Genomic DNA, 144,179 nt, shown 5'->3' with positions numbered 1-144,179 from the left:
TTGGTGAGCTGTGCCTCTCGTTTCTAGGGGAACTGTGAGCAACATGGAACTTCTCTTTCAGTGGCATTGATTTCTCGGTCACCTTTGTAAATCAGGACCCGGCACAGAACAGTGGGCGTGAAGAATGCCTGCTCCTCACAGGGGCAGATCCCAAAGAGAGAACCAGAGCGTGCAGGAAAGGGGCTCCTCCCACAGCACGGCTCAGTTACTCACCCCTCCTCCCCTGGGGCGAAGGCACAGGGAGGCTGCAGAGGGAGACCAGGAATACGACCCTCAGACATCTCCTCTTCGCAGAACCAGAGGAGTGGAGACCGCGCATCTGTGCTTTGGGGCAGCAGCGGACTCTGCTTCCGTGTGAACCCGGGAGGTGCCTGCACTTCAGCGCCTGTCCGGGCAGAGGGAGGAGCTCCTCCAGAGCCTGTCCGCTGTGCGCTCTGTGTTTACGTTCGGGGTTGGAGTTGCATGAGTGTGTTAAACACAGGTCACTGCAGACAAGGTTTCCAGTGGTCCTCACTCTGATCCGCTGCCTCGTGTGGACTCTCCAGTGGCAGCTGCTTTCTGGGAGAGACCTGCGTGGGTCTGAGATGCAGCAGGGCAGCGAGGGATGGGTTAGGGCCCCAGCACCAGTGCCCCAGCAGTTCACAGCACCCGGATCCTTTCCAGACTGAGGAGGTCTCATGCACACGATGGAGAGATGGCCTGAAACCCTGGAGAGAAACGGTTCTGGGACGATGTGCAAGGTGTGGCCCTGATGGGTGAGAAGGCAGATGGCAATCTTGACCGGATGTGCCTTTGGGTCTGGACCACTGCTGACACGGTGAGGAGAGGGCGTGTTCTCATGGGCATCTCATTCTTCATCAGCTGGAAACCCGGTGGTCTCGTCACACCCAGCCCCCCTCCGAGTCTCAGACTCAGTTAACCTTCTGCGAATGGAGAGTTTGAGGAAACATTTGTAGACCCAAGCATTTGTCTTTTCAGTTTGCACTCAACATGAGTAAGGGTGCAAGTATTATTGCTAATTTGTAAGAATTCTTTAAAAAAATAATTTTTCCCCTCTTTAAATCTTTATTTTTCATGAGGGTGGGGAAGAATGTTGCTGACAGAGTATTCTTGAGCTAAGAGTGCTGAGAGAAGCTCACGGACCTGCACTTGCTGTCTTTCATAGTTTCTTTCACAGCATTTTCTTCTGCGAAAATATAATGACGTCTGAACTTTCCTGTAGCTTTGACTTTTTTCCCTGCTGAGTTTTGGGATTTTGATAATAAACTAGAATGATTTTCTTGGCCTTTGGCATCTTTTCAATTAGATGTAATGGCACAAAACACATGGGCTTTTCCAACTGAGGTGATGAATCTCGTAATAAAAATTGGGGCAAATGAAGGATGCGGGAAAAGTCACAGAAGTCTAATATTCTCGCCCAGTGAGAAAGGAGGATTTTTTTAAACCTCTTCAGACAAATGAAATTAAATGTTTTTATTTATTTATTTGGTTTTTGGTGAGGAAGATTGGCCCTGAGCTAACATCTGTGCCCATCTTCCTCTATTTTGTATGTGGGATGCTTGCCACAGCATGGCTTGATGAGCAGTGTTTAGGTCTGTGCCCGGGATCTGAACCTGCGAACCCTGGGCTGCCAAAGTGGAGCACGTGAACCCAACCACTTACACCACTGGGCCGGCCCCTTACGTCTGTTTTTATAAAGAAGAATTCACTGTGCTCAGTCCTTGGGAGATCATCGACGGGGCATTAAAGACCTTCCTTCGGGACTCCACTTTGCTGGTGGCCAGTGTCCCCACCCTGTGGTGTGAACAAGGGTGATCTGGGCACTGTTGGGCGGATGCCTGACAAGTGGCTCAGGAGGATGTATAGGTCTTGGAAGATGCCTCCAGGCATTCCAGCAACAGAGATTAAGCGATTGAATGTGCACAGCCATTTCCCAAATAATTCATGCGATAAGCTCATTGTTGGAGTGTTTCAGAGGGTGGGATTGATCATTGTTAGCTGGTCATCAGTGGTTTAAACTCCGTAAAGCTGTCCTCCGATGGTGGTTGTAACTTGGCAGAACAAACCGCTGGAGAGGGATCCTTAGCAGCCCGTTTCGAGTTGCAGTTCTGTCTCCTGCCAGCCGTGTTGTCCAGGACAGACGCCTGAGCCTTGTTAACTGTCATGTTTCCTAATTTGTAAAGTATGGACGACAACACCCTTGAGAGCGTTTACGAGACCAGGCTTGTGCAAACACCCAGTGAGCCAATGAATCTCCAACCTCAGAGTCCGGGAGAACCACTTTGGGAACTTTGTACAAACGTGAATTCCTGTGTCTCAACATGAGAGATTCCCATCTAATACGTCTGAGGTAGAGCCAGGACATCTTAACAAACACCACAGTAATTCGGAGGCTAATGGTCATGTTGCCCCACATGGTTAAAACCCCTCTCATGGGCTGACCTGGTGGCACGTGGTTAAGTTGTGTACTCTGCTTTGGCAGACCGAGGGTTTGCTGGTTCGGATCCCGGACACAGACCTACACACCACTTATCAAGCCACACTGAGGCGGCGTCTCACGTAGACGAATTAGAATGACCTACAACTAGGATATCAGCATAGTGTTTTTTGGAGACACCCACGTTGTTGAGTGCATCAGTAGTTTGCTTTTTTGTAACTGAATTTTGAAAGGTCATTGCTCAAAATGGATACAGTGTTTAAAGTTTTGTGGCCGACAGGGTAACTGTGGGACTATAGGACACACTGGCTAGTTACGGTGGCATCCTCTGAGGGACTGGAGAGCAGAATTTCCCTGGCTGAATTGTTGTCAACTGATGATAAATGACAACATTGATGTCCATGTCCCCCTAGGATCTTGTGAGCTCTTTATACCAAGAATACCTAAATTCTCCCATAGATTTGTCAGATTTTAGCTCCCAAAGGGTGTTAACTGTGCAACTGAGTAGATTTCCCTTTTCCCTGTACTGCAAAGTTCTCAGCCAAATTTGTGCCATTCACTAGGGGGTGGGCAGACCTCGTCGTTGGCCCTGACCGAATTCCCGGCCCTGCCTTGTCCCCTCACTGCTTCCTTTCTGCTGCCCTGTGTGTAACTCATGCTATTTTGTCATATTTTAGGTATTCTTAAAGGCACACAAAAACCACCCTGTAATAAAAAGGGGGCAGCTCACAAATAAACTCAATAACTAGAACCGAGTTGGGTTTCTCCCCAAAACATGCAGCAGCCGTGACATTTTATGGCACGCCGTCTCCGTGAAGCACACCACCAGGCATGTAAAAATTATTTCAAAGCACTCCAGGATCGAATGCTTTCCTCTCGAAGTGAGCAGCTTTAAAACACTAGCTGTCACTGGCTGGACGTCCCCGTCAGATGCCAGATTAGGCTTCACACACGTCTCCTTCAAGCCTCTCAGACGTTTTGTAGGGCAGGTACTAAAACGCAGCGAGATGAGGTAATTTCAGAGCCTCTGCCTTCTGCAAATCAGCAAAGGTGCCGTCTCCTCTGGGGGAGCTGAGCTCGGCCCCCACCCGCCCCTCGGAGGTGCCCTGGGCAAGGACATGCTGCATGTGCGTGCACAGCTTCCCTGGCTCAGCACGACGTTCCAGGGGGCGGTCGCCTCCGATCCGGGTGTGAGTGACTCCAGAGCTGCATGCAGACCCCGTGCACGCTGGACTTTGTCCCTTAGGGACCCAGGGGATAAGACTTGCCTTCCGAGTGCCTTGAAACCTTCTCCGAGTGTTGACCAACTGGTGCATTCACTCAACAAACATGACTGAGTATCTACCCAGGGCCGGGTGCTGCTCTGGGTGTTGGGGCTGCCCCCACGAGCACAGCCCACAGCCCTGCTAGAGCTGTTCCTCCTGGACAGAGAGGACACGCCACCGTCACCACAATGAGGCGAATGTGCACGCCTTCCCCGGGCGTGACCCCATGGCCGTCCACTGTCCACCCCTGTGGTCATGGGCTCCTTGCACATCCAGGAATCAGTCATCAAGCGTCCTTTACACTCAGCCAGGAGCAGTCGGCTGTGCCCAGGGCCAGCGAGCAAACTAGAAGTTTACCCGCTGTGGTTGATGCTCATGGGCTGAGCAAGCTCGTCTGAGAGGCCGGACAGTACATGGGCGAACCTACTGCTGCTGACTGTGAATAGACGACTCAGTCCTCTCTGTGCCTCAGTTTCCCTGACTGCACCCTGGGGAAACTCACAGTAACCCTCCTCTAAACATGGAGCAGAATAGTGCTCTCCAGGGTGTTACCTGTTATGATCACGGCCCTTTAACAAGCAGGAATTGTGCACTAACCACAAAAGAAAGTGTCACTCTCCAGAAATCTCTGGATTTTCCGACTTCATTCACAGACTACAATGGTAAAGATGATAACATTAAACAGAGTTCACAGTGAGTTCTCTCGTCTCACAAGGAGTCAGAAGGGCCCAGGAGAACAGAAGGAATCATTGTTGAGCCGTCTGTTCTGTCCATGTGGTGAGGGTTGGGCTAGGACTGTTGGACCTGGTGGAACTTTGTTGATCATTCAGTCATTCAGCAACCACTTCTGTATCTCCTGAGCACCAGCCCTGAGCTCTGAGCTGCCCCAGCCACCCCTCCATTAACAGAGCAAAGTGCCCGCCAAGCAAGGGCCCCAGAGTTGGACAGGACCCAGGGCCATGAGTCTGGGCCTTTCTTCTTCTGACCCCTGCAGGAGCCCCTGGTCCTCATCTCCATGAGGACTCTATTCTCCCTGCTTTGAGCCCATCTGAGGCCCTTCCCTCCCCTGGGCAGCCCCTCTCCTGTAGCCTGATGATACTTCCTCCTCTCGGGGTGGCCAGCCTGTGCTCCCGGGATGCTGTCCGACCCCCGGCCACATCAGGCCTGGCTCCACACACAGGGGACCATCCTCCTCCTCCTCGGGGCTTTCAGCTCCCTAGCTAACACCTGGGAGAGTAGGTCTGCCACTTCCAGGCACTCATAACGATCACTGTTCCAGGAGGAGATGGAAGTATGAACAGAGTTGCCTAGCTTTAGAATTTAACTGGCACAAATTCCAAAGGCTGAACTAGCCTGGATTTAAAATCAGTGGAGAGGGTCCCACATGAATCTCACCGTCTGGCTTTTGTTATCACTCTGAGTGTGTGGCCTGAGGGACGACCCCATTCCTGGGATGTGCCTGTCACTCCTCCATTCAGACTCTCTAGCAGCTGTTAACACGCCCTGGGAGAGCCCCTGCCCGCAGGGCTCCACGAGCTCCATCACCCTCTGTGCTTGCTCCCCACGTCCGCCCGCTGCACTCTTGCCCAGGCCTCCGCTGTCTTCCTGTTCCTCCCACGGGCCCAGCTCGCGCCTGCCCCACAGCCTTTGCACTGGGGTCCTCTCTGCCTGGGCTCCTGGCCTCCCGTCACCCACGTCTTACCCAGAAGATGGCCTCTGACACTAGCCTTCCACCTCTCCATCCTGGCCACTCTCTGTCACTCGGCCTGTTTTGTTTTTCTTGATGGCTCCTGTTCATCTCTCATTAGATCATGTCTTTGTTATTAATGTACAATTAGACCGTGTCTGTATTGTTATCGTCTGGTTCTATCAGGTCTTTGTTATTGACATCCATTTAGATCATGTCCTTATTGTTAACGTCCAGTATATCAGGTCTTCGATCTTATTATCCAGTTATGTCGGGTCTTTATCATCAATGTCCAGCATGTCATGTCTTTGTGGGTTTGCAGCTGCGGTCTGCCCTCCTCACTAAAACAACCTGCACGAAGATATGGGCCACGTCTGTTCTACTCCTGGGTCCCCAGATTCTCGGTCGGTGCCTGCAATGTGGCACTCAGCACGCGTTTGTGGAATTGCTGAAACCACAGATGAATGAATGAGGTGCTCTCAGGGGGGTGCGTTTATGAATTCCCCAGCGCTGGGCACGAGTTAGCAGAGAAGTACTTACCGAGGGAGACTCGTGCGTGGTCCCTGCCCTGAGGGAGGTTACGAATATTGCTGCTCCAACAAGAGGGACATGTCACCTTCCGAGCCACTTGGTATTTATCTATAAAAACCCATTCCCAGAACGATCTTTTAAGAGGCACATGAGCATAGAGTGTGTTATTTTAGTAAACAGGCTCCCAATCATTTTGTAGGAGAAACTGCCACAAACCAAACCCTGTCAAGTAGATGCGCTCCTGTCTTTCACATTTTTTGTTCATTCTTTCTTTGCTCCCCATTTCTCCGTTTCCATATTCCTGTGCTTATTGTTCCACAGCATCCTGACCCGGAGCCGACCCCTCTGGTGAGCACAAAGGATGAACGCGCCCGCGTGCACAGTCTAAGGAACGTCCTCGTGGTGCAGCGTCACGCGGCCGGCCAGGGATGAGCTGGTCTCAGGAGTGCATTTTCTAGACAAGCTTACTTCGTAGACAGCCATACATTTTAAAAAATCCCTTCTTTAAAAGGATTATTCCTCGTCAGTGTTTCCTACTCGCATTGGTTTTTATTTTGTGTAGATGTGATTACATTGTATAAACAGAGTTGTGTGAATGGAAACTTCCTAAAACGTAATGCTGGGAAATATCGAGTTTTCTCTAAAAACTCAAATTCACAGTGCCTGACGGGTAAGTACTACTTTTTAAAGGTGAATGATGTATCAAGTCTGTGGAAAGAGAAATGGGCGTGAATTAGTTTAATCGGTACAACCGCACGGGAAGTCTGTTGTTTCTTATAAAGGGAACATTTTTTTTTTTAAAGATTGGCGCCTGAGCTAACAACGGTTGCCAATCTTTTTTTTTCTTTCCTGCTTTATCTCCCCAAATCGCCCTGGTACATAGTTGTATATCTTAGTTGCAGGTCCTTCTAGTTGTGGCATGTAGGATGCCGCCTCAACGTGGCCTGACGAGCAGTGCCATGTCCGCGCCCAGGATCCAAATCGGCGAAACCCTGGGCCCGCAGCAGCGGAGCGAGAACTTTACCCCTCAGCCAGGGTCCGGCCCCTAAAGGGAGCTTGTTAAAGAGGCGTAGCAACTGCCCGGGGGGTGTTAGCTGATGGCCGCAGAGCAGGACCCTGAGGAAGGGCGGGGGAGCTGGGCTCCCACTAAGGGGATGTTTCCTCAACAGATGAATCCTTTTATCATATTCAGGGATAGGAAATGAACATTGAAAAAATGAATGTGAACTTAAAATTCACCAGGAAACAGCATATGTTTCCTTACACTGAGATATGGCCTTAAAAAAAAGAAAACAGATAGAAGGAAAGGAAGCCAAAATTGGACCCTAAGCGAGACTGTTGAAACCTGAGTGACGATGACGAGGTGGTACCGATTCCGGACACACTCAAGAAATGGCAACAGAGAAGTGAGGTGCCCAAGTGAGACACAAGCAAGAAACACCACAGGTGCACAGGACGGCTGCACGGGTCGCACAGAACAGGACACACGCTATGAAATGCATGGCATGGATAGTACGGCATTCCCCCAAAAGCCTGTAAAATGAACGCAGGTTTTAGACTCAGAATTGGGCGGGTTAACGAAATTTACGTGAACTGTGAACTACCACAGACAGCGGGAGACTTCAGAATAGCTTGCAGCCTCGATGTCTGTGATGTCCCAGTGGACTAAGCGTTTGGCAGGCATACGTGTAAAGAATTATCATGTAGATTCCAGACCAAGAATGCCATTTTCCTGAGAACAGGCATCCAGTCCTTACACACGATCACCATCATCGATCACCTGTAGTCTTAAAAGCGCGTCTAGAGGACATCCTGGGAACCCCTGTCCCGCCCCTCCTCCGACAGCAGGGAAGGAGCTGAGCTCCCCTCCCATTTGTGCAGAGATGATGGGGACGTAAAGGGAGACGAAGGAGCAGGGACAGGAGAGCCAGAGGACCATGAAACACTGCAGGGGGTGGGTCAGCGTGGATGCCCCGAGGCCGCTGTGTCCGCTGCAAAGATTGGAGTTCAGACTCCACCATCCCACAGAGAGCGGGAGACAGAGGCCACGTCCTTCCTGATGGCTCTGTTTCAAAGGAATGGCTCTCAGGTCCTTGAGAAAGACATTCCTGGGGTGTGGGAGGTACACTGACATCTCAAAGGGACAGAGGGAGCATTGTAAGTCCTCGTTAGTAGATGTTCTAAGAAAGGTCAGGGGCCGATGGTCAGGTGTTGGCTGAACCAACAGTGAATTCTCCTGGCAGTGCCGAGCTTTCTCAGGCCGGCAGTTCAATGGGGTCTGGGGTTCTCCCGGGACACAAGCTCCTGGGGCAGTGGCCAGGCTACAGTTCGGTGGAAGTCCCAGAGCCGGGTTTGGACAGAGTCCTCGAGTGCCGAGGGTCCTGCAGTTCTCGAGCAGACTGGGTAGCTCAACTGGGGTAGATGCTCAGAGACCAGTGAGATTAAACCTTAGTCCACTGGTTTTTCTGCAGATTTGACTTGAACCTTTCTCATGCCTTCTGAAAGCATTTTCTTCTGTTTCCGTGGTATCGTTTGGACACCCTCTAAAATTCAAGTGGTAATGGTATAATTGGGCTTACATATACAATCAAAGAAAAAAATTTAATATATTAAAAATATGCATCACCTCCTTCACTGTGACTTCAGTGTCCTGTAGTCCGTTAACTATATTGCATACACCAAAACAGGCTGCTGTGTTTTCTCTCGGATTTTGGACATCTGGCCCCACTGGAATAATATATGAGAAACTTGATATAAAGTCTGCTAAATTAAAAATGCTGTTTCCTTCTGACGGCTTTCCTGGGAATCCCGAGGTCAAGAGTTAGGTTCTACTTCCAGCTAAAGAGCCGCCCAACAGCTGTTGCTATTTAGAAAGTGTTTACTCTTAAAAATGGGATGTGATTTCGTGATTCCAGGGGTAACTCGGTTTGCCTCACAGACCCATGCGGTCACCTCTGTGCTCCAGCGTCAGCCTCCTCCACGTCTGTGGGACGACTAAGGTGGCATCACTCGGTGTCTTTTTAACCATTCCCCCCACCCAGCGGGAAGGAGCACTACAGAGTCATCTAGAAAGATGGTAAGAAATTGTAAAGTGTGGTTTTCACAAGGGCAGCAACGACCTGGAAACTCCTTTAGTGCAGGCCCACCAACAGGAATCAATCTGCAGAGGTTCAGAGGGAGCTGACAAAGTAACAGCAATGTTCAGAGAGAGAGAGAGAGAGAGAGAGAGAGAGAGAGAGAGAGAGGGAGGGAGGGAGGGAGGGAGGGAGAGAGGGTTGACACAAAGTAACAGCAATGTTCAGAGGGAGCTGACACAAAGTAACAATGTCTCCAACTTCCCCACTTTCTTCTTTCTGTACTTTTCTGCTCTGCTGTCTCCAGCTTCCTTTCCTTCCAAGGATTTTTATAAATGATACCACTGATTGCCAGGGCAGGATTCTGTACACAAGATGCTTTTTTCCTTTCCATCTTGCTTGTCACAGATTACCCTCTGCAAATGCTGAGAAACAGAAAAACAGGAGGGATAGGCGTCTATTGTCTTTCTTTGTGTGTGTGTGAAAGTGACTGTGGGAATCTGGCCGCCTGCAGCAGACAAAGGCCCTTTCTCTCCGCTGGCCTCTGGTCTGAATTTCCTCTCTGTTTCCTCGGTTCCAGTGGGATGGCGTCCAGGGAACAAATGGGAAAACTCTTAGTGGCCTCTGCTGCTTGAAGAGGTCATTGCAGTGGAGAAAAGAACACTTATTTGTTAATTCCTTACACTTTTTGTTAACAATGAAAGGGTTTTCTTTGATGTTGCTTACTGTATCTTTTCAGAAGAAGGTGAAGGTGGGAATCATTTGTGACTAGAGTCATGGAGGTCATTCTTTGACCTTTGGTCCTGAAGAATGGATGACCCTATGGCTATGTGTCTCTGTCTGTCTGTCTGTCTGTCTCTCTTTCTGTGTCTTTCTCTGTCTAGTTACTAATCATTTATTTGACACAATTCAAATGCCCCTCTGTTTGGGTTTAATGCACCAGAGTTCAAATTCTAGGAAAGGATGGATCATATAAAAGCGTCAGAAGTTGTTACTTCAACAAATATTGAGTTCCGACTGTGCGCTGGGGGAGCGGAGATGAATCAGATGCAGACCCACAGCCTAGCCGGGCGCAGATGTGGGGATGACCCTGTGCGGCAAGCAGGCCGGGCGCAGAGCTGTGTCTGGGCCGCCGCATGACTGGGCGTGGGGAAGATCAGAGAAGGCTTCCTGGAGAATGCGGTACCAAGCCAGGTGGAGGATGGATGCTGGGACACCGCACACACGCTTCGGGGGCTGCTGCCAGGGCCGGAGCCTGGCAGGTGTGTGGAGCGCACGGTTAAGGATGGCCGGCTGTGGGTCGGTGTGCTTCTGGGGAGAGTGTGAGGGGTGAATGGGACGAGGAGGTGGAGACAGTGGGGTTACCAAGGGCCAGCTCTGAAGCAGCATCAACCTTTAGGAAGGTGACTCACTTCACAAGCTGGGGGGAGGGGGGATGGAGCTGGGGGGCTGCGCTCCGTGCCCTCAGGAGCCCAGGAAGCTTAGAGCCAGGAGAACATCACTATCACAGGGGTCCCCAGGCTTGGACCAAACACACCCTAGGGCAGCTCTGGCGCCTGATTCTTACCTACTTGACACCTGTTTGGAGGAGTTCTTTCCTAGAGGTTGTGTTGACACTGCGGCGAGGCCACAGCGGGAGGAAGTGTGGGTGTGAGGCTGTGTGCGCAGGCTCCTGTGGGTCTACGGAAGGGCTGTCCTTGGAGCCGAGGCCCCCAGAGACAAGGGCTGGTGGGGTTTCAGGTGCAGAGGCCCAGAAGAGGAAAGGTCCCCTGGAAGACGAGGGAAGTGCTGAGCTCCATCTTCTGGAGAAAAAGCAAACTTTCAGTTACTGTGATTGTGTGAGAGACAAGAGTCAGGGACCAGACACCTTCCCCACTGCTCCAACATCCTCTCCTCCATTTCCCCATAAAACCCTGGACGCGGAAGAGCCTGTGTGTCCATCCACAAGGTGGCAGAGCAGTGGAAGCTGGGACACTACATGCCACTGAGGCTCCTCTGAGATGCTGAGTCTGGGATCGCCCTTTGGGTCATTGCTTCCTATTTCTTCCAGCTCTTTGTCAGGAACCCCAAACCCACTACATTCCAGCTTCACTGGGACCCCCAATCCATCAATGCCATCATTTCTCCTTTTCCACTGGCCTCTCCAGGCTACACCTGTGTTCACATCAGCACAGGGTGTGGTCTACCAGCACAATTTCCACCTTCCTCGCGTGCCCCACTGCCTCGCTTCTCTTTTCTCCAATCTTCTTTGGTAAAGTCCACAAATCCAACATCACCTCTTCTCTGTCTACCACCAGGAAGCTGAACGTTCCTGGAGAACACGGCCCCACAGAACTGCTTTTAAATTCATTATTTCAAGGTCAAGAAGGTGCCGCCTTTTGCTTTTCCTCCCTGGTCTGTGCTGGGTCTTAATTTATAAAGGTGACTGGGCCACACCATGGGGAGGTGAAGGCCACTGAAAGAAGAGTTCATGTTACTCAGAGTTCCTCTAGAAACAAGAGGCACCAACGCCAGGCAGGGCCACATGGGGAGCACTGGGGTCGGGAGGCAGCAGACAGGCGCGTGGGGAAGAACTGGGCCATGGCCTTTCCCGGGGTTCCCACAGGAAGGCAGGCAGGGCAGGGGAGCACTCAGACTGGCTGGATGGCATCGTTTCCTTGGGTTTTGGGCTGTAGGCAGAAGAATCTCACTGCTGGGCACAGGGCAGGTGGAGGGGCTGGCTCTGGTGGCTGGCACCACATGGAGGACAGGCCCCCTGCTGGGCCCTTTGCTGACTCTGAGGATTGACTAACTAGGCAGGAAAGTCTCTACCAGCCAGGAAGGTTTCTAAGATGTCAAAATAGCATAATAGACAGAAAAAAATTAAAAACACAATGAATACACTCAGAGAACAGCGAGTTACATCTTCTCTTTTCTCAGCTTTGACTTACCAGCCACCACCTCTGTGTCCTGCTGTCTGTCGTGGAGAAAGCAGGGGTGCTTTATCTTCCTGAGACCAAACCCGCGCATCCCCACAGAGGCCTCCACCTCTTTGTCTCTCATTCCCTCTGAGGACACCTCGCTCCTCCTTTTGCCCCACGTTTTGCTCTCGATGGACCCCAGTCCCCATCCCAAAGCGTCCTCTCCGAGGGACCCCTCCTCGCTGATTTCAACCGCGGCACCTTTCGATTCTCCTTCCTAGCATTTGTCACAACTTGTCATTGTCCTGTTTAATTATTTATAAGCAAAACCAATGATTAGAAACTCTTATTTGTTAATCAAACTGAGCAGTATTCAATTGAACACATCTTAATCCATCAATTTATTATTGACTTTATTTTCAGCCCATCCTACTAAACTGGAAGCTCCTTGAGATCACAAACCACTTCGGTGGTTTTCATTTTTGACTCCCAGGGCTTTTCACATGGCTGGTGGCTCAGCTACGATGTGGGTTTAGCTGCGGATAACAGATACTGATCAACCACGGCTTCAGCAGTTTAGAAGTTGGTGTCCCTCTCATGTGGTGGAGCAGAAGCAGCTTCGCATTCTGAGCCACAGGGTGGAGGAGGGAAGGAGGGCAGACATCCTCCCTTTAAGGACACGTAATCTGGCCCACATGTCTTACGTGCGATGACATTGCCGTCTCAGGCTGCACCTGCTGGCCCTTTGCTCAGCATCCCATGGAAGACGGAGAAGTGATGGCAGGCAAGGCTCTGAGGCTCTGCTGTGGAAGTCACCATGCGTCCTGCATGAACAAATGAGGGGGACGCGCACAGGGTTGTTGGACAGACTTGAACGCCGCTGTTGTGACCGCACGCAGTGGCATTGACTGAGGCAAACAGCGTCAGCCATGTGTTTCAGCACTTTCTGCCCTTCCACACCCATCCACCCTCCTTCCCCTCCGTTCCTGAGATGTTTGGCATTACAAGTCCAGCATTCTTTCCATTATTCATTATTTCTAGCTGGAAAAGATGGAGGCTGTCTTAGTCAGGGTTTTCCAGAGAAACAGAGCCAATAGGAGACATATTTATTTCTAGAAAGACATTCATTATAATGCTCACACGATTGTGGGGGGTGAAGCCCATGATGTGCCTTCTGCCAGCTGCAGACCCAGGAAGGCGGTGGTGTAGATGCCGGGCAGTCTGAAGGCTGAGAACGGGAGGGCGAGGCCAGAAGACCGATGTCCCAGCTCACACAGGGAGAGGAGCGGATCCTCCCATCCTCTGCCTTTCCGCTCCATTCCGGCCTCGGTGGATTGGGCGATGCTGCCACACTGGGGAGGGAGGTCTTCACTTAGCCTACTGATTCACACAGTCATCTCTTCCAGAAACAGCCTCACAGACACACCCAGACATGCTGTGCTGCCAGCTCTCTGGGAGTCCCATGGCCAGTCAAGTGGACATATAAAGTCAACCATCACAGAGGCAGGTATATTGAACAGGACCACAGCAGCCACTGAGCAGTGGTGAGTGAACCTAGGCAGGGAAAGCCCAGTGGATGGTGCCAACGTTGAGAGCCAGCCATCCTGCCCAGCCATGGGCTTCCTCCTGCCGGCTACTGCTCTGTTCTAAAAAATAATTTCCTTTTTTTTTTTTTTGGTGAGGAAGAGTGTCCCTGAGCCAACATTTGTGCCAGTCTTCCTCTTTTTTGCTTGAGGAAGATTGTCCCTGAGCTAACATCTGTGCCAGTCTTCCTCTATTTTGCATGTGGGATGCCACCACAGCGTGACTTGATGAGCAGTGTGTAGGTCCGTGCCCAGGATCAGGGCCAGGAACCCTGGGCACCAAAATGAAGTGCACGAACTTAACCACTACACCACCAGGCCACCCCACATATCTTTTTCTTTTTGAATTCCACATGAAGTCTCCATATAAATCTGCACATCCTTGGTAACTCCTCTAATTCTAAGTGGGCACGAGAGGAGTTTTGTTTCCTCCTGTTTTGGTCACAGTTCAAATGACCCGAGTCTGTTCCCACTCCGTGCATTTCTGGGTCTGGGTTCTCACCATAGGAGCAGCAGGGAGGATGAAGCACTCAGGAACGCTCTGCTGGCTCTGAAATGACATGATCCCTGTCCTCTCCAACATCTGCCTGGAGCCCTGGAAACCGCCCATCAAAGCCTGGGCCTTGCAGAGCGCCGGCCAATACCACCACCTGCTGGGGACACAGAACATTGCACCTTCAGGGCAAACGTGAAGAAAATATGCAGGACGTTGAATTAGGGAAATATTGAAGTATTTTAAATGACATCACATCTACTATAAAATAAATCAGGCACGTAAGGTATTTTCAAAGCCCTTTTATGTACATTTAGCATTATCTCAAGAGCATCCACAAAATAAATGCTTGTTAATTAGAGAACTGAAAAGCATTTTTATTTTCAGATGTAATGGGTGCCATATGGTGAGCTGAATCCTGCCATGACACGTATCTGTGTTAACAAGATAACACACTCTGGGGCCCTGTCATGGGTGCCACTGTGATGTGTTGAAAGTCACTAAAACAGGGGAGATAAGCGGATTCCTCTGACCACCAGGGACTTACAGACTTCTAGAAAATCCCAAATATCACCACAGAGTTATTAAAGAGACCAGAAAAATTACATCCAGCCTGTAGAATATAAGCGATCACAACCTGAGGAGACCATATGACGTGTGCATATTCAGCAACCACAGCATCAGTTCCTACGGAGGGAGCGATGCCCATGTCTGCTTTTGAGCACAGCTGCGTGTGTCTTTTCTCTAGCGTCACCTCCTCCACGAGGCTTCCTCCTCCATCGCCTTGTCTGAAATTGCAACCCTGGCCGGGCTCTCAGGCCCTTCCCTGCTCTGTCCCCCACAGTGCCCATCACCAGCCAGTGGCCGTTTCTGTGAACGACCTTGGGGACTGTCTTATTGGGACCTCTGTCAGAGCAGGGGGATTTTCCGTGCATGAAGAGCACGTGCACAGAGCAGGTACACAGCAGCAACTCACTGAGTGAACAGGTGTGGGTTTCAAAGGGCCCACATGGTTTCTAGGGGCCAAGAGAGACCCAGATCCTCTTTATTTCATTCTCCGACTCTGGCCCTGGCTGCTGACTTTTCAGAAATACGGATAACATTTTATCAGAAACAGTTAATCGCAGCGGGGGGCCTGGTCCACACTCGCACCCTACTTTGTTAATCTGTACTAAGCCAGCATCTTTCTCTTTATTTTAATTTATTTTTTGATAATAATAATTAACATTTATTGAATGCTTCCTGTATTTAAGACACTATCCTACACACTTTATATTATAGTTAATTTCTCCAATCAACTTATAAAAGTTCAATTATCTTTCCCACTTTAACAAAATGTGGAAATTGATGCACAATAATGTTAAGTATCTTGCCCAAAGTAACATCTCTAGTAAATGGAGAAACCTGTTTCAATCTCAGTAATCTGACTTTAGAGCCAGTTTTCTTTCTTTCTTTCTTCCTTTTTTTCAGTAACTTTGGTTTATAACATTGTACAAATTTTCAGGTGTACAACAACACCTTTCTCTTTAAAATTTCCAATCGTGTTTAAGACTAACTAAGGGAACTTTCCCATTGGTCTATTTCTGGAGCATCCCTTCCTCTTGGGGAAAATGTTTACACCTGGCGGCCATCCTTTAATTTAAAAGGCAGCGCGCAGTTATAAAGAAGACTTGGGACGTAACCCGGCCTGAGAAGCAGGCGTGCTGCCCCTTTGGGTCTCCTGCAAGCTGATCCAGTTGGTAATGGGGGGTCTTCGGGTGGGTGCTGAGGGCTTGGTGTGAACTGCGGTCGGTCACTGTGGACATCAGCTTCCAGATCTGTGCAAGGACAGGGGTGGACTCAGACTTTAAAGCCATGCTCTCTTCCTGGGACTCTAGGAGACCTACATTAGAGAGAGGGGTAGATTTTGAAAATGTCATTACCTTTACATGAGCATAGTTGTGTTTTTTCAAAAAAAAAATTTGTGTGGTATTTTGGGTAATACTAACTCACATGGGTCAACTATTTCAACACAGAATTTTGCTGCTGGGAAAATCTAGCAAAGAAGCCAGCTTTCTTCTTTGTTTGCAAGAATAATAAGCCTTAAGATATCACCAATGTGCCCTCTTGTGTACACAGCAGCTCCCAGGACTGCCAGAAATAAGCAGAGCAAATAAGATGAATGTCAGGGATTATTCTAAGCAACTTATCCTGAAACACCAAGCTTAACATTCTTCCTGGAGATATCTATATATCTACGTCTGTATCTATATAGGACGTTATTAAAATTAGATTGCTTGGTAGAGTAATGTAACAAATAATGAATTGAATTGAAATTCTAGAGAGAAGAAAGAAGAGCTAACATTCTAGATCTTTTTTCCCCACTAGTGCCTGGTATATATTCTCTTCTTCAGGCAAAGGCAATGTGTAATGAGTGATGGGAGCATGTGCTAGGAGTTGACTTACAAATTAAAACCTCAAGAGCGGATGCTGACTTGTCACTTGAAAAGCGATGCTCCTAAATTTCCTTGCGAAGTTACTATATATATACATGCGCATAGTTTCTACTGCATTCCTGTGCCACATGTTCAAATGTCTTAGAAGCGTTTGCCTCTACAACATTTCATTTGCGATTTTCACGTGTAAATTCTTACCTGCTAATTCTCTTCTGCCATTAAGACTTCATTGGTTTTCAGACTTACTTTGAGAAGAAACTCATTTTTGTTAGGTAGGTTGCAGTGATTTGCATGGTTTTATTGTCCACACTGTTTATGAAAGGTGAAAGCACGGCGTTCCTACTGAATGTGTACACAGGTATTGTATTTCCAAGCTTTGCCTGATTGCGTGGTAAGCTTTCGTGTCAAGACACAGGGTTCCTTAGGATTTGAAAGCTGTGCTCTCCAAGCAGGAACGTAGCAAAGCCTCAGGCAGACAGTGAAACAGACCGGCAATAGGGAAGCTGCTCGCCAGATGGGGGTCAGGAGCCTCCCAGGGCCAGGGACGCTGTAAGCAAGCTGAGGAACCGAGAAATCAGTGTGGGCTCCCGGGGTTTTAATTTGCTAGTTGACTCCTACCACATACTCCCGTCACTCATTACACGCTGTCTTTGCCTGAGGAAAACAAGCTGCTCTCTCAATTAAAAACTTTTTGCACCTATAACAGAAAAGAAAAAACCCTCACCATCCTATAATCTGGATAATCTAGACCAGTGGGACAGCTAGGAAACATTTTCAGGTTGGTGGACCTCCCACCCACCTTCACACGTTCTTCTTGGCTCTTGTCTTGACAACCCTTTAGAAACGTCACAGCCATCCTTGGCTTGTGGCTGCTACGGAAACAGGCCCTGGGCCGGATTTGGCCCCAAGTAACACACCTGACCCTGTGTGCTTTTCCAGAACACCTTTTCATTCTTTTTCTAAAATAAATGTGTCCTGCAAATGAGGCTCCTTCCAATGATGTGGGCCATTATAAATACCTCATTAGGATGCCATGCAAGTCTTGAAAATTCACCCCAATTGAAAAAACATTTCCATGAATTTCATGAACACACATTTATATAGAGTTGGGATCATTTGTCACTTTCTTTGTTTATTTTTTATTGTAGTCTTTCCATTGGGGGTCATTTTGCTTCTGTCTGAATTACATCCATCTATTTTCTGCTGGTGGCAAAACCTCTTGGTTTCTGCTTGTGTGAAAAGTTGTGCACATGGCCCTTGTTTCTGAAGGGTCGGTCATCTCCGGCTGTCGATCTTCAGGTTGGCCGCCATTTCCTTTCGGTTCCCTGTGGGGGTCACTCTGGTGTTTCCTGTCGTCCACTGCAGCTGCAGGAAGTCAGCTGTCACTCAAACTGTCGTTCCTTTGAGGGAAATCCCTTAGTTTCCACTGTCTTCTGTTAAGATTTTATTTGTTTTTGGTTTTCTGCAATTTCTTTATGATCAATTTAGGTGTGAATTTTTTATTTCTTCTGCTTGGAATTCATTAGTATTCTGGAGTCTGTGGGTTGGTATTTTTCCATCAGTTCTGGAGAAATTTCATGTCTCATCCTATTTTGCCTCTGTCGCTCTCCTTTTCTTGTGGGATGTTCATAAAGTGTATGTTAGAACATCTTACACTATTTTTTATAGCTCTTATGTTTTTCTCTATATTCTTAGTATTTTTGTTTCTGCATAGTTTATTCTGATTTATATTCTAGTTCTTAAGCTGTGCCAAATCTGCACTTAAATTCATCCATTGTGTTTTTTATTTTTGTTATTTAATTTTTATTTCTAAAACCTCTATTTAGTTATTTAAAAAATCTGATATGTCCCTTTTTTATGGTTTCTTCTTATCTTATAATCTTCAGGATTGTCTTTTATTTCAACATTTCAGCACTCTGTTACTATTTTTTCACTCCATTAATAGCTTTGAGATATAGTTCACATACCATGCATTTCAGCCATTTAAAGTGTACAGTTCAATGGTTCGGGATTGTGCAACCATCATTACAGTCAATTTTAGAACGTCTTCATCACCCCATTAAGAAACTCTGTGCCATTTTTCCTCAGTCTCTCAGCCCCAGACAGCCACTAATCTACTTTCAGCCTCTGTGGATTTGTCTATTCTGGACATTTCATGAAATGGGCCACATAATATGTGGTTTCTGTGACTGGGTAGAGTACATTTGATCTTACCCATTGATCAGTTGTTGACATTGGGTTTGTTTCCACTTTTGGGGTATGACGAGTCATGGTTCTATGAACGTCAATGTACAAGTTGTTGTGCGGACACGTTTTCTTTTCTCTAGAGTGCACCCCTGGAGTGGAACGGGTGGATCACATCGTAACTCTATGTTTGACTGTTTTCCAAAGTGGGCGCATCATTTGAAAACCCCAGGAGCAAGGTGTGAGGGTTCCAATCTCTTCAACACTTCTTCCTCCCCAACACCTGTGATTATCTGTCTTTTGATCACGGCCGAGAGTGGGTGTGAAGTGGTATCTCACTGTGGTTTCGACTCACGTTTCCCTGACGGCTAATGCTGTAAGCATGTTTGTTTTGCGATTTGCCCAGTCTTGGCAATAACAGAAGTCTTGGTGGATCTGTTTTTGTTGTCTGTTGTTTCTTGTGTGTTGAGCAGTTTTCACATATGTTTCCTTATCTTTGACAACATACTAGTCATTGCATTTGAAAAATTATTGGTAGGAATAATTTTTCTCTGCAGATGAAGTACCTTTTCCAGATTTAATTCCTGTTACTTCTGCCAGGCATCTGGCGGGTGGGTTTGGACCAATACTCTGGGGCTCCCTTAAACCAACTTCAAGGCTTGGGGTTCTCTTACTGGTACTGGAGAGTTGACCCAAGGCGGCAATTTTGCGGCTAGCTGTATCCTCACCCTGAGGGTCCACCTCTAGGGAGTTCCTGGGGGAGGTCACCACCTGGATTCCTCACCTTCTCTCGGCCATGGGACTTTATTTCTGCCTTCCTAAGTGAGGCTGCCAAACCAGAGTTTTTTGCTGACTAGCCAAAGCCGTCAAGGAAGAAACTTTCCATATTCACCTGGCAGGGTTGCATTATTCCCTTCCGCTTCAGGCTGGTGTTGCTGATGGAATTCCTTGTCAGTTCTGTGTGTGTTTATGTGTTAGTCAGTGCTTGCTCTCCAGAGAAACAGGGCCAACAGGATGTAAAACATAAACCAAACATGAAAACCATGCCTAGAGAGGTTTATTGTAAGGAACTGGCTCACACGATTGTGGAGGCGTGGCAAATCCACAATCTGCGGGGAGGTGGCAGGCTGGAGACCCAGGGAAGAGTTGCAGTTCGAGTCCACGGGGGGTCTGCTGGGAGAATTCCCTCTTTTTCTGGGGAATCAGTCTTTTTCTTTCAAGGCCTTCATGATTGGATGAAGCCCATCCACATCGTGGAGCACGATCTGCTTAACCCAAAGTCTTCAGATTTAAATATTGGTCCATCTGAAAAGCACCTTCACAGCAACATCTAGACTGGCATGGGACCAAACATCTGGGTACCATGGCCCAGCCAAATTGACACATGAAATTAACCATCACAGTGTAGACACACACACACACGTTCAGATTTTAAAAAACTTTTCAGTGTAACAGTTGTTATAAATAAATAACCTGCCGTTACTCAACTTGGAATTCTTTTGGGTTTTTTGGTAAGGAAGATTGGCCCTGAGCTAACATCTGTTGCCAATCTTCCTCTTTTTGCTTGAGGAACATTGCTGCTGAGCTAACATCTGTTGCCAATCTTCCTCTTTTTGCTTGAGGAACATTGCTGCTGAGCTAACATCTGTGCCCATCTTCCTCTATTTTGTATGTGGGACCCCACCACAGACATGGCTTGATGATCAGTGTGTAGGTCCGTCCCTGGGGATCCAAACCTGCGAACCCCAGGCCGCTGATGCAGAGTGCATGAACTTAACTACTATGCCACTGGGCTGGTCCCAACTTTGAGTTTTTTTATATTGATGTGTTTTTGATTAGATACAATTAACATGACTATGACTAGCTGGAGCCAAGTTAGGATTAATATAATTTTTCTTTTAAAATTACAAAAGATCAATGGTAATAAAATTATTTAAATTTGTTTATAATGTTTCTTCTCTCTCCTATAAATTGCATTTGAATTTCTTCTTAAAGGAATTGATACTGATGGAAGATTTTTTCCGCCTTGGAAAGACAAAGATGGTTCCGATGGTTTGGTGCTCCATCTAGTGGATGTGAGTTGAATACTCCCTGTGGCAAGATGACCAAAGCCTGGGCGTTTCACAGCTTCAGAGGAGGCTAAAGGGAGTTTCTCAAAGTGTGGTCAGGAGTCTCCTGGAGATCGCTAACATCACTTAGGGAGTCTAGGAGTCAAAATTATTTTCAGAATACTGATGAGACTGGTGCCTATGTTAACAATGCGAGTTTTTGCTACTGTGATATTTGGTAATAGAATTTGGAAGATTTGTGTAAATTAGTGAACTCTTATTTTCCAAATGGCCAACACATGATGTTACAAAATCATCTATGGGTAAAAGATCCATCCAGAGTGCAAGAGAGATCAAAGGGTTTTAGTGTAACAGGGTGCGAGACGGGCGTTGGCATGGTCAGATGCCACACTGCAACTAATCTTTGAGGTATTACCAGACAGCGTTTGAGTGTAGTGACAGAGAAGACTTCACAATTATTGGAGAAGCCTGTTAAGATCGCCCCCTCTTCTCCAACTCTGTACGTGCTTGAGACTGCATTTTCATCACATCTTTCAACCAAAATTTGGACTCCAACAAATCGAATGTGGAAACACACACCTGACTGTCTTCTCTTAAGCCAAACGTTGAACAGATTTGCAAAAATCTAAGAGTGCCACTCTACTGAGTTTTTGGTTTTCAATAATATAGTTATTTTATGTTAACAATGGGTTAATTTTTGTTACTTTCTTTCTTTTTTTTTCTTTTTGAGGAAGACTGGCCCTGGGCTAACATCTGTGCCCATCTTCCTCTACTTTCTATGTGGGATGCTGCCACAGCATCGCTTGATAAGTGGTGCTAGGTCTGTGCCCGGTATCTGAACTGGCGAACCCCAGGCCGCCAAAGCGGAATGTGCAAACTTAACTGCTGCACCACCAGGCCAGCCCAATTTTTGTTACTTTAAAATGAGTAAATAAATAAATATTATAAAAATTTCTCAGTTTAAATTCCCAGTGTGGCAAATAAAGATAGATAGAACCCACATAAATAAAAGCTGTTTGGGATATTTTCATGGGTGCATAGGAGTCCAAAACGTTGAACCCAAAAGTTTTAGAACTTTTGGGCTAAGGAAATAGTACTTGATAATCTGCAGATAATTAATAATAAAATCTAATATTAACTTCAAAAACTAGAATGAGCTGAGTCATATAATAATAAATGTTTATACATTGTTAATTTTTGATACTTTAACATCATTTCACTTGTACAACAAAAAAGTTAATAGTTCTTACTTATCTCTTCACTTTTCATAGTGACTTGACCACATCTCTTAACTTCGTTTGTTTTACTTTCTTTTAAACGACCAAATCAAGGAATATTTATCAGATGTCTAGTCTATGCCACGCCAGAAATAGTTAACAATAAAAAGAGAATGAGATTTGGTTTCTGCCTCTCGTGGGCTAGAAGAATAATAACTCTTATTTACGTACACTTGTGAAAAGAGTTTGCTCAAATTTCTAGAATCAACCGCAAATTTATAACTCAGGAAGCTCATCTTTTAAGCCATGAGTAATTGAGTACTTTTAGGCCCTAGACATAATGCACAAACCTGCAGTTTTACACATACTGGATGAAACTAGAGTTTTCTGTAAATAACCTCTCCATTAACTTAGGATATTTTACCACTGGGGTCTTGTCTTTACGTTTTTTCTCAGAGTCTCTGTGACGAAAAACTCTGTGATAATAAAAGAAATGCCTTCAAGAAGAATGACAGTCTAGAGCCGGAGTTGAATGAGATGATTTTGTGAAACTCCACATATGTATGAAAGAAAATAATCAAGTACAGAGCTCAGGGGAAAATACACAAAACTATATGGACTTAGATTTTCATCAGACCAGAAGAAAAAATAATCGTTTTTTGGAGGAAAAAACTCATCATCTCAGAGAGAGAGTGTCTCTCATATATTTCATTTTGTATGAAATATGGCTTGGCTCCTAAGATGCTATAGTTCTCCAAAAAAGGTAAAGTAACAACTGCTTTCACATTCTTGGATGCTTATCTTATGTTGATAATAATTAGGGTGTGTATTAGTCAGGGTTCTCCAGAGAAACAGAACCAACAGGACAGATCAATGGATGGATCGATTGACAGATAGATACGAGGGGATTTACTATAGAAGTTGGCTCACATGATCATGGAGGCCGAGAAGTCCCACCATCTACCGTCTGCAAGCTGGAGACCCGGGAAGCTGGTGCTGTAACTCAGTCCAAGCCCCAGGGTCTGAGAACCAGGAGCTCTGACGTCCGAGGGCTGGAGAAGACGGACATCCCAGCTCAAGGAGAGAGGGAGAGACTGTCCTTCCTCTGCCTTCTTGCTCTGTTCAGGCCCTCAGAGGACTGGATGATGGCCGCCCACATTGGGAAGGACGATCTCCTTGACTCAGTCTACGGAATCAAATCCTGGTCTCTTCCGGAGACGCCATCATACACACACTCAGAAACAGAGTTTACCAGCTCTCTGCGCACCCCTCAGCCCGTCAAGTTAATACATATAATTAGCCACTACAGGGTGACAATAAGTCTATGCCTATTGTCTCAGAGTACTTATTAATAGTTCCTCCCATCACTCTCAGGATGGCCCCAGTGTGGATGATAAGCTGTATGGTCCCCTAATTATGACAGAATCTTGAGCATTGCGAGGGATCTCTGTGTCCTTCTGCTTCATTTTCACTCCCTTTAACTTATTAGAAGCTGCATCTGTGCCTTATCCAAGGCCACAGAGCAGTAAATGACAATCTCAAGGACACAAGCCTTGGATATCAGTCCTGTACCAAATATATGGCCACTTACTTGGCATCAGTACCTGGTTGCTCTAGTCATTTTGCCTACTGGTTAATGGGTGCACTTGGAATAATGGCAGTGGTCCCGGAATGAGTAGGGAGGTTGCTGTGGGTTCCTTGTGGAAGAGATGCCGTGACAGCAGCTTCCCTGAGACTCAGCAGACTTGCAGGGGCATAGTTCCTGAGAAAGGGTGGTGAGCGGGGCCCTGGGGAGCTGGGCTGGCCTCATTCCGAACCAGAGGGGAGTTCAAAGCTTAGCTGTTAAAGATGATGGCGAGTGTCGTCTCGACCTTAGCTTAACCCTGAAAAGAAAAATTCCTCCATCCCGCACTTTATTTGGCTGAAAAGTCACGATTCTTGGTTGTATTTGGGGAACCAGAACAGCCGCTGATGGCACCCCCTTAAGGCTTTCCAGGAAGCTCAAGGGAAACAAGCACCAGCGTCCTCTTGATTGCAAGTAAACACAGAATTTAAGATCCTGGGGAGCCTGTTGTTGTTCAAATGCTGGCAGAGGGAGTCTCTGGACCCCGTTCTCATCACTCTCGTCCCGCCGCCCCATGGTGCTCTTAGGAGCAAGGAGGAGGCAGCACGACTGTGCTGAGAGATGCGAAGGAAGCAGCACTGGGTTCTAGTGACCCTTTCCAACTTCCGTGTATTGAAAAAGGGTTTGACCTGAGAGTCCATTTTTGGATGCATCCTGTCGAGTCCACCGTCTCAGCAGACTTGAGATGTAAAACCATCCCATAACTCCCCCGGCTGTGGCCTCCATGGGTCCTGCGCTGAGCTGGATGGTGGCCTTCACCTTGACCTTGACCTGGCTTCATACACCTGCCGTGAGCCAGCCCCTCCCTGGAGGCTAAATCGTGTGCCCTAGAAATAAGGGTGTTTGAATTTTAGTTCAAACACACTGCGTGGCATGTGACCCGGGCCAATTGCTTTTCTTCCCCTTTGGGCCTCAATTTCTGTATTTGTAGGGAGACGTGGGAGGGTCAGGTGGGATGGTAGCCAGTGTTCTGTCGAGTTCTGAGAGTCCTCCACGGGCTGGCCTTTGTCCTATCTTGGTCTTCACACCACGCCGACCCTTGCCTGGAGCCCAGGGGCACGTGGTTTGTCTCCTGCTCTGCACAGGACAGAGTGGCCCCTGCCAGCTGAATGCACTCTTGTGCCTTCCATCCATTTTTGTTTTATTACAACCACTGTTCTTATAAGCATACGGCTGGGTTGCATTGTTGGTCATCTGTAAGCCACTAAGCTCTTTCAGAACGGAATCCTCTGGCATGGCTGGCCTGTGCTCTGGCTCCTGTTTCCTGGATCCTCTCCTGAGCCAGGCAACTGGTGCCCCTGTTCATGTGCAGCAACGCCCCCTTCCCCGGGCATGATCACTTGGGATTGAAATCATGGCGTATTGGGGCTTAAGCAAGGATCATCTAATCCATCTCTCACTTTACAGACGAAGAAGCCAAGGCCCCCGGCGGTGGAAGAGATTCTGCCCGGGTCACGCAGCTTCAGCAACAGATTAACAAACAGAAAACCAGGCCTGGAGCCAGTGCCCTTGACAACCAGCTCAGGGCCAGATCTCAGCTCCTCCAGCCTTGTTGTGATTGTTTAATGGCATCGTAGAGATAAACTTCCCATTAATTGAGAGCCACATCTGTAAATAGAAACCTGTAAATAGAATCTGTGGGATAAAAGCCATGCTTTCACATTTAATAAAAAGTGTATTTATTGAGCTTTTCTGCTGTGCAAGGCACTATTCAGTCCAATCTAAGCCAACTACCATCACTAAGCCAATCTTTGGTCACTGGATAAAGTTAGTTTGAAGAAAGGCAGATTAGTGTACAGTTCTAATTCAGTTCTCATAGTTTTAAAACATAACCATGAATATTGCATTAAGGATCACATTATAATCTTGAATTTTGTCAGGATGTAGAAATAGGTGGTTGCCTATACAAAATACAAATGACTTCAATCTCAGACTGTCTCTTCATCCCTGGGTCTTCATGTCCTCTTTGTGTTTCCTATCTGCCAAGAAAATTTTAATCCTCTAACTGGTCCAGACGAACCTTGTGATAACCACTTGTGTACGCTGGGCTGCATGTCCCCCCGGCCCTGGGCATGCAGCTCCCAACACCCCCATATCATTGATGATCATGATGGAGGTCATGCCAAAGAGAATGCTCACATAATACCTGCAGGTACATAGCTGAGCTCTGTTGCCAAGTTTCCTAGGATATGTTTTGATTTACAAAATATGGAAAAACTGTGGGCTCCATTACAGAGATGTTGAGCAATGCTTAGACACCAAGCAACCTGGTTACTGTGATGTTTGGGAAGAATATCAATTTTACCACCACTCGATTTCTCGCTAATATAAAAGAGCACATTATCTAATTTATTTGGTTTATTCATTTATTAAGCAAATATTTGTTGGGAGTATTTTGCATGCCAGGTTTTGAGCTGTGTCCCTGGACTTCCATGAACAGCAAGACACCGAATGCTCATAGTCAGGGTGGTGAGATAGACTGGCCAGCCAATCACTGGAATGGATGTGTGGTTGTAATCATGATGAGGGATCTGAAGGAAAGACACCTGGCTCTCAGGAATATGTCACAAAGGAAACTAACTTAAAGTGGGTTCATGAAAGGTGCCTGAAAGATTGGTGCTCGAGATGAAGTCTGAGTAGGGGTTAACTGAGTGAAAGGAGAGAGTGTGGAGCAGAAAGCTTTCCAGCCAGAAGGACCCTGCAGCGAAGAGTGGCGGGGCCAGGCAGGGCTTACACGTTAAGTCTGTTGGTCTTTATTTTAAGGCATGGATGGCTTTACAGGGTGTGGGGTGACTTACTCAGATCTGCACTCTGAGACATTCATTTGGGACTTAGTTTGGGGAATGCATGGCAGAGGAGCTGGAGCCCTGGTGAGGAGAGAGGCTACTGCAGTAGATCAGGCGAGAGGTCCCCCCAGCTTGGACTGGGGTGAAGGCAGAGGTCCCCCCAGCTTGGACTGGGGTGAAGGCAGTGGAGATCGAGAGAAGCAGGCCGATCTGAGGGACGTCAAGGAGAAAGAGTTCGGATCTCTGTGGAGCCTTGGGGAGAGGTCCAAGATTTCTGGCTTGTGCCCCTCTTGGAGTAGGGGATGTTGGACAAAGGGACCAGATGGGGAGCGTGGGGAGAGCCTCAGGTTCATCTTTGACCTGTGTGTTGAGTTTAAGGCTCTGTTTAATCTTCAAAAGTTGGTGAGGGAGGCAGCTTGACTTAAAAGCCTAGCTTTCTCATGAAGGGCACCTGCTTCTCCGTGGGGCCCCCACAGCGTACGGTGAGGCTGCATAGTGGGGAGCGGAGAATGGGAAGAGAACAGCGCTTTGAGCAATACCGTGGTGAGGAGCTTCAGCATCTAACGGTGGGCTGAAGGAGGTGGAGCCAGCAAAGGACAGAGAAGAGGAAAAGCCGGAGACATAGGCATCTAGACAGCAGGGAGAGTGTGGAATCACAGAAGCGAAGGGACACACATTTCGGGAAGGAGGGTGGTCAGCTGGATCAGTGATGGCGAGAGGTTGAGTAGCCCGAGAGTGGAGCATGTCCTTTGGATGTGGTGACACAGAGGTCATGGGTGACTTAGAGCTATTTTGGTGAGTGATGCGATAGGAGTGGAAGGTAGATTGGACCAGGCGGAAGGGTTAGTGGAAAGTGAATAAATGGAAAAATGTGATTGTACTCAACTTTCAAAAGTCTGGCTGGGAAGGAGAGATCAGAATGTGGGACTGAAAAAGGAGTTTTTGGTTTTTGTTTTTAGTTAGGAGAGACTTGAAGAATGCTTGAGTGGTGATGGGAAAGGGCCCCACTGAGGCAACTGAGAAGCAGTGATGGAGTCCCTGGGGCTAGGAACTGGCAGCAGGAGCATCCTGAGCAGGATGAGGTAATGGGGTCCATGGGACAGGGGCACGTGTGGGCCTCGGGGGGAGAGGAGGAAAGAGGCAGAGGAAGGAGTTCTGTTGGTTCTGGTCACGAGAACTGAGAGAGTTCTTGTATCTTGACTTTAGTTGACTTTGTGGAGTAGGAGATGAAGTTATTTGCATAAAATAAGAGGGGGTGATTTGGGGTTGAAACATGGGTATTTTGGATATTATGCTGTTGGACTCCAAATCTTATTTAAATCATCTGTTTTGGGAGGCCTTCTCTGACACCTGGCCGGCAGTAAAGGGGGTGCTGACGGGTTAGTGCCATGTGGCGGTGGGAGTCCAGGTTCCCTGCTCAACTAACACCTTAGGGGGTGTAAGCTCGGGGCCCCGCTGGATCCTCACTCACACCCAAGTTACATGGATATTAGTCTGCTTCAAGTGGTCCTACAGCTCTTTGATGCTCTTTTCATTTTTTTCCATCTTTTTTCTCTTAGTATTTTATTTTGTCTATTTTCTGTTGTTGTATCTTCAATATATTCACTGATAATTTCTTCTAAAATAATACACTGTCAATCCTGCCAGTGCCTTAAAAACATCTCAGACATGGTATTTTTCACCTGTAAAAGTTTTTCTTGGCTCTTTTAAACGTCTTCTGTTTTTATTTTTTAAATTTTTAAAATTTTTTTATTTTTGAGGAAGATTAACCCTGAGCTAACTGCTGCCAATCCTCCTCTTTTTGCCGAGGAAGACTGGCCCTGAGCTAACATCCGTGCCCATCTTCCTCTACTTTCTATGTGGGACGCCTGCCGCAGCATGGCTTGACAAACGGTGCCATGTCTGCACCCGGGAGCTGAACCGGCGAACCCCGGGCCGCTGAGGCAGAACGTGTGAACTTAACCGCTGCACCGCTGGGCCGGCCTCTTCTGTGTCTTTATTAAGCAAGTTCAATCCACTCTCTACCTTCTTGAGCCTCCGGAGATGCAGAGCAGCCTTTACCACAGGGCGAATTTGGACTCACTACGGAGTCAACGCCCATTAGAGTGCTCCATCACAGGTCCCACGGACTATGGGATTTTCCTTTTTTAGCTTGTGGGCAGAGAAAGTCTTCCAGACCCTATATGAGCCCTGGGATTATTCCACGTGAGGGAATGGGATCCATAGCACAGGAGACACAATGGCCTTAGGGAGAGAAGAAGAGAAATGGAGTATTACTAAAACTGTTTATTAAGTTTTTTTTAAAAAAATTTATTTATTTTTTTATTAAGGTTATGAAAGTTAACATCCTTGTGAAATTACAGTTGTACATCATTATTAGTCATGTTGCAGGTACACCACTTCACCCCTAGTGCCCTCCCCCCACCCCCCCTTTCTCCTGGCAACCACCGGTCAGTTCTCTTTGTCCATATGTTAACTACCACCTATGAGTGGAGTCATACAGAGTTCGTCTTTCTCTGTCTGGTTTATTTTACTTAACATAATACCCTCAAGGTCTATCCATGTTGTTGTGAATGGGACGACTTTGTCCTTTTTTGTGGCTGAGTAGTATTCCATTGTATATATATACCACATCTTCTTTATCCAGTCATCAGTTGCTGGGCACTTAGGTTGGTTCCATGACTTGGCTATTGTGAATAATGCTGCAATGAACATAGGGGTGCATGGAACTTTTGGAATTGCTGATTTCAGGTTCTTAGCATAGATACCCAGTAGTGGGATGGCTGGGTCATAAGGTATTTCTATTCTTAACTTTTTGAGGAATCTCCATACTGTTTTCCATAGTGGCTGCACCAGTTTGCATTCCCACCAACAGTGTATGAGGGTTCCTTTTTCTCCACAACTCTCCAACATTTGTCACTCTTTGTTTTGGATATTTTTGCCATTCTAACAGGCGTAAGGTGATATCTTAGTGTAGTTTTGATTTGCATTTCCCTGATGATTAGTGATGATGAGCATCTTTTCATGTGTCTATTGGCCACCTGTATATCTTCTTTGGAGAAATGTCTGTTCATGTCCCCTGACCATTTTGTAATTGGGTTGTTTGATTTTTTATTGTTGAGTTGTGTGAGTTCTTTGTATAGTATGGAGATTAACCCTTTGTCGGATAAATAACTTGTGAATATTTTTTCCCAATTAGTGGGCTGTTTTTTTGTTTCCATCCTGTTTTCCCTTACCTTGAAGAAGCTCTTTAGTCTGATGAAGTCCCATTTGTTTATTCTTTCTATTGTTTCCCTCATGTGAGGGGTTATGGTGTCCGAAAAGATTCTTTTGAAGCTGATGTCAAAGAGTGTACTGCTGATATTCTCTTCTAGAAAACTTATTGTTTCAGGCCTGATCTTTAGGTCTTTGATCCATTTTGAGTTTATTTTAGTAAATGGTGAAAAAGAATGGTTGATTTTCATTCTTTTACATGTGGCTGTCCAGTAAAACTGTTTATTAAGTTTTTAATTTTGTTAGTCATATTTTTCAGTTCTAGAATTTTCATTTTATTCATTTAAAAAAAATAAATTCTGGGGGAAAATTTAGATGACTTTGAGCATGGCAATGACTTTTTAGCTATAACACCAAAGACATGATCCATGAAAGAAATAATTGATCAACTGAATTTCATTAAAATTAAAAACTTCTCTTCTGTGAAGGACAATGTCAAGACAATGAGCAGACAAGTCACAGATTGAGAGCAATATTTGAAAAATAGATATCTGATAATGGACTGTTACTTAAAATCTATAAAGAACTCTGAAAACTCAACAATAAGAAAGTGAAAAACCTGATTAAGAAATGGGCAACAGACTTGAACAGACACTTCATTGAAGAAGACACACAGATGGCAAGTAAGCATATGAAAAGATGCTCCACATTATGTCATTAGAGAATTGTAAGGTAACACAACCATGAGATGCCACTACACATCTGTTAGAATGGCCACAATCCAAAACACTGACACCACCAAGTGCTGGTGAGGATGCGGGACAACAGGAACCCTCACTCCTTGGTGGGAGTGCAAAGTGGTGTGGCCACTTTGGAAGACGTGGGCAGTTTCTTACAAAACTAAACATGCTCTTACCCTATAATCCAGCCACAGTGCTGGATGAGTAGTAAAACTCATGAAAATAAGTTTCATGAGTTGAAGATTTATGTGCACATAAAAACTTGCACATGGATGTTTGCAGCAGCTTTATTCATAGTTGTCAAAACTCAGAAGCAACCAAGATGTCCTTCAGTAGGTGGATGGATAAATAAACTGTGGTCCATCCAGAAAGTGGAATATTATTCAATGCTTAAAAGAAACGAGCTATCAAGCCATGAAAAAACAAGGAGGAAACTTAAGTGCATGTTACTAAGTGAAAGAAGCTGATCTGAAAAGGCTACACACTGTATGATTCCAACTACATGACATTCTGGAAACAGTAAAACTATGGGGACAGTACCAAGATGAGTGGTTGTTAGGGGCTAGGGAGGGAAGATGAACAGATGGAGCACAGAGGATGTTCAGGGCAGTGAAACTACTCTTAATGATTTTATAACGATGGATAAGTGTCATTGTACATTTGTCCAAACCCAAAAAATGTACAACACCAAGAGGGAACCCTAATGTAACCTGTGAACTCTGGGTGATGATGATGTGTCATTGTATGTTCATCAATTGTAACAAAGGTACCATCTGGTGGGGATGTTGATAATGGGGGAAGCTGTGCATACGTGGGACAGAGGGTAAATGAAAACTCTCTGTACTTCCCACTCAATCTTCCTGTGAACCTAAAACCGATATAAAAAATAAAGTTTATTTAAAAAAAAGGAGTAGATTATAGAAAATGTCTATGTTATTCTTACGAAAAAAAATCCACATCTCTGATGAAATTCTCCATCTCGTAATCCTTTTTCCTGAACATATTAATCACAGATATTTTAAAAAGTATATAAGTCCAAAGACTTGGAAACCTGAGGTCTTTTCATATTGCTTATTCCGTTGGTCTTTGTACGGGGTTGAATAGTGCCCCTGCCCCCATTCCTGTCCTCCAGAACCTCAGAATGTGACTGTATCTGGAAATAGAATCTTTGCAGATGTAATTAGTTATGAATGGTGCTGAGATCACACTGGATGGTGGGGGACCCTCAGTCCAGTGAGGGTCCTGATAAGGGACAGAAATGGACACACAGAAACACAGAAGAAGGTTTTGTGAAGACAGTGCTGACACTGGAGAACTGTGTCCCCAGCCAGCAAATGACAGGAGCCGCCAGGAGCCTGAAGAGGTGAGAAAGAATTCCTTCCCGGAGCCCTTGGAGGCAGCACAGGCCCGTTGGTACCTGATTTGTGGCTTCTGGCCTCCAGAACTGAGAGGGACTAAATTCCTGTTGTTTTAAGCCACCAAATTTGTGATAAGTTGTTATAGCAGCTGCATGAAACTAACACAGTCTAATTCTTTAGGGCAGTTTGTCTTATGTGTCTCATAGGATGGACCGCCCCTGCCCTCTGAAGGGCAGCAAGGACGGCACCTTGCTCCACCAGGGCCTGAGCTCTTCAGAGCTGGCCGGAAGATCAGGGAGGCCCTGTCTGTCTCAGTTCGTCCCCTCCTCCTGACCTCAGGGTTGTTCCCTTAGGGGTCCCAACAGAGAGTGTGGGTTGTTTGATTTGGCCCTACTTTCCTGGGGGGGTCCTAAACTTCACTATTTGTCTCACGAGCACCGTGAGCCCACCAGGAACGCTGCTTGGTCTTCTTACTACTTTTTTGCTTGCTTTCTACTCTTGCAGTGCTTAGAGGTGAAACTCAGTGCTGAGAATTGGGCTCAAATCTTTGGGTCTCTCCTCTCTCCTGGACCCTGGCTTCTCAAACCCAGGAAGCATTGTCAGACTCAGACCCCAATTTTTATCTCCCTAGCCCCATAATATCGCTGAAAGCTCTGCTGTTCTCTCTGCTTCTTAGCACTGGGTCCCTATCTTCCCTGTCTCTCGACTCAGCCTAGAGTGCAAAATGTCCAAAGATGCAAAGTGGTGTGCAGAAGGGGTGGTTACTTCAGTACGCCAAGTCCTCGCTGGGACCTTGCCCCTCAAGTCCTGGCTGATCGATCAATCTATCTACCGATCTATCTATCAATCAATCATCTATCTACCTATCTGCCCAACCATCCATCCATCATCTGTTATCTAATCTATCATCTATCTGTCCATCCATCATCCATTTATCTATCATCTATCTATCTACCTACCTCTGTCTCTCTCTCTCTGTTCATCTATCTGCCCAACTATCCATCGTCTATCTAATCTATCATCTATCTGTCCATCCATCCATCTTCTATCACCCATCTGTTTACCTGTCTATCTATCTTCTATTTCTCTATAATCTGTCTATCAATCTCTCCATTATCTGTCTATCAGCTGGCTATCCATCTGTTGTCTATCATCTACTTATCTATTCTATCATGTATCTATCCATTCTATTTTCTCTCTTTCTTATCTCTATTTGCATTTTATCTGGATTTTCAGTTGTTCTGGGTAAGAGCCTTATCCTACTGGAAGCAGTTTTATTTTGGGTGGAAGCAGACTAGAGCTCTTTCATCGTGGATAGAAGTGTGCGTCTACTCCAGACGTCTTATATCTTACATATTGCAAACTACACAGAGTTAGTGAGAGTGTCAAAAGATGCAGATGTAATGAGACAGTGCATGCTCAATAAGTATTAATTTGAATATCTTAAGATGTATATGTTGTCTATCTATATAGTAAGTTGAGGCAGAGAGTTACTAAATATGGCCTGGCTTTGTCAACTCCAGATACTGACAGAGCTGACAAAGTTCTGATAGTCATTGGAGCAGCAGAGACCACGGATGAGCAGTTAGATGTAGGAACTCTGTTCAAATCCTGGGCTCTATTGTTGACAGTGGTGTTCTCTTGGGCCGGTTATTGACTGAACTCCCTTAGGACTGATTTCCTCATCGCACCTGCCTCGTGGGATGGCTGTGGGGATCATGGGTGCCGTGCGCTGGCACAGTGCTGGCTCAGAAAGCCTCAGGACACAGCATTTATCACCAGAACTGCTGCCACTATTTTACCATTTGTGCATATAAATGTTGGGAGATGTAGACATCACAGGTGACAAGAAATAGGGCTGAGTGAAGAGGAGGAAGGTGGCAGGGGAGGAGGGGAGTGAAGGAAGAGAAATTAGGATGGAGCTGGTAACTAAGGCGCCCTGTGGGAAACGCCTTCAAACTCAACTGACCTGAGACTCAGACGTCCAGGAAAAGATGTGGAAATCTTTCTCGGCCAGTTTCTCACCAAACCTTTCAAGCTCACTCTCCCTCTTGGTGCGGGGATGATAAAACGTCAAAAATAACTGCAATTAAACAGTATGAAGATAAACAAAGTCAAGAAGGTGCCGCATACTGCATAAGCAAGACTTTCGTCACTGCCTGCTCTGGGTTCAGTCACTTAACTTAGGAGGCTCAGTTTCTCCCTGGGATTGTTACGATGGTTGTCTGTGCTGCCGTGAATGCTGAGTATGGCGTGTGGTGTGTGGTAAGCCCCGGGGGAGGGTAGTTAACAAAGCTACACCTTGTGAACACCCTGTAGACCTACCACTGTATCCACAGCTGGAGAAGCTGAAGCCGTGGATTAACACACTCTTGCAGGTGGAAGAGCTGTGTCCTATTATTGTAGTAAAAACATGCAGCACGCAATGTGTCCTCTTAAATTTTTAAGTGTACAGTACAATATTGTTAATTATGTGCCCGTTGTTATGGCGAATCTCTAGAGCTTTTTCACCTTGCATGACTCAAACTCAATACCCACTGCACAGCAACTCCGCATTTCCCCCGCCCACCCCTCAGCCAGTCGTCCGCTTCCTGCTCCTATGAGTTTGGCTACTTTAGATGCTCAAAAAGGGGGATCATGCAGGATTTGTTCCTCTGTGGCTGGCTTGGTTCACCTGGCATGACGTCCTCGAGGTTCAGTCACGTTGTAGCATACGACGGGATTTCCTTCTCTTTTAAGGCTGAGTAATATATACATCACCTTTTCTTTATTGATTCCTCCCTCGATGGACGCTTAGGTTGTTTCCACATCCTGGCTGTTGTGTATGATTCTGCAGTGAACATGGGGGTGTAGAGATCGCTTCAAGATCCTGCTTTCCGTTCTTTTGGATAAATATCCAGAACTAGGATTACTGGATCATATGGTAGTTCTATTTTTAATTTTTTAAGGAGCTTCCATACTGTTTTCCGTAGTGGCTGCGCCAATCTACGTGCCACCAGCAGTGCACAAGGGTTCCCTTTTCTCCGCATCCTCACCAGCACGTGTTATCTCTTGTTTCTTTGATGATGGCCATCCTAACAGGTGTGCAGTGATATCTCATTGTGGTTTTGATTTGCATTTCCCTGATGATTAGTGATGCTGAGCATCTTCTCATGTGTCTGTTGGCCATCTGTATGTTTTCTTTGGAGAAATGTCCATTCAAGTCCTCTGAGTTATTTGTTTTTGGGATTAGAACTTTTTATTTAAGAAATTGTATGCAGAACTTCAATATTTTAAGCAGATTAACAGGGACTGGAGCAGAGACGGCCATGTGGCACCTTGCAGAAGGTCTATTAAGGTTTTACCGCCACAGGTCTGAGGTGTGAAGCTGACTGTGGGTGGGCAGGCTCCGGGTGGGCAGGCTGAGGCCCCACGTGCATGCAGGCCAGGCAGCTGAAGGGAGTGAGATTGTCCAGGAGGATGCCCCCTGTGAGGCCTGTTCAGACAGCATCACCTGGGAAGACCACTGAACAAGGCCAGTGAGCTGAGCGGGCTGGGCCGTGTTCCAGACTACAGGCCCAGGATGGAGTAGGCTCGGGGGCTGGCTCCCTCAAACTCTGGCAAGAAGATTAGGATCAAGTTCTCTGGGAGAAGGGAAACCCCCAACCAGAGAGAGACAAACAGTCTAGAGAAGGAACTGGGGTACTTTGAGGTTGGCACTCAAGGCCTCGTCAGGGTATCTGTTTATCAGGGTCTGATAAACATTTGCTGCACACATTCATCTCGTCCTTCCTTCTCCAGCAGGCAACACTGGGGCACCTCCTTCAGACATGGGGAAAGAAGACTGCCAAGCATTCGAAGGCCACGCAGCTGAGACGTGGCAGAGCTTGGGTTAAAATCTTGTAACGCTGACCTGCAAGGCCGGCACTGCCTCCTCCACACGCACTTCCGCCCGCCGTGATGCGCTGCTTCCACCGTCATGCACTTCTGCCAGGATGTGTGGCCTCGCATCCGTGCTCCTTTGTGGGCAGCCTTCATCCTTTGTAATGTAGAATGGTTATGAGTGGCTGGTCAGGTGGATGGAAATTTTCTAAAATACATCAGACCATTTCTTTTGTTGCTTTCTGAGACAGAATACATGGAAATTAACAAAACATCTTAAGAACAATTTTACCTTTTTCAAATATTCAAATAGATTTTTCTGAATTGAACATTGATTTTGGCCCTGCGCTATAATTTAACGAAATCCTTAGTCATTAACTCTGCCCCATAAGCTATGTAACCCCAGAAGTTTCCATGATTAAAAACATTTCTGACATCACTTTTTAGTGCTCGGTCTCCTTTTTTGTGTCATCTGACATTTCTCATGGATGTCGATTTTTTTCCCTTTAATACATCGCAAATTCCAGCTATGGATTTGGAAATGAAATCATTCATCTTTTTCCTTTGTATCAGTTAGGATTCTTTCGGTCCCACACGATAGAGACCCAGCTCCGAGTAGTTTAAGCAAAGAAGGAATTTGTCGGTTCATATTGAGAAGTCGAGTGGTGAGTGGCTGCAACTCGTGTCTCTGACCACAGGTGAGGGTTTCGTCTCTTCTTGCTTCCAGTCTGCGTGCAGGCTCGTCTCACATATGGACTATCCTAGGGTGGATGGGGAAGGGCTGGACTGAGAGACATGGGGTCTTACAACGAGTGAGGGGAGGGTCTGACCACCCAATGGAAGGTGAGTCTCTCTTCCTGTCAGAGACCTGCTCTGTCCCAACTCTGCTTCTCTGAGTAACGTGGCTGAGACATCCAGGATTTCATAGATGCAGCATCCTAGCAAGTGAGTTTCCTATATTACAAGAGGGGGGCCAACGCAATTCTGGAATTTAAAATGAGGATGAGTTGGGGGCTGGCCCCGTGGCCGAGTGGTTAAGTTTGCTCGCTCCGCTGCAGCAGCCCAGTGTTTCGTTGGTTCGAATCCTGGGTGCGGACATGGCACTGCTCATCAAACCACGCTGAGGCAGCGTCCCACATGCCACAACTAGAAGGACCCACAATGAAGAATGTACAACTATGTACCGGGGGGCTTTGGGGAGAAAAAGGAAAAAATAAAAAAATAAAATCTTTAAAAAAAAAAAATGAGGATGAGTTGCTGGGGGGGTCTCTGGGTCCCTTCAGGAGACTTTCCCTCCCTGGGAGTGACATTGTATTCTCATCAGAGGCCAGGACTGGCCCCTGAACGACTGAGATGCCATTTGGCAGGAGAAGGACATCATAGCTGTCCTTTCTCTTTATGGGGCCACACTGTGGGTGGGGCAGCAGAGCACTGTGACGGACAGTCTGGTGGGACCTCATGGGAGAGGGTTGGATTGGTTTCCCTGAAGGGGGGACACTGACAAACAGAAACAACACGTCAACAGCCTGTGTTTATTTCCCACCCACTCAACAAATATTGAATTAAATGCTGGGCCATTGGAGAAGTCAGTGGGAATGAGACACAAAATAAAAATTTATAGTCCTGGTTAAGTAAGCAAGGGACTCTCAGATGAGTAAAGTGAATGGCTGTTACTCTGTGTTTCTGTAATATTTAATTTGTGCATTCATTGACTTGCTTTGCTGGTCCTTGGTTATGTTCCTGATAAACCACATGTGGGAACATGGAGGTTTTTAAGGCTCCCAGGCCCCTCCCATATATTATTTGCTCTGATTTTTGCATACTTAAAAGATGGTTGTTATTACTCATAATTTACAGATGGGGAAAGCAGAGCCCCAGAGAGGTTGACCAGCCCAGCGAAGTTCACCAGCCTCTTCCTGGCGAGCTGTGATTGGACACAGTTCTCTGGACTCTGCGATGGGGGGCCTTCCCCGTGCAGCCCCTCCTCTTGGCGATACGTGCCCGGTTACAGCCCACGATTGTGCCAGTTGTGCGTTATTTATATGTGGACACATCCTGTGCAAAAAGACGAACACCCTGAACTGTCTAGATGCAGTGGATGTCTGTGGTAATCACTATAAATAAGATGCAAATTGCCGACTAGGCATAGCTCCTCATTTAGGTCGGCAGCTCTTGCTAAATTAACCCCAGGATGAAACTAATAGAAAGCTTGACTTGTCTCTGAAATTAAAAAAAAACCACAGAGGCCACCTTCCCTACCCCTACTGCCAGCAGCCCTCTTGGGGTTGGGCGCCCCAGACGATGAAAGGTGAAATGCATATTGAAATTCAAGGAGTTATTAAGGACTCATGTGGAAGTATCAGTTTATGTGCCAGGGAAGCTGTAGCTCCAAAGGATTGAAAATGAGTCTGAGAATTTATGTTTAAAAGTTAAAAGGAGTGGGAGGAGAGCCAGGCGGGGCTGGAATGTCAGTGCCCTGCCCTCTTTCTCTGGCTCCATAGTTGAATTGTCTCCCGGTTTCCTGGGGAGAGAGAAGTGCACTTTGTGACTCAGGGTGGACGCTGTTCACTTTTCACTGTTGATTTTTTTCCGACTTGAAGAAGGCTCTTCCTCCTGCTGAGATCAGGTTGATGATTTATGATGCAGGTATCAATCTGGGGAGAGGCGGTCCCATGTGTCTATATATAGCATCTCCTCGGGCCATAAATGGGAGGGAGGGAGAGGCTTTTGGAGGGAGAAGTCAGCTCCGCTTTCCTCAGCTGGAGCCTGGAAGCTCCGGGAGCTGAGCTGGGCAGAGCTCTCTCCTCTTTGCCATTCTTCCTCCCTTCTGGGTAAGTTTCTTCTTCTTCTACCCTTTTCTAGTTTGAGGCTTGGGAGAAAGGAATAATAACTTGTGCAAAAGCTGTGTGCACTCAGATTTCCTAAATGGACCTATTTCAGGGTAAAGAAATGTGAACCAGTTCACTCTAGTCTATGCGAATAATAATAATAGCAGAAAATTAGGTCTGAAGTCTGTATTTCTTTGCCTAGATTTTAACGTTTTCTTTGTTTCCCATAGTCATGATCTTTATTGTTACCATACTCTAACATCCCTTCAGAGTGTACGTTGCATCTTCAACCCGACTTTTGCAACGCTTCCTTAAGATCCCCAATCATTGATTGATGTCTGCAGTTTTCACGACCGTCTCGGAAATGTGAGCAGAGTGCAGGTTTGAAGAGGTGTGAAATAAGAGGGGATATTTTCTTAAGAAAAAAAGAAACAAGGGTCATTTAGCTTGGACCTAGACTCGATTATCTGGGAGACAGGAGAGAAAATGCCTCTTGTGAGTATTTCCAAGTTTTCACGTCAAAAGGACAGTTTCTCACAGTTGTTTTCTGCCTTGTGCTTTGTGCTGTGATAGGATCCTGCAGGATTTTTGTAGAGCCTGTGCTCTCTCCAGGCATGTTCTCGGAACCCTGCCTGCCAAAAAAGATAGTGCAGTGGGATGCCTGCCCTCAGAAGGCCAGGGAGGGGCAGCGAGGAAGGAAAGTGGGGGTCACCGTGGTTGGAAATGCTCAGCCTTCCCTCTGTCCCGGTTTCACAGTCCTTTCTTCCTGAGCAGAAGTGAAACAGGCGTCAAAGAGCGAGTGGGACAAAGACAGTTTAAGGGGGTTTCGTAATAAACTGAGTCTGGGCTGTATTTGCAGGAAATTTGCTTGAAACTGACAGTGAACTGGGACCTCAATCTACACGCCGAGTCTTTACAAAAACAAGGAGAATCTGTGGGCAACTGTAACTTTTAAAACTGCTGATTTGCTTTCAATTCTCTCGGTTTGTGAGAAATATGGCAACTACCTGGGTGGCTGGGAAGGTCTCTTGTCCAGGAAGCTGCACATTATCTCCTTTCTGCATCGAATTTGATCCTGCTCAAGCATTCGGGCAGAATGAATCAGGCCTCTTGAAAGCCAAAGAAACTTGCAGCTCAAGGAGAGCAAACTAGTTGAAGAAACTTCGTGTCATAGTTTTCAAAGGTGACTTGAGAAACACTTGAGAATTTAGCTGCCAGAAACTAGACATCAAACCATATTGGATTTATCATTGAGGCTGATTTTAAGAATCATTTTGTGCACAGCTGTCTTTACTTTTGGTGCTCGGTAGTGTGGAAAAACCTTTGGAGGGAAAAGTTGCCAAAGTGAATGAGCTCAGATGAAACCTGTCTTGGGTACCCAGGGCTCAGTTAGCGGGAGGATAGCCCAACGGTAGGTGCCAACTATCCTTTTTGTGACTCTAGAAAAGCTTTCATTTGGTTTATTCCCTGACTTTGACGTTGTTAGCTGCACAAACGACCATTTCTTTTGCTAAGTGGAAGTCAATGCATCATAGTTGAAATGTTTTCACAAATTAAAAGCCTTCTTGGGAACGTCAAAGATGGGTTCCAAATATTCTTCACGGTAAGGGATTAGGACTAAGCGTGTCACAGACGCACGGTCCCCTGAACTTGAGGACAGGCTCACGTTTCATTTTGGTGTCATAATTCCCAAACGTGTCAGGAGCGTTCCGTGAGCGGCGGGGGAGTGGTGGTGGAAAGTGGGCTGGTGCAGAGTCAGAAGTCCAGGATGGAACGTTGGCTCTGCCACAGACGAACCAGTGACCTGGGCAAGTTATTTTCACCATCTGAACCTCAGCTTTCTCACAGGCAAGGCTGAGATTCAAACCAGGACAGAACGAGATCACACAGGTCTAGCTGTGTGCATTCAGTCACAACTTGTTGAAAAATACGTAACTGGTGTGTTTAGAATACCTTCTAATCTACATCTTCCATATTTGAGGACGATCAGCGCTAACAGTGGAGCATTGCCTCCGATATTTTTTAAGCCTTGTCATAGATTCACGTGCAGCTAGAACTTGAGGGTATATTAGCTCCCACCCACTTCAGCCCCCTCACTTCTCAGTGAAGCAACTGGAGCCCCAGGAGTTGGATGGGTCACCTGGTCACTGCTGGAACCCAGGACTCTCCACGCCTCTTTACACCAGGGGACTCCCATCAAAAACTGCGCCAGAGGAAAGGCTATTTTCACAGGGTTTTGGGGTTGTTAGCGAGGGGAGGATAATTAACATGCATCAGAGACAGTTTTCTTAGAAACGAGAGTGGCTTTCTATGGAGAAAGTGAAGGGAAATCTGGCTGCCCATCAGCCCGGTTACTTCCTTCTCTATCGTGTCATCTGAGGACAGCGAGTTTGGTCAGGTCCTCCCTGTGGCTCCTCATCATCGCCTTGTGACCCAAGGCCATGGCTACGGAGCATGTGCTGAGCCTGTAAGGGACTCTCTTCCAAGAGATCTCATCACTCCAGTCTGGAGGTAGACAGGGACACTGGGAAGTTTTGAAGTAAGAGGCCCACCGAGGAGTGGAGAGATAGGAGCAGAGCACAAATTACGTGGCCCGAGAGTGGCTTGAGGCTGCGTGGTGGTCCTGCCAGTGTGTCTGGGTTGGGCGTGAGCCCGATGAAGTCAGCACAGGCAGGTGGAGTTGAGGACGCATTGGCACAGAAGTGAGCTTGCTGCCATCCCTGGAGCAAGAACTCTGAGATGTCCCTACCCTTGAGATGCAGCAGTTCCGCGATTCAGGCTTGGCTGGCACAAATGCGTGGGGGAGGAAGAACAGGTAGACGCGAGGATAACTGCATTTGCAGAGCCTTTGAAACCTCCTGATTTCGATGTCTGTCAGCACGATGTTTCATTAAGTGAGTAGAGAATAAACATGGGAATAGAGGCAGTAGAGTTTTCTGTTACTACCCTGGTCAAAGTTGTCTTGTGGGAAACAGCTACGGTTAATTCTACGAATCAGAGCAAGGAACACAGGCACCATGTACACTTGGTGCCACATCACTCATCATTACAAAGTGTGCGCTCCTCTTGCAAGAAGTGTTGAGGATGTCCAGGCCACACGGCCATATGTCAAGTTAAGCCAGTGATATATTGAGCGCTGACGGTGCATGGAGCATTGGACAGGACATTGCAAACTAGTGAAAGGAGAGCTGGTCATTGGCTATGAGCGATGCTGACCTTTCCCAGCCATTTCACATTCAAAGCAAGAGCATGGATCCCACCAAGTGTCGATGGTTCTCTTTAGAGGGTGCTAGCTGTCGCAGTTTATGTGTTTCAAGATAGCTTAACCTCTCCTATCACCTACACCATTTTTGAACTCTTCCGTTTGCCGAGAAATACAAAGTTTAGCCTGACATAAATATACGTAAATTTCGTGATGGGCTGTGACCACCTGGCATCATGGCACCAGCGAGGATTCTTCTTGGTTTCTGCTGTAGGAGAATTTTCCTCCATTAGTGCAAGTGTGATTGGAAAAGAAATCTCAGAGAGGAGACTGGCTCAAAGTGGTGAAACATGTGCCCCAACACTGGTCTGACTTAAGTCAGTGAGCTTTCCCCAGCACACGGATGGACTCCGAAGACAGTAGACGGAATGTATGTAATGACGGGCAGATGAAGGCACTGGAAAATCCCACTAAGATACAGCTGAGGATATTTCAAATATTGCAGTGGCAAATGAATTTGTTTAGAGACCTTTTCCTACCTACAGAATTCAACTTAGCAACAAACAACAGTGGCTACTAATTTTGGTTGTTTGTGATGCTAGACCAAGCACAGTGCCAAGCATTACATAGATTCAGTATGGAACATCAGAGTTAGAGAAAGGAGAAGTTAGCCCAAGGCCACATCAAAGTGTTGGAGTCAGAATTCGATCTTAGGTCTATCAGGCATGAGTGCACTTGACCTTGACATTTCAATACCTCTTTCAAAGCTGGGGTGGGATGGAGGGGGCGGGTTTTTATTATGTTTCATTAGATGCAACATTCTATTATATATTTATAATCAAGTTTATGCAAAACACATGCTGGACCCTCAATGGATATGTGATGGTTGGTGGATAGTTGATTTTTAAGAGGAAACTTGAAGCAAAGTGTAAAAGGCCCAGAAATAGAAGTCCAACGACCGTGGATGGGCTAGCCCTTTCAATATGTTTTTGGGGAAATCTCTCTCCTCTCTGGTCATCATGTCCATCCCTCCTCCCCCTCCCCCCGCCCTGTAGAATAGGAGTTTGGATAATTCTTAAGGATCTTTTAAGCTCTGTAATTCTGTGATTCTAGGAAATTCACAGTCTAAAGAGAATTGGTCATGAGGAGTATGCTTGGAACAAATTGTGTACTTTGGTAGGTTTTCTACCATATACCTGAAGATCTGAACAGTGTGCAGAGTGAAGGTGAAGACTATTTCATCTTAGAGCAGGACGTGGGCATTTTCTGCTCCTGGCCTCCTTTCCCCTGGTCCTTTGTGTGAGTGGCGTCCCCTGGGCTGTGCCATGGGGTCTTGCCTAAGAGTTCCATCTTTAAATCAAGCAGATTATTCTAATTTAAACAGAAAAGACAAAAATGGAGCTCAAGTTTGGAGGAGTTCTTTTGCCTCTTTATCTGGGAAATTAATAATAACAGAGATTTAGGAATACTGTCTACATGATTTTTAGAGATAGTCAAAGTCAGTTGACAGTTAATTTATTTTGGGTGAACATATGCAACCAACGGCTGTGTCTAAATCCTGCACTCCTTCAAATTCCCAGATCCCATGCCCCAGGATGGATCTCTGCTATTTCTTGGTGTGGGAGAGTTTGACCAAAACATGCTCACTTTCCCACGTCCCCTAAGCTTTCATGCTGGGCTCCGTCCCCACTCTCTGCCCATCCCAGCCAAGCAAGTCTACAGTTGAGGTATGATTTTAGAGGAATGAACCTGGGAGGCGTCCTGGAGTCTGCTCCTTTTTTTCAAGACCCCCCTTTGAGTAGTGAAGACCCCAGCTCTGAGGCCCCCATTGAAAGCCTCCATATGTGATCACAGGCTTTCTAGAGCCATTTCTCCATGTGCCTTGCCCTGTGTCCTGAGACCCTGCCTTTTCCTGCCTCACCTGTCATGGATGCCCTTCCTCCCTCCCCCATCCTGCCTGTCAGTTCACCCATCCATCAAGGTCCTTCTCAAATGTCACCTACTTCAGGGGGCCTCTCTGGCTGCCCTCTCTCCTGCTCCCTGTGCTCCCTTCTCACTTCCCAGAGCATTCTGTACCGCTCTCTGCTCTTATCGTCTCTTGTCTTGTATCTAAGTATTTGTTTATTTCTCTAATCTGTGTTTTAATTATTTTTATCCCTGTCACTCACATTGCTTTGAATAAACTACTCTATATATATTTGTTGAGTTTACAATTAAATGAAATCTATAGCCCAATCTCCTAATTTTTATGGAAGCAAACAAATGAAATCAGGTAACTTAACAGGCATCCAGCCTCCTAGTCCAAGAGGATTTCCACTTACATAATCCTTCTTTCATTCTCCTCTTCCCCCTGAATGGGTATTATTAATCAGAGTTGATTTTCCCCTTTGGAACAAGTCAGCATAGTGTAGAAATTAGTGTAGAGATTGCAGACGCCTGACTACATTTGAGAAGGACCTCATTGCTGCTTGTTACTCTTTATTCGCAGACACACACAAAGATGTCGCTTGTGGCCGTGCCCTTCTACCAAAAGAGACACAAACACTTTGACCAGTCGTATCGTAACACTCAAACAAGGTACCTTCTGGATGAATATGCAGCGAAAAAGTAAGTTGGAATTCGGTGAGCAGACTGGTAGAGCCTTGATTATGGGTGCCTGCCTGATGTTCAAAGGCTGGAATCTCTACCCAGGTCCCTGAAATATGGAGAGGAGCTGGTTTGGGGAGGGCCAGGGATGGCAATGGTCCCTGTTGCTCATGTCTGGTGCCAGAGAGGGGACATACACAATGCCTGGCTGCACAGCAAACTGTGTGTGGAGCATTGCATGGCATGCTGCTGTCTCTGTAGGTCCTGGTAGACTGGCTCTGAGCCCCCGGGTTAGATCATGACGGCAGAGACTTTTCAGTAAGTGCTCATTGGCTGTACTCTTTCTCTATCACCCAGAACTGGAATCTAAGAAGTCACAGAAAGGAAGGGCCGTGAGGAGGACAGCAGTGGAGAAGAAATTGGTGGGAGAGAAGTGACTCGGTGGCCAAGTAGAGATCAGATGGAGCCGATATCAATAATAATTTTGTTACTTTAATAATAAGCGTAGCCAAAGTGAATTTATTCACTGCCTGGGAGGCTGGTGTCAAGTCACCAGTTCTTCTGCAGAGTTTTCCAGTACAGTGTCCTGAGGGACCGGTGACAGTGCAGCTGCAGCTTTAATGGGCCGATGAGAAGGTTGTGCTGAAGGAGAGGCATGTCACCAGCACCCTATATTTAGAAACGCCTATGGCCCTTGACTTAGTTGCCATCCCTGTAACAAACAAAGCCAAACAGTCACAGCCCCTCCCGGCAGCCTCAGGGAGCATCAGATCCCTCAAGATATATATAATCATGGCCTTGGGCCAAGGGCTTGGAAGGCACCGGCTGGCACTGAAGGGAATGGCAGGGGCGGTAGAGGAGCTCAGGCTATGAAAGCTCCCTGAAGACGGGCCTGTGCAGACAGGGTAGAGGGGACCCACAGGGGTGTGGGTTTGTGTGGGTGCCTGAGTGCATGCACTGTGCATGAGTGTGCACACGGGCAATCACATGAGCACATGCGTATGTTTATGCATGTGCACACATGTGTTTGCATGCTTTTATGTGCAGGCAAGCTTGTACATACATGTTGCTGCATGTGTGTGCAGGCACATATTCATGTGTGTACGCTTGCGCTTGTGTGTGCATGTGTGTGTGCATGCATGTTTCAGGGATGGTTCCTGGTGTATAGAAAGAGAGTGATGTTGTTGTTTGTGACACATTGTTATTCTTGTCTAACACACTAATTTGTCCCAACGTTCGTCAAGGCGTGCTTCTACCCGGTCGTCTTCCCAGAAGTCTTTTACTCAGGAGTCGTCTTCTGAGAGAGCGTCCAGCCAGACATCGCTGGGAAGGACAACCTGCAGGCTCTGCGCAAAGAGGCTGAACGCCGAGTCGGAAGAGGAGCATGAACGGAAGAGGAGGTGAGCCTGTGGCCTCTCTCAGGCCACCCGCCAAGTCAGAGGGAGCTGCCTAGGGTCACAGCACTGCCACGCATTCTGGGCGGGACACCCAGGAAAGGCGCCTTGCAGGTCAGGGAAACAGGATTGAGGGTGTTTGCTGGGAGGGAACTTGAGAGAGCCCAGCAGGGGAGACGTAATAAAAGCGATACGCCACGTTTTTTGATCGCATGCTTATTCTTCACCATCGTTGTCTCGATTAATCCCAACAAGGAAACTGGGATGAATTTTCCCCTTTGTTGTGCAGATGAGAACAGTGCAGTCCAGAGAACTCGCTTCCACGTCCGGGGCCCTGCGCCTCACGCCTGTGGCAGCTGGAATTTGCCCTCGGGTCTCTATCGCGCTCCCACACGAAACTCGCTCCCTGTGCGTAGGGCCCAGGATGGTCCCATTCGAGACCTAAGCGTTCGAAGTTGATTTTGAATTTCACTGACAACCTCTTCAGCTGTTAAAGCACAGTGGTGAGGGTTGTAGACTCAAGCAGGGCGTCTTCCAAAGGGGCCAGCCTTCCCACCAGCTGTCCGCGTGGAGAGCAAGTCGCCAGGGGCTCCCTGGACAGTCAGAGTCCACATGTCAGTGGACTCAGCTCATGTCACAGGAATGAGGTGGATTAATAGGAACGTCAGTCTTGAAATTATTTCCATATCACAGGGAACAGATGTGATCTTGCTTTGATCTTTCAAGAACGAAATAGTTAAACGTCTTGTAAGTGCTTCATTTTATACCTGCTCTATTTTTTCCCTGACCTCTCCCTCCTACTTATTTCTAGAAAGTTCTCTCTTATCTGTAAACACTTAAAGTTGCACTGTGACCAAGGAATCCGTTTAATGAAAACAATGTGTAGCTGAAAAGACGAACCCTTATTTTTTAAAATTTGAATTATCTTTTAGATGCCTTATGGGAATTTTGCCACGTAAATTAATTATATGGTAAAACGAAGACTTTACAACAAAAGGTCCTTTTGTAAAAAGATCACTTTAAAATGTGTACATTTAAAAATCTGGGTTTTTATGTATTGGATAATTTATAAAAGATCCCTGCTTATATTTAAGTTTTTGGCATGGAGAATGAGAGGACTTCAGTTTTATCATATATTTTTTCAGTTATGCCTTGGAGTGACCTTGAACATATTGCACAAACTTCCCATTCCTCGATTTCCCCAGGGATGAAATGGGGGCACGTAAACTTCTATTAATTTGAGCAGTCAGGGGGTGGGTTACTGTAATTCATGTGGTTTCAGCAAAAATGCCTTCTGTGACAGTGCTGGCTGTTGGAAATCTTGCTAGAACACACAAGGCTACTCTCTTGCAATAGCAGATCTGGCCCACAGAATGCGTGGTGATTGCTGATGACTGATTGTCATCTTCCCGTGTCTCTCAGGCTCACGTAAGTGCAACAGGCATAGGAGAGGGCTTCTGCCAACTCTGTGCTGAGCCCACTACTCACGTTTTGGGGTTATGTGTTTTTTAGTAACCTCACAATATTTTGTTCTCAAAACCCATGTGCATATCTTCCATGTGAAAGATCTTTTCGAAATTAGTTCATTCCTCCTTTGAAAGTAAATCTAAGTAATTGGGGATTTCGGTGAGTGGGCCAGAGTTATTGAAATTTTACTACAATTCCTGCTCTGTTCCTGCCGTGTGGGCGGCCGGGGAGGAAAGAAAATGAGCACCGTGGTGTAGGGTGGAGTTAAATGAGTTCTAGTGCTTATTACGGTAAGTCACCACTCTTGCTAGCCTTAAGCGTTATTGAAAGCTCTTGTGTATTCTTCATCTTCCGTGGCAGATGTTGGTTTAACATACCGGACAGGTGGGTCCTTTGTGAAAGATGAAGTTGTGGGGTGATCAATTTGAGTTAGTGCTTGTGTCTTCATGTAAAGTAAATACCAAAGAGTCCTCGGCGTTCTTCAAGGATCTTGACATGTTGTTCTGGAAGATACAGCGGATCAGAAATGTCCCTCTGATGCCTTTACTTCTGTCTTTGTGAGACATGGGCCTCCGTGATCATGCAGGCTGTCCCAGGGGCTTGTCATTAGCGTAAATGCATGATGGACGACAGAATTCTGCACAGGAGGCTGGCATCAGTTACCTCATCACACACCAGCAGAAATATTTTCTCAACGTCCTGAATTACAGTATTTGAGGTTGGGTAAGGAGAAGAAGTTCTAGTTCAAATATTTATTCCAAATTATAAAATGTTAGGGGAAGATGGTGCTATTGACTTAAGAATAAGTCTGAGGCTCTCGTAAGTCCAACACATGGAAGTTTTTAGCAACTTCAAGGTAGGTCTTCTGATCCTTTAAGCTTATCATGACAATTTGTGTCATGAATAGCGACTTACCTTTTCTGTAATTTAGTGCGATTCATGACAAATACGAAGGCTCATTTCCTGTGCGCCTTGTTGGGCAATGCGTTCACTTGTTTCTTCTTCAGGACTCTTATGCACCTGGCACCTGTATGTGACGGGAGCCAAGCAGTTGGGATGTGGGTGGTATGACCTGTGTCATCTGAAACGCTCACGTGTCCTTCAAAACTTAAAGACTCGCCCTCCTGCTTTATGCTCCGCGAGCAGGGAGGAGAACGAGCTGTTGTGTAAGAGAATGCTAGGGCTCCCATGTGGGCGTGGGCCCAAGGAGAAGTTCTCCGAGGGGTGACCTCTGCTGCAAACCACAGGATAGGCAGGAGTTAGCCACCTTAGGAGCTGGGAGAAACCCCACCCTGTGAGGAGAGGGTGTGCGCAGAGGCCTGAGGCTTGAAGAGACTGTCTCCCGAAACAGCAGTGAGATAGCCAGCGCACCCGGTTCCGGGAGCCGACACGGGAGGTGAGAGGTGGGGCTGTGAGGGGGTCAGAAGGGAAGAGGCGACTCGATACTCACGTCTTGGTTTAGTGTTTATAGTTCCTCACTCCAGGTCTCTGTAGGAAGAAGCTGCAGAATTTTCTGAAATTCTGTATTCCATCTCAAACTTCCTGAATGCCCGACCCCAGGTCTTGGTTTTGTACACTGTGCGACCAATCGTTGGGGTGTTGTGGGGTTGCAGAAATGGTTCTGGACAGGGGGCCTGCAACCCAGGTTCCAGGTCAGGCTCCATCGCCCACTTGAAGGATGATCTCAGACTGTTCCCTCCACATCTGGGGCAGGCCCCATGCGTAAGGTCACTCTTGGCTCTGATGTGACATCCTGCTTTTACCAGATGAGGGCGACCTAGACCCATGCCTCTTCCGTCTGCACACTTCGTGCTGCAGGTGACGTCTTGCTCAGCTGTTCTCCATGGCGCTCTCCCTTCCCAGGCAGCACCGTGGACAGCCAGCCACCTGCTTGGTGGGACCTCGGGAATGTGAGGATGAGGGGGGGAGGTGAGGCTGGGAAGTTATGATGTGGGACTGGAAGAGCCAGCTTGGAATGTGGGAGCACCACTGGGCCTGGCCATATTGGAGGGATGTGTAATTTTGGGGCCTCACAAAGATGGCACTCAGGCCAGAAGAAATGTGCGCCCCATTGCTCTGCATCTGCAGATCGAAGAAGCTGAATTGTTTCTTTCATCCTGTTTATCATCCTAGAATACAGACTTCTCTGTATCTGTTGATTTAAAAGGCTTTAATTCCATCTTAAATTCACTCAGAAATGGCAGCCTCCCCCGGAAAACAAACGGTTTTTGTATGCTGCTGTGCGGAAGAAAACTCGCCCGCGAGGCGCTCAGCCTTTCCTAGACTGTCGTGTCGGATGGGAAGTGGCTGGAAACAACCTCCAGCATAGCTCACCCAACTTCTGAGGCCCAGACCCCCGAGGGCAGCCAGACTCCTTGCCTGAAAAGTGGGGAGACCGAGTCTTGAAACGGTGAAGAGACCTGCTCGCTGTGGCACGTCTCTGTTGAGCACCTGCTGCGTGCGAGCTGTCCACGTATGAGATGAGTAAACGAGTCCTGTTTCTAAGGAATTTCAGACTCATTTCCTGCCTCTGTGTCCAGCCCCTACTACTTGTCATCATGACCCACCACAGGCAGGGGCACTTCTCACACTTACTATGGCCAGAAACGAATCAAGTGTTCACAGGGGCCTCTCAGAGCCCTTCTCCATAGCTTCCCCATCTCCTAACAATTTTAGTCGTGCAATCCTCTGGGTAAAAGGAAAGCCGGAGCATAGATCTCCTGTGTTTGTTTTATTCGGAATGGGTGTGCCTGCCCTTCTTCACATCTTCTCTATGTGTGGCATTAACACAATTGCCAAAATGCACTCTTGAAAGACAGATAAAAATAAACAGAAATTGCATTTCTCCTATTTTCTTGCGCCCCACTTAAGAAAATCCTGGGAGGGAGCGCGTCTGGTCTTTCCAGGCTTCTGTGACTGCGCGCCCTTCCCGGGGCATCAGAGAATCACACCTCTCTTCGCCCTGCAGGTACCAGTCTCTGGAGGCGTCCTACGGCGAGGCCAAGCGAGAGCGCTTCCTCAGGGAGCTGGCGGAGCTGGAGGAGAACGTGCACCTGGCGCGCTCGCACGCGCAGAGCAAGCTGGACAGATACGCCATCCAGCAGATGGTATGGGGCCTCGGGGCTCCCTGGGAGGCGTGGGTCCTGAGGCGGTTTGTCAGCACCATGTTCGCACAGCCTGATGGCAGACAGCCTGGCTTGCCCTCTCTGACACGCGCTGACCCGTCCTTGCTTCCCGGGGACAGGTGGAGGACAAGCTGGCCTGGGAAAGGCCCACGTTTGAGGAGCGGATGAGCAGAGCCCCCGAGATCCTGGTGCGCCTGAGGTCCCACACCGTCTGGGAGAGGATGAATGTGAAGCTGTGCTTCACCGTGCAAGGGTTTCCCACCCCCGTGGTGCAGTGGTGAGTGCTGCTCCTTCCCGGGGCTGCGTTTTCTTTTAAGGAGCCGGCGAGGCTTGGCTCACGTGGATGGATGACCAGGACCCGCGTGGAGGAAATGCATGCCACACAGCCCGTTCCTTAGACCACGTACTTGAAACTAAATGGGAAACACGCTTACAAAACTCATGGAGAGTCATGGTAAATACGACGCAGGCATTTCATTTTAGTGAAAATCACTCCACTGATTGTCCAGAGGACTTTTATTTAAAAGTGGGTTCCGTGAAATGATCTCTGTTTACCTGTGCAGCTCTGCTTTTAACTATTGGAAGCCTCCTAAGTGGAGGATCCAGACCCCAAGGCTTTGGAGCCGCAGAACGTAGTTCATAGACCCTCGTGACGTCCAAGAGTTAAATAAGCCCACGGACCCGTTGTGTCGACACCTGTTGCATACGTGTGCTCATTTGTTTCACGACTTTCTGGAAGTGATCGTACAGACCCCAAAGTTTGTAGCTGCTACAAAAACCGTAAATGTTTTGCTTGTATCCCGGATTGGGGCTCTTGGCAACGGGTCTGAAAAATAGCGTCTGGATCTATGGTTGTTCACGAGGCTGCTGGAGAGGCTGGGACCCATCTCCCATTGATCTTGAAGGGACCGGGTCCTGCTGTCCTGGGTGGGACACTGAGGCCGCCTTCCTCCAGTTGGGGTCCAGTGCGGTTGATCTGCTGGAACTCTCCTCGCTCGCCCCAGCTACACCACGGCCTAGAGAGGCTGCTTGGGGACCTAACCAACATTGGTTACATTTTTTTCTTATGGAATGACACACCCTGAATTCCCAACACAGTTCAAGGAGGCTTTTGGCACACACTCTGCCATAGGTCGAGGGTTGCCCAGATAGTCTGAATTCTGCAAGAGCTGCTGTCCCCTTAAACAGACAAATGTGGGCTCTAGCTGTACCCTGACCCCCTGCCTCTCCACCCTACCCCTTCCTTCCCATGATGCTGAGAAGTGAAGCTTGCAGAAGCAGAGCAACACCATGCTAGAAGGCAACAAAGACGACCGAGACACAACGAAACAACCCCGTCTGCCTTTACACTGAAATAATGTTTCTCTCGTTTAGGTATAAAGATGGTATTTTGATCTGCCAAGCAGAAGAGCCTGGAAAGTACCGAATCGAGAGCAAGTACGGCGTGCACACGCTGGAGATCAATAGGTGAGGCCTTGGCGGGTAGGGCCACATGCTCCCAACACCTGCCTCAGATAAGTGATGGTTCACACAAAAAAAGAGAAATCAGATTTAAAAACAAGGTCACATCACGCCACAGCTGCGTGCATTCCGTGTGACTTTATGGGTGTTTCTGAGTCAATTTAATTGGTGTTAGAAGCTTCCCTTCCTTCAGTGTCAGGCCAGAGGGATGCAAATGAAGCCGCTGGTCCAGGGTCCTGTTCTGGGAACCAAGAGAATAAATGGTTTAAGGAAATGTCATGGGGTCTGGGTGCCGGGGCTACGGAGACCCGCGGGTGGTGGTCACCCCTGTTTGCAGTGGGGCTGCATCTTGTTCCAGGCTTCAGTGACAGTCCCCAACCTCAGACACTTCAAGGAAATGTAATCTTCATTATTTTTTTCACAACAAATTGAAAGAATGTGGAAAATACAGATTAGTCAAAGGAAATAAAAACCAGCATATTTCCCACACCCAGTGTCAGGATTTTGGTGTATGAAGCGGCTCTGCTTTTTCCTTACACAACAAACACACACCTGTAAACACACACACACACTTTGATGTTTTTATAAAAGCGAGATTTTGCTGTTCACGTTGTTTTCTGTACACACAGTTTTTATTTTTTATAGAAAAATCATAACATTATGCAGTCCTCCTTTTTTCGTGAATAGTTTATCATGACACTTTCCCACACTCAGCTGTTGATTTCTCTGGTAAACGTGACTGCGTAATGTACTGTAATCAAGAACACGCACGCTTGTCTAGGAACCTGAGACCTGGATTCAGATCCCCAATGTACCATCTACGCTGTGACTTCAGATAAGTCATGAGCTCCTCCTGAATGTAATACTCTTGTCTGAAAGTAATTATCAAGAGACAGATGATAAAAAAGTCAGCTTCAGGGCCAGCCCCATGGCCGAGCGGTTAAGTTCGCATGCTCCACTTTGGCAGTCCTGTGTTTCTCGAGTTCAGATCCTGGGTGCCAATGGTAATGCTCATCACGCCGTGCTGAGGTGGTGTCCCATGTACCACAACCAGAGGCACTCACAACTAGAATATACATCTATGTACTGGGGGGCTTTGGGGAGAAGAAGAAGAAGGAAAAAAAGAAGATTGGCAACAGTTGTTAGCTCAGGTATCAATCTTAAAAAAAAAAAGTCATCTTCTCTGTTTGCCTAATAGAGTTATTGTGAGAATCAGATAAGAACACAACGGGCTCTATTTATACATATTATGTAAATATATGGTAATTGTGTGTGTGTAGTAAGTTATATCAAATCCTTTCCAGGAAAAGATGGAGGATACTGGTATAAATAATGTAAAAAATCAGGAAATCATTCGAATATGTGATTTTTCTTTTTTTGGTGAGGAAGACTGGCCCTGAGCTAACATCCGTTGCCAATCCTCCTCTTTTTGCTTGAGGAAGATTATTGCTGAGGTAACATCTCTGCCCATCTTTCTCTATTTTATATGTGGGACACTCGCCATAGCTTGGCTTGATGAGCAGTGTATATGTCCGCGCCTGGGATCCAAACCCACGAACCCCGGGCCACTGAAGTGGAGCGTGCGAACTCAATCACTATACCACTCGGCCAGCCCCTGAATGTGTGATTTTGTTTATTCCTAGACTATGAAACATGACTGCATCATAATGAGGCTCAGTTTAGACTTCTCAGCGGGAGCCCAGTCTTGGGCCTTGCCCTCCCGGCGCCCCTGGCCTGCACTCCCAGGACGGTGTCGTGTGGAGGTGCCCATCCCTCGGCCTGGTGCAGCAGGGCCTGGCCACCTGTGCCGGCTCCTGAATGTCTCCTCCTCGTGCAGCCTTCTAGAAGCCTCCGTGAGGCCTGGAAGGTTCCCCACTGCCAGAACCATGATTCCACCTGCAGATTAATTAGGACGGGGTGTTAAAAGGTTACAGTTAAGATTAATATTTGGGATGAGTCATTACCTTGTTTCTCTAAGAAAATTTGAGGCTCTTAGGAAGGTCAGAGGCCCTGGCCTCCTGGCCGTATGGCGCTGTTTATTGAACACCAAATCCAGGTCCCCAACTTGGAGGTCTTACTTCTAGCATGAGGAGGCAGACCATAAGCATAATAAAAAAGGCAGTTATACAGCAAATCCGAGCGCTGGGTACAGGGCGGACCTGTGGCCTTCCCGGCGGTTGTGGTGTTAAGTGCGGTGGTGGGGCAGGCCTTCCTGGAGAAGACATCTCAGGAGCCGGGCTTGCAGGAGATCAAGGAGTGGGCCAGAGAGACGTGGGGTGGAGGCTCCGGGAAGGCACTGCCAGGCCCCTCGGCTGGGGAGTTGGCGGGAGTCGCCGGACAGGAGGTCGGAGCTGTAGCCGGAGCCAGACAGATCACATCAGATCACACATAGATTCTCCTCGAGGACCCTGGCTTTCCCTCAGGGTCTGAGGGAAGACTTAGAGGAGAGAAGCGAAGAGCTGACTCACGTTTCAGAAGGGTCACTCCGGCTATGAATAGAGGGTGGGGCACACTGTCGGCAAACTTTGCCGAAATTCAGGGAAGATGGTGGGGCCTGGACCAAGGTGGGCGCCGTGGGCTGGTGAGAAGGACGTGGACGCTGCACGGATTGTGAAGGTATAGCCAACAGGATTCGCTGATGGATTGGATGTGGGGTGTCAGCGGAAAAAGAGCGTCAAGAGCAGTTCTGAAATCTGGGGCCCGCGCATCCGCGGGGGCGAGGCTCGGCTGGGACGAGGAAGGCTGAGGGTCTGGGCACGAGCTCACGTGGAGGGCCGGGTCTCCTCGCTCCCTGAGCTGGAATCCCCAGACCCCTGGCTGAGTTTTTCGGAGAGCAGTTTTTTCTCCTTTGATTTCCAAAATGTGTGGAAACTCTCACAGACAATCAGCCAAGCTGTCTGGGAGGAGAACTTCGCCCTCCTTCATTGTCAGCCAGGTTGGCTCTCTCACCTGGCCCTGTGACTGCTGAGGGTGAGGCGGCTCAGTCTGGGTTAGCAACTGGCTTTTCCCCAGTTATATTTTAATAATTGCTTTAGAAAGAAAAGCCATTTCTCTCTCTCAAGCATGAAAAAGTCCTCTTCTCACCGGTGTTGGCAACTTCTAAATTTATATTGGAAACCATAGCGGCTTTGCGCCAAGCGAATAATAAATCAGCGGAGGCCCCAGGATGCCGAGAGGGCTCCATTCAGGAGCACGAGGTCTCTTACAAGTACTTGGATTTTCCATAAGTATGCAAATATTCGAGGAATTCAGGAAAAGGAAATTCCCCCGGGGCCAACCTTTATCTCAATATTCTTATCTGCGCGGGGACATTTTTAACAGATGAAATATGACTATTCTTCAGAAAAGGAGCAACGGGGAAACCCGCAAATTACAGCTCATCTCAGCTGTTCATACCGAACTGCTGAGATATCATCATCTGATCTGTGGCCGATTTAAGTGGTGTGGAATGTGCTGGCTCCCCACTCGCGACCGGCTCAGGAATGAGCTTTTCCTTCTGTTACAAGAGTGACATTTACTCCTATGACTATTCTTTGGCTGCTGTCACCAGATTCTTGAAGTGCCGAAAAGGAAGCTTACTGCCCTTCAGTCCTGTTTGAATTTAAACTGTAATTGACACTATTTTATACGATCAGAAGATTTTCTCTTGGGACCCGTAATGTGAGTTCTGTTTCTTCACAGAATTTTAACGTTGTTCTCACCTTTTTATATAAGTGTTTGAACAAGCTATCTTGTATTTTGTTCGTAACACCTCTGCTCCCCTCTAGGCTCTAGGACTCACTTCTTCTTGCATTTTATTTTTAGACCTTGATATTCAAATTCTAATTTGAGTTAAATTTTAAATCCAACGTCAACACCACTCAGTTGGCGGACACGGGCCAGGAGAAATTCACGCGCCGCTTAAACATTTGTCCGCCCATCGTTAAAATAGATAGAATATTATTAGTCTCTCCATGGGGCTGTTTTGGGGGCACTTCAGATGGAGACTTTGGGACGCGAAAGTGCCCCATGGAAGTTTGTAAAAATGGAGACCCAAGGAAGCTATCTCTGTCTACATTGGGAGCCTGTCCAAACAGAAAATAAAACCTTTTCCCCCTTAATCACTTGCTTGCAATTTCGCAGCATGAAGTCAAGGCTGGAATTAGACTCTGTGGGCAGGCTGAAGGTTCTCTAGAGCTGCCTTGGGAATGAGAGAAGAAATAGAGTCCCGCTGGGCTGTGCTCAGGCATGTGGGTTTCCCAGTTGCCCAGGGGGGACGAAATTTCAAGTTGGGCCCCGTCTCCTCAGTAGCAGCTGAGCTCAGCCGTCCGTCCCCTGCTGTCCACTCTGCCTGGCACTGTAGGGGCCCCGCTTCCTACAGCCCCTCCTCCCCCATGGCACCGGGAGGCCACACCCCAACACAGGCGTGCATACTTATTTATAATCTACGTATGTCCCAACTTGTCTTATATCATGGAAAACATTTACAAAAGAGAAATGTAAAAGGAGTGAGATAACAGTAAACAGAACTAGAAGTTCTAACTTTCCCCACACAGCCAGTGGGTTATCTTGTGCTCTCTCACTGGGTGCACCCTAAGTCGGGGACTACTGCAGTACATGAGTGGGTCTGAGTATTTTGGGGCTGTGGACATCTTCACAAACCAGAGGAGTGCTGTGGATCCTCTCTCCTGGATAAACACCCATGAGCACATCCACATACATCATCATATCATCTCTGGAAGGGCCAGGCTCCTAAGTGCGGATTCCCAGCCCGGTCCCTCCCACTAAGTACTAACTGGTTCCTTGATGAGCCGTCAGTGCTAATGTGTTAGGTGGCTCTTCCCCGGGATCTTAATGCCCTAAGTCAACTGAAAAACAAGCTCAGGATCCTGTGGGAGGAGCTGTTCTCCGGGTGGGACTCCTGCTCCCTCCTTCTCTTCTCCTGGTGCAAGTAGTTGTTTTCATCCGTTCTAGTGCAAGGCAATTCCTTTCTTGCCTCCCTCCCAGCTACGGAACAAGGAAAGAGCAATTACTGCGCTGGAATGTAAAGGCAAAGGCTTCGGACTAGGAAGGACAGGGAATCGTCAGTACAGGAACTCAGGTGATACATTTTAACAAGTAATACACAAGATTCATGTAGCGCTTTAAAGTTACAAAGTGTTTTCAAACACCTTGTTTTACTTAATCACCAAAGTCACTCGAGGAAGGGGTAGGTACTCAATAAACGTATCTGAGACATTTAAAATGCATGCTGTTTATTTGTTATAGAGCCCGTAGATGAGTGCTCTGGGGTGAGCTAAGGCAGGCACAGACCTGGCCTGAGGACTCGTGGCTGGTGACGGCAGTCCTGTAATACACTCGGCAGCCAGCCGTTTGCCCCCTGGATTTTATTCTGATTGCACAACAGTGAAAAAAGTCCTGATTCACAAAGATGAGTTAGTTGCAAATGGAAACATTGTCTTACCTCGAAATCTCAGACTGTTCTTCAAGTAAGCAGAGATGGCAGGAGAGGCTTTGCCTGGGGGCCGTCGGTGCACAAATCAGGCTGCAGCACCAGGCTTGTGCTGTGGGGTTTCAATATGCGACTACTGTGTGGTGTGTGGAGGACGTATTTTTACTGTGGCTTGAAAAACTGATAAAATGTATATTGAGGGAGAAATTGGTAGCATGTTTGGGAGATTCAGTTTGAAAACTGCTGATAGTCGGTAACATCCGGAAGGGTTTGTGACGGAGGTATTCAAGAGGATAATCAAAAGATTTACGGCGACTGATGGACACGCTCCAAGTAAAGTCTACACCGCCTTCTCTGAGCGCTCGCTGTGGGTTCAGGCTCTGACAACCTCACTCAGGAATTGGTAGCTACGTCCATCAGTTGGGCACAGGGGTCAGTCTATCCGGTCCAGGGGTCATTCCCTGAGCTGGACCTGCCCCGTTTGCTCCGATGGGTGCAAGGTGTCTGTCTCGCCTTCTCGCTCCTGCTTCAAAGTCCTACTTGCTTGCAGGTTCCAGAACTGGTTCCAGGTCAGGAGACCCGGATCAAGCAGATTTTACAGAATGCTGTGCTTCTCTCCGATGTGCTCTGGCCTTCCACTAGGGCCAGCTGTGCCTGTGGGTGCACAGCTCTCATTTCTCTCATCCATTGGGATATCACTGGTCAGGGCGGGATCCTCCTAGAGAAAAATGTAGGGCTGGTCCCAGAAGAAGAATACCCTCCTGTTTGGAGAATGCATTTATGAAAATATAGAGGTTTCATTGTTTAGAAGAAATAACACAAACACAGATGGAAAAAAAAATTCAAGCAATGCCTATGGGTATGAGAGAAAAGAAATTCGTCCTTCCACCCCACCCCCAGGCCCTCCTCTGCGTTGCTGTGTCTCCAGAGGCAGCCGCAGTGCTGGGTGTAGGCGTGTGTACGCTTGCCTTCTGTGGGCGGCTTAGCACAGAGCATTACTGCTTAGCAATGGAGAAAACATCCATATTACAAGATTTTTATGTGTTTTACACTGACGCTTACTCTGCCCCTGGGGGTAAGAGGTACCTGCAGTGTATTTGGAAATTGCATGGCGAAGTAGCTCTGATGAGTTCAGGCTGGAATTGCAGCTTTGGGCGCTGTGGTTCAGCTTGCATTCCTTCAAGGTGAACCCGGAGATAAGGCCCTTAGTTTGAAAATGCACAGGTGTGGGCTCCGTCTGTGCCTTCTCTCTCTTGAGCAGTGGCATTGCCTGGCACACTGGAACCGGATTTGAACCTCAAAGAGGAAGGGACAGAGTTCTTAGCAGAAGCCTCTGAAACAATCTCTCTCCTTTATGGGAGACATGGTGTATTTTTCAGTCAAAGAAAATATTTTCAGCTCTGAGTGGAATAGAGACGAAAATAAAATTACTAAGGACCTTCCAAGAACGGATTTGTCTCTGGGAGCACTGGCTGCCTAAGGCATTTTAAATGTAAGGCTTGAGCAAACCTTTCCTTTTTCTCTCGTGAGTGGGGTTTTTTGTTAGCTTCCTTCCCAGACTGACGTTATGCTCAGGATGCCCAGTTTTTGGAGAGGGAACAGAAGCTTCAAAAAGAGGGCAAGTTTTGGAGTTAGGTGGACATTGTGCACTCAACTTCTTCAAGTGTCAACCTTCTCCCGTGTTAATAGGCTAACAGTATCTGTTTTAAAATTGCCAGCGTAAAGTCACCAGCAGAGCGCCTGGCATTTAGTAAAAGCTCAATGAATATCGGCCCCTCTTCCCACATCCCTCTCGTCTCAGTGAAGTTTTCTGCAGAAGCTGGTGGCATGGCAGCTCATAGCCAAGAAAATAAGCTTCATCTTTTGTGAGATGGATGTGGGGCAGCGGAGGAGCTCCACCCTTGAGAAATTGGGGTCTGGAGCTTCCTGGGCCGTTGTCCTTTCTGGGGTGGATGTGCTGCCCCATGACTCTCCTAGGACGGCTGCCTCAGGTGGGATCCAGCTCAGACATCTTCAATACACCTTGCGTGGGTGAGCCATACCTGGGTGATCATATTACTTTGGGGTTCTGGACACAATCTCCCGTCAGCATGGGAATCCCTGGCAGGGAGTGAGGTGGGGTTAAATCTTCTGGAAGCTGAGGTCATTGGAGCCTGCCCACTGACAAGATAAAACCACAAACTCTACAGAGGTAGGTAAATAGGACCGGAGCGGATTATAGATTTCTCCTTGAGAATGAAGTTAAGGATTACCAGAAGGGCCAGCGGATTTTTTTTCTCAAAGCCAAAGCCAAGCCATAGTCCGGGATCAGACTCACCGTGTCTGTAATGAATCCCTCGTTCCAAGGATAGCGCTGGCATTGTTCTTAAGCATCATCATGAGCAAAGGATCCAGGTCACACGAGCTGCTTTCGAGGAACGTCTGTGTTCACCTTTGGGTCATTAACTTTTCAGAGCGGTCCTGCAGTGCGTTCAGGATGCTGTCTGGCTTTTTCTCTCCCAGGGCAGACTTTGACGATACTGCGACCTACTCGGCGGTGGCAACGAACGCGCACGGACAGGTGTCAACCAACGCGGCTGTGGTGGTGAGAAGTGAGTTTGCACGTCCCGGGGGGCCCACCTTCTGCCTTCTTTCTCTTTCTTCGTCTTGCTCACCAGTTGTCTTGCAGGGTTCCGAGGGGACGAGGAGCCGTTCCATTCCGTGGGGCTTCCAATTGGATGTAAGTTGATCTGTTTTTCTTTTCGGGCAGAAAAATGTATACTGACATAGTACATAATTTTACTGTGATAAAATATATATATTTTTAAATAGTATTTCAAGAGACTCTTCCAAGTCTTTCCTGGGCAGGGTTAGTCTGCTGGCAATCTGTTCCCACGTAATTCCATGGCAAGGTGGAATTTTTAGACACTGGTGAAGTCATTGCCTTGAGAGACTTTACATTTTTGAATTGGGGGAAAAAACCCAAATCCAACTCCTTGACCTGAATGCATACTGTTGCCAGTTTTCCTTTTCTTTCCAAAGTTCACTGTCCTCCTTTGTAACGAACAGCCAGGGTGGGTCAACAGGAGGAGGACGTGTGGCTGCCCAGGCCAGCCTTTGCGTGGCCTCAATTCCTCTTACCTGATACGTGACGCATCCTGTGGCAGGTGCGACTTTGCATCCTGCTCTTCCACCTACTCTCACCTCCTTGAGGTTTCCCTGAGCACCTTGTAAACACCACCAGCTCCTTCCATGATGCTGATGGACCCAATGCCACCACATCGTCCCCCGTTTCCACAGTGACTTGCAGTGGCCCTGTGGGAGGCGAATGGAGTCTCTTTCGGAGAACCAGGGTTGTTTTCCACTGGAAGGCCCAAGAAGCTGGTTGACCAGAGTCAGGGGAGGGTAGAGAAGGTAGGCGTGCAATGACATCTCAAGGACCACAACTTGGTAGATTTGCATTCAAAATGGCGTATTTATGGTTAGGGAATGAGATTTAGGATTGATCTGATTTTCCAAAAGAGTATTGCATATTCCCCTGGCAGCTTTCGTTTGATCATAATCCAAGGTCTAGGCGTAACAAACCGAGTGTTGCTGAGTGAAGCACTGACCAGAACAATGACACAGGGGCAAGCCTTCTGACGGCCACTGAATTCTCTGTATATAACCTCCTTGAGGTCATTTCTGAGTGAATCTTATTAGATGGGCTTATGTCCAACACTTGGGGGCGTCTAAGACCACTAACAGGTGGGGGGGACAAGTTCAAGGCCAGCACAGGTGAAGGGGCAGGGAGACCTGAGTGTTTGTGTGCAATGATGAGGAAGCGTCTGATGGTGCCTGGATTCCAAGGACATGTCGATTTCCACTTGGAGGATGGTCCCAAAGCACTGATGAAGCTGGAGGGGTCTCAGAAGCCACTGGTCCCATTGCTGGGTTTCTTCCATTTGTTAAAATTTTACCTTTCTAAATGAAAACTTGGAAGTAATTACAACCTACTGAAACTGGATCACAACACAATAGATGCTCATGTATTCACCACCCATTTTAACAAATGTATATATTTTGTCATTTTTGTTTCAGTTACTTTTTAAAAATTGAAGTCAAATTGGCATAACACAAAATTAACCATTTGCAAGGGTACAATTTGCAGGAACTAAAACTGTCACAGAGGAGATGAAGCTCCGTGCTCCTTGCCTGCCCCTTCCCAGTTTGAGGCCTTCCTCCTAAGAGGAAACCATCATCTTAAAGTTTGCAGCTATTTTCAAAAATTTCCCTGCATGGATTATCTGTAAATCATAGATTATTTTGCTTTAAAATTTTACTGTAGATTTTCTTCAGAAATGTACTCCACCCCCCAGGAAAAATTATATTTTTGAGATTTAATCAGGCTGATACCTTGGGTATGATGGTATAATGACATTCTATTGGTGAGCACACCACAGTTCATTTTGAAGATGGGAAACTTTGGCCTCAGAGTCCATGTGACCTGAAGCCACACCTCTTGGGGCTGATGCAGAATTTAAACTCTACTCTTAGCGTGTGATTTGGGGTCCAAGTTGCCTCCCTACACAGCTGTGCCTCTCCATCCATCTTTGGCACAAATGGCAAGATACGACTCCAAGACTGTTTTCCTGATTCTTCACGAGTGGCCTGTCTTAGTCAGCTCGAGCTGTCATGACAAACGCCACAGACTCAGGACTTAACCCACAGACGTTGACTTCTCACAGTTCTGGAGGCTGGAAGGCCAAGATCAAGGTGCTGGCCATGTGGGTGAGGGTCTCTTCCTGGCTGGCAGATGGCGCCTTCTCGCTGTCTCATCACATTGGGGAGAGAGAAAGGATCTCTTTCTTATAAGGACCCTAATCCCATCATGGGGCCCCACCCTGATGGCCTCATCTGAGTCTAAGCACCTCCCAAAGACCTCACCTCCAGTCCCGTCCCATTGAGGGTTAGCACTTCAACCTATGGATTTGGGGGGAACAATCATTCATTTCAAAGTGCTGTGTGCTGGAGAGTCGCTGGAGGAAGCGAGCATTCCGCTGTGGTGGGACATACACCTTTGTAGTAACGGCCCAAGTGTGGGGGCCTGTGCTTGAGGTCCACCTGCACCTGATCCTGTAACTGTGTCCCGTTCTCTCTGTGCAGTGCCCTTATCGTCTGTGATTCCATACATGCACTTCGACGTCCAGTTTTTGGAGAAATTTGGGGTCACCTTCAGAAGAGAAGGGGAGACTGTCACTCTCAAGTGCACGCTGCTGGTGACGCCGGAGCTGAAAAGGGTGCAGCCTCGGGCCGAGTGGTACCGGGACGGTGAGTGCAAGGACGGCCCCCCATCCTGGGCAGCGCCCCCTCCATCTTCTGCTGGTATTGGCCACATTGGGGTGAAAATGAATGTTACACTTTCGTGTTAATTTGGCATTCACTTCTACCACCGTGATGGCTGCAGGCAGCAAAGCGGAACCTGGAGCCTGCCCTTGATCTTGAACTTCACGCAGGGAGTGTGGAGAGGTGGACAGGAGTGTCTGAATTTGGAGGAGCCATCGGAGATTTCTCTAGCTCCCTAAAGAGGGTCTCTATGTGATTAAAAAGAGTGAGGGAGGTGTCTATACCTTTGTGCTTTCCCTCAGCTACAACAGTAGTCAACATTTATTAGAGCTTGGCATGTGCTGGGCTCTGTTCTGAGCGTGCAAGTTCTTTTAATTCCATAAAGACTCTCTGGGAGGGAGGGTGGGTTAGGTCCCTGTTACACGTGGGAGCTGAGACAAGGAACTTGCTCAAGTCTTCCCCTGGGAAGGGGCAGAGAGGGAGCTGAACATGCAGTCTGGCTCCAGGCTCCATGGTCCTTGTCACCATGCGCTGTGGCTGCAGCAGGCACAGCCTGTCCTGTGCTGCCGTGAGTACGTGCCCCACAGAAGGAGACACCTTTGTCGTCCCTGGGCTGTTGCTTCTAAAGGGACTCGTTTTCTCTGGATTCAATTACAGAATATTCTGTTTATGTTTATTCGGGTCCTAACATGATGCAAAATATTACAAGGAAACATACCATTCCTGCCCATGAGATATTTATAGTCTCGTTGGGGAGAATGCACAAAACGGTACAGTAGAGTCTTTATAAGAAACGCTCCAGAATGAGTTATGATAATCTGCCAATACGTGGTGCTGGCTGCGGGTACTATCAATGCTGAGCCAAGAATACAGCCTGGGGTGACGAAGGAGAGCTTGATGGAAGGGAAAATGTTGTTGAAAGACACGGCTTTCAACTGGTGGACAGGGAGGAGGGCTCTGCGTGCCAAATGACGGAGGCAGGTAGCTTTGGAAACGTGTCCTGGGAACGGAATATGCTGGTGACCTTGCACATAGCAGCTGGGGAGCGAACGTGGTTTTGCAGGGGCGTGAGACCCAGCCTCTTCTGTTGCAATAGAATAGTGTGACCATGGCAACTTTTTATGTTCCCTGAGGGAGAGAGAAGGGAGGAGAGAGGAAGGGCAGACGGAGAGACTCTGTGTGGTGTCAAAGGAGACTTAATCCACCTTTTATGGTTTTAACTTAAGATTTAACATCTAATTGAATTTCTAAGACTGCCATTTACCCTTTCTGGAGAGAAATGAAATTGATCTGAGGAGAATTCTCCTAATATCCCCAAAGGCTGGTAACATCAATTTTAGAACTTGTATTGACTAGGAAGTGCCTGGAATTCTGGGCCCAGGACATTTTCGCTGCCTTGACCAAAGTCAATGGAACGTCCACGTTCAAGAACCAGAGATGATGGTCCTTCTGTCGAGTCAGGTCCTCGCGACAGTTGGGGAATTTCCTGTAAAAGTAGCTGCATGTTAAGCCATGATCAGATCTTTCTTATTCCAGTGGAAACCAGTGGAGGCCGTTCCCTGTGGCTTACTTTTAGACGTTAAAATGCAAGGAGATACTTTCCACTCTTTAGAATTAATGAGCCGTGAGCCACCGGGTGGCTGGGGGGCCCTGGGGCGATGGGTCCAACAGGGAAAGTGGAACCGGGGACAAGTGAAGAAGGATTAGAGTGCTAATCTCACCACAGACGGGAGAGCCTCGCTCGCTCAGAGTAAACCCAAGACACTTCTGTTTGAGATTTGCACTGGCGGTTGCTTTGGGAAGTCATGATAGGGTCATGAAGCCCGTGATGGGATGAGCCTCAGGGGACCGGCTCCCAACCACACGTGTCGCTCAGGAAGAGCGCGACACAGGCCTGTTCAGGTTACATTTGCACGTACATGTAATTAGACTGCATATTTAATCATGGGCAACGTTTTTTCTTTAGTGTGTGAGCTTTGCCAGAGCGAAACAGGCTCTCTGGGACAAGCGCCAGGATGGTGACCTGCTCTAAACAATCTGGGGTCTGTTCAGGCTGCCAGGACAAAACACCACAGGCGGGCGGCTTGAACGAGAGCCGTATTTCTCCCAGGTCTGGAGGGGGGAAGTCCCAGAGGAAGGTGCTGGCGGAGTCGGTCCCCAGTGGGCACTCTTCCTGGCTTGCCAACGAGGGAGCCTTCTCTCTCCGGTCTAAAAATTATTTACTTTGTGGTCCCTTCTCACGATTTCCTTTTTTGAATGTTACATTTTGATTGTATTTTGAATTACTTTGCATTGTATAGTCTTTTTATCGTACTAACCACTTATCAGGTACCGCACTACTTCCTCAGGAAAAGAGGTAAAAGTGGATAAAAGAACTTAAAATTTTTATTTCGTGATACACTTGACATTTTTATTCACGATGCTGCCATTGGACATTGCTTCTTAAGCCATGTGGAGCAGAGGTCGTCTCGTGTCTGTGCGCTGAGGGCCAGAGGACTCCTGGGCTTGAAGTCAAGTTTGATACACGTCAATTTTTAAAAACTAAGAGTATAAGAATAACTCCTTTTTATGGCAAGAAAGGCAGTGTATGTTTCTTGCAAAAAAAACCCTCCCCAAATTATAATTTCTCCAACTAAAAGATTACTATTATCCCTTTATTGTTGATATATCTCTGTATATATATTAAAACAGAGAAGATGTATTCAATTTGAAATCTCCTTTTTTCATTTAATAAGATATCATACACAAATTTTTGTGACAATAATTTTCTTTGGCACTATTAGTGGAGACCAGTGTATCCCATTATACGGATAGTCCATACTTGCCCTGTGTTTCAATGTTTGAGTGGGTTTATATTTTTTTCTGGTGTAAACAATTCTGGAATTAAATCCTCATCACACACCTCTATTTGTTACCTTGGGACAAATTATTAGAATTTGTATTTTGGTGTCTAAAATTGCCTGCATTTTTTAAGACTTTTGACAAACACTTTGGGCTTGCCTCTTGTAACCACCTGCCCACCAGAAGGAGAAGGATGATGTGTCTTCCTGCTTTCCCACTCATGGATGTTGCCTTTTTCGTATTTGCCAAATTAGATGGAAAACAATTTCTTATTTTATTCTGAGTTTGCTTGATTTCCAGGGTTGAATATTTTCTCATAAGCTTCCTCATCATCGGCATTTCTTCTTCCACGATCTGCCTTTTCAGTTCCATTGCCTTGGACCTGAGGTTTCTTGGTACTTTTTATTCATTTCTCAGGAACCTCACGGGGGCCTTTCTCTATGCCAGCATCCAGGGTGTGTGCTTTCTGCACGGAGAGCACTTACTTCTAAGGAAATCATGCGCAGTAGAGGTGATCAGAATCACGGTGTGGTGGGCGAGGACATGCACTGAGACGGGAGCCCTCCCTCTGGGGAGCAGGGAGCCATCTGAAGGCAAAGCCAGCGGTCACTTCACGACACACTCTATCTCCACACCCTCGACACTGATCTTTGTCCTGTGCTGCAAATTCTTCCTCCCTCCTGATCCTTCATTTGTGCGTGTGCTCTCTGTGTAAACAGCTTTCAGGGTTTTATGAAGGTGAAGCTTCATTCCTTGGTGTTGAGCAGGGAAGTCCTGCCCCACCGTGCGATGGCACATTGGTCCACGTGTGTTTTCTTTTTAGTTCTTTGGTGGTTTCTGAAGCAAATCTTGCATTTGAATGCTCTTTCAGATGTGCTAGTGAAAGAGTCCAAGTGGACAAAGATGTTCTTCGGGGAAGGCCAGGCCTCCCTGTCCTTCAGCCACCTGAACAAGGATGACGAAGGACTGTACACCTTGAGGATCGTGTCACGAGGAGGCATCAATGAGCACAGCGCCTTCCTGTTTGTGAGAGGTACGTCGGGCCCTGGGTGTGAAGGTGGTCCCGGCACGGGCCTGTGCACGGGCAGGGGAGACCTCAGGCAGCTGGAGGACGAAGCAAAAGGTGGGAGCAGGGTGACTTTGCTCCCTGGAGACTCACAGATGGTGAGGTGGATGTCTCCTAGGCGCACATCAGATCGCATCCTGACAGCAAGTCCATGAAATCAGTAAGACGTAGCTGGGAATAGAACCGAATCAGAGCTTTCTGTCTCTCTGATCACTGATAAAATTGCTAGAATTCGTAAAACGACTCTGAAGAGAGGACACACCCGAATTACTCATGCACAAGAGTGGAGAGAGGTCCTGAGGAGGGGCCAGCAGTGAAGGGGCCCCGTGGCTCCTGGTACTTCTCTCCCTCCCTCCAGACTTGATCAGAGCCTACGATGGCAGCAACCACTCCTGTTATCATTGCTGCCGACTTCAGCCAACTGTGTGCTTAAGAAAACAATCGTGTGGTCATACCTGCTGAGTGCTCTGTGTCCGTGGAGGGTCCGGTGAAGCTCACAACAGCCCCAGGGGAGGGCTTTCCTGATCCCATCGTAGGAAAAGACAACAAAACTCATGATATAACAGCACAGTGGTAGACACCTTATACATCTTTTATATATTTATTTATTTAATATGTGTATTTATATATTATATATATATAAATGCCTATCATATATAGGCGTATAGATGTGTATATGTATATGCGTGTATTTGTGCATATGTGTATTTTGCATATATACATATTTTATATATTATATACAAAATGGATAAATGAATCTTTAAAATAGATCAAATGCTATGTATTTCGTATACGTACTGCATATATATGTGTATATATACATAAGGCACATATGTGTATATGCATACGTACATACATATGCATATGTAATCTAAAATTCTTATTGTTCTCTCGTTTTTTTTTTTTTTTTTTGGTGAGGAAGATTTGCCCTGACCTAACATCTGTTGCCAATCTTCCTCTTCTTTCTTGAGGAAGATTGTCACTCAGCTAACATCTGTGCCAATCCTCTTCTACTTTATATGTGGGGTGCTGCCACAGCATGGCTCGATGAGTGGTATGTAGGTCCGCACCTGGGATCTGAACCCAGGAATCCCAGGCCACTGAAGCAGAGTGCACGTGCATAAACTGAAACACTATGTCACTGGGCTGGCCCTTGCTGTTCCCTTTTTCAGCAAAGATGTGGAGGCTCAGAGGCAGGGGAAACTGTCTAGGGCAGAAGAGCTGGGTTTTGATTCTCTGGGAGCTGGGAGCTGGAATGTCCCCTTACAGAGTGGCGGTCTCGTGTTTTGGGGAGGCAGCAGCTCAGAATGGGCTCCCTCTGAGCACCTGTCCCAGACACCCCCAGCCTCTGGCTTAGAGACCCCCTCCCAGGCACAGCTCAGCCACTGGGAAGAATCAATCCACGGTCCTCTAGTCAGCTGGTGACTGCTTCCTGATCCCTGGGACCCGCCTCACTGTCCCCACGGGTGGTCGGGTGGCTGCTCTGTCCTGACCGGCTGGCTAGCCCACCTGCTTCCCACACCTCTGTGTCCACCCAGCTCCAGGGCATCTGTGTCTGGAATAGCCCTATTACAATATCATTTCCCCAAAACCAGATCAGTTAGATCAGAGCACGAAGGAAGGGCTGTACCATTGGGAATATTCTAACTTAAAAAAAAGAAGAAATGTTGAACAAACAAGGGAATCCCCCCTCCCTTCCACCACACAATGACATAAGCTTGTGAGCCCGGGGTTTTAGACACGTCCACAAAATTTTACACTTGTATGAGGTTGGCATTAAAATGCACCTTCCAGTCTCTGGGTATGCCTCCTGGCAAGAGGCTTCATCCCATAAAAGCACGATTAATGCAACATGGCTGACATCACCTTGCTTGTTCAGCTCTGCCAACATGTTTGGAGGGACTTGACAATTCTGATTACTTTCTGAGGATTTTGAATGGGAGAGAAAATATTTGGCTCAATGTCAAGAAACTCTTAGCATTTAATATGCTGAGGAAACTGGACCAAGAAACTGTAATACTTACACTGCCACGGAGATGTAACAGCCGTGGTTACCGAGTAAACGCATATTTTAGATAAGGAAATTAAATGCTGAGGGTATTAACTTCCTAAATAGCTCTGTTGGCCTTCTGTGCTGCTGTAATTAAAGTTTGAAAACAAAATCTAATTGCATTGTGATCATAAACAAGCTGAGAAATGAACGAACAGAGTATGGACCCAAACATTTGCTCACAACATGCAGAAAAAGCATTTTAAATCCTCAAATCTTCCAAGGATTTTGAAATATGAAAGTGTCTAAGGTAATATTTCTCAGGTGTTAAAAAGGTCATGTTATCACTATTGCTTCATTGCTTTCTCAGTAGATTTTTTTTTTTAAAGATTTTATTTTTTCCTTTTTCTCCCCAAAGCCCCCCAGTACATAGTTGTATATTCTTCGTTGTGGGTCCTTCTAGTTGTGGCATGTGTGACACTGCCTCAGCGTGGCTTGATGAGCGGTGCCATGTCCGCGCCCAGGATTCGAACCAACGAAACACTGGGCTGCCAGCAGCAGAGCGCGCGAACTTAACCACTCGGCCACAGGGCCAGCCCTCTCAGTAGATTTTTGACAACAAGACTTTACCTGACAGCATGTCGTCAAGTGAAGGTGGACTTCAATTTTGGGTCTAATTATGAAAAATCACAGACTTGAACATTTTGTAGAGGACAGAACGTTTTGAATTTTTAAAAAAATGTTTAAATATGTTTATATTTCTTGTCACCAATCCATCACAATCAAAAAATACTCAACTCATTTGGATGTGAGGATTTAGCTGTGGGCCAGACGGAGCAGGTGGAATTCTGAGTTTGAAGAAGCAGTCAACAGGCTTCAACACGACCCCCTCTAAATGACCCTGGACACATGTCTTTTCTCTCCTCCCCGACCCTAGATGCCGACCCACTGGTCACAGGTGCTCCTGGCGCGCCCATGGACTTGCAGTGCCATGATGCAAACCGAGATTACGTCATTGTAACATGGAAGCCGCCCAACACGACCACCGAGAGCCCCGTCATTGGCTACTTCATTGATCGGTGAGTGTCCACTGGGTCCTTCCAGAGATGGAAACGTTGCTGAAGCGAATATTACCATGGACAATGTATTTGGAGATTTGTCTAAACTCAAGTTCACGATACTATTCATGATGGGATCTAGGTACTTCACTATTTTGGTTATTTAACGCTCCTGATGAGAGAAATGGTAAATATCGCCAAATAGGCGGGGCTTAGTATGACTACCTTAGGTTTCTTTGTGTTGTAGTCGGAGCTCTGTCTTTCTTTTCCACGCCCAGCATCAAATCCCACCTTACTTCTCCAGGCAGGAGCCGGGCTTCACGGTTCTGCACGGGTTCAGCCTGGGGCTGGGAATGGGGCTCTGGCTGCATAGATCCCACCCCATTCCTCCTGCTGAGGATACAGATGGGCACAGAGACATGTGGCTAAGGGGAATGCCAGCTCACTCATCCCCAATGTCCTATGCCTCTTCTCTACTAAATAATAACGTTTTCTTCTTATTTCCAAGTAAAGAATATTGAAGTTTCTGAGTCCAAATTGTTGGGATTTAACTCTGAGTCAATGACTGAAGTGTAGGTCATCATTAACCCCCATGGAGCTTTAACTCTTTCAGGCTCATTTCCTTGGTAGAGCGCTCACAGCCTGGGAAGGAAACACAGCAGAGCCAGCGAATTTACTGGATATTCAGTTGATGCCTCAAATATACATTTCAATTCGTGAGAGAAATTACATTCAAAGAAAATGAATTTAGATCTAAGACAGAAGGGTCAAAGCTATTGGGTTGTAAGAGAATGGTTCCTGGTAGGAATATAAAATTTCGTACATATAAAACACAAGAAAATAAGACGGCTATTTCAGGAATAAAATCAATCATCTTTTTTTTTGGCATTATGTTGATTAAATTCTCTTCTCCACCCCAACTAAGCTCCTTGTTTAGATAAAATATTCACCATCAGGGTAATATTTTGGCGTGCTAGAGTCGGATTCGCAGAGTGCAGTGTTCAGGCTTTACTTTGAATTAAAAAATAAAAAACAAGAGAAAAGCCATTTTCTATTCTCCTGCAATGTTTGATAATTTTTCTAAACTTTTGGCAAAAACGATTCCATGCACCTTTTCAGGTAGTAATCCACTCTCCTCTCTCCCACGTTAAAGACGATAAAAGCAAGGGAAACTTGCCTATCTGGGAGGCAGTCCTTTCCTACATTCCCTGGCATCCTAGCCACTTGGTGATTTAGGCTGGGGTTCTCCCTGCCAGACTCTCAGTTTTGACCTTGTCATACTCTGGCTGAAACAGGTCAGCACACATGGGTCAGAGAACTTTCGTTAAAAATTCTGAATAGTCAGGACGAAAGAGACTCGCTTCTTTCTAAAGCGAATATACAACCCTGATGCTGAACAGCTGTGAAAGATGAACTTTCTGAACTTGCTGTTTTCTCCTGGGAATTTGACATGACGTTTTGGTGCTGAAATTTCTCAACCTGTGAAAAACGGAGGTTAATCTTTTCTATATTTTGAGGTTTCTGGTCAGGATTTAATTGATATTTTGAAAAGACTTCCAAATTCCACATGAGAAGCATTCTAGAAAGAAACAGCTTAACATTATTGGAACAGACTGTGAGCCAACCTTCTGAAGAGGATTCACTCCTATGACTCTGCAGAGTGGGATGTGGGTGGGGCACGTGGAGAGAGGGGCCATTTCGCTTTCTGAGCCTTGGCGTCAGGCTTAGGGCACCCTGCGATTCTGCCGTGTAAGTTGGAAAAAGGGCTCTCAAGGATGGCTCTGAAATGACTTCTGGAAGAAACTTCGCCTAAATGTGTTTGAAGGCAGGCATTGATTTTCAACTATAAATTCTAAGGGCTCAGGGCAATATGTATATATGTGTGTATATATATACTATTTGTATAAATCAGTGTTTTGACAGCATAGATTTACCAATGTAAGATATTTTCCTGTTATAATTCTTTCGTATATATAACATGCATGTGTAATATAAGTATATACCTGTATATACTTATTAGATTCACATACTTGTTATTTTCTACCCTTTTTTTTTAAAATTTGAAGATGTGAAGTGGGAACCGACAATTGGATTCAGTGCAATGACGCCCCTGTAAAAATCTGCAAATACCCTGTCACTGGACTCTTTGAAGGAAGGTCTTACATATTCCGCGTGAGGGCAGTCAACAACGCAGGGGTCAGCAGGCCTTCTAGAGTGTCTGAAGCTGTGGCTGCCCTTGACCCCATTGACCTCAAAAGGTTACAAGGTAGGTGGATAAAATTTCAAGTTCCAGCGATGACTGGGAGACTTGGGGCCACTTTGCGTGGTTCGTTCTTTCCCTTTTACCCCTAAGCTTACGTGAGCCTTAAGAATATCTCCAAGGGCTGAGTTGGTGTGGCAATAGTTCCTGGTCTCTGATGGCACCCTCAATGTCACTTTAGGGTGGACACAGCCAGGCTGACATTTATGCTTTAAAACTAACGTGCTTCACTGAAATCCGATGAAGTTGGTTCTTAGTCCATTGACGATACAATTTCAACAAGTAATGAGACCTAGAAGGTGTTGAAACCAAGCTGCTCAGTTTCTGAGTTTTAATTTCACGTGACATGGATTCCTTAATGAGGTTGGACCATAAATTATGGTTTTAAGTGAGCCACTGTATTTCCTTATGGGCATGGTCTTTTGAATCTAATACCAAAAGCTGAGGAGCACTGAATATTGTTAGGACTGCTTCCAAAATATCAACTCTGGTTACTTCCAAGTAGTGCATATGACGTCATTGTAATGCAAAGGCGATTCAGAACTTGTGCTCAACTGGGGAACCAGAGCTTGCTTTAGGAACCCTCTGGATGTTAAATTATGCATCAACCCTTCTCTCTGCAGCAGTCCACCTGGAGGGAGATAAAGAAATTGTGGTCTATCAGGATGAACTTGAAGGTGAGTATCGCTTCACTACTTCCTCTCAGTGGCTTGTACTCCCGGGATTGAGAGTTGTAACTAGAGACACGAGAGATGGAGAAAAAACACCCACGGTGGGGGGCACTCTTTACAGGTAAAAATAAAAACTGTAGGTCAAGCCTGCCAGCTTAGGGTCTATGGAAGTTTAAAAAGAGTGAGCAAGGCAGAATGAGAGAGTGAGAATCAGAATCAAGGTGTAGACAGTTTTCTTTTGGGTTCACAAATGCATTCTTTTGGGGACTTATCCAGAAAAAACCCAACTGAATCTAAGATTTGATTACTACTGCTGCTGGGGTCCTTCCTCACAGGCTCTGTTAGTGGAAGAGTGTTTTGTTTTATTTCTTTAAGCAAAAATTTTATTCCTCACATTTTAACTGAAATGGACTGAATTTTTCCTATCCAATAATGTTCCTGGTTTGAAATTTTGACTTTCCTTTATTTATATTGGATTTTATGAGTACTTCTTTCCTTCTACTCCTTCCAGAGATAGCTGGGAAAATCTATTAAGAAGGAGAATCTAGCATCATTAAGCAGAAATCCAAAGATTTTAATTGGACTTATAATTAGTGTTCATAGATACCTAAAAAGTAGATTTCAAGTTAATTGGGAGCCGCTGCTTGAGCAGATGGACCTTCGGGCTTTTCTTTAAAGTTGCAGCCTTGCTCCAGGTTCGGGAGAAGTTTGTTGCTTGATTTTCATATTTGCCCCAAAATGGAATCCAAAAGCTGTATCTTTTGCCCCTATAAATATTTTTCTCTAGTATCCCAAAAAGAACCCCTAATTCCCAGAGGAACACCCTTTAAGAGGTCTGTTTAATTGAATGGTGACATTTAAAGTCTTAATTAAAATGCCCGCTTCCAGAAGAACTCAGAAATCAGGAATTATGCCCAATAAATAACAGAAGAAAATCAGTTGGGAAAGGTTGACTTGTTATGAATTCCTAAATAACTGATTAAAACCTAGATATTCGAATGAATTAAAAAATGGCTCCAAATTGTGTTGGAAGAGACGATCTTGTAGTCGACCAAACTGTATGAAATGTGTGTTTTTGACATGAGAGAGGAAAAGGAAGTTCTTTTCTCACCCCTAATAGGCAAATGAGATCAGTGAGGAGAGACGGGATCTGAGTTATCCTGAGTGGGCATGCAGGATTCAAACTCGGTAAAAATTACCTGAAGTGCGAAGACATAAGTAGCTAGGTAAATGTTGCATATCGATGATGAAATCTGCCTTATGTAAAGGTCATTGTGAAGAGCTCTGGATAGGAGCTCGTGGAATCTAATGGACCTTCCCAAGGCAGGCGCTATGCCCTTTCAGAGAGAACCTATCTTTTTATCCGTAGATCTAGATGTTGGGATATAAATAGCCAGCGATTCATTAAATGCAAAAGAAAGAAACAACACATTTTCAAAGACTTGGTTTTCCAGTTGGTAACATGGAAATTTGGTTTACAGACACAAGAGATCTTACAACTGGAGGAAAGTCACAGAGAACATTTTTCATGTTCCTTCTCATGTCTCCTTTCTTATAAGAAGGCAGGTTTTCTGCTCCCTGGGCCGGTGCCTTCATCTCCTTTGATGCGTTTGTGAAGGTGGCTGTGCTTTATCTCGCTCTGGGAGCCATCCCTGAGGCTCAGTTTGTGGAGCTGGTCGTGACAGGCAGAGGCTGAGACACCCAGGTGGAGTGTTGTTGGACTCAGCCAGGAGTTCAGCCGCAGGGGCCTTCAGATCTCTGGTGGGAGGCTTTGCAGCGAATGAGCAGTTTCCACGATCTGGAACAAACTAGTTATGAATAAAAGCTCATGTGCACTGAGACAGGGGGTTGGAAGGCTCATCTGTTTACCTTACGTGTGTTACACAATGAATATCTCTTCTAACTGAAAAAAAATGTTTAGAGACAGAAAGAGATTCCATAATGTTGTTAAGCAAACCATTTCTGGGTTCAAAAATGTGCTGTTAGGAAGTTCTTCCCCTTTCTACTCATATCTCCTTTCTTCGTCTAAGCCGATAGTTTTGTTTTAGCTAGAAAAGATGCCATTTCTTTGAGTGAAAAAGAAACGTTACTTTTATTGGCTAACAAATTGCTCCTCTGCTATTTTAGGCTTTTGGCTGAATTTTTCTAATCACTTTAATCTGTGTTAGTCTCTTCCTGCAAACATTGTAATTAATATCAATTCTCTTCTCTTAATATCATACAACTTTTCCAATCTTTCTTGAGTTGCTCCATTGGAAAATGGATACTCTGTTGTTGGAAGGGCCAGAATAGGCTCTTGCAGAATATGAGATTGTTTTCATTCTACGAAACATGTTTCTGAACATTCAATGCACCATGTTGGAGAGGTCATTTGTGGCTGACATGTTGCGTTAGTCATTTGCCCTGAATGACGTAGTACTCACAGTTGTGTATTCTCTTGAATTCCGTCATCTCAAGGATTCTAAAAATTCCAAATAAACTTCGTGTTTCATTGACTTAGAGAAAAATCTCCTTGGGGAGTTTGTGGAGGCTGTGATCTCCTTGGGTTGACAGAACGAAACACAAGATTTGGAATCAAAAGACCTAGAGTGGCTTGGACTCCAGTTCAGCCACTCAATAGCTGTGTGATCTTAGGAAAGCCCTGTGTTTTCCTGAGTCCCATTTCCATTTTCATCCAGTGTTGACGTGACTCATTAGAATGGGCTCCAGAGGACCGCTAGGATGCTGCAGCCGAGGCGTCCGGCTGTGCCTGTAATGAGCAGCCCTGACCGAGTGGCGGACATCTCCTGGGGTAGAGCATTTGGCCATTTCCTCTCATCTTGTTTTGCTTTCATTGACTTTTCCTCTCTCAGAGTTCTCCTCTCAGCTGTAGGAGTGTCGGGAATGGGTATCTGTTTATTTCCCTGGCCCTGTCCTTGGCTCCCCAGGGCCATTTTGAATCCTCTCCCTTTCTGTCCTTGGTTGGGTCATCTGCAAATCTCCAAGGCTCCTGCTAGGGCATGGCTAGGGGGGTGCTGAAAGTCTTAATTACTCATGCATCTCACCCCGATTGGGGATTCCCTGCTCACGAAAACTGGATTCCTCCTTCTTGCCTTGGCATCAAATAAAATATCTCTTATTCCATTTTCTCTGGGCGTAGAAGCTATGCACCAGGTCTAAATACAATGAAACATTCAGATCCGCCTGTATGTGGGAGATAATTCTGCATTCGGTGTCTGCATGGTCACTCTGCTTCTGTCATCTGCCTCGCCTCCTTCTGTCCTCCTGGTTTGCTCGCTGGGTCATCTGGTGCCCCTGAAATAAACCACGATTCAGTCTTGGAAGTTCGGCAGACCCTACTCGAGGAGGGGCCTTCTATATCTTCTCTCTTTAGTGCCTCTCTCTGGATCTCTTAGGTGTGGACATGGCATGTGGATTCAGAGCAGGCCCACAGGGCATCCTGAGGCCCCGCTCCGCCCTGCTCTCTCAGGCATTTCCCTGGAGACACCCTGACTCCTTGTTTGAAATCCGACCTACATGCCGGAGTGCTCCTAGATTAGGCCCCGGCCACGTTCCTGTGCCCACGTTGCCTGTAAAATGTGATGCGCTCCATAACAGGACTCTTATGAAATGAAACCCAGGCTTGTTTGTGTTGTTTCCATGTGGCTGTTCAGTTTCTCACCGGCAGCAGAGTCCTGAGGGTGCAATTAGATCTCGAGAAGGGCTCAGAGAAGTCCTGGGGACGTTTTGAACAATTTTAATCATGTGCTAATCTAATTGGAAGCTCATAATATTTTGTATCGCAATTACAGGGACTGTGGGTCTGGAAAACCTCCACCCCTTGTGAAAAGCTCTTATATCCAAACATAATGCCCTTGACACCTAACATGATATTAAAAAAAGATGCGTGTCAGAGGAGAGGTATAATGGACGTCTGTGATTACAAATATTCTATCACATTTGTTTGCAAAAGGCTTATGAATATACCATAGAATTTCACATCTATAGGCATAGGTTACAGAGCCTATGAACGTGACACAGATCTACTGAGGGAGGGAAGAACAATGCGCTTTAGAGGTTGATACAGACTTTCAATGCTTGGGGGGCATAGAGCACGAGGAAAACAAGCAGAGAGGGCCATAGGCCATCAGGGAAAGTACAGTCACCTCCCACGAGGCATCGGATTGCAGAACGTGGATTGTTAATACTTTCTCTGCACAAATTCCTAGTGTGGTCAGAGCTCCAGTTCTGGTTATTGCCCCATTTCTCCTCTGAAGATCCTACCTCCTTCCAGGTGAAACTCTGGGAGACTTTTGGAGTAGATGCTTTTCTATGAACTGGTTTGTATTAGAAACAAAAATAACGGGATGGTCTTTACCAGTGCATTATACTTTGGCTCTGGAAAAATAGTCTTTGAGGTTTGCTTACTTTCCCAGAATAGAAATGGAGCAAAGGACAGCACTGATATGGCAGTTCTTTAATGCCCAGTAATGTACCCAGGGGACGGTGTTCCCAGATGGGCTTGAGCACACGGGCTGACCTGGGTTCATCCAGCACTCACCGCATTTGTCACTCCTCCAGGCGACGCTCAGATCCCAGGACCTCCCACCAACGTCCATGCCTCGGAAATCAGCAGGACATATGTCGTCCTCAGCTGGGACCCACCTGTTCCCCGTGGCAAGGAGCCACTGATGTATTTCATCGAGAAGGTACTCTGTGCTCACATTTCCTGAAAAAGCGAATCTCTGTAGAGTTTCATGTTGCACTATTTTGTGGGTTTTAAGGATGAGCAGCTGTCAATCATCACAGAGCTTCATCACTACTGTTTAACATGAAGCAAGAAGAGTCCTGGGATGGAGGTCGGCGTCAGGGGTTCGTGTCCTCCTTCTGGCTTTGCCAACATTCATGTGAGCAAGTCGGTTACTGCGTGCCCGAGGGTTGAGTCCCCCACAGAACGTGGGGCCTTGGACTGAGGGGTCTGTCTGTTTTTGTTCCTGCTGGAACATTCTCGGATCCCGAGTTCTGAGGATGCCCTGAGAGGCGCGCAGGAGGATCATGGTTCCTCCTTGCTCTCAGTCGGCCCATGAGCTGTGTGGCCACTTGGTGGCGATGTTGTAGAGGAATTCACACTCCAGACGGGGCAGGGTTAGACTCGCTGGTTTGAGGATGTTTTAGATCTACATACATATAAAGAAATAGCTTATGTGTTGAAAGAAATAGCCCTGTGCATACGCACACACACACAGATAATGTATATAACCAACATAGTTCCTCACACGTGGCCCTTACTACGTCTGTGCCTTCTCTCCTCCTTTGATCTAATCTGCCCTATTGCATTAAAAAATGCAGGCTGTGACCCACTCATCTCACTTGGTGACCTACTATTGGGTTGTGGGCCATTGTTGGAAAACATTTGAAGTCTTACAAATTCTGTAACTATGGTTCTGCGATACTAAATTTATATTACAATGTAACATAATGCAATACACATAGTATCCACATACAGAATATAACACTTAATATGGGAATATAATATATAATACAGAATAATATATAGTGCAACGAGGCGAAGCATAGCGGAAATGGAAATGGGAATGGGAATGAGCAGTATTTCAGACTCCGGAGTGTATAACGACCCTCTGGCCTTCGCTGTCTATCTGCGGTGCCTCGTTGCCTGGATCGCTGTGACCGGAAGTATGCAGGGTAAAGGGTTAGGTTATTAACTTGGGGTGATAAAGTGCAGGTATTTGTGTTATGAAAATCTGAGTGGTCCGCCCCCGTGGTGGTGCTCTCCCATGAGCCCTGTCTCCTTCTCAGAGCCATTTCCCAAGTCATCCCCCACTGCTGCCAGAAATACCCAGTATCGGCAAACACATCTTTACAAAGAGGACTCCATCACAGAGGGCTTAGTGTACCTCACTGCTGCTGCCAACAGGGGTGAGCAGCTGCGGCGGGTGAGCCACAGAGATACACACTGTGATATAGGAGAGGAAGCTGCCGGTACAGCAGGGGGGAGCCGTGGCGTTCAAGGACCCAGGAAGCAAGGAGACCCCAGGCGCGAGCTCAGCCACACACCAGTAGAACAGGGAGGCAGAGGCCGGATGACAGGCTGCACCCCGTCTGTTGTGGTCAGCTCAGGGTGGACAGTCTATTCCCAGTTCTTCCAAGATGGTCTTTTGGTGACTTAGCTCTTATCAAGCATTAAAAGAACCACAGGATTAGTTGTAACAAATTTTTCTCTGTTTACTCCTATATTTCCATTCTGTGTTAAGACCAGGCATAAATGAGCTGCACCCGCGATTAATACCACTGATTTTCGGCAGCCTCCTGCCTCACCCTGGAGCGTGTAGCTGGAGGCGTGATCCTCCTCTCAGAGAGCTCTGTGGGACGGTTCCGCACAGGATGGTGCAGGAAGGCTGTTTGTTCTGGGTGGGCTCCTGGATGGCCACGGCCTGTTCTCTCCACACTGAGGCCCACGAGCTCGGCATCCAGCGGCCCATCGTTTCCATGGAGAGTTCTGCTTGTGCTGGAGGCAGTGGTGCCCTGCCCATGTCCTTGTGTTCCTGGGTGTGCCCTCAGGCCCACGGAGGCGCCCAGGGACCTGCACATTCTCCTCCAGCCGCTGCTTAAAGGATGAGCAGCTTGTGACTGACTTTGGCTCCCAGGCTTTTCTTGGGCTTCTGGAAGCTTGTAGTGTTTTTCCAATCCCCTCCCTGTGCTCTCTCTGGTCAGCCCCAGCCAGCGTCCCCGCTCCTCTGCTCTCTCTCCCCAGATGAGAACACACACAGGCCTAGGGGGGCCCCCTACCGCGGACACACGTGTCAGCTCTGAGAAAGGGACTCACTTTTGCTGAAATGAGAGGAAACTGGTCCTTCAAACATGGATCTAATGTCCAGAAGCCTGGGTTGTTATTTGAAATGTTTTCAGGGTTCTTTGTAGCCGGGACAACGTGTACCCAATTATTGCTACCTTAGGATTCCTTTCAAAAAGCGGGTTTATCTCTATAGGAAAAATATTAAATTAAACACATAACCAAGGTTTTAAAAGTAATTATCAATGATAAAAATTAAACATGCAGTATAGAAAATTTGGAAAATACAGAGATGTACAGTAATTCCATCCTATAAAATAGTCATTATTAACATGTGGTACATATATTTATAGGCTTTTTCTCTACAAGTTTGATATATCATAGACAATAATTTGCATCCTGTATTACATTTAACAAGATGATGCAATTCCTCTCCTCTGATTAAAGATCTTTATACAATAACTAAAATGGCTACATTGTTAAGTGTATGAATGTATGATGATGTAGCTCACCCTACTGTTAGTTATTTAGATTACTGACACTTCATTACCACCACAATACCTGCAAAATAGTGAAAATCTTAACTGGAATGTGATCAGTTGAGTTATGTTGGAATTTTATGAATATAGTCCTAATTATCTTTAATTACTTATAGTTGATTCCATTTTACTTAAACTGTGATCTATGTATTGATTCCCTAAAGTTTTTGACAGTTTTTTTGCTTTCATGAAAAAATTATTATTGGCAAGCATTTCCAACTTTGGGTAATTTCTTACCTACTTCTGGCTTCCTTTTTAATAAAATCCAGAAAAGATTTATTGACGGCCCAGTATGCAGAGTACATTGACATTCCTCAGGTGGAATTTTGTTAACTGAAATGGAGTATTTCCTTCAAGACGTTTTTGGGGGTCTCTCGGGTTCCTATCCTAAGTCCGTTTCTCCTTGCAGTCCGTGGTTGGGAGTGGCAGCTGGCAGCGGGTCAACGCCCAGACGGCCGTGAGGTCCCCTCGATACGCAGTCTTCGATCTCGCTGAGGGGAAATCGTACGTGTTCCGAGTTTTGTCAGCAAATAAGCACGGGCTGAGCGAACCGTCAGAGATCACATCCCCCATTCAGGCCCAGGATACGATCGGTGAGTTGCTACAGTGAATGACCAAAATTTAGGACAGGCCCCAATAAGGTGACCGTGGATGTCATTACCTGTCATGACATTAACAGTGCATATGAATTAAAATTCAAGTTGCCTTAAAATTTCATTTGACAAGAGATGATCACTTCTCTGCCATAGTTTGGTTGGTTCTCAACATTTCTCCAAAGTTCCATCTTTTTATGAAACTGATAAATGGGTTAGAAATGTTATTAGGCAATCATTACTTTTAAAAAAATCCAGCCCTAAACGCACTTCAGTTTCTTGCCTGTATGGCTGGAAGTTCCCTCTCTGAAGATGTCAGATACAGATTATAGAAATTCTGAATTGTGCTGGGTGAGAAGACCCATGGTCAAATCTTGATTTTATTTTGAGTCCTTTTACAGATTCTGATAAATCTGATAGAAATGTGTCTTATTTTCTTACAATTGGTAATTTTACGTTCTGAAAATAGTACCCACTTGGCCAAAGCATTTATGTCAGCGAAGATCTTTTTCAATGCTTCTAGTGTCAGTGCAGGAGATTTTGTAATTGTAATGCCCTTCCTTTGGAGTCGGGAAGGGCCAGAGAGGACTGTGGAGCCCCTGCCAGGTCCCCTCTGGCTCTCAGCCCACCCTGCGTCTCCCCGTGCCTTCCTGCTTGTCCTAATTTCCCCCTGAGCCCCAAGCCTGGGTTTCCCTCCCCTGTGGACAGAAGGCCTGGACGGTCTCTGGGGCGTCTTCCTCCACTCTGATACCACTGACCACTTGTTTTGTGTCCTCTGCAAAGTCATTCCCTCGGCTCCTGGCCGGGTCCTCGCGTCGCGGAACACAAAGACGTCGGTCGTGGTGCAGTGGGAACCACCGAAGCAGCAAGACGACCTGCTGGGCTACTACGTGGACTGCTGCGTGGCGGGGTCCAATGTCTGGGAGCCGTGCAATCACAAGCCCATCGGCTACAACAGGTACAGCCCTGCCCGGAGCCCCCCTGCCTGCCTCCCTGAGGCCCCAAAACCACCACCAAGAAGCACAACCAGATAGGAGTCACACAGCACGCAGAGGACGGTGTGCTATGTAGAGAGGCAGCTGTGAAGGCTCTGAACAAATGAGCCTGTGTTCTCATCCGCCCACAAGGGGTGCAGGATTTTAAAGCTGATGAGTGAGTTCCTGCACACTTGGCCGAAATGAGTTGTCTATTGATGAAAGAAGAGTTCCAGAACCCTGACCCTTCTGATGTAATTAGCATTTCTGACTTATCTTTGAAAGGAGGGTTGAAATAGCAACCATGATGTGAAAGGTGCTTTAGTTTTTCTGTGATTTTTTGAAACTTTGAAATTGCTTGGTTCACATCACTGACAGTCGTCTCCCCTAGCTGCCAGTTGAGACCAATCCAGGGGACCTGGCTTCACCCTTGCAGGGGCGGCACCAGCTCCCTCTGCTGTGGGAAGTGAGCATCCTTGCTCCTGGCCTTTCCTCCTCCTTTGTGGTCGGTGTGCTGAGGGTCGTCTGGGTTCATCAGATGTTCTCCAGAACACGCTTTGTAGGAAAAGAGCCTCAGCTGTCAGACTCTCCCATGTGGATGGTTATCAATGATGGCTCAGCCATCTTCCCCTTTCCAATCTTTTTTTTTTTTTTAATAATTTGGAAAAAGCTCTGACTAGAAAAGAAGAGAGATAATTTAGGAGAATAACGGTTAGATGTTCTTCCCAGTCCATAGCCAGCAAAGGCAGAAAGATCTCTCAGAACAAAAAACTTAAAGTATTATTCTAGTGCAGGATTTTTTTTTTTGCTGAGGAAAATTGGCCCGGAGCTAACATCTATTCCCAATTTCCTCTTTTTTTTCTTTCTTTTCTCCCCAAAGCCCCAGGGCACAGTTGTGTATCCTAGTTGTAGGTCATTCTCGTTCCTCTATGTGGGGTGCCCACACAGTAATGTTTGAAAACCAGGACCCAAACCAGCGAACCCCTGGCCCCTGAAGTGGAGCACACGAACCCAACCACTTGGCCACGGGGCCAGCCCCTAGTGCAGGAATTTCATAAGTGGTTAATAAGTGTTTGCGGACTCTGTAAGATAAATGAGGACTGCTTCCATTTACTGACCGGTCACCACAAGCGCAGCAACTGTGCTGAGTCCTGACACACTGCCCTGGTTTGGTATTAGCAACGATGCTGTGGGGCGGGTACTGTTACCCCACTTTACAGGTGGGAAAACAAAGTCTGTCAGCAGTTAAGGAACGTGACTAAGGACACCAAGTCTAAGTGTTAAAGCCCATAATCGAGCCTCGTCTGAACTCAGCGTTTCAGCTTTTGGCCACTAAGAGTAACTACTTCTCATTAAGTTTGACAGCCATGGGGTTCTCATAGGTAAGGAGCTGAAGACTATTTTATAATAGAGCTTTGATCCAGAAAAAACCTGGAAAATTTGGAGATGAAGGGGAAGTGGCAGAGCAGGTGTCGTTGACACTGAGTGAGGTCACTTAGGGTTGGCGAGCGGCTGGCTCCCTGCTCCCTCCGACCGTGTCCGCGGCTGCAGTCCATGCCAGGAGCAGGACTTGCTTCAGCCCTGGATGTCACTGGGCGTTGCTGCCTTACTTTCTGACCTGCACATTGATTTGAATGAATTAACTACCACTGAAAGGAAAATAGATTGATTCTATGCATACGTAAGGCACTCAAATCACTAAATCTCCTTTTAGTCCCAGTGGAAAATTTTTGTGGAGTGTTTCACACGATTTTTACTTCTGCTGTGGGAGAAAAACAGAACTGAGTCTTGGAGTCAGGCCCGCTTCCTGTTTTTCTCAGGTTTGTGGTGCACGGCTTGACCACTGGCGAGCAATACATCTTCCGAGTGAAAGCCGTCAATGCCGTCGGGACAAGCGAGAATTCACAGGAGTCTGACGTCATAAAGGTCCAGGCCGCCCTCAGTGAGTCATTCAGGGGCTGTTCTGCTCCAATTTTCGGTTCTCCAGTGCATTTTAATTTCTGCACAAATAAACATTTATGATGCCATTTGGAATATTACCAGAGGAAAAAAGTGGGTGTAAATGGTTGAGCAGAGAACATGCAATTCTGTGGAAACCTCTTGTCGGTCGGCTACTTGTCTTGGAAATACCAGTGTGAGAGGGAGAAATGAGAATATGCTAATAAAACGCAAATTAAAGCCAGAAAATTTTATTAGAGGTCACATTTGTTTCCAAGCTCACGTACTCACGTTAAAACATAGGCTATAGGGGATGAACGCGGCTTTTCAAAATAGATGCCAAACAACGTCAATGGCCTTTTTAGCTATTTTTAGTTCAAGGAACTTTAATAAATCATTCCAGAAATTTTCAAATGTTTATGTAACTTTGTTCATAAATAGTGATCTTTAAAAATTATTTTGATCAAACTGAACAATTCAGGCCTTAAATTGCAGTGACGGCCCTAGAAAACTTGATCTATGTAGCTCTGAGTTTTATAATTGCTGCCCTGGCTATTTCATACTAAATGCACCACAGCTTCAAAATGTTCAGGAACATCTTGAATCAGGAATGTCAAATATGACACTTTGATTCATAGTACTCTCACTTCACTTCTGAAAGAAATGTTTTGCTGTTTCGTTACTTTTGTCTCCAACCAAATTTAAGAACATTTTTGGAAATTAAGGTTTCTCTTCTAACAATAAATAAAATCATTTCTGAGGAATGTCAAATCTGATAACACTTAGGTGAGCAATCTAGCAAAAAATCCATCTTTCTTTGTTTTAAGGTCGTTATTCTAATCTACCAATTTCTCCCACGGGGACTTTCAAACATTCCCATTTGTCCTTTTAAGCCATTCCTACCACGTGAAAACCAATCATTTCCATTTTTACTCTGCAGTAAGGACAGCTCATTCTCAGCTCCCCTGCATCCCGGGTCACAGAGGACGACCACAGCTTCCTCAGACTCTGGGGGAGCAGACACACATCCTTTCTCAACCAGTTAGGAAAGGATGGTCCTTTTCCTAATATGGTGTCAAAATGGGGAATATGAATTCATACTCCCCTGAATGCATGTGAAGTTTTATGACTATGTAGGAAATGACTTCCTGACCGAAACAATGTTCGTGGTCACCAGCTGCGAGAGGTACAGTGTCTTCTTCGTGGGCGCAACGAGAAACTCCTTCTCGAGGTCTTCCTCGGATGAGGGGGGAGAACCAATTATTTCAAGTGTCCAGGCCAGACTCAAATAATGCATTGCCCTTGCAGTATTGAAATATTGGACGATGTGTTTAGAAATAGCAATAGACATATGTGAGAGGAACTTTTTCTTGTTTGCCTACTCTCTTTAAAGGAAGAGATGAAAACCAAGATGGTTAGAAGGTAGGCCAAGGAAGGGAGAGAGGGCCCTGGTGCTCAGGGCCGCCTCGTTCCTGCATGTCGGCCCCAGGAGGTGGGGTAACGAGAAGGAAAGCTGAGCTGAGATCCACGTCCCTTCCCGCTGTGTTTCCTTGCAGCCGTCCCATCGTATCCTTATGGGATCACCCTTCTGAACTGTGACGGCCATTCCATGACCCTGGGCTGGAAGGTGCCTAAATTCAGCGGCGGCGCGCCCATCCTCGGTTACTATATAGACAAGCGTGAGGCCCATCATAAAAACTGGCATGAGGTCAACGCCGCACCCATCCAGGAGAGGATCCTGACGGTTGGTTTTACGGATTCATTTTTTTTTTGCTGCGTGAATGCACATTTGGGGCAGCGTCCTCCACTCAGTATTTCAGAGTTCAGTGACATTAGATAATTTGATAGAGAAACAAAAATAGATTTAAAAAAATGCACAGCATCCTGAGATCACAGAGCTCTAGAAGGGGAAGCATCTGAGGAAGAGGTTCTTTCTGAGAATCAATGAAGAGGAGGAAAGCCAAGTAAGGGGGCAGTTTGACAGTGACGCTGCTGTGACAGCACCCCAGCCTCCAAGGCCCGGTCGCAACATGGCTTTTGTGGACCATGAGCCCGGGGAAGGCAGGATGCCTGCATCCTTGTGCAGAGCGGGGCTAAGGGACAGAGTCTGTCCTCAGCAAGTACTTAGCAGAAGAAGGATGTTGCCCCTCTGTTCGTTTATCACCATTTTCCTAACAAGCTTGTATTTCAGCCTCTGAGCAGTCACTTGCCCAAATACCCATTGTGCCCAGGTGCAGAGAGTGGAAAGTACACGGGTTTGGAGTAAGAAAGATCCAGAATCAAATCCAGACGCAAACCCTTAGCAGCCAGCGGGCTTTCTCTTTCTCTCTCTGAGGCTGCCATACTCCATCTGAACAACAAACCGCACAGTTCGTGTGTGACAGAAACAAGAGAGGAAGGCATTTATGCTGCACCTGGGCTGCCCGAGGCTCAGTGGCGAGATGAGTCTGTTTCACGGGACTCTCTTCAGATGTAAGATGAGGAGTTTTTTGGTAGGGGAGGAGACTGCCAGAAAGTCTAATCGTGGCCTTGTAGAAGACTCTACCTTATTATATTTATATGATATATACCTCTCATATATTTTGTGTATATTATGACATGTGTTGCCCAAATTCCAGCTCGTTCCCATGGCCCCGGCCACGAGGGGGGGCTGCTGGCCCTGGTCCAGGCCTTCCCTTTGTCCTCAGTGGCGCAGACCAGGCAGAGCCAAGCGGCCATGGAACGTAGATGTCGAGACCTAAGGGACCTCAAGCCAGTGTGCGGGGAGAAGGTGACAGGGTGCCCGGCATCACACGGCCAGGCCACGGCCCACGAGGACGCTCCTTCTCCAGCCCACGACATCCAGGGTGCAGGCGTCTGCCAGGAGGACGTGGCCTTGAGAATGGGTCCCCTCACCTCTGCTCTGCCGCTTGCTCTCTGTGCCTTTCGTCTCTCTGAGCCTCAGTTTCCCTGTCTGCCCTAAGGCTGCCTGCAGGAGCGTCTGTGGGATGAACGAGGCGTAATATGTCAGGATTAACGTAGGGACTGCAACTTGGCAGACATACAAACAGCCTTCCTCAGATTACGGAGTGGAATTGACTGACAAGGTCCCTCACCCTCGTATTCCGTTCTACAAATCAATCATAAGTACTCCTTTTCCTCAATAAATTATAATGCGGCTTTTATTTCACATATTAATTTAAATAAAATCTAAATAGGTCGACGGCTTGACTGAAGGCTCATCATATGAATTCAAAATTGCTGCCACCAACCTGGCCGGGATCGGGCAGCCGTCTGACCCCAGTGAGCTCTTCAAGTGTGAGGCCTGGACCATGCCCGAACCTGGTAAGACGCTTCGCTCCTGGACCCCGCCGGGGGCACAGGGGGCTGGCCAGGTAAGGAGGCGGCTTTGCATGCGCTGGCCCGGTGCCTGCAGCCAGCAGGCCTCCAGTCATTTTGCGTGCGGCAGCTCCACAATTGTGCAGGCACCGGGGCATGGCTGTGAGGCATGTGGACCCAGGCCCTGGAGCCTGGGCAGCGTTCAGACAGGTCAGCAGCTGACAAGCAGGGGCCATCAGCGCTGAAGGCTGAGGCAGGATGGAGGCACCTAGAAGGGACACCTGTCCCAGCTGCAGAGCGAGGCCTGGCTCGCCACAGTCAGTGATGCTGCAGCCTGAGCCTGGTCGGGGCCGTCTGCATCCAGCTCCTCCCAAAGGGGCAGGGAGACCTGGGAAGACGGCTCCCAGGCGGGAGCTGAGGCAGAGCGTGACATGAGGATTCTCGCGTGTGTTATTAGCTACGGTTCTCCAGCCCCGGGACCATTTGGGGATCCTGGGCCTCTGGTCCCAAAATGTGGAATTGTTGCAAATCTGCACTTATTTAGGACTCTGCATTGTAAAGCTGTTTTCACAAATTCTCAAGTACCGGCCCTTAGTTTCTTTGTATTCGCTCCCTCAGGAACCCAAACACAATGGGTAATTTGTCCATTTTTTTTTTCTTTTTTACAGAGGGGCACCTGAGCTAACAGCTGTTGCTAATCTTTTTTTTATTTTTCTGCTTTTTCTCCCCACATCCCCCCAGTATATAGTTGTATGTTTTTTAGTTGTGGGTCCCTCTAGTTGTGGCATGTGGGACGCCACCTCAACGTGGCCTGACAATCGGTGCCATGTCCGTGCCCCGGATCCGAACCGGCGAAACCCCGGGCCACTGAAGCGGAACATGTGAACCTAACCACTCCGCCACGGGGCTGGCCCCTGGTTCATATTTTGAACAAAACAAAACAACCCCAAAACAATAAATACACAGTTGAAGGCTAAAAGCTCAAAAACCCAAAAACTCAGACTATTTCTCAATTTTGTGGCCAGATCATATTGCTTTTTCTTCTTTTCCTTTTTTGTAAAGAAATTAATTTTTGCCCCTTGGGAAAGTGAATGGAGGGGAAAGCTGTTGAGGTCTCCAGACCATTTATGGGGCCTCATATGAAACGGCTGAGTGATGCTCAGAGGATGCAGTGTGGTTTACTTACCATGGAGCTGCTGCCGGCTTCCCTTTGATGCCCAAACCTCTTCTGGGCCTGGGGAATCAGGGCCGCACCCCTGCAGAATCGCTTTGGGCGTCTGTGGAAGGCAGGGTGATGTGGTGGGGGATCAGGTGCATGAGTCAGCTGGAAGGTGGACTGGCTAGCTGGCTGGCAGGTGGACTGGTTAGCCAGCAGGTGTTTTGGTTAGCTGCCAGGTGTATCAGTTAGCCAGCAGGTGGACAGTTTAGCTGGCAGGTGTAGTGGTTAGCCATCAGGTGTGCTGGTTAGCCGGCAGGTGTTTTGGTTAGCTGGCAGGTGTACCAGCTAGCCAGCACGTGGACAGGTTAGCTGGCAGGTGTATTGGTTAGCCAGCAGGTGGACTGGTCAGCTGGCCGGTGTAGTGGTTAGCCGTCAGGTGTGCTGGTCAGCTGGCAGATGTACCAGTTAGCTGGCAGGTGTACCAGTTAGCCAGCAGTTGGACTGGTTAGCTGGCAGGTGTACTGGTTAGCCAGCAGGTGGACTGGTTAGCTGGCAGGTGTACCAGTTAGCTGACAGGTGGTCAGGCTCTCTGAAGGAAGACGTGTGATGGCCAGGTTTCCAGCACGGTGGGCGGGTCACATGAGTGCCCTTCCTTCTCTGCACACCTTTTCTGCCTGTGAGACGTACCTGCTGGTCCTGACTGAGTGATGTGGGCTCCTGAATTATCCCAAGTCACCTGGATGCCTAATGGGTGAGGCTGCAGGAACATGAAGCCAGACTCTCCCCCAACTCCCAACGCCCGGCTCAGCCCCGCTCCTCACGCCCACTCCCGAGAAAGGCAGTCTCTACATTTAGTGAGGAGTAAAGTGACGTCGGTGGTGAGGAGGCTCCTGAGGAAGCTGCGTGTGCACAGGGCACAGATGCGCGGCGTCGGCACGTGCGTGCACGTGTGCAGACTAAACTCGACGTTTCAGGTCCTGCCTACGATCTGACGTTCTGCGAGGTCAGGGACACGTCGCTGGTGATGCTGTGGAAAGCCCCGGTGTACTCTGGCAGCAGTCCTGTTTCTGGGTATTTCGTGGACTATAGGGAAGAAGACGCTGGAGAATGGGTCACCGTGAACGAGGCGACGACTGCGAATCGTTACTTAAAGGTGAGGGCACTCCTCCGGTGACTCACTGCCTTCTGGGAAAGTGCTTTTGACGCCGTATCAGACTAGCTCGACGCCCCCCGTGAGCCCTTTCAGTGAGAGGGCATCTTGGTGGCAGCAGAGCGGGTGGCAGAGTGCAGGTCCAGCAGGTGGTGGTGAAGCCCTTGGAGCCATTCTGCTCACACCCCACAAGGGGCCATGTGCTTGGTGGGGACGGTCCACGCCCGCCTGTTTCCCTCCATTTATTGTAGCCTAACAACCATTAACAGCGCTGGGAGAGCTGAGACTGGTATGTTTATAGGCTGTGTTTGTGTGCTTTCCACAGAAATGATTAATATTGTCTTTCCACTTCAAGTCCTGTATTTAACTTACTTAATTCTTGTGATTCTAATAGAAGTCTATCTGATAAACAATGTACACACATACATATATGCACACAGTTTTAATACATTGGACGGATTTATAATGTGTGAATTTCTCTATCCTCTCTTTCTGTAAATACTTCTATTTTTAGCACCTAGAATTTACCAGTCACGGGGTCAGTTGTGACAACCACCCGCAGACCCACAGGCCGCTGTGCCCTGGCTAACTGGCCCGGCTGCCCTTGTCCAGAGGCTTTCCTCTTGTGGTTGTGGGCTCTGCGGTGTGGTTTATACAGAGAGGTGACACACCCCATACTTAGAGAAAGCCCACACCTGAGTTAGATGCACTGCTGCACGTCTACAGAGGCGTAAGTGTGCAGGGACCTCTGGAAAACAAGTTCGTAACGTGAAACAAGATCAGTCTCCTTTGAATGAACAAATCAGCTTCTAAGAATCTAGCTGGATAAATTGTTAGAAATTAGCTAATATGTGTTTTATTTATGGTTATCACTGCAAATTATAATACACATAATCTATATACACACAAGAAGAGATCAATTTAATTCTGATGTGTCCAAATGATGGGATATTTCACACAGTTTAAAATCACATTTAAAATAATATTTGGTTCAACAGATTTATGTTCAATATGAACACCAGATTACAAACTAAACGATATGATTTTAATTTTGTTTAAAATGTGCAAAGAAAAAAGAAAGAGAATATATCAGAATTGCAGCAAATCTGTTGATTCTTGTAAGGATTGTAAGATTGTAAATGATTGTGGTCTCTTTTCCCTCCTGCTTTTCTACCTTACTGTGCAGAGCTCTTCCAACAAGAAGAATAAGTTATTTTTAAAGAGAAAGTAGGTTCATAACAAAATGTGAAAAGTAATGAAGTCATCTTCATTTACTCACATGTGACGTTTGCTCTGCCTTCTCCAGGTCAGTGACCTGCACCAAGGCAAAACCTATGTTTTCCGAGTTCGGGCAGTGAATGCAAGTGGGGTAGGGAAACCCTCGGACACTTCTGAACCTGTGCTCGTGGAAGCCAGGCCAGGTGAGGTTTGACTGCTCAGCTGCTCAAAATAGCACAACATTTAGAACATCAATTATTTGGAAGGAGAGTATGCATGTATTATGTATGTCTACATGGATGGATGGATGGATAGATGGGTGGATGGATGGGTGGGTGGATGGACGGATTGGGTGTATGTATGTATGTATGGATGGATGGGTTGGGCGGATGGATGGATGGATTGGGTGAATGGATGGACAGGTGTATGTATGTATGTATGGATGGATGGATGAATTGGGTGAATGAATGGATGGATGGATGGATGGATGGTTGAATGGATGGGTAGATGATGGATGGATGGATGGATGGATGGATGAATTGGGTGAATGAATGGATGGATGGATGGATGGATGGACAGGTGTATGTATGTATGTATGTATGGATGGATGGATGAATTGGGTGAATGAATGGATGGATGGATGGATGGATGGATGGGTAGATGATGGATGGATGGATGGATGGATGAATTGGGTGAATGAATGGATGGATGGAATGGATGGATGGGTGGGTTGGGCAGATGGATGGATGGATTGGGTGAATGGATGGACAGGTGGATGTATGTATGTATGTATGTATGGATGGATGGATGGATGGATGAATTGGGTGAATGAATGGATGGATGGATGGATGGATGGATGGGTGGGTGGATGATGGATGGATGGATGGATGGATGGGTAGATGATGGATGGATGGATGGATGGATGGGTGGGTGGATGGATGAATGATGGATGATATGTATCCTGTCATGTTTTCAGAAGAGTTGGATTGGCAGGTGAGACGGAGTGTGTACTCAAGCCCTGCATACGGTCTAACATCCCTGGGTAGGAGTCGGGCACCTTAAGTCGGTTTGTGGGGTCGGCAGGGTCTTTATTTGGAGCAATAAAACAACATGCAGGAATGATGATGGCCGTTTATACTACTGCTGAATTTTGATCAGGAAATTATAAAGCCCTCGGTAGTTTCCTTGGTTGCAAGTAATAAAAACCCAGTTGAGGTGACCTTAACAGGGAAGTACTTCCAAGGGTGGGAGGTGCCTCACAGGATACGTGGGGAAAGAAGGTACCTGAGTCGCAGAAAGAGATGCAACCAGAAACTGTAGAACATGTTTCCTCTCTCGTTTCTCCTCTCTCTGGATATGGCCACGTGTTATTCTGCCACCTGGCTCTTGGTGCTTCTCCATCTCCTTGGTAACTGAGAGCGTCCATAGGTACCCAGCCTCAGCTTCACGCACTGCCGAGGCTGAGGTGTCCCCTCCAGTTCCTAATTCCTAAGGGTAGATTCTCTCTGGCCTGTGTTGGGCCAGGTGTCCACTTGGTCAAAAAGCCACAAACAAACTGTCCCCCACAAAGGAAAAGGTGGGGGAAGAGGGGCCCGTGTGAGGGTGAAATCAGCTTGTGTAACCTCGGCTGCCTGGGCCCTGGGAACAGGTGAGGGCATGAGATCTCAGAGGGAAAATGGGGCTTTGTGGCCAGGACCAGCAGCTGTTAAAGGCTTTCTCCAGCCGTCCTGGATGCAGAAAAGGCAATGGACAGAAATGTGAGGACGTAAAAAAGACCCCAACCACTCTGCCATCTGTATCCTGCCTGGAGTGGTTCTCTCTTTCATGATTCTCCTACTTAATGTCCCAGATGGATGGTAACTCAAAACTGATGATTCGATGTAAAGTAAGCTCTCTGCCTGTGCCAGTGGCTCTCCCAAAAAAGAATCCAGAGGATAGCGTGTTCCTGAGACGTCTGCCCCTCTTCTTGCTCTGCAGGCACTAAGGAGATCAGTGCGGGAGTAGATGAAGAAGGCAACATCTACCTGAGTTTCGACTGCCAGGAGATGACGGACGCCTCTCAGTTCACCTGGTGTAAATCCTACGAGGACATTGGGGATAATGAGAGGTTCAAGGTCGAAACCGTGGGTGACCAGTAAGTCACACTTTGAAGCTGCTCCTCGTGGCCTCTCAGAGACCCCGCAGACACGGGCAATTCATGTCCCCTCTTCTCTTTCAGCTCGAAGCTGTACTTTAAGCATCCGGATAAAGAAGACTTAGGGACCTATTCTGTGTCTGTAAGTGACACGGATGGGGTGTCCTCCAGCTTTGTCTTGGATCCACAAGGTAATATCTATGGGACACAGGCTTGTTTTTGGGTTTTACAACACTTTCAAAGATTGACACTAACGTGGAAAAGACTGATTTGCTTAGAAAAAGGGCACGTGTTTGTGGGAGGCTGGGGGTAGGGAAATTTTTTATAAGTCAAAAGTTACTTTAGAAATTAAACAAACTCTAGAGTTAGTACTCTATCCACCAAATAAATCACTGGTCCAGGACATGTTGCTTATGTAACTTCCGCTTGTACTTTTCAAGTTGAGTTTTAGTTCCATTTCCGGAGTTTGGCAGGTAGGAAGTAGCATATTAGCAAGGAAGCCCATAAAATTAATGAGCGACATACAGACATCCTCCCAACACTGAATAATAGGGACGGTAAAAGAAAACAAATATACATATATTTGTATGTGTGCGAAATAATATTTAATTGCCATAGTCAAAGTCTCTCACTCTCTTACAAATAGAAGACTGGAAAGCAGTGAAAAAGCCTGTTTGCTCTGAACCGGGGAAAAACAGTAGTTACGCTTAGGTGGGTTCACAGATGTGAGTTCAGCAGGCAAATGGACGCGTGAGGTGGATTCTGTCACGCTGGGTTTATATTTATTTCATTTCTGTCCAACCCTCATCTACTCTACCTACAGGTCAGGGTCAACCTTACAAGCTTTAAAAATGATCAGCCAGTGACGTGGCATGAGCTATGTAGCGTGGGGCAGAATCCTCAAATCTCCGAGTTTCTTTGGGTCTTTAAAAGCTTTTGAGTCTCCGCTAAAATGCAGGTGTCCTCTGGGATGCCTTAAGCTTGATAAACAGGCCCTTGGGGTATCAGTTGGCATCTTGATTGGCAGCATGCGAAGGGGGTGATCCCGAGGAATCCTGACACTGGATGGGTGTCGTGGGGGTAAAGAGCTCGGATCCCAGCTGGGAGACAGCATCCTCATGGCTTCAGATGTCTGCTGGTGCGGCTCACATGTTGGGTAAAATTGGGTAAGTTCATGCAAATTTAGAAGACGCAGCAGGAGGGCAGCAGAGGGGTCCGCACTATCTCTGCTTCCCGGGGTCCTTGGTGTGCTTGCTGCTCTCAGACACGCAGGAACGGACCAGAATCTGCCCTCATGCTTTTAAAGCTGCCCTTTCTGACTCGAATTCAGGGGTCTTCAAACACTTTTTTACTCACAAAACATCCTTAAAGAATTCTGAAAAGTGATGTACTCCTCGGCACCATCTTTAAGTTTATAGACAACATTTTCAACTTAATTTTAAATAGTTGCAAAGGATGAAAGTTTCCAGCATATTTTATATTGTACATGGACTTTAAATATATTTTATGTGAAACCTTGGAGATACAGATTTACCTCCTTTGATCTATGGAAATTCCTACAAGACCCGATTGGGAGCATTGGCTTTCCTATCAGACCACCCCCCGGACTGAGTTTACTTTCCGTCAGTGAAAGTCTGACTTGATTTTCAGTTCAAATAAACATGTTCATACATACCCTCGTGACCACAGTCTCATTTCTAAATTCTAGTTTTAAGAAGAAAGGAAGGAGAAAAGCAAAAAGGAAGGAAGGAAAGACAAAGGAAGAAATGGTTTAGAATCTTCCATTTTTCAAAACTTGCACTTGGGACTCTCAGGAACGATGCATTTCGTTTTCTTTCTTTTTTTTCTCACTTGTGGGAAAACACCACAGAGGAATTCTGGGTGGATGAGAGGTGTGTTGGAAGGACATTTTGAAAGAAGGAAAATAACAGGCTCCCCGCACATTCTCAGTTAGCCAGATCAATTTTAGGAAAAGTTCATGTGGGATTAGAGGGTCTGGAAATGGATCTCTTTAAATTTCCCCTCTGCAAAGACTTCCTCTCTTCCAGGAATATGCCTGCCCCTCCCCCAAGCCCCGCTCCCCAAGACCTCGGCCCTAAGCTCCTAAGCTGTCCCTTTAGTTATTTAAGTGGCAAGGACCTTAGTTGCAGATGACTTACAATTTATTGAAGAGTCTTCGCAGGTTAAAGTTATCCCCACATCCTTTCCACTGCTAGTTCAAATTTCTCCCACATCCTCAACTTTAATCTTGGTGGTGTAAAATCTCTACTATTGTTTAGCCTTGCAATTGTTTGCCGACTTCTGAACGTATAGATCAAAAATCAATGAATGTATTCTTCTTAATTTTAGAGCTTGAACGTTTGATGGCTCTGAGCAACGAAATCAAAAATCCCAGTAAGTAAGCGTGGAGCCCTGCAGGTGCAATTGCCAACCAGGCAGGGCCATAGTCCCTGTGGTGTGGAGCTCTCCAAGGAACACTCTGGGGAGAGGATGGCATTGTCTGATGCTCCCAGCTTACAGGCTTGTCACCTACTCATTTAACACAAATATGAGCTTATATCGTAATTCGTAGAAATTCTCATTGCATAGAGAGTGTTTGAACTTTGGGTTTAGTATAGCTCTCCCTAATTCAAATGAGATGTCTGTCAAATAGATCTCCAGTTACTGAATTTCATTGACTACAGAAAGAATACACCCATGTGTAGTCACTGGATCCATCGAGAAAGCCACACCGTGCATGCATGCATACACACACAACTCACACAGCAGGCACATGCACACACAACTCACACAGTAGGCACATGCACAGAACTCACATAGCAGGGGCTTTACACGCAACAACAGCCTAACTAGACTTTTCTTTTCTACTTTTGGTTTTCATCATCCAATTCAATACTCCGGGGTTTCACATTCTCAAAACATTTAATGAGGATTGATATTTTCCTACAATATGCAACTGTTCCTTCTCACAAGGATTCATGCATTATTGACTTGTGGTTTCTTTCCTTCCTGTAGCAATTCCTCTGAAATCTGAATTAGCTTATGAGATTTTTGATAAGGGCCAGGTTCGCTTCTGGCTCCAGGCTGAGCACTTATCACCAGACGCCAGCTACCGATTTATTATTAATGACAGAGAAGTCTCTGACAGCGAGGTGAGTCCCGTGGAACGACCTCTGCCTCCGGAGAGGGCCTGGGTTTACTCTGGTGCGTCAGTTATTAGAGTCAATATTCTGTGTCTGTTTTCATCCCCTTTTGAGCTGTAGAAATTGGGGTGTAGAAGGTTGACAAGATGAATGAGAGATGGCTGATTCTTGCCATGTTCAGAGACTTGGTCTGGGTAGATAAGAGATCAGGAGTCTTTTAAGTCCAAGCCTGTTGGAATTAAAAAATGACAAACTATGTTCTAGAGACGTTGAGCTTGCTTTTATTGAAAAGTTTAGATTACGTGGGAGAGGGGGGAAATATCCTTGATGGATCAGTTTATTTATGCTTGGTAATGGTATTGAAGGCATCTGTTTTTGCTCTGTTGTCCTCCCCCGCCTCACTGAGAGCTTCCCATGGAAGGGAAATTAATTTCTGCACCTTCCCTAAGTTTTTGGCTACTCTGTTGGCCTGGCTGGCAGAGAGAGCAGAACTGTCAAGAATGCATAGCGAGCTATGATACAAACACTTTCATCCTTGTTCTACTTTTAATTGTGTAGGATGAATCTTATAATGATTAGTTAGTCCTTGTTTGGCTGTGCAACACTATGTTTTGATACAGTTGTCCCTCGGTATCTGTGGAGGACTGTTTTCAGGACCCCCACGGATACCGAATTCCACACGTGCTCAAGTCCCCTAGTTAGCCCTTGGTGTCCACGGGTTCCACATCTGTGGATTCAGCCAACCACGGATCCTAAACACTGTACATACACGGTTCGTTGAATCCGCAGATGTGGAACCCATGGATATGGAGGGCTGACTGTGTATTTCCTCTTGTCTAATAATTGTAGCACACCTGGGGACCCAGTTAAAAGATGTTATGTTTTATGGGGCCTTTATTGTTCAGTGGTGAGCTTGGGGTCTCTCAAATTCTACCATCTTTACCTCCTCTAGTCTCTTTTCCCTTGATACCCAGTATGTAGTATTGTTGGTGTATTTAGCTATCAGCCTAAGTCCTGAATGCCTCATTCCTTTGACCATTACCCAAATATTAATAGAAGGCTTGAGATGTAGGAATTGCTCTTGCCATGTGAGCAGCCCACTTACTGTTTCTCTGAGCCGGGCTCCTCATTCCTAGTCCAGCCTCTGTGTCTGATGGGTACTTAGTAAAGGCTAGTTGGTTGGATGAACGTCTGTCAGGCAGAAATCTTGCATAGACAAAGATCATGAGATTTTTCTTATCCAATTGATCTTTCCTGTGAGAATAATGACAGACTTTAAGAATGGTACAGGTAGGAGTATTGGCTAATAAGTAGAAACCATGGAGTTTCTTCCTGGCTGCAAAAAAACCCCAGCAAATGACTATTGTCTATGGGGGTTCTGCATGATCAAGGTAATTGGAGAAATTTCCTTTGAGCGGAGGCCAAGCTGGGAAATGAAATGGGACTTAGTGTAATTGTGCTTTATTGGCAGAACATCTTTTGATTAACATTTCCTAACTGCGGTATGGGGCTTGCTTTAAAAACGGATGTTGTTGTACCCGGCTAATCTTTTGGAATATGGCTGTACTATTTCACTTCTTTAATTAGCAATCCACAGGTGACTTTTCCATGTGCAGATTGATGCTATTTTGTGAAAGTCACATAAAAGCCTGTATTTATGGCACCCATAAAATCATTGAACTTCAGCTTGCTGCATAATGGCAATAGCAAGAAGCCTAATTATTTTCTAAGACCTGCTCAGACACTGCAGTGCAGTAGCTGAGGAAATTGAAAAGGCGACTGTATTGTTAGGAATCTGGTTGGTGAGAGTTGTCCCTTCTTACCTCTCAGACCTAATTGGAGTGGGTTCCTATAGTTCTCCACTTAAAGATGCTTGAAGTGAGTGTAACGCCACACAAATAAGAACAGTGTGTTTGTCCAATCAGCTTGAAGTTAGCTCTTCTTATTCAAAGGCAAATACTCAGAACTGCAAAGATGCTCAAGGTGCATGGCCAGGGTCCACCCATGGCAGCTATTGGACTCCTGCTTCTGGTCCCTCTGAGCACTCCTTGAGTCTCGAGTAGGGGAGACCCAGTGTCTCCACTTCCTGTGATCAATACCGTTTCTTAAAATGATCTCTTTCAAGAAGTATCTGAGGTCAAGCTTTCTCATTCATTTCTATCTCTATTGTTTTACTTATACCAGTTCCCTGCTCCAGTTTCCCATTTGGAAAAAATCTAAATGATCTTATACAAGTACTTATTGTGCACTTTACACGTTTGAAATAATCTTGAAATTTCTAATTGTGAAGGTGATTTTTTATGTTTCCTGGAGGTCAAGGCCTGGAGGTGGGGGCTGGGCTTTGTGCACTTAAAAGCTGGAGGTCTTACTGGATCAAACAGAGCCGGAAGCAGCAGTTTCCCTTGGAACTTGGATGGTCAGGCTCCATTCCTGGTGGACGGCCGTGTATATTCTGCCGTCGATGTTGATTATCTGCCATAGCTGACCACACAGCAGGGACAGAAAGGGAGACGTAAGCTTGCCCTCCTGGGGGTTGTCCCTGAGTTGGAGAAATACAGCTTCCATGAGAGAGTGATATAGAAAAAATACAGAATTAAGGGTTTGTTAAAACAGTACAGTAAACACTGTCTGAATTCAGAGAAAGCAGTTTGGAGAGGCTGAAGCAGCTAGGGAGACTACAGGAACAGAGGATTATGGTGGAGTCAGAAGGAGGAGGAACCTGGGATGGAGGTGAAGACAGTGAGTCCTGCTGCCTGTGGCAGCCGAGAGTGGACAGCATAACGGATGCGGGTGGGAAGAGGGTGGGCAGCCTGGAGAGCGCTTACTTTGATCTGGGAAATACAGTCAGATAAAAGGAAAGGGGTCAGAAGACAGTGGCCTCGAATGCCAGGCAGGAGAGTTTAGCAACGGTGCCTGACGCCGAGGGAAATGAACTCAGATATAAACCCAACAGAGTCCTTATGTTGCTAATGTTCATATTGTAAACTCTTTCTTGTGACACTGGCTTTTGGAATAACAAAATATAGATGTGACCTTAAAGAGAAGCAAGAGCATTGTGAAAATAAATGCACGTGATTTGTCAGAAAATGCGGTTTCTCTGGTTAAACTTACAAATTATCTGTTAGTTACCTACAGATAGAAATTCTTTTTCGTATTCCGATTGGGGTAAGGATTGTAGGAGGAGTGTGGTGTCTAGAGGGAAGGAGTGGAGTTTCCTGTGGTCATCCCGCTTTTTTGCTGCTGGTCACAGATTATGGTGTTTATTCTGCTCATCTTGCTCCCAGCCTCCGGCCTTCATGGTTCAGGTCATTCTTCAGGTTGGGAAGTCATTGCTTAAATCCCAGCAGGGCTCCATCTGGAAGGAAGAATGAATGCCTGCAGGAAGTGTCCATTGCAAACATTATCGTCCTGTTGTTCATTCTGGGTGCGGAGGTGGAGTCCAGAGGATCAGGCCGTCTGAGATGTCAGGGCTGGTGTTGCTAAGGAGACTCTTGAGTCCAGGGGCCTCTATGCATCCTTTCTCTGCATTACTGCAGCCTTTAGGATGAATCATTCTTTGGATGTGGTCCTTCCACCTCCAGGACCCCTGCCTAATTTCAGATCCCGTATTGTCCCAGTGGAATAAACCACAGTCCATTAATGGCCGTAAAACATCTCAGTATCTGTTAGCTCATCGCACGTGATGAGAGCAGAGTCTGAAGGAGAGGCGAGCTTTGGGTGGGTGGCAGTGTTGGAAAGTGTTGCTGCTCAGATCTGCCCGGATAGCGGACTGTGGGGTCTGGGCATGTTCATCCATGGTGGTGGGGGTGATGGGGGTGGTGGGGCAGGTGCTGAGGAAGGAGGGGATCAAAGCAGGGAGGGGTTGAGGGGACACACTGGGACAGCTGCACGGTTTCCCTGAGGCCTCATCGGAAGGGAGGAGCTGCGCTGACAGAGAAGTCTTCCCGGGTCTGTAGGTAGAAGGAAGGCTGGTTCCCAGGCCAGCCTCTGCTGCTCTTAGCTAGACGGTGCCTCTCTGGCTCGTTCTTAAACCCTTTCTGCCTGTGTTGTAGTGATTTGGGCATCTGTGTGTCTCCTATTGGACTGTAAACCATGAGGTCAGAGGTTGTGCCCGGTTCATCTTGGCGACTCCCGTTCCCTCAGCTTTGAATTTTGTCGGAGCAGCTTAACAATGCACGTTAAAGGAATGAAGGCCAGCACAGAATTTGTCACTGGAGAGTAACGGTGGGAAGATGCAAGGAATAAGAATGCCCCTGTAGAAACTTTGCTCAGCACCGCTCAACAGCATCAGGAGACCACAGCCAGCTCAGTGCCCCAGGCGGCAGCTGATAAGCCACAGGTTGACTTTCTCATTAGTCATTCCACATTTATTTGGTATTTATTGCCTGCCAGGCAGTGTGCTAGGCACTGGGTGGGGTTGCAAAGGTGAGTGACGCAGTCCCAGTTCTCAGGGACTCACCATCTAGCAAGATAGGCAGGTGGCAAGAGGACAGTGGAACCACTGGGAGGTGTGCCCCTGAAGGGGAGGCAGGGGCTGCGTGGAGCCCACGGGGAAGGCACCAGCTAATTCCAAAGGCAATCCCAGGACGGTCCTCCTTGAGCTGATCAGAGGGAGTGAGACTAGTGTCCAGTTATAGCGACCACGGCCAGAGTGGGTAGGGGCTGTGCCAGGCAACATGTCCTGGGGCTCAGAAAGGAGGGGAAGCATTAGGTACTGGGGTTCAGAAGCATAAAGTACTCCTCTGTGCTCTCCCTAAAAGTCTGTGCTCTCCTTGCATAAGGCTCCTGCACCCCTGATCAATGGCAGCAGTCGCAAAGCCTGTGGTTCCCAGAGTCCTTGAGGGCTGAGGATGGTGTGGTGGTGGATTGTGTCATTGTTGCTAGCGACATGTGGTTTTGTAACAGTGTGGGATATGCTAACGTGCACACCACTTTATTTTCTCGCACGTATTTAAGTATCTTCCGTTAGCTGCTTGTTCCTGGAGAGTGTGCAGAGTTTCTGCTGGAGACTTTGGGCTGTGGAAGCTCCCACACAGGACTAGGGCTTCGTCACCCAGTGAACACCGGTGTCCCTTATCTGATGTCTGGTTCACCAAGAGGTTTCGTGGATAAAATTGCATTTTGTGTTTTTACATGTGTCACAATCCCTTAAGATATAATAGACACTGCCAACTATTAAATATCAGGGTTGAAACTGGAAGAAGGAATTTCACTGTGGAATTCTGTTTCCTTTATTGCTTCCAGACACACAAAATTAAATGTGACAAAGCCACTGGCATTATTGAGATGGTAATGGATCGATTTACTGTTGAGAACGAAGGCACCTACACTGTGCAGATTCACGACGGAAATGCCAAAAATCAATCTTCGCTGGTTCTTATTGGAGATGGTAGGCTGTGTTGAATATGTTCATGTGTCCATGTCCAATTCAAAAGAAATTCTTGTGACTAGACAGAAGCAAACGTATTTCATTTCTTCTTTTCTCTTACATGTTGAAATTAGCATTCAGGGCTGTCCTGGACGAGGCTGAATTTCAAAGAAAAGAATTTCTCAGGAAACAAGGTAAGTGGTTGACTTGCCCCCACCACCAGCATACAGAAGATTTAGGATTTCCGTATTTGTCTACAGCAGCATCCTACATCCATAAAGCCTAACCACTCTAAATGCTATTTTAAAGGGTCAAGAAGTTAGACCAGTTTTTATCTGCAGAAATTTGGGTTCTTTTCTGTTCTTTGACGTTTTCATTTTTTCCATCTGTATTTTTTCTTGCTTCTCTCTTAAAAAGCCTGGGAATCTGTAGCTTAGCGTTCATATTTCCTGTTACTATCCGAGTCCAAGAAATGGTCAGTTGAACCAGGCCCTGTGGCCAACTTGCTAACTAACTAACTGGTTTCTTCTACACACTGCTAGAAGATAAATTTTCCCAAACACTCATTTCTTTTAGGTACTCCTTTCCTTAAAACTCTTGAATAACTACGTAGCTTACTGGCTGAATTTAGGCTCTCCATAATCTGCCCGCCTCACTGAACCAAAGTTTGTTTGCCTCCTTGCCCAGTGCAACTTCTGGATGAGCTGACCGGTGTCTTTAAGGTCTTCCATTTTGCCAGGCACATTCCCACCTCTTTGCCGTCTTGTCACTCCAGGATGCTCCCCCATGGCCACCTCTCAAACTGAGGCAGCAAAGTCCACAGCAGATCTTCAAGCCTCGCTGTAGCTTCCCCTGCCTGCCCGCCCCCTGGGGTTCCTCCAGCAGGCCTTATCTGAGCATTCACTTGAAGGTTAATGTGACTGGAACTCCTGAGGACCGGGGACTGCCTGTTCTGTATCTTTTGCAGCATCCAGGACGCTTCCTACAGGGTGGAGCTCAGTACTTAGCAAATGAGTGATAAAGGAGGTGACCTCACAGCCGGGTGGGGATCAGGGCAGGGCATCTCCATCCTCAATGTCCAGACACAGTGCAGCCATTTTGACAAAAAAGAAAAAAAAAAAAGAATGGAGCGGGTGAATTATTAGGCTTTGAAATGTAGCCAGGGCTGTAGAAGCAATTTCAATTGTCAGGAACTTGCTTTTTACTTAAAATTGTTTGCACTTTTTGTCTCTTTAACTTTTAAATGTTTTAACTATTTAACTACAAACAATATATTTAAATATGTTGTTTATAAAAATGTGCATTAACTAGATAGAAAGGAAAATGGATTAGTTTTAGAATCTAAAATATAATCCAAGGATTTATTTAAAGAATAATTTTTATATGGGATTTCTATGGCTTTTGAAAAAAGTGAGAATATGGTTTATAAAATATAAAATCAACACATTATCTTTAAGTGATTTTTATTTTTAATAGTTAAAAATTTTATTTTACTCATTTCTACATTATAAGTTTTTTTTACCAACTTTGTAGAATGCACTTATACAAAAGAAATCAATAAATACTTTCTAAATCTGCTTTATATTTTTGTGTTGAATGGGCTAATTATGTCGTTATTAGTAGATGGGTCACTTCTACACTTATTTTAAATAAAATGACATTTATGAAAAACATATATAGATCCCTCCTTGACTTTGAATGCTATATAAATAAAATACGCATTTCCAAAATTGCTAGGTCAAGCTGTTTCTTCTTCATCTTATCTCTATTCTCCTATTTTAAAATTTTTATGTACTATGCCATTGAGATACTCAGTTAGACATACGACTTGAGAAAAAAAAATAATGATTTCATATTCTTCTTTCTAAAGAACAATAGATATTAGATGTCAGCAAGCAGGAGAGATTAACCAGGATATTCTCACTCCCAAATACAGATTGCAGTGGAAAATCACACTTTGACCTTGGAGCCCTGAAAATTAGTTATCCTGGTTTCATACTGAACAACTATTGTTTTCTGCCAAAAATGCACTCATAGATATATATTTTTTTTATTTCTTTTTTCCTTTTCAACACTGTTCCCCTCTTTCTCCCCCTCAGGCCCTCATTTTGCTGAGTACCTGCACTGGGACGTTACAGAAGATTGTGATGTTCGGCTTATTTGTAAGGTGAGCAGTCGGTCCTGACAGGAACGCAGTGAGCAGCTTGTTCTTGTGGCCGTCAGAGAGCCGTCTCAGGGAAGCAGAGGCCGTCAGCCGCGGGTGATGGTGAAACGTGTGTGCTGAGAGAGGCGAGGGTGGGTGGACAGAGCGACTTTTGGGTCTCGTGGACAACCCAGCACTTCGACTTTTGTTGCTTCTCTTTATTCTTCATGAGAACACTACAGTGTTGTGACCAGCAAAAGAAGATTCAAGGAGGTAGTTTACAAAGATATTTATTTAAGATTTTAGGGGCTGGCCCTGTGGCAAAGTGGTTAAGATAGCGTGCTCTGCTCCAGCGGCACCAGGTTCGCTGGTTAGGATCCTGGGCGCAGGCCTACATACCACTCATCAAGCCATGCTGTGGAGCCATCCCACATAGAAGAACTAGAAAGACTTACAACCAGGATACACATCTATGTGCTGGGGCTAAGGGGAGAGGGAAAAACAAAAGGCAGAAGGTTGGCAACAGATGTTAGCTCAGGGCCAATCTTCCTCACCAAAAAGCATAAAAAAACAGTTTCAGTAAGTAAATTTCTGATAAAATATGCTATGAAGAAAGTTACCTGGTAATTTTCATGATGCTTATATGATTTTTTTAGGAAATAAAAGGTATGCTTTGGGAATAAGATGCTTAAGCTTTGCGTTAACAATTCGGTAGTAAATTAAACCTTAATTACTACTAAATAGAAAAATCTGGGTTTTGTAGAACAAACTTTAATGAGCACCCGCTCTGTGACTGTTACTGAAGAAGAGGCTGGGGGACAAGGTCAACAATGCAGTGGTTTTTGTCCTCAAGCTGCTTACACTCCAGCGGGTAAGAGGGAAGAGCAGACAGACAGTTTCAACAAAGCAGAGATTCCTGAGCCAAGTGCTGGAGGATGACCAAGGACGATGCAGGTCAATAGGGACATGGAGACTGCTCCAGAGATGTCCAGCACCACGACAGGGGAGCTGAACTATGAAAGAGCCATGTGGGAAGGAAACTAGGAGTTAATTATTCAGGTGTAAATTAAGAGGCTGGTTGCTGTGGAGGACAGTATGGCAGTTCCTCAAAAATTAAACATGGACTCACCATACGATCCAGCATAGGAAGGAATTGAAAGGAGGAACTCATCTATATATGTATACACCCATGTTGATGGCAGCATCATTCACAGTAGCCAAAAAGTGGAAGCAACCCAAGTGTCCATCAACGGATGAATGGCTAAATGAAATGTGGTCTATCCAAACAATGGAATATTACTCAGCCTTAAAAAGGAAGGAAATTCTGCTGCATGCTGCAACATGGGGGGACCTTGAGGGCATTAGACTAAGTGAAATAAGTCAGAGAAAGACAAATATTGTATGATATCACTTATATGTGGAATCTAAAAAACCTGAACTTATAGACGGAGTAAAATGGTGGTCACCAAGGCCTGGTGTGTGGGAGGAACGGGAGAAGTTGTCAAAGGGCACAAACTTCCAGTTGTAAGAGGAATAAGTCCTGGGGATGTCATGAATACTTGTGTCCCTACCGATCTTATGATTCTGTAAACCCTCTTCCACATAGTATTTCCCTTGATAATACTTTGGCAGATGGTTATTCTTTTCTTTACTCACATATCAAAACTCATGGAGAAAATTTATGCGAGGATACATGCATGTTATAACTTGAGAGAAACCCATCTTTGAAAGGAAAAGTTTAAGATAAGAGAAACTTCAGTCAGAAACAGAGGAAAATCTGAAAGAAAGTTCCTAAACAGCTAAGTGGAGGCTCAGGGAGTGTCTACTGTTGGAACGTGAGTCAGCCCCATGCCCCATGATGTCTCAGGAGCAATCTTGTCATTTTCTTTTCTAGGCATTTATATTCGTGTTAGGTGCCCATATCTGAAGAATGGTAGAGAAATTGCAGAAAGTTCAGAGAAGAGACAAATGAGTTATTTAGGGGCATAAGGACCTCCCCAGCTATAGGAGAAATAAATAGAGGACGTTTGTTTTAGAGAACAGAGGTTGAAGGTCATTGGAAATTACCTTTTTATTTAGCACACAAGGACCCACAATTTAAAATATCTTGGAAATTGAGAGTAAGAGGAAGCAGTATTGAATTATGGGAGGCACAGTAAAAGCATGGACTGGCACTGAAAATGGACGCCATTTGGAAATGTTAGAGTAAAGGAGATCATCCGCTAGAATAGTTTAGCTACAGTCCAGCCTATCCTTTATTTTCAAACTGTGGTTCTGTCCTTGGAAAGAAGATCCTACTCCCCAGGCCAGCGGGAGGCACTCCTCCAGTTGTTCAACGAAGCTTTATGGAATTGCTTCTCTATAATTCCATGCCATGCCCTGGGGCACGCGTGTGAGTAAGACATGCAGGATGTCTGCTGTCTGGGGGTCACTTTCTGGTGCTGTCACTAATTACACCAGTTGACACAGCCGATACGGGAAATCCTAAACCATGTGGCACTGCCACACCATCAGAACTGATCACGCCATCTGAACGTTTATAATTTACTCTTTTAGTCATTGACACCACTTTTGTTGCACCCGTACGGGATGCAAATGCAGAATCCTCTGTCTCACATGATCCAGTATGGTCACTTCCGTTCACATGGAGCCGGACTTCTCTCTCACCAGGATGACATGTATGTCAGAGCGTGTGAACCAAAGTGCTTGCTCATCTCTGGAATTCTACAAAGCTCAGTTTCAAGTTCAAGATCATGTCGTTGATTGAATTGTGAGGAATTTTAGCAGAAGGAATGTTCCCATCCCCATTGGGTTTATTTTGTGTTAAGATTTCATTCCCTCTACAGAGATGCATCTGGAATGTCCCATTGCCAGAAAAGCAGCCACTGAACGGTTCTGTAGACCTCTAAGCATATTTCATATTATTTATAATTTTAAAGTACGGTGCTGGGGCGGGCTTGGTGGCATAGTGGTTAAGTTTGCACGTTCTGCTTCTGTGGCCCGAGGTTTTGCCAGTTCAGATCCTGGGTGAGGACCTAGCAGGACTTGTCAAGCCATGCTAAGGTGGTGTCTCACAGAGAAGAGCTAGAAGGATGTACAACTAGGATATACAACTATGTACTAGGGCTTTGGGGAGAAAAAAAAAAAGAAAAAAGAGGAGAAAATTGGCAACAGATGTTAGCTCTGGGGCCAATCTTCCTCACCAAAAAAGTTTATTTAAAGTACATTGTACTTTATATAAAGTACAATGTACTTTAAAGTACATTGCTTACAACTTGTCTTCATTACTGACATTTCACATAAACCAAAAGATCCTTACTAATTTCACAGGCTAGAACTCTGAGGAATCATTTGTCCTTCCGTGTGCAACTGAGAGGCCTTAATTATTTCAGAAGCTGGAATTTAGAAATGTATTTGCCATTTTTAGGACTGACAGCTTTTCCATGAACCTCTGTCTGAGACAGTCTATAATAAAAACTGATGTTATATTTTTTAAAGTTCTGTGATTTTATATCTGAATAGACTTTTTTCTTAGGAGTCCGAGTGATTCACATACTGAATGTAAGATTTCTGTCATGTAGGTTGCAAACACCAAGAAAGAAACAGTTTTCAAGTGGCTGAAGGATGATGTTCTGTATGAAACTGAAAAGTTGCCTGATCTGGAGAAGGGAGTCTGCGAGCTGCTCATACCTAAGGTACTCTGTGTGAAATAAAGCAAGACAGGTTCCGTATGAAATGAAACGAAAACAGGTCTTTTAAATAACTTGTAAATCCTGCATTATCTCTCAATCTGCATCCTGAACTTCCGTGTTTTGCAAAGAAAATGTATTAGCGTTTATTGCATTTTATATCATGGCATTGATTCTACATAAATATGGGATGTGTTTTATTTGCAGTTGTCAAAGAAGGACCATGGTGAATATAAGGCAACCTTGAAAGATGAGAGAGGTCAGGACGTATCTGTCCTTGAGATAGCTGGCAAAGGTAACAGAAAACCTTCTTTGCTTTCCGAAAAAGAAATCCATTTCCCCAACAGGATGAGATGCGTTATGAAGGCACATTCATGCATATCCTTAGCCGTAGTACACATTGTTTCTTTGGCAGTAACACTGTAGAAGAAAATAGATTTGTACCTTAGTTGCATTCAAAGCTGTTTCAATGTTTCAGAAAAATGTATGATATTGGGTTTATATGAAATGTCATTTTAGTCTATCATCATGAGCCAAGTTTTATCCCATTACTAATGTAGTTAAAATGATTGAAACAGTGATGAAGTGGTTCAATTAAGTGTACAGTTGGATTTATGTCGAGTAAAATGTTCTTGTTCCTTGTTTAAAAAGTGAATAGGTTAGAAGGATTTATTACACACACAAGACTTTTATGGATAAATATTGCCATTTTAATGTTTCATTTTTCAAATGAACATCACGATTTCCTGTATCAATTTAATTAAACATGAAAATGCTGCTTTCTGATGAAATTACACATCGTAATGGTCCATTTCCCTTCTCCCTTTCAGTGTACGATGATATGATTTTGGCAATGAGTAGAGTCTGTGGTAAGTAAATGCCTTCTAATTTTCAAGTCCTTTTGGTGCTACAGCCAGTGCTTCCTGAGACAGGCACTGACCTCTGTGGGCGGAAGCTGTGGGGCTGCAGTGTGGGCCCTGTAACGGGGCCTGCCTTAAATGCAGAGCAGTTACCTGACTGCTTCGGTGATGGTTTTTAAAGGGATTTCAGCATCATAGTCAGAATCTATGTCTTTTTTTTTTGATGAGGAAGGTTGTTGCTGAGCTAACATCCATTGCCAAGCTTCCTCCTTTTGCTTGAGGAAGGTTGTTGCTGAGCTAACATCTGGGCCCGTCTTCCTCCATTTTGTATGTGGGACACTACCACAGCATACTGACAAGCGGTGTGTAGGTCCACACCCGGGATCTGAACCCCTGAACTCTGGGCCGCTGAAGCATAGTGTGGGAACCTAACCACTACACCACCAGGCCAGTCTCTGGAGTCTATGTTTTACTCAAGAAAAAAAAAACCCAGTTTGGACTTCCTAATTAGCCACTTCTTCCAATTACTTTGGGTTGATTTTGATGATTGCTCTGCACATAATTGCTATCAGTGTCTTTGTTACAGATATTGAATAGCAATCATGGATTGCAAAGCTCTGGCTTTGTGTCACATCCATCAAACCATTTTTTTTAACTTTGCAGATAAATTCTTCCTCTCCGTTTGTCCTTCCATGGAAACTGTGAGAACCAAGATACTGGTTATTAATTTGATAATAATGGCTTATATTTGTACAGTGTTTTATGCTAAGAATTATACAATTATACATTTTATTACTGCGAGCTTTCTAGTGATTGCCTAATTTATATCTTCTGATCAAGTAACTAAGGCCTACAACAGTTGAGTGGCTTAACCAGGGGTGTCCTGCCAGCGGGAGCCAGACCCTAACTGGAGGCTAGCATCTCTCTCTATCCTAAGATCATGGTCCTCCTGGCATTTTTCTGAAAACCTTCTTATGTTTATTTTTCATTGCTTTCTCAAAACAGCTCTGCAAGGTAGATTTTATTCCTTTGTGCTTTTGCTCGATCAAATAAGTGATCACGTTTTAAATGAGTTTTACTCTTGATGGCTACTAATGGGCCAGATGGCTATACTTCATGGGTATCCATGATTGTGAAGGCAGATTGAGCCATTTGAAAGGTGGCTTTGCTGTCACACGCCATGGGCTTAGTTGGTATAAAATATCACAGAGCATGCTCACAGATGGCATACTGATCTCCTGTCTGGAGAGTGAGGCACATGTGAGGACCAGGCTGGTGCAGAAGGTAGCTTCCCTCACGGTCTGCTCAGAACCCCGAGTTAGAGGCGCCTTCCCCTGGAAGGACTACGGCATTTTATTGTGAGGTAGATGGGGGTGGAGGGAGCCGACACAGGGCTCCAGGCATCATTGGCTTTAAGCCTTTGTTCTCCTGAGAACCCAGGCCCTCTGTGTGCTGGAAGACTTTGCACACCATGTTGTTTCAGCACGAAAAGAGTAGGAGCGACCATTATTTGATCTACAATATGTCTCTGTGCTGACGAGCCAGGACCTACAGCAGCCCACGTGCCCTGTACCCTTGGTCCCCGAGCCTGACCCCGCGCGCCCAGAGGCCCTGCCTCCTGCCCTTGGCGCTGTCCTCCCAGAGGCCCACTTGCTGCGGTGAAATTTCTGGGTGACCCTGGCGTGTCTTGGCCGCTGTGGGTGTGGTCTTGCATCAGTGTCAGGTGACATCTGTGGGTCCCACGTCACGTGCCTCACCCATCGCCGACCTCTCTCCTCATTGCTGTTGGTTCCTGGTGCCGTCCACCTTCCAGAAAACGTGGGGCCTTGACTCTCTGACCTCAGTGTGCTCACCTCCATCCTCCATCCTCAGGGAAACCGTGTGCGTCTGCCTCCTTCAGTTTCTTCTGAGAGCATGAGTGGTGCGAACACACAGGACACACTCACTCACACACATTCCCGCATACTCACACATGCCCCCACGCTCACACTTATTCACATTCACTCTCACACACTCACACTGACCCACACTCACATGTGCACACTCACTCTCACGCTCACTCACTCACCCGCCCATTGGCCTCTTTGAGAGGCTTCTGTGGAGGCGGCCCACTGTCCAGTCCACAGGAGACTCACAGATCCCCACGCACCCCGGGGCAGGCTGGGAAGTGGTTGTGATCTTCACAAGCCTCTTCAGTGCAGCTTAGAGAGTCTACCAGGTAATGTTTTTAAGCCTTAAATCTTGCAGTTTATTCAAAGGGGCTCCTGTCCTCTGATCAGTGGGTTTACAGAATTAAGTGGAGCCTCCTTTCAGTCTGACTGTTAGCAGACAGAACTGAGCTGCATTTTTTCTTGAAACAGCCCAGAGAGAAGAGGATGAACACAGTCCTCGGTGCTGTGCTGACAGCTATGTAAACGCTGGTTTGGAGAAGTCATGCCCTATATGTTGGGATGACTGACTGGCCTCTTGCCTTATGGAAGGGGATGAAGTTACACCCAGGAGAGGCGAGGGGTCGAACTCCATAGTTACATGCTGCAGTGTGAGGTGTGACGCCAGGTGTATGTAAGGAGTGCCGCCTCTGAAAGTGAAAATAAAGAGCTGTCAGAACAGTAATTTTATATTTTCTGGAGCAAAAAAGCATTTGAGTTTCCTTGGCTTTTTAAACCAAATTCCCCTCCACAGGTTGGTGTGGGAGAGCAAACGGTGTTCCCCATAGCTTCTAAGACCAAACGGCCCTTTGGGGGTTGCAGCTTTGGGAAGCAATCAGTTGCTCTCCCTGAATTTTGTTTTGATTTCAGGGCCAATAGAGGCTTTAGATAAAAATGGGATCCTAGCTTTGGCCACCTGAGCTTCCAGGCTCAGCCCTCCGGATCCACAATCCCACACAGAATCCCGCAGAGGCATTGTGTAACCGCAGAGCAAAGCATGTGCTCCTGCCCACTCAGCTAATGTGCCCACGCAACAAAACAGTTGGTCCTCTGCATTCTGAAAGTTAAAGGGTATGCTTGGTTATCAAGCAAGTTTGCTGCGCATAAATACAGATATAGACATAGTTAGAGTCCCCCAGTCTCCTCATCCATATAATAAGAAATTGGGACAAGGTGATCACCCAGATTTAAAGCTCTAGAATTCTGTGGGTGCAAATAAACCCATTGTAAAAATATATGTCTGAGTTACAGTCATCTGCCTGGAGGATGCTGTGTGCACATACAGGCACCTTCATGGAGGATGCTGTATGCACATATGGGCACCTTCATGGAGGATGCTGTGTGCACATATGGGCATCTGCCTGGAGGATGCTATATTCACATATGGGCATCTGCCTGGAGGATGCGATGCTGTGTGCACATACGGGCACCTTCATGGAGGATGCTGTGTGCACATACGGGCACCTTCATGGAGGATGCTGTATGCACATATGGGCACCTTCATGGAGGATGCTGTGTGCACATATAGGCATCTGCATGGAGGATGCTGTATGCACATATGGGCACCTTCATGGAGGATGCCGTGTGCACATATGGGCACCTTCATGGAGGATGCTGTGTGCACATATAGGCATCTGCATGGAGGATGCTGTGTGCACATATGGGCACCTGCATGGAGGATGCTGTGTGCACATATAGGCATCTGCATGGAGGATGCTGTGTGCACATATGGGCACCTTCATGGAGGATGCTGTGTGCACATATGGGCACCTTCATGGAGGATGCCGTGTGCACATATGGGCACCTTCATGGAGGATGCCGTGTGCACATATAGGCATCTGCATGGAGGATGCTGTGTGCACATATGGGCACCTTCATGGAGGATGCTGTGTGCACATATGGGCACCTTCATGGAGGATGCTGTGTGCACATATGGGCACCTTCATGGAGGATGCTGTGTGCACATATGGGCACCTTCATGGAGGATGCCGTGTGCACATATGGGCATCTGCATGGAGGATGCTGTGTGCACATATGGGCACCTTCATGGAGGATGCTGTATGCACATATAGGCATCTGCATGGAGGATGCTGTGTGCACATATGGGCACCTTCATGGAGGATGCTGTGTGCACATACGGGCACCTTCATGGAGGATGCTGTATGCACATATAGGCATCTGCATGGAGGATGCTGTGTGCACATATGGGCACCTTCATGGAGGATGCTGTGTGCACATATAGGCATCTGCATGGAGGATGCTGTGTGCACATATGGGCACCTTCATGGAGGATGCTGTGTGCACATATAGGCATCTGCATGGAGGATGCTGTGTGCACATATGGGCACCTTCATGGAGGATGCCGTGTGCACATACGGGCACCTTCATGGAGGATGCTGTGTGCACATATAGGCACCTTCATGGAGGATGCTGTGTGCACATATGGGCACCTTCATGGAGGATGCTGTGTGCACATATGGGCACCTTCATGGAGGATGCTGTGTGCACATACGGGCACCTTCATGGAGGATGCCGTGTGCACATACGGGCACCTTCATGGAGGATGCTGTGTGCACATATGGGCACCTTCATGGAGGATGCTGTGTGCACATATAGGCATCTGCATGGAGGATGCTGTGTGCACATATGGGCACCTTCATGGAGGATGCCGTGTGCACATACGGGCATCTGCGTGAAGGATGCTGTACGCATACATCTTGCTTTTATATCATACGCCTTCATATATGTGTGCATGTGCCTTTAACGTTTCTATATCATTCCATGCTGACATTTGAGATGGAGAAAGCAGAATCTTAGAATCAAATCCCTAAGTTAAGTTTTAGGCATCCCTGTCAACCATCACTAACAAAATGTACTGAGGGAGCCCATTTACTTTTGGAGAATCTTAGAAGAGACCACACAAAATATTTAGACGAGAACTCGTGTCACTGAGAAGTTGTGTAATTTGTTCTAAGTCACTCAGTTAACTACTAGCAGAACAGACGGGAGCACCTAAGTCTTCCAATTTTCCTAGATCAGGACTTCGGTGTTCCTTCTAACATACTTCGGAATTGTGTCTTCATCACACGATATGTATTTCGAAGACGTTACCCACACAATTCTTTAAGATCGGCAATCATTCAATTTTATGAAAATATATAACATGTGTTATTACCTAAAGGGGGCCAAACTTAAAGTATATGCCTTGGTTTTTAATATTTATAGAATATTATGTATTCAAATAACTTAAAAAATCAGTTGGTGAAATAGAAATATCAATGGCAGAATTTACTTTGTGGCTGGCAGATTGCGTAGATTTAAGTATTTTATCTGGTTAAATTTTGTATAATAAAATATAAATGCTCCTAAGCCTTTGAAATCAAGGCTTAATAATGATTCTGTTGACATAAAATCAGAAAATAGGAATATAATCTGCTTGCTAATGTTTGCCCCGGTCAATGTCATTCTTAGAAATCAGGCTGTTGTAATCTCATTACTTGGAACGTGCATCCTGTGGTCCTTTCCTCTCTGTGGTTGGCAAAGTTAATTATCCATTGATTGGCTGGCTGAAACAAGACCCATCTGGCTCTGTCGGATATGTTCTATCTCCGTGTGCAGGGCTTGATTATCAGTATTTAGGGAAACTGCTGGGCACCATCTTTGCATATAAGCTGAGAAATTCTCTAGAATTGCTCTTCCTCTGCCTATGCGTCATTGGTGGTACCTTTCCCTCCTCTCTGCTTGATTGGAAAACCTTCTGGGCTCATGATCGTTTACCGACTCCAGTTACAGTCTGAAAAATGACCGAACTTTGAACTATTTTGCCTTTTCTAAGACTACAACATTTCCCTATTTTTGCTTTCATTTTTGTGTAGTTTGCTGCCATCTGTGCAGGTTCTGTGCCAGGAGGGAGAAAAGGTCTCAGTCCACTTCCTTACACCCCTTTTAATGCGTGTGATTTGGAAGAATCACCTGCCCTTTCTCTTTGCGCTTCAGTTACGTTCCCAACCTCTAGCAAATCTGCTGTGCGCTAAGCACCCTTGTGTTCTCAGTTTACACCATTTCTCCTTTTCCCGTCTCTTGTTTTCCTTCTCTATCATCCTCAATGCCCATCAAGGGCATAAACAGTTGAAGGATGGAAAGAAGGGGTGTTTGGTGGAGCTGTTCATGTTGGATGTTTCCTCTTCGCCTAGCCTCTAGCCTCCCACCGAATACAAGCTCCTCCTTCCTTCAACCCTCTCTCAATGCTCCTCCTTTTGTCGTCTTGCCCAGCTCCTGACTCCTGCACCCCTATGCCCTGCACCGGATTCTTCTTTGCCCTCACCAGAGAGTTTTTGTTTGTTTTGAGGAAGATTAGCCCTGAGCTAACATTCGCTGCCAATCCTCCTCTTTTTGCTGAGGAACATTAGCCCTGAGCTAACATCCATGCCTATCTTCCTCTATTTTGTATGTGGGACGCCTGCCACAGTGTGGCTGGACGAGCGGTGCATAGGTCTGCGCCTGGGATCCGAACCCACGAACCCTGGGCGGCCGAAGCGGAGTGCCCAAGCTTAACTGCTGTGTCACTGGATGGGCCCCTTGCTTGTTTGTTTTTGAACCAAGGGCTCTCCTCCCTGAGGCCCCAGAGCTCTGTTATGCCTCCCAGTACGTCTGGCTGCAAGGCTGGGTGGATGCTCAGGGGAATGCCTACTGATGGCTCCAGAGGGGCCCTACTGATGGTGTGTTTCCTTGAGTGTGCACGTGTCTGTGAGAACGTGTGTGCCTTTCATCGTGGACTTGAATTAAAATGCGATCCTTATATATGACATGGCTTAAAGAAAATGTGGTGTTATTCCAAAATGGGATATTATTCAGACTTAAAAAAGAAGGAAATCCTGTCCTTTGCAATGACATGGATGAACCTGGAGGGCATTATGCTAAGAGAAGTAAGCCAGAACACAAGGACAAATACTGCGTGATTCCACGCACATGAGGTCTTTGAAAGAGTCAAACTCATCACAACAGAGAGTAGGATGGTGATGGCCAGTTGTGCACAGTGAATAAGTTCTAGAGATCTGCTCCGCAACCCTGTACCTGTAGTGAACAATACTGTATTGATCATTAAAATTTGTTAAGAGGGTAGATCTCGTGTTAAGTGTTCTCACCACAGCATCTCCCGGTGACCAGACCATCCTACGGCGTTGGATCATGACCTCTGGGGCGTCTGCTTCAGACGCAGGCAAACCACAACCCATTTCCATGCCTCTGGTTTGTTAATACCCAGGACAAGGCGGCTTGATTAAAAACAAAGCAAAAACCCTAGAAGCGTTGACAGGATAGCTCTCCCCTTGCATTTCGTCTTGTTTTCTGGAGACTGCGTTTGGTGGACTATCTATTAAACCAGCGTCTTATTTCTGTCACCTTCGACAAGCCGAGCTTTCAATCACATATGTGGATGTCTAAGGTGACTTCCTGTTGATGCTGATGAAGTCTTTGGTTTTGTTGAGCCAATCCTTAGCTTTTTCTTATCATTTTGAAAAATAAAGGTGTATTTTTGTTGGCTAAAAGGGTTCCTGTTTACCATTATGTCAGTTACAAGTCCTTAAGAATATTCCACCCTTTGACAGCGGCCTTGAGGAACTCAAGGCACCAAGGGAAGTATTCCTTATGGGGACTTGTCATGTCACTGACCCTCTCCATTGAGTCATGACTCCAGGTATCAACGTGTAAATAAGACCACGTGTGCACTCCTCATGCCCATGGCATTCCCACAGCGCTGCTCTGTCTGCAGGGTGACACCAGCCTTCCTTCAGCTCCCCTCTCCTTCTTCCTGGCACCTACTGAGACCTTCCCCCAGAACGGCATGGGACCTCCAGGCGCTCCATCCCTGAGTGCTTTCTGGAAAATCAGAGTAAATGATGTACGGATTGGAATCCCCTGACTGGACTCCACGGCTGAATGCCCCCCAGCATGGCCTCTGGAGTCCGCTTTCCCTCTGCTCCTGACCCGGTTCCACTCCACAGGCATCCTTCCTTCAGACGCCATCTACTCTCCCTCTGGACAGGCTTCCTCATCCCAACCCTTGGCGAGCCATCTTGTCTGTCCCCTCGTTGGTGCCTGCCCTTCTTTCCTGCCTCCTTCTCCCCTTCCCCAAGCGCCCTGGATCTCGTGCCTTCCCTCCGTCTCAGGGACCTGCCTCCCGCCCAGTCCTTTCTTTCCGCAGCACTTCCAGTCTCCGCCTCTCTGACGGCAGCTTCCTTCAGTTTTTGTTCCTATCCTTCTACCTCGTCCATGTTAGGGACTTCTCACTACGTTCTGTGTATTTGAGATTCGAGCCATGAGAAGAGCTGGCAGAGCTGAGGGTGCTGTGTGTCTGGGGAGAAGGTGGGAGGCGCTCACGCTCATCAGAAGGTGGACTGTGTGGCCTCTCCTGTCAACCGCTCCCATCCTCCAGGGTTTTCCTGGGCAGGGTGGAATGGGTCGGCGTCCTGGGAGGTGAGCAGAGGAAGTGGAGGGGGGCGGGGAGCCTTGCTGCTCAGCAGACAGGCTCACCCATGTTCACAGCTTAGCCGCATTGCCTTACCTTACTGACCGCCCACCTCCACCACTGAGCCTTTGTGGTTTTGATTCTCTAAGGGTGAGCCCCCAGTCTCCCGATAGAGGCAGCAGGGTCTCACCTGCCCCGGGAGAGGTGGAGGCGATGGGTGCCTCCGCTTCCCCTGTGGACTTTCACACGACCCTCCTGTGCGCAGCCCTCTCCTGCATGTGGCCCTGCGGCCGTGCTGCGCCCCCAGGTCAGGGACCCTCACGAGTGGGTTCTGGCTCCACTTGTTCTCTGAGTGGCTCCCTTGGTGGGCGCCTTCCAGCTCTCTCTGCTCTCATAGTCCCTTACACTCATCCCCTTCCCTCCACCTTCCAAACTCTGAGGAGGGACCCAGGTCTGCCACCAACTCTCCTCTTTGTCTGTTGGGTTCTGCATCCTTGGTTCCCTGGGCCGAGACCCAGCCACGCGGGGTTAGGGAGGCGGGGAGGTCGCGGCAGGCTTTGACAAGGCATGACACTGCGGTGGAGGGCTCACAGACATTGTGTCCTTTAATTCTTACAATAACTCCGTCTGGGAAAAGGGTTTTATTTTTTTCTACTATATTTTCTACTATTTTTATTTAGTTTCTACTTCTTTTCATGGTTGAAGTCATGAATACAATTTGTTTCTTGTTTTTTTTTACACATATTTTGTGATAATTGTGGTTTGTATAGATTTTATATTTTCATGGAATCGCTGTCCAATGGTCTATGCTCTTCCTTATAGGAATACTGACAATTACTGTTTATTATAAATAAGGACACAAGCCACATCTTTGGGCAAAGAGAGGCTGTTTTCAATATTTAGGAATTTTCCATTTGAGTGGATTCCTGTAACTACAATGACTCTGTGGAATACTATGAGTGTTTTTAAGATTCATCAGATAAAGTTTCAAGTTGTTTACCAAAATTTAGAAATAATATTTTAAAGAGATTCTTCTCCATAACACCTCATCAACAGTTTGCAATCATAGTATTTTATCTTATCTCTGCTAACTGTATAAATATTATTTTTTTGTGTGAGCAATGCCCTGAGTTCACGTGAATTCTCTAGTTAGGTATCTAATAACGGTCTCTGCCTCAAGTTCAGAATTTTGCCTCCGAATCTTGTCGTCTCCGGACCTCTCACCTCACCTCCCCCAAATCCTCTGCCCCAACCACCCTAAATTCCTGCTCTAAACTGGCCAAGGACGTTCTCGTTTCGTGCGTCCCTCTTGCTGCCTCTGCTTTCTTCTGCCCTCTTTCCTCTCTTCCAGTTTCCACTCCTCTCGAAGGATGGACCTTCGTCCACATCTCCTTGACTGCCCTAGATCCCTTCTGCTGACTCACCTTCCATTCGCTGATTTTCGACAATGCTTAAGTTCCAGATCAATCAGTGCAGCATTTACTGTGTTGCAGTGCTATTTGCACGATTTTTCCTCCTCTTCTTTAGCTGAGCTGCTAAGGGGCAGTTGATGGTTCTTCAGTATTCAGCAAAGAGCTTTTCAAATAATTCTAGTGTGGAAAATGCTTATTTAATGAATGAATATGACATGGGTAAATTACAAGAATTTGTGGCAGACAGACTGTAGAATACATGAATGTGGGAATATATTTATGCTGGATGGAGCAGAGATTCTGGCAACAGCACCTTTCCGTTCTAACATAGCACTTGCTGCTTTTCGTAGATCTGAGTATGTGTTATTTTTTGCAGGAGCATCTGCTTCTCCACTCAAGATACTCTGCACCCCAGAAGGAATAAGACTTCAGTGTTTCATGAAATATTTTACTGAAGAAATGAAAGTGAACTGGTATCACAAGTAAGTACAAGAGCAGTGGACCGTGGCCATGCCGTAGACAAGGGCAGCGCCCTTACAGCTGGGAGGCGAGGCTCCACAGCAACATGTCACAGCACTGACCATCCCCTTGAGACTTTGTCCTTTTGAGAAATGATGGCAGCCTTTGGCTCAGGGCAGGGGGCCATCATGGCAATGGGAGCACCAGGGAAAAGCAGAAAGATAAAGAAACGCCTGCAGGTGCCAGAGACAAATGTCTTCAACGTCTCGGTTTTGCCAAAGGCGGCTCTACTGGGAACACATTTTATCTGGAATCTAGCAGAGAGCTGATGGGAAAATAATATTTAGAAACCACGCTCCAAATTTCCAGTCTGTTGGTTTCCCATTAGATAGATGAAAAAGAAAAGGAGAAAACAAGCCCAATACTTAAACTAAAAGAGGAAAGAAAACACGATCAAGCCCTGTATAAGCAGCAGGTTTTTCTGTATTTCGTGTTCGCTGCTCTGCTGCATCTCCAGGTGGGCGTGGTCACCATTAGAGCCCTTGAGACTTTCATAGAAGTCACAGCATGCAGAAGAGTACCCATCGCCCCAGCCCTTGGATATCCAGCCCCAAGCTTGTCTCTAAAACAACCAGGGAGAGGAGCAGGTCTCCGAGGAAACAGCGCTGATGGGGTCACCATCTCCTGAGCGGTAGCCGCAGACGCAGAACTTCAGAGGGGTGGACGGAGAGGGGCCATGTCTTGTTGTCTCTCTCTCCTCTAAGCGGAGGATGTGGGCAACATTTTTAGGCCAATTTTTCCATGATGTCAGTGTTCCAAAATCTAAACTAGTGTCCACATCGTGCCTTTAGGTGTTATATTTCTCTAGTTAACATTCCAAAAGATAGACTCTATGGTTATGACTGTTTCACTTTTAAAAGCATTATTTTGTTTAGGTCAATCTATTTGTGAGTAATGGAAGTGCTGAAAAGATCAATATTCTTGGGATTTTTTTTACCCTCTTTAAATGTCGACATGCTGTGCTTTTGTCTTGGATTTTATGCTTTGAAACATAAAATAATTAGATGTATTGGAGTCTTAGGGCACCTGCGTTTGGAATCTTACATATCTGTATTTTTAATAGTCTGGAACTCGGTCTCAGGTGGAGTCATTAAGGTCCCCATATGAAGGGGTCGATTAGGAAAGTGTATCAGAAGCAGGGTCCTTTTTTTGAGGAAGATTAGCCCTGAGCTAACATCCACCACCAATCCTCCTCTTTTGCTGAGGAAGACTGGCCCTGAGCTAACATCCATGCCCATCTTCCTCTACTTTATATGTGGGATGCCTGCCACAGCATGGCTTGATAAACAGTGTGTAGGTCCGCGCCTGGGATCTGAACCGGTGACCCCCAGGCCTGGAAGTGGAACGTTTGAACTTAACTGCTGCACCGCCAGGCGGGCCCCAGGGTCTTCTTACAAAAGCTTCCAGTAACAGGAGCCTCAAAGACTGAAGCTGGAGTATTTTTGTGATATAATTGTTTATAAGGATTTATTTTTAAGACAAATGAGTAAATCTATGGTTCTAGCTGAATCAAACCTTACCCTGGAAAAGGAGAATTAATCGCTTCCTTCTCTGGGCTTCTTTGTTACTTACGGCACACTGCCTTGCAGTGAGTAAGTCACCACACACCGTTGTGAGGAGTGTCATGTATTCCCTCATAAACCTGTCCGTCCTCAGGGAGAACCTGCTCCTGCTTCAGCTTCGTCTCCCTGTGTGTGAGCAGCGGGCTCTGGGCTGGGGGCTGTGGTGCTGAGATTCACATCCCCATATCCCACCAGAACACACACATGTGTGCTGGCGGAGGGATGACACGTGAGCAGCAGCAAGCAGCCACTTTGTGTTCACACTTAACCCATAGGGTTTCATTTAACCCTCACAAAAGCCGTATGAGTTAGGTATTAATCCCTACGTTTCATAGGTGTGGACACTGACGTTTGAGAGGACCATCGATCATTTTGTTCAAAGTCACAGGACTAGTAAGCAAAAGCGCAGGGGTTTAAACCCTAGTTGGTCTGCTTCTAGCCACTACTCAACTGAGGAATGTCTAGCCTTGAGGGAGGAGATGGGTTATAGACAGACAGACGGACTGGGGGACAAGGACACAAATCACGTCTCTGACTTATCAATAAAGTTGTATTAGATGAAAAGGTCACCAGAGACCAACGGAGGAGGTGGCAGCATCATAAATTTCCAGGGACTCATAACAGTGGCGTGGTTCCCATGTTTTCTCTTCTCCAAACAGAACTGTACAACAGAACAAGTATTTCTTTACAATTCAGTAACTAAAATATAACTCAGTTACATTTTACTATTTGACAATTAGACAATATTAAACTGTACATTATATTTTGAAGTTATATTCTATTGCTAAAATATAGTGTTTGATTGTATTTCACTATTTGACCATTGAATAAGTTCTTATTAGATAGCAACTGGAAAAATAGTGCGTAATGTGGAATACGATCTGCCTTTTGAGACTAAATGGCCCACTTGACAAAATCTAGGATGCTGAGGAAGTGCTGTTGAGGACTTGTGCTGTGGACACCCCAATATTTTGTGTTAATGGACGACACGGAAGCCACAGAGTATGATGAGAATTTTGTGAAGTGCGGACGTAAGCAAGGACAATTGTTCTTTGGTTAAAAATGCTGAGTAATATATCAAGGAATGGGAAAGTGCCACTTTAAAGGACGGCTCAGAAACCTATTCAAAATGAGTTAGAAGCGTACAAAGAGAAACTCAGCAAAAATGTTCTCCCAATAAAGGATTTCCCCCTCTTACTCAAAGAAAAGAAATTAATATGTCATCTGGAAAGGGCCAGATCTCAAATTGTGAAAATATTGACCGCTTAAGACTTAGAAGTGTCCCAGCCACTGAAGAAATTTCATGGTGTCTTTATAGAAGAAAAAACAAGAGCTGGCTTTAATTTCAGAATTATATTTTAACGCAACTCGGGAAGCGTTGAAAACCTTCAGGGGTGCCCTGAATTCTCCGTGAACCCTTGAACTAACTGGGGGATGGGGATGCTGTTCTGCCCCGATGTCTGAGGCACCCTTCCTGCACACCCCAGGCTTGTTGGTTGTCACCTAATGTGTCACAAGAGGGGGACGGGAGGGGATCGAGTGGGAAGAGCTGAAGGAGGTGTGGAACCATCTTGGTGACCCCGTGGAGTGGCTTTCGCACTACCTTAACGGGCTCCTGGCCTGAAGCAGCTACCAAAGGTGGGAGGTTCCGATGGTCCCGTCACCCATCAGAAAACCCCAGTGTCTCCTGCCTTTGCTGTGCTCGTGACTCTGGTCAGCATGACAGCCGTGGTGGAAGGTGGCTTGTGTCATAAGCTCCCCTCAGCCTGTGCCGCCTTGTGGGGCTCTTCTTGTGGGAGGTGCTCATCCTCAATACTGTCTCCTCCAGCCAGATGCAGATATTTCCTAGCTTTTGCAATTGTTTCCATTTTATCTACCTCTTTCTTTAAACCGGGAGGCAGTAGATGGGTGGATTTTGCTTGAATGTCTGACCACGCTGAGACGAGCAGGATTATTCATCTCCAGTTGGGACACCACGTGGCTGTTTACACTCAGACCTGTGTTCGTAGCAACCTTCAGCTGACTCAGGTTCAACCACCATCCGTAAGGAGTCGAGGATCTGCTTTCCTCGTGCGTCATCACCTGCCTTCCTCTGTGGAGCCACTGTTTATCCTAGACTTAGCTTTTAGACTTCTGAACCGTGTCAGTGCCGACTGCTTGTTTCAGTATTTAATACTTGAAAATATTTCATTTGGAGTAATTTTAGGCTTATAGAAAAGTTGCAAAGACAGTACAGAGAGTTCCTGGAGAGGCTTCACCAGCTCCCATTGATGTTGACATCAGCAAACCCGGGAAATTACCAGTGACAGGATGCTGTTCTCCAGACAACAGACCTCATGCAACTTGCACCTGTTTTCCGGGATGCCACTTTATATTTAGTTGTCCCGTCTCCTTAATCTCGAATCTGCAACTGCTCCCCAGTCTTTCCTTCTTTCACGACCTGGATGTTCTTCAAGACATCTGGTGGAGTATGTCATAGAATGCCCTTCAATTTGGGTGTATCTCATGATTTCCCCTGATTAGACTGAAGTTATTCATTTTTAGTCAAAAAACAACAAAAGCGATGTTGGTATATCTTATCGCTTGGTTGGGTGGTTTGCCAGGCTTCTCCCTTGCAAAGTCACCATTTTCTTTCTTTCTTGTTTTTTTGTGTGAGGAAGATTGTCCCTGAGCTAACAGCTGTTGCCCATCTTCCTTATTTTGTATGTGGGACACCACCACAGCACGGCTTGATGAGCGGTGTGTAGATTTGTACCTGGAATCCTAAACCATGAACCCTGGGCCACTGAAGCGGAGCCTGCAAACTCAACCACTAGCCACTGGGCCAGCCCCAACAAAGTCACCATTTTCCCCTTTGTAATTAATAAATATGTTGGGGACACACTTGGGGACTTTGTAAGTCTCTTTGTCCTCTTCAAACTTTTGTCCACAAATCTGAGGATTCAACAGTGAATCTTGCCACAGCAATTATGACTGAAGTTTACCTCCTGATGATCTTCGATTGCGTTCAGTCTTTCTACATTTATTAGAAGTTCCTCTTTATTGTGGAGCCCCTCTGTTGAGGAAGTGCCACCCCTCCTCCCTCATATATTTATTTCTCCAACTATCTGGTACCATCAGTGTGGACTCACGGATATTTATTTTCTTCTATGGGTATAATCCGATATTAGCCTTGTTGTTGCTGTTATTACTACCTGGCTCAACTTGTCCCAACTTTGGCCCTTGGGAGCTGCTTCAGGTTGTCCCTGTGTCCTTCAACGTGCCCCCAGCTGTTTATGAGAATTTCTTCCTTCCTGGGCCTGTAGGATATTCTTGATTCCTCTCGTGCTTCCCTGCCCCAGCCTGGAATCAATGGCTTCTCCAGGAAGGCCTGTCCCTGGTATTGAAGGGTGGCTTCAGACACCAGGACCTGTGCCTCAGATGTCCCATCGCTGTGGGGTCAGTGTTCTTATGACCTCTGAGCAGATGGGGCTGGGGACTAAGGGGACACAGCCCGACTCAGGTGTGCACACTGATCGGTGCTTATTCTGTGTCTCGTTATCTGTGTATGTGTCAAATTCTGAGTTCAGGTTGATATCTTTGATTCCAGTCCATACCACGGGATTCCCTCAAGCCTCTCGCTTTCCTTACTGGTACCTTCCTTCCCCACCACGAAACCTGGCTCTCACCTATAATAGTGTGACTTACTTTTTTCAATCCTAGTATATTCACATCAAGGAGTTTCAGATTCACTAACTCACATCCTCATGAGAGACCAATTAGAAACCAGAGCACGGTGTTTTGCATGATTTGTGTGGTGTTTTGCACAGTTCTTTTCGTCTTGGCCTTGTAGAGTCCAGTGAAATACTGTTTCCTGACGTAGCTTGGTTATTTCCTTTCTTCCTCACCCTCTTCAGGGTGGTGTGCAATTCTTTTCCGTAGTTAAGCTCATTTGCTACTGCCTGTGTTCTAGTTTGGGTTCCCCGCCTGTTCTCTTGGACCTCAGTCGTTTATTTTGGGGGTACGTGAAGCACAGCATGGTCTGAGGGTCGGAGCCCAGCAGAAATGTCTGCTGGCCCATCCCCGTCTGCCCCTGTTCACACCCCTTCCCCCACCCATGTAGGTTTCCAATCTGTCTGTGCCTTTTGCACAAATGATCAGACACAGGTCTGCTTTCTTATACTCTCCTCTTCCTTACATTAACATAGATTTTAAATTTTTGTTTGGAATGAAGGAATTTGGTCATGTTTTGTGATCAAATAATAAAACCAAGGAAGAAGTTTTGTCAGATTTGGTCCAGTTAAGTCCCCAAACAAAAACAACAAACAAACAAACAACCCAACAAGCCAAAGTCACTATCTGTATAACAGTAATAATTAATTCCGTGAAAAGATACCCAAGCATCCTGCAGCTGTCTTTGACTGCTAAGACTTGTTTGGCCTTCTTATAAGTTGAGTAATTTCAGTGGAAATCATGGAGGGCGTGGGGTTAGGGTGGGACATGCTGACCCAGGGGAGGAGCTGGAGACAGGAGTCCTCCTGGAGGTGGGCGGCCAGGAATGGGGGATCTGAGCTGGGGGGGATGGAGGGGACTGGTGGGGAGTGTCTGCTCCAAACTCTGCTCCTGGCTGTCTGCTTGAAAGTGGATTCTGGAGAAGAGAATTAGTGCTCAGTCCAGAAAAGGTGAGGGGTCAGCGGTCAAGTGTAGGATTAGTGTATTTCCACTCCTAAGGGCGAGTGGCTTGTCAGGGAACCAGAAGGCTTATGGGCTGCTGAGCTCGAGGAGCAGGGCTTTCCTGCAGCCAGAGCCAAGGCTGGTGGCAGAGCCTGGAGCTCCGGTCATGGACGCAGGGGGTCTGGGAAGTGCACAAGCAGGTCAGTTGTGGTGTGGCGTGGCGTTTTGTGGACACCCCCTCCTCAGCTGCTGCAGTGGTCTTTGCCCTTCCTCACGGCTGCGCTGACGCCGGGTGGATGCCAAAGGTCGTCACTGAAAGAAGCTCTGGGTGCAGCAGAGTGGCTTTCTTTAACTTACACTTGAATGACAGACAGCTCCCAAGGCCAAAGGCCATCGAGGCAAGGCCAGCGGAGCAGCTGTTTGCGGTGTGTCTGTCTGTCTCTGCTGCCGCTGGGCAGTGGTGTTGATCACATTGAAGTTGGGAGAACATTTGTACCTATCAAGAGCTGTTTGGTGAAAGCTCGAATTCATGGCTGCCTTTTCCATTGTCTTATATGTCCAAAAAAAAGAAAATCGAGTTTTTTCTTCCTACAAGCAACTTGCTAACAGTAGGACAGATCACCATTGGAACAGGACATATTTCAATAGAAGATAAATGCCTCTAAGGCTGAAATGATCGCTACGTCCCGGAGCATTTGTAAGGTGACTTTGGGGCCAAATGAATTTCGCCTGTTGAATGAAGCCACGTACCATGCGACTGAGAACACGGAGACTCATCAGCTTTTCCTCACGGCTCTGACAGCTTAGGTCTCAGGCTTTCGGCCACGCCCCACAGAAGGGATTCTAGACTCCGCCTGTCTCTGTGTCGCACACACAGCAGAGGCTGGAACGTCCTCACCGGTGCCTGCAGAGCACAGCAATTTCGGTGCATAATTTCGCTCTTCTAGGAAGAGGCATTTGAATTCGTGGAGGTAAAGCAAACAACTTCTCCAGCCCGAGTCCCACACCCGCGGCATAACGAGCCAGGGGCTGCCTCTGGTGATGCTCTGGCAGCCACGGTGTGAATGTAGCAAACTCAGGCAATCCTCTTTTACCCCCAACAGTTGCTAGCACAACTTTCGGTGCAGAGTGCAAATCCCCAGGCCTGGTGGAAACCGTCCGCTTCTCAGCTGAGCAGGGAGCACGTCACGGATCCCAAAGCAACGTCCACTCCTCACAGGGAGGGCAGGTTGTGGGTCCTGTGGTTGGGACGGGCAGAGGGAGGGCCTTGGTCCTGTGTAGCAGACGGCTCACGCTAAAATCCCTGCCTGGTCAGTGAGTCTTGCTTAGGAAGCTGTCACTAATATTCGCTCGTGTTTGTGCACATGCATGCATGTCTCTATCTGAACTTTGAGGCGTTGAGGCCAACCTCACACCAAGAGCTCCAACAAAGGGAGTGCGACCAGACATCGCAGGCCATCCGTGTTGGGAAAATGCGTCTTTCTCACTCTATTCCGCACACTTGTTAGCGGCTGTTTTCCTGGGTGTAGTACGATAGCGGGTAAACGGTTACAGCGGCCTCAGTCCCCACCGTCTACAATGGTGACTTGCCGATTGGTCTACAGAATACCCACTTGTCAGTGCGCACAGGGGATAAAGAAGCCCCTTCATCAAGCTGTGACTTTTCGATTGCATGCTGCTGTCTGTTTCTGTCTGCAGGTTGGCACAGATGCGCTGCTCACCGTTCTTAGCATTGTGGGGTTTGGGGTTGAATGGCTGATCCATTGCACAGTATATTTTCTTTGAAAGAGCGTTTTCCTCTGCAGAGCTGAGAATCACTATGTAAAGTCCGATTGTCTTTGGTACATGGGAACGAGTATGTCTGAGCACTGGAATGGCCTGTCCGTCACCTTAATAATGACGATGCTGCTCTGAGCAGACGGGACAGCCCGTGCTGAGCGTGTGCCTCAGGTGCTGGCTGCCCCGAGCCCTCACGGCTCACAGAGCTCTGCCTTTATTATGGGCCTAATGGATTTTGTTGAATGAAAGATGTACTGGATAAATGGCTATCATGGTGAGGAGGGTTGGAGAATTCATTTTCCCAAATGAACACAGGGGATGCATGGTTACTGGCAAGAGTAACCAAACGCACCATTATAGGCGGTTCTCTGCCAGCCCCAGCACCACTGACTTTGCTGGGGTTTCACTTTCCTGGAGCTGGTGCATGACAGAAATAGACCCACATTCTAGTTTCTGTCTGTCCCAAGTCTTACTCTTCACATGCCCCTGATTATAGCTTCCACAAACCTTTCTCACTCCCTGGAGATCAAAGTAGCTTTAGGAAATAATTGACACGCATTTGAACTCCACGAGCAGGCTGGCTTTACATACTGCACACGCTGTGCGGAGTGCACACTACCTTACAAGGCAGGAATGGTATCCACTGTTTATTTTTATTTCAAGTTTTAAAAAATTGTGATAAAATATATAAAGCATAAAATTTACCATTTTAACTCTTTTTTTTTTGTGAGGAAGATTGTCACTGAGCTAACATCTGTGCCAATCTTCCTCTGTTTTATGTGGGATGCCGCCACAGTGTGGCTTGACTAGCAGTGCTAGGTCTGTGCCCAGGATCCGAAGCTGCAAACCTCGGGCAGCTGAAGTGGAGCACGTGAACTTAACCACTATGCCACCGGGCCGCCCCTGTTGTAACCATTTTTAAGTGTGCGGCTCAGTCACATTAACTACATTCACACTGTTGTGCCACCATCACCACCATTGATCTCCAGAACTTTTTTACCTGGCAGAACTGAAACTCTGCACCAATTAGACGACTCCTCATTCCCCCATCCTCCCCCGACCCCAGCCCCTGGGACCCCCCCATTCCGCCTTCTGTCTCAGTGAACCTGGCTACTCTGAGTACCTCATATAAGTGGAATCATACACTAATTGTCTTTTTGTAACTGGCTTATTTCACTTGGCGTAATGCTTTCAAGTTTCATCCTTGTAGTATGTGTCGGAATTTCCCACCTTTTTAAGGCTGAATAATATTCCGTTGTATGTATAAACCACATTTTGTTTATCTATTTATCTGTCCCTGGACACTTGCGTTACTTCCACCGTTTTGCTATTGTGAATAATGCTGTTATGAACATGGATGTACAGATACTTGGTTGAGTCCTTGCTTTCAATTCTTTTGGATACGTATCCAGAAGTGAATCCCTAGATCGTATGGTAATTCTATTTTTGATTTTTTGAGGAAAAAAATGCCATACTGTATAGAATATTTTTAAGTCCATTATGTAGTGGGCAATAAGCATATATTAAATAACAATGTATCTTTAAAAACTAAGTATCAGATTTAACTTTAGAAGGTTTTCAGATATGAGCTATTGATGTAGTTAATAAATTTATAGTATCCAGAAAAACCTATTACGACATTAGCCTTGGCAAGTTAGAAAACGCTCCACACCCAACCATGTAATATTGTCCCATAGGTATCTCCTACATAAAATGAACTTCTAAATTGAAATATGTTCGGGTTACATTTTTAACAGAGATGCTAAGGTTGCATCTAGTGAGCACATGAGGATTGGAGGGAGTGAAGACATGGCCTGGCTGCAGATCTGTGAGCCCACGGAGAAGGATAAAGGAAAATACACGTTTGAGATTTTTGATGGCAAAGATAACCATCAGCGCTCACTGGACCTGTCTGGTCAAGGTAAGATCGTTCTTCCTTAGCATCTAGTAATTTTGTATTTAGTGATCTGTATAGATGCTGAGAGCAAAACAATCTGATTTTAACATTTTCATTCAGAGAAAATTATTTCTGAATGATCAATTTATTCACTTGGGTGTTTGTCAGTTTTCATGAAGCAGACTCAGTGGGAGAGCATCCAAGTGAATGCACACACGCCGTTCATTCACAGCCTTTGTTAAACGCATAGTAACAATAGTAACACATTGAGTAAACATGTGAAAACAGGTACTAACACAGGAACTGTTTCCTTCCAGCTTTTGATGAAGCATTTGCAGAGTTCCAGCAGCTCAAGTAAGACTTGCATGTTGGCTCGTTGTGCTGCCACCTGGGGTACCGTTGAGGTGGGGTCACTGGGCCAAGGGTGGGCACATCTATGGAGGCCTAGGGGACCCAAGGACTGTGATGTTCCCAGGAGCCGAATAAAAATGGCCATTTAAGCAATTCAATACGTAGAAGGGCAGGCGTTCTTCTAAACTATAAGTTTATAAATCAACTTTCTAGAGTCATAATAACCCTTGTTGCTTTAAGTGATTAAAATAATGAATTTCTGAAGTAGTGATAATTATGTCAACATATCGTACAGAAAAATCTTCAGTTTCGATTTTTTTAAGACTAATTTTTTAGAGCAGTTTTAGGTTCACAGCAAAACTGAGGAAAAGGTACAGGTTTCCCCTATACCCCTTCCCCCCCGGCCTCCTCCACGGTCAACAACATCCCCACCAGATAGTACATTTGTTAACAATCGATGAACCCGCACTGACACGTGATCATCACCCAGAGTCCATAGATTACATTAGGGCTCACTCTGGGTGTTGTACATTCTACGGGTTTGGATAAATGTATAATGACACGTATCCACCATACAGAGTAGTTTCACTGCCCTAAAATCCTCTGTGCTCCATCTGTTCATTCTTCCCTCCTCCAACCGCTGGGCACCACTAGTTCTTTTACTGTCTCCACAGTTTTGCCTTTTCTAGAATCTCGTGTAGTTGAAAGCACGCAGTGTGTGGCCTTCTCAGAGTGGCTTCTTTCACTTAGTTATTTAAGTTCCTCCATGTCTTTTCATGGCTTGATAGCTCATTTCTTTTTAATCATATTCCATTGCCTACAGCAACTTTTTAAAGGATGATTGGGATTTTTAAATGAGTCTGAGTTTTAGAGTATCCAAAACTAAGAACAGTCGTTGGCCCACAGTAGTTTGTTCAATAAATATTGGTTGAAAAGATGACTAAGATATATCAGAAACTGACCATGTAAAAAGTATCTAAAAATCTCCAATTCAATCTGGTGAATTTGGTGAAAAAAACCCTCTCCAACCTACGAGTTTGAACGCCATCTTTTCTGGGGGTTTTAGCAGCTGGAAGACCACATCTTCCCTCTCAAGGTGGGCGGTGGGCAATGGGTGACATCAGGAGCCATCTATGGACATGGTTCCTCAGATCCCGAATGTGTTCTGCTGGGAGGAAGCAAGGTGTTCATCCTCCCCGCTGCTCTCCTCTCGAGCGGACCTCTGAAGCGTGTGATGCTCCTTGCTGACGGCATTTAATTGCGTCTCTCTCTTTCTCTCCCCTCCACCCCCCCCTACCTCTCAGGGCAGCGGCTTTTGCAGAGAAGAGTAAGTACATGTCGGATTATAACAAACACAATGTATTGTTTAGGGTGGGGCAAAAGGGTCCATGTTTTAGAGTGTTAATTTTGCATGTTAAGTAATGAACCGCAATCTGTCTCACTCTGACTTGAAACCACCCCACTCCGCCTCTCCACGTGGATGCTCCTAATTCTGCAAAAACGTCCCACGCCACCCGGCCCAGCCGCCGGGTCAGCCTAGTTCCTGCTTACCCACCTGCCTCCTTTCTCCTCTCGTCCTCCTCCACTTGTTCTATGTTCTCTGTGGGACGGTCAGTCAGGGGCAGCCCCAAGAGGAGACAGTTTGGCTGGTTGGAATAATTTCCTTGGGGTTTGGGCTGTAGGGTGGTCCTGGCTGCCTGGCACCCAGCCCTGAATGACTCAGGAGGAGAAATCTTGCCTCCTGGGTGCAGGGCAGGTAGAGGGGCCTGACTCTGGGTGGCTGGTGGGCACATCAAGGACAGGCCACTGGCTGGGGCCCTTTGCTGTCTCTGAGGATTGGTAACTGGGGGGGCAGTCTCTCCCCAGCCAGGAAGGATTTTTAAGGTGTCAAACATCATATTATAGTGATCATTAAAAACACATATAATACACCACCCTTGCAAAATCCTGCTCTCCAAAGCCCTGGATCCCTCCGCTTCCTGGCTGAGTCGTAGACTGCGGTGTGCTCCATGGTGAGCCCTTGATGAGTTCATCCTCTCGGGGGCCCCTCACATTCCACATCTCCCTACTGCGTTTCACGACCTTACCCTGGGCAGCATCAGGGCCCTCCTCCCTGTGTCCTTGGCAAGTGGTTTATCCCCCCAGGAAACACCTTTCTTGTTTGTGTGCCTTCGCCAGGAGAGCACCAGGTCCTCCCTGTGCTCGTTTTGCACCCCAGGGTGCCCAGCAGGGGCTTCTCCCTGGGGACATCTCTGTTGACAGTGACCTCACCTGAATCCCCTTCTCCTTACAGATCGTGGCAAGGTGGTTGGTGGCTTACCTGATGTGGTGACCATAATGGAGGGCAAGGTAAGGACAGACAGCTGGGCACAGTTAGGACAGCCTGGGGTTCCAACAACGCAGGCCAGTCTGAAGCTGTGGGGCTGTTGGGCCATTGGGCCAAGCACAGGGAACCTGGACAGTGGGCTACATGTTGCTCAGCCTCCAGAGGGCTGGGAGCTCCCTACCCACTGCCTGCCTGGCTTAGGCTGCCTCTGATAACCCTCGTATGGTCAAGGGATAGAGAGTTTAATCTTCTGAATCCACAAATGACCCCTTGCAACCATGTGCGTGACTCAGGCACCGCAAAGCAGGTGTTGCGGCAACTCTTGTTTCCAGGCCTGTGCGGCCACCTGCTTCTCATGCACCTGGTCCTGGGTGTTCAAAGGAATAATCGACTGGGATCAGGTGGGCCACACCCATACCCACCTTCAAGAAGGTGGGAACCACTCTCTTCAAGTGTGAAATGAAAAAAAAAAAATCTCTGCTCCATTTTTTAAGGTCATTTTGGAACATATAATGGAAACTACTTATTGAGGTTTTAATTTGTTACCTGTCAGTGGAATTACTGATGTCTAATGGGGTACTTCAGAGATTCTATCTCAACGTTATGGGGACATGGGTACCTGAGAGAATTTTATTAAGCCAAAATACAAAAATTTATAGACTTTTTCTTTAGTGCTAAAAAAAGCCTAGAGTTGGAGGCAGAATAGTCGTGAATCTCACAATAAAGACGTAATTGAGAAATTAGCAATAGTGTTACTCTCTCATAGGCCGGAAGTACATTTTAAGGAAGTGTTAACAATGCATTTGCTGCATCTGATTTACTGCAAGACAAATACTCTCTGGGTTTTCCAGAGAAATTGGTAAAATGGATCCATATGTCTGAATATAAAGGAAATTTAGAAACAGGCTAAACGTATCTACTCTCAAATGTAGAGCTTGCTTACCTTCAAATTCTTTAATTAACTTAAGCCATGGATTAATGCTGAGAATAAATAGAAAAAAATTACCATTGATTTTTCTCATGAGCTGCCACATGAAACTGTGAAGTTCTTTGCATCCTGCTCTTTTTCGATCCCTGGTGTCTAGCATGGTGCTTACATATATAAAGAGCGGGTTCACTAAATGAATGATGGGAAAGACAGATAAAGACAACTGGGTGTGAGGGAGGGCCCATCCCACTCAGAGGCAATCTGACTTTTCGGTTTCTAACTCTCCCTCTCTGCCCACCCGTCCCTCTCGAAGACCTTGAATCTGACCTGCACGGTGTTTGGAAACCCTGACCCCGAAGTGGTGTGGTTCAAGAATGACAAGGACATCGAGCTCAGCGAACACTTCTCCGTCAAGGTGGAGCAGGCCAAGTACGTCAGCTTGACCATCAAGGGGGTGACCTCCGAGGATTCCGGCAAGTACAGCATGAACGTCAAGAACAAGTACGGGGGTGAGAAGATTGACGTCACCATCAGCGTATACAAACACGGGGAAAAGATCCCAGACGTGTCGCCGCCCCAGCAGGCCAAGCCGAAGCTCATACCAGCGTCTGCCTCCCAATAAAGGGAGTAGCTACCTGGAGATGGAAAAAAATGCCTGAAAGTCATCGGAACGCTGTGTGCTTGTTCCAAAGGGGTGACGGAGCAATGTCCTGTGTGGCCAGATCATTGATCGTGCATTGTGCTTTTAATTTTGGTATTTGGTTCTATTAGTTTATGTCCATCGAAAGGGAAGAGCTAATGTTTGCCATAAGGCTATACAACTTCGTTTGCACATTCTTGAGGGAGAATGGGCTGGAAGATGACAGCCACTGATATGGGCACCTGGCGGTCTGTGCAAAGCCACTGTCCACACTGGCGGCTGTAGTCTTGGGTGCTGACGAGATCCAGCAGCTCTGAAATCATGGTTGTAGAGCCGTTTAAGCATGTGTTAGTTGGTTATGCTCAGTTTTCTCTTGCTTCAGACTAATAAAACTTGAAAAGGCAACTGGTTGTGGCTTTCCTGTTGCGAATCGTACCTACTGACATCTTCTTACACTTCTGGCTCGTTTCATTATGGATGATTGTGCAGTTTCACAGCTGGTAGCGTGCAAACAATGTGCCCACAACCCTGAGAGCCCGGGACGGTCAACCCCACTAGAGGTAGAGCTCCCTCCCACTGCCTGATGCCTGAGGGCTGGGTGACAGGCACCTGAACCTGGCCAGGAGAGGACCCAGAAGGGCATAATGCCAGAGAAGCTGTCCAGCTTGTGCAGGCTTAGAAATGCCAAGTGGGGATGGTGAATCTAGAAATCTCAGTTGAGGAAACCGAAATGCATAAATGGCTCTGTTCTTTTTCAGTGTGCTAATTGGCTAGTAAGGGACTTCAAAAGAAAGGAAACACTCATTCGAAATGATCGCTGTAGTAGTCACAGAGGGAAAGTTAAACCTTGGCTGACTGCAGAAGGTCTCTCGGCGAGGTTAAAAAGAGGGCAGAGGATGAACATACCCTTTCTTTGAACTTTTTCTTCCTTTTTTGGAAAGCGGCTGAGATTCCTCTGGCACAAAAATGCCATCTCAATATTTTAGTTTTATATGAAACATATTGCTATATAACAGGAAAAGCTTTGATAGTTCAGAATATTTTCTCTCTCTGCATCATTAAGGTCAATCCCAACTCTAGGATATTGTGTTATATTTTCCTAAGGTAATAAAAGAACTCACGAAATTTAAATATGTCCCTAATAATACCAGCCAGCTGAGCAGGTTTCCATAGCAGGTAAAGCGGGCATCAGCAAGAATTTTTAAAATTATTTTTACCTTCTCTGTTGTGCAGGTAAACTTTAGCTGAGTTTGTTATTATTGCATAGCGGAGAGTATATCTAAAAACTCTCTTGGCAAGGGAAAGCCTAGACTGATTTTTCTATATTTGACCTTTATTTAGTTAATCAGAACTCACTCATTTTCCAGTTTAAGTCGTCATTTTTGTTTAGTAATCGTGGTTCATGGGAAAGAATGAACTGGTTGTGAATTTTTTAAAGCCATATAATTTTTTTAAGTAGACTTTACTTTTTAGGTTCATGGCAAAATTCAGAGGAAGATACACAGATTTCCCATAGACCGCCTGACCCCCTAAGATGCACAGCCTCCCCTTTATCAACATCCCAGCAGATGGCACATTTGTTACAATTGATGTACCTTTATTGACACGTCATCTTCACCCACAGTCCCCAGTTTAAATCAGAGTTCACTCTCGGTGTCGAACATTCTCTGGGTTTGGACAAATCTATACTGACATGCATCCACCATTACAGTATCACACAGAGTAGTTTCGCTGCCCTAGGAACCCTCTGCCCTCCGCCTTTTCATCTCTCCCTCCCCACAACCCTGGCAACTGATCTCTTTACTGTCTACATAGTTTTGACTTATATTTTTAAAATATGCTTTTTATTTTTGAATAATTTTAGGTTTACAGAAAAGATGCAAAAACCGTGCAGAGGTTCCCATGTACCTCCCATGCAATGTTTCCCATTGTTAACATAGTGCAATTCCGTGGTACCTTTGCCAAAACAAAGGGACTGACGTTGGTATGTTAACTATTAACTCAGCTCCAGATGGCATTGGATTTCCCTGGGTTGCCCCTTGGTGCCCTCTCCGCCCCAGGATCCCATCAGGACACCACGTTGCGTTAGTTGTCACTTCTGACCAGTTCCCTCTGGTCTGTGGCAGTCTCTGTCTTCCCTTGATTAGACGGGGGCTCTGGGCTTTTGGGAGGCAGACCCCAGCAGGGAGGTGCCCTTCTAGTCACATTCTGATTATAACTTTGGGTTACAATCCAATACTCTGCTCTTTCTTTTGTTGCCCAGATGGTTCCAGCGTTGGCCCTTGGGCGTTCTTCTGGGGCTACTCTGGGTCCTTCTGCCGTTGCTTTTCCAGCACGTCCTTATCTCTCACACTGCCGGACACTCCAGGCTCGTCTTGCCTTTTCCCTACCCAGACTCAGCCATTTCTCCAAGGACTCCTGGACCCTTTTATTGGAGAATGGGATTTAGAAGCCAAGGTCTGGGCGCTGGGGGTCATTTAATATTTTTTTAATCACATATTGCACACCTTTCCCCTGCTGTATTTATGCAGATATCTTGCCACATAGGTAATGTCACTATGATTATCAATTACTCCCTGGGAGGTGGGATGTGAGGAACTAAGTACCTGGGAAAGATATCTAGGTCATCTAGGAAACCCTGGGCTTCTCCTCTCTCTGAGGAAGTGCTGTCTACCCTTCACTCTGTAGAGTCCATCCCTGTGTTGGGAGGAAGCACTGACTTAGGACCAAGAAGCGGGAGGTGGTTAGAGCTCATCGCTCAGCTAGGGGAAGCCGCCGGGTCTCTGTGAGCCTGCCATCCTCCACCTGAAGGCGCGTTCATGTCACAGCGGTGAGATGACGCAGATTCCAGAATCGAAAACGCTCTGAGAAGTACAAAGCAGTTGGCTGAGGTACTGATTGTGTGAAAAAGAACGTATTTAATTTCAGAACCACGTGAGAGTCCATTTCATATGTTGTATATGTCACACTCTCTGCCCCCTAACACTTTGGTTCAAGTTTCTCAAGAACAAGGTCTTCTCTCACACTGCCATAGAGCAGTTATCAAACAAAGGGAACTGACCTTTGACACAGCACTTTCATCCATAACCATCCCCTAACCTTGCCGGTCACCCAGTAACATCCTCTGGATGGTGTTCCCCCGAGTCCAGGATCCAGGCCAGGACCATGTGCTGCATTTAGTTGTTGCATCTTTTGACTTTCCTCAAATCTGGGACAGTTCCTCAGCCCTTCTTTGTCTTTAATTACACTGTAAATCTTGAAGAGTACAGGTCAGTTATTTTATGGAGTATTTCCCCATCTGGGTTTGCGATGTTTCCTCATGATTAAATTCAAGCCACGCATCCCTGGTCGTGTTACTGTTTGGGTTAGTCAGAGTTCTCTAGAGAAACAGAACCAATAGGATATAGATAGATAGATAGACAGATGATAGACATAAGAGGAGATTTCTCACAGGAATTGGTCATGTAGTTATGGGGGCCAAGAAGTTCCCCCTCTGTTGTCTGCCAACTGGAGACCCAAGAAGCCACTGGTAAAACTCAGCCTGGATCCAAAGGCCAGAGAGTTGGGGGTGAGGGAGGAGAGCTGATGGTCTGAGTCTCCATATAAGTCGAAAAGCCTGAGAACCCGAAGCTTTGACGTCCGAGGGCAGAGGATGGATGTGTCAGCTCAAGCAGAGAGAGGGAATTCACCCTTCCTCCACATTTTTGTTATATTCAGGCTCTCAGTGGATTGGAGGATGCCCACCTCACCGGGCAGGGCAGATCTTCTCTACTCAGCCACCAATGCAAACGCTAATCTCTTCCAGAGACACCCTCACAGACACACTGAGAAATAGCTTTAGCAGCTCTCTGGGCACTCCTTAGCCCCAGAAAGTTGACACATAAACTACCCATCACACTGCAACGGTGGTGTGCTGTCCTTCCAGGCGGCCCATTCAGAAGCACACAATGCCATCTGTTCTTCATGGTGATGTTAATTTCAGCCCATGATGAGAGTGGTCAGGCTTCTCCATTCGACACTGCATGGTGACTATCTGTCCCCTTGTTGCTCATAGGCCCTGGGGAGACACCACAAGGTCATGGAAACATCCTGCTTCTCCTCACCTTCCCACCTAGGTGTGGCATCCATTGATAGTTCTCGTCTGAATCGAGCTTTGCTCTAATGCCTTAAAGGATGACGTTTCTGACAGCAGCACCCTCCACGTTTCTCATTCAGCATTCTGCTCTTCTCTAGCCATCACTCATCCATGTATTTCTTCATCTATATCGATTTTTACATCTATGTGAAGATCTATATTTATCCATCATCAGACTAGGCTTATGGATTTTCTTATGTCACAAGGGATTGTGACATTTTACTGTCCTTATTTATTCTTAGGCCCAAATTGTCCAAATTCAGCTGGAATGACTTGTTCGGGATTTGGTGCTTAGTGTGGGATTTCCGTTTTGGGGGTGATCTTGTCTGTGCGTCACCTCCATCTCCCACCTCTGCTCCTTCTTCACAGTCTCTGTGGCTTCCTCTCTCTCACTTTCAGCATCCACAGACTGGAATTTGGTGTGTGCTTTCCCACTGGTAATCTGAAGTTTGTGGTGACCTCTGTCCCTGGAGAATGCTCACGTCAAGGTTCCTATGTGTGTTCATTTTTGCTCCTTGCTGCAGCATGAACAGCTCATGACTGAAGATACAGGAAGATACAGTCTTCCTTCTGTTTCACAACCATAGGCGTCAGCTCACTTCAACCCCCTGTAAAAACAAAGTTTGTGGTGGCCCAGGGTCCTGCACTGAATCCCAGCTCAGTGACTGGCCAGCTTTTTTATTAGGGGCAACTCACTTGGACTCTTTGTGCCTTGTTTTCTTTTAACTACAAAAATGGAGGAGATGATGCCTTTTATGAGGGAGTGTGATGTGTGTTCTGATAGCTCGGTGATACCAAGAGTGAATTTTGGATTCAGATGATTACGAAATGTGGTGGTTAGAGGTGGAAGTGGGGCTTTTTAAATAAATCAACCATCTGTTAAAAATGTCTATCAGTTCAACAGTTTCTATGGCGGTCGTGTGAGAATAGACACAAATTAATATAAATCAACCATGGAAGGAGGCTCTGAGACTCTGAGCCTGAGAGGAAAATAGGTTGAGCATATGGGAATGTAAATAATTGAAATATGACTCAGCATTCATAAAAATTTGGCTTCATCAAACTAGTAATGTTGCCAGTCATCAGCTTCCAAAACTGAGACAAGAGCTAATACGCGTATAGCAGCTTAAGTATTCTTGCTAGCTCCCTATCACTCAAAGGATGTGATAATGCTTCCGAGTATCTATCTGAAGGAAATGAAATCACTATCTTGAAGAGATCTCTGCACCTTGCTCTTCATTGCAGCATTATTCACAATAGTCAAGATATAGAAACAAACTGTCTGTGCATGGATGAATGGATAAGGAAGACGTGGTATATATATACAATGGAAAATTATTCAGCCATGAGAAAGAAGGAAATCCTTACTTTTGCAAAACACGGATGAACCTTGAAGGCGTTATGCTAAATGAGATAAGTCAGACAGAGAAATACAAATACGGTATGATCTGACTTATACGTGGAATCTAATAAAGGCTAAATGCATAGAAACAGAGAGTAGAAGGGTTGTTGCCAGGAGCTGGAGGTTGGGGAAAATGGGGAGTTGTTGGTCAAAGGGTATAAATTTCTAGCTATTAAGATGAGCAAGTTCTGGAGGTCTAATGTACAGCATGGTGACTATAGTTAACAATGCTGGATTGTATACCTGAGGGTTGCTAAGAGAGTAGATCTTAAGTGTTCTCAACACACACACACACACACACACACACACACACACACACACAGTGGTAATTATGTGAGGCGAAGGCTGTCTTAACTAACCTTATGTGGTAATCACTTTGTAGTATATATGCATATCAAATCATCATCTTGTACACCTTAAACTTACACTACTTCATATGTCAATTGTATCTCCATAAAAATGGGGGGAAAATGTGTTAACATGTTAAACTCATGTGGGAAATAAAGATTTTGTGTCTTCTAAAAGTAAAAAATTAAGACTGTCCACATCCTATTTTTAAGAAATAATTTTGAAACCACCTCATTCATTTTCACGTCACTACTCTCAGTCCCAGCCAGAAAGAAATTTGTGAGATTAGAGAAGGGTTGGAGATTCCCTTCTGGGAGCCCTGTTTTTTTTCCCAAATGTAGAGGGAGGATTGGTCCCAGGAGAACTTTCTGCAAGGCAGAACGCCCAGGATCGGGGAGGGATCACCCATTTTGCAGTATTCAGCACACCTCACCTTATGTCACACGAACCCTGAACACCGAGATGCTCTGCAGAGAAACAGACGGGAACTTATGTCCTTTACAAAAGAATGTGCTACTTTGAAAAGGACAAACATTAAAATTCACCCTATTCCTGATACTGCATCGCAGTTTTGGGAAATGGAGGCCCATTCTAGATATTTACTTCCATGGCCCAGAGTGTGAACAGATGCCATTGATAGAGGTGAAATGTCATAGTCCACCTCGTTCAGTGGGTGATAAATGTGCTGCTTTCAGTAAAACATGTATTTTTTTTCTACAAAATGTTTTAACCCATTTCAGAAGTTTTAACCAGGAGTCTGCAGTGGGAATCCACATCAGAACATTAATGACTTAGAAAATTAAAAATCATAAATAAATATAGAAATTAAATTTCATAAAAAGTGCACTCTCAATAATGATGGCATTAAATAAATGAAGAGATGCAGATTTGTGACAAAAAGTACTGACAGTGTTCCACTAGTGGGGGATGTTTGTTATAAAATTGTTTTTTAAAAAAATTGATTCAAGCTATTTTTGAACTAACTGAAGGTAGGTTTATATGTGCATCAATCAGGACAAAGTTAAGGCTTCCACACTATTTCATAGAGAGTCTTCTCTTACATTCCAGGTTCCAGGTTAGTCCTTGAGAGATATTAGCATTTCCATGGGTTTCTAAAGACCTTGAAGTGCTGCATTTACAATGTGAGAAGGGACTCCTTTCGTTCTGTTCTCTCAATCCCAGCTGAAAGGCAGGTCGGTGCTACTGTGTTCTCAGTTCTCACATGAGTGGGGCCATCCATTACCACTCAGACTTACGTGGTTCTCCCGTCCTTTTCTCAAGGGGAATGGAGATAACGAAGGGCAATGGAGAAGAAAGAGAATGGGAAAGATTAAGGTGAATGGAGATGATGAAGGGTGATGGAGATGATGAAGGGGGAAGCAGATGATGAAGGGGAATAGAGAGGAAGTGGAATGGAGATGATGAAGGGGGATGGAGATGATGAAGGGGGATGGAGATGATGAAGGGGGATGGAGATGATGAAGGGGGATGGAGATGATGAAGGGGGATGGAGATGATGAAGGGTGAAGGAGATGATGAAGGGGGATGGAGATGATGAAGGGGGATGGAGATGATGAAGGGGGATGGAGATGATGAAGGGGAATAGAGAGGAAGTGGAATGGAGATGATGAAGGGGGATGGAGATGTTGAAGGGGGATGGAGATGTTGAAGGGGGATGGAGATGATGAAGGGGGATGGAGATGATGAAGGGGGATGGAGATGATGAAGGGGGATGGAGATGATGAAGGGGGATGGAGATGATGAAGGGGGAAGGAGATGATGAAGGGGGATGGAGATGATGAAGGGGGAAGGAGATGATGAAGGGGGATGGAGATGATGAAGGGGGAAGGAGATGATGAAGGGGGATGGAGATGATGAAGGGGGAAGGAGATGATGAAGGGGGATGGAGATGATGAAGGGGGAAGGAGATGATGAAGGGGGAGGGAGATGATGAAGGGGGTTGGAGATGAATGCAGGACTTTGCAGGACCTGTCATTGGCTCATCTTTCTTTTTAGGGATTGGAGAAGTGAGTCCTGAGTCAACACTAAAGAGTCCAAACACCCGCCACTTTTTGTTCTCACACACCTGGACAGATTCTCTCTGCAGTGGTCAGCTGATGTCCCACTAGCTCCAAAATGCCTTCTCTTTAAGATGTCTGGAAATTTCTAGACTCTGACCAAGACCACCTTACCATTGCCCTCAGCCTGATTAAATGTTAGACGGGTGTCTTCCCGGCTCGAGCCTTCAACTGTCTTTGAGACAGATGTAAATCTTCTCACAGCCACTTGCCAGTTTTATCACCCAGGACTGTCTTTCTCAAGGACCAGGAGCAAGCCTCTGAAGGGTAACCATCAAGGACGATGGGAGTTCCTGTGGGAGGTCAGTGTGTAACTTCAGTCAGCACCAAGTGGCCAACCCAGCCCAGTCACAGTGACCAGCCTGTCGCAGCACCCCCCAAGCCGCACACAGCCTGGTGTTGAATACTGGTTAGTTTATTTTTCAAGAAATAGGATCCCTCTTCTTCTCCCTCTCTCCTCCCTCTCTCCTTTTCCCTAACCCTCTACCCCCATGATACTCCTTGTCCCTATTTAGGCTGTCCTTATTGGACACCGGAGTAGGGCTTCAGCGGGGCTTTGAGGTTCAAACACTGGCTCTGTCATTTGGGCACCAGGACCCGGGGACAATCACAGACTCTCTGGGTGCCTCAGTCCTCAGCCGTAAAATTGGGATAATAATAAGACCTGTCCCCTAGGGCTCCATGGGAAAACTGGTGAGATTAGTGGTCCTATAACGAGTACAGCTAAGTGCCTAGAATAGTGCAGTGTAGACAGCAAGCGCCACATAAATCTTTGCTATAATAATAACTGTTGTGACAAGTATTAATATTTTTAACCCAGATTATTTTTCTCTTTTTCCTTATCCATAACTTGTTGCTTTTTCTCAGCCATCTTTTCTGTGATTTCGTTTAAATTTTAGGCTCCTCTTTACCATTTATCTTCCATGAGGCAGTCTCTCTTCTCATCCTTCACACATCACTTGTGCATAGCTGCAGAGCTACTGATGGATATTTTCCTTTCTGTCTTTAATTTACAATCTAAAAGTTCACTTTTAAAAATAAGGCCATCGGAAAGGGATGATTGTACCTCATTTCCTGCAAAACTGTGGTTTTCCCCCCGGCAGTAGAACTAATTTTCGATGCATTAGTGGCAATAATTAAAATAATAAGACCAGTCAAAGCATCTCCCTCCATCACCTACGTTCAAACAAAACTACAGACAACCTTCCTCACTCCCGTACTGCGTGGTTACCCACACCAGTTTTATATTTATTTGATTTTGCCACGCACGTCCCACAAATACACACGAGGCAGTTCAACTTTAAATACCCAGCCTGGCCATCTACGATCTCTTCAATCGGTTTCAGCTGAGGCCACAAGGATTCCCATGTCGCCTTTGCCTCTCTGGCTGCAGCTCAGAGCACACAGTGTGGCCACCGGTGGGTGGGCAGGTGGACAGGATGGCGGCCGGTCACACTGAAGCCTCTGCACCTTTTCCTGAGACCACATGGCTGAAAGGATGGGCTGCCCCCAGAGTTTCTTTTTAAGCTTTTGCTTGCCTCACATCACCTTTGATGCACACCTTGTTCGTTAGAAAAGAAACTCAGTATTGAAGGCTTTCCAAGACCAGCTTCTCAGGGACGTTGAGTTTTAAGCTCTAATGAATGCCAGCGGATATTAGAGAGCATTAAATGGTTTTCTTTGTTTTCAGTGCACAACTGGCCCCAGACCCAGGCTCAGTCCTTTTACTTGCATGCTGTCTTCCCAGCTGAGTTTCCTTCCGTTCCTGCGAGGAGTTATAAGATAATCGTACCCTTAGGGGTATTAATTCTCAGCCTTAAAAAAAAAATCTTACCACTAAATTAAATGAATATGGGGGAAGTCTTCCAAGTGGCTTCCTTGTGTTTGAAGCCCCGGGAAACCTCTAGATGGCACTCAGAGAACAGACACGGAACTTACGCCCGTGCGGCCAAACCAGATCCATCTTCTTGAAACAAACACATCACTTAGAGAACGGAAGATTATTAAAGGCATTCTACTTACCCCAGTGACAAGGACAGGTCCGGCAAATTACTGTTTCCAGGAAATAGCAGGTCATTTTGAAGGCAATAATATAGCCTCTTAATCTTCACATGATACACATTAGAAGGAATAAAGCATACCTTGTGAGGTGTTACAAGGCTCTTATTACATCAGGGGAGTCATAAAAATATGTGATCTATCTATACATTAAGTTTAGGGTATGAATTTTAAATATTCCATGTTTCAAAGAGGCATGTCAAACGCAGCAGGCTCTTTCATTTTTCAACGCAGTAAATTACAGCATCGAAATTTTTCACATTAAGCCGCAGAGCTCTCAGACGGTGAGGTAGGGTCTGAATCTGAGGAGTTTCTGGATCCTCAGGGGGCCGTGTTCACCCAGGCGCCCTTGTTCGTCCTTGAGTGTCTTCCGATGGTCATTCTGCTCCTCGATTTTTTAGAAGACTTCTTCATTATGGATATTTGGGAGAAGACGCTTCTGGTAGGCATGACGAACTCCTTCATCTTATAGTGAACAAACAGGGCTCACTTTGTGAATCTATTCTTGTATTTTAATTGAGGTACAGTTAAATAATGAATGGAATGAAAGATTACATATAATGGTCTCATTTTTCACTGGCTTAAAAATGGATTAAAATCCATTCAAACATCATTTTATCTGTAGAATTATGATGCTATTTTTTAAACAAAGGGAGGATATAAAAGAGGTACATTAAAGGGATATGGGAAAAGAGTGTATTAAAAATTAAAATGAAAATAAACAATCCCAAATTCAGCTTTATGACACCAAAAGGAACATCCCATTTGCCCTTCAGCTTCTTTCTCGTCAGGTCCGATCCTACTGCAACTGTCACTCACCATCCACGTTATTTTATCTGCTTTTATTTTATTAAAGATGCTAGCCTACTTCTCCAGTGACATAAACATCATTTCTTTCATTTAATATTTGCTGTGAGAAGGTGATTAACACAGACTGCAGAGGGAGGAACACAGAAGTCAGCTTTAGTCCTGGCTCTGTTGGAAACTAGCTGTGCAACCTTGGATGAACCGTGTTTCTCTCTCTGTGCCTCAGTTTCCCTATCTGTAAAAGGAGGATCAGCAGCTCTCCAACTGAGCTCCATTCACAAGCCAAAGGGATTTCACCAGCTTCACCCCCACCCTACTCTGACCCTATGCCCACCCGTCAATGGAGTTCCCCTCTTGTCTGTTTTGTGGGACTTTCCAATAAGATTGGGATTTTTCACTTTTGGTTAGGATCAGGTGGTTCAAAGGTTTCCTTAAGTACTTCTCAGATTTTAGGATGTCAGAATTTCTGTGTCTTATTTTGAGAGTCGGTTCAAGACCTCAGCTGCTAACCTTTGGATGCTCCGAGGGTGGAAGGCGCTGTGCCAGCCCAAGGTGGGCGGGGAGTAAACACACCTGTGCCTCCCTGCCTTCTGCACCCAGACAGTGTGGAATCCTCACCCCAGCAGAGCTGGCTTCTTGGTTAGTGACAGCCTGCGCTCCCCAACCAGTGTTGACACCCAGGTTGTAACAGCAGCCACCACTGTCCACCCCCTAGCTTTCTTCTCATATCCTAATTGAACAGTTAAGAATCTTTAAAGGAAGTGGTCACCATAACGGTAAAGGCAGGCTGACCTCGAGCCCCACCAGGTGAGAAACTAGGAAACATCTCACCTTTGAACTCACCTGCAACCTGCAGGAGGCAGACTCAGAAAGGGTGGAGCACGCCTGAGGGCCAGCCGCAGTGTTTATTAATTAGGCAGAGTGCTTCTAAGCACTTTTGATTAAACGCCAGTTTGTGTCAGGATGGTGGGGACAGCAAAAGGGGCTGGGACATGCATGCAGGGGGTTTAGAATCCAGGAAAGAAATAAGACTGTCATCTGAGGATTCTGGCACCAGACGGCTCAAAGCTCTGGATGAGCAGCTGTGAGCTGAGGCCCGGTGTGGGCCTTGTAGCTGGGACAGGCACTGCATCCTGGTGGTGGGAGCCCGAGTGGCCGCTCTGTGGGACCTGAGGGACAGAGGGTCCTTAGGGGCTGCTCCAGCAGTGGGTGAGGCCTGTTTCTACAAGTGGGCGTGGCCTGCTCTCGGCAGGTAGGTGGGGCCGTGGTGCTCCCTATAACAGGTGGTCTGGGCCTTGGGACGGGAGTCTTCTCTATTGGGTGGGTGGGGCACCTTCAAGGTCCCCTCAAAGCTGCCGTCTACTGACACAGAGTGACTGTTTTTTATTTTTTAAATTTTTTTTGGAAGAAGATTAACTTTGAGCTAACTGTTGCCAATCCTCCTCTTTTTGCTAAGGAAGACTGGTCCTGAGCTAACATCCGTGCACATCTTCCTCTACTTTATATGTGGGATGCCTACCACAGCATGGCTTGACAAGCAGTGCCATGCCCGCACCCGGGATCTGAACTGGCGAACCCCAGGCCGCCAAAGCAGAACATGCGAACTGAACTGCTGTGCCACTGGGCCGGCCCCTCAGTTTTATAGTTTTATAACAAAAAATTTAGAACACCTAGAACACTTCAGAAAATTGCGTATGAGGCACAGGTGTGTGAACACACATGCACTTAAATGT

At 46.3% G+C, this 144,179-nt stretch overlaps 1 protein-coding gene across 3 annotated transcripts; it reads left to right on the top strand.

Annotated features, from left to right (window-relative positions):
- The first annotated feature begins 38,075 nt into the window (after positions 1–38,075).
- MYOM2 (myomesin 2) lies at positions 38,076–132,023 on the top strand. Of its 3 annotated transcripts, XM_070500139.1 has the most exons (39): positions 38,193–38,288; positions 38,556–38,676; positions 43,068–43,214; positions 43,976–44,094; positions 45,318–45,473; positions 49,903–50,041; positions 50,179–50,336; positions 51,434–51,526; positions 59,454–59,542; positions 59,620–59,670; positions 62,076–62,240; positions 65,968–66,129; positions 69,090–69,231; positions 71,277–71,476; positions 72,094–72,147; positions 76,702–76,829; positions 79,880–80,063; positions 80,847–81,021; positions 82,858–82,979; positions 84,532–84,719; positions 86,173–86,299; positions 88,427–88,605; positions 89,909–90,023; positions 91,798–91,954; positions 92,039–92,145; positions 94,304–94,348; positions 94,970–95,106; positions 100,342–100,486; positions 100,600–100,659; positions 102,565–102,632; positions 106,190–106,303; positions 106,505–106,592; positions 107,128–107,166; positions 117,340–117,445; positions 127,234–127,397; positions 127,691–127,727; positions 129,029–129,051; positions 130,018–130,073; positions 131,292–132,023. In XM_070500139.1, exons 3-39 carry the CDS (start codon positions 43,158–43,160, stop codon positions 131,598–131,600), a joined length of 4,458 nt encoding a protein of 1,485 aa, XP_070356240.1. In that variant the 5' UTR covers positions 38,193–38,288; positions 38,556–38,676; positions 43,068–43,157; the 3' UTR covers positions 131,601–132,023. The 3 variants fall into 3 exon arrangements, with proteins under 3 accessions (XP_014694308.3, XP_070356239.1, XP_070356240.1); XM_070500138.1 differs by lacking the exon at positions 38,556–38,676 and having other exon boundaries at positions 38,168–38,288; XM_014838822.3 differs by lacking the exons at positions 38,556–38,676; positions 43,068–43,214 and having other exon boundaries at positions 38,076–38,288.
- The last annotated feature ends 12,156 nt before the right edge of the window (positions 132,024–144,179 follow it).

This window comes from Equus asinus, chromosome 27 (genome assembly GCF_041296235.1).
Source record: "Equus asinus isolate D_3611 breed Donkey chromosome 27, EquAss-T2T_v2, whole genome shotgun sequence".
Classification (NCBI taxonomy): Eukaryota; Metazoa; Chordata; class Mammalia; order Perissodactyla; family Equidae; genus Equus; species Equus asinus.
Note: the sequence above shows the minus strand (reverse complement) of the source record. Positions and strands in the feature narration are given on the sequence as shown.

Coding starts and splice junctions, on each gene's coding strand:
- MYOM2 (XM_070500138.1), top strand. CDS start 43,158: ATGCTGGGCTCCGTCCCCACTCTCTGCCCATCCCAGCCAAGCAAGTCT. Junction 69,232..71,276: donor ATTGGCTACTTCATTGATCG/GTGAGTGTCCAC, acceptor TAAAATTTGAAG/ATGTGAAGTGGGAACCGACA. Junction 72,148..76,701: donor CTATCAGGATGAACTTGAAG/GTGAGTATCGCT, acceptor TCACTCCTCCAG/GCGACGCTCAGATCCCAGGA.